General features: G+C 47.1%; 3 protein-coding genes across 5 annotated transcripts in view; 2 read left to right on the top strand and 1 right to left on the bottom strand.

Moving 5' to 3' along the window:
• Nucleotides 1-6,261: 6,261 nt before the first annotated feature.
• LOC103167174 (solute carrier organic anion transporter family member 1B3-like) lies at nucleotides 6,262-61,914 on the top strand. 3 transcript variants are annotated; one of them, XM_029058510.2, is made up of 15 exons: nucleotides 6,262-6,342; nucleotides 18,915-18,992; nucleotides 24,341-24,482; nucleotides 26,264-26,396; nucleotides 28,528-28,637; nucleotides 32,525-32,671; nucleotides 33,484-33,582; nucleotides 38,014-38,262; nucleotides 40,167-40,331; nucleotides 42,725-42,920; nucleotides 48,470-48,638; nucleotides 49,571-49,755; nucleotides 53,263-53,327; nucleotides 57,211-57,328; nucleotides 61,395-61,914. In XM_029058510.2, exons 2-15 carry the CDS (start codon nucleotides 18,939-18,941, stop codon nucleotides 61,603-61,605), a joined length of 2,043 nt encoding a protein of 680 aa, XP_028914343.1. In that variant the 5' UTR covers nucleotides 6,262-6,342; nucleotides 18,915-18,938; the 3' UTR covers nucleotides 61,606-61,914. The 3 variants fall into 3 exon arrangements, 2 of the variants coding, with proteins under 2 accessions (XP_028914343.1, XP_028914344.1); XM_029058511.2 differs by having other exon boundaries at nucleotides 40,167-40,298; XR_003756965.2 differs by lacking the exon at nucleotides 53,263-53,327.
• Nucleotides 61,915-80,615: 18,701 nt separating this feature from the next.
• LOC100084385 (solute carrier organic anion transporter family member 1A1) lies at nucleotides 80,616-128,307 on the bottom strand. Its single transcript, XM_039914746.1, is given in 14 exon segments — nucleotides 80,616-80,991; nucleotides 86,044-86,089; nucleotides 86,725-86,851; nucleotides 88,138-88,213; nucleotides 88,266-88,391; nucleotides 88,393-88,449; nucleotides 92,556-92,607; nucleotides 92,610-92,770; nucleotides 94,350-94,491; nucleotides 98,650-98,883; nucleotides 102,412-102,553; nucleotides 119,231-119,347; nucleotides 119,437-119,561; nucleotides 127,857-128,307. Coding segments are annotated over 14 exon segments (2,073 nt in total). The 3' UTR covers nucleotides 80,616-80,774.
• Nucleotides 128,308-138,731: 10,424 nt separating this feature from the next.
• The window catches only part of LOC100082545 (islet amyloid polypeptide), a 13,371-nt gene continuing 7,923 nt past the window's right edge, over nucleotides 138,732-144,179 (top strand). Inside the window, exons 1-3 of the mRNA XM_029058467.2 lie at nucleotides 138,732-138,933; nucleotides 139,542-139,638; nucleotides 139,803-139,937. Of these exons, the coding sequence (XP_028914300.1) occupies nucleotides 138,747-138,933; nucleotides 139,542-139,638; nucleotides 139,803-139,937 (419 nt within the window). The 5' untranslated portion in view covers nucleotides 138,732-138,746. The remainder of the gene's footprint in view (nucleotides 138,934-139,541; nucleotides 139,639-139,802; nucleotides 139,938-144,179) is intronic.

Consider the following 144,179-nt stretch of genomic DNA (forward strand, 5'->3'; position numbering starts at 1 on the left):
CTGCCCGGATCATTTTCCTTCAGAAACACTCTGGGTATGTCACTCCCCTCCTCAAAACCCTCCAGTGGTTGCCTATCAACCTTTGAATCAAGCAAAGACTCCTCACTCTTGGCTTTAAAGCTCTCCATCACCTTGCCCCTTCCTTCCTCACCTCCCTCCTCTCCTTCCACAGTCCACCCTGTACACTCCGCTCCTCTGCCGCTATCTTGTCCCTGTGCCTCATTCTCACCTGTCCCACCGTTGACCCCTGGCCCATTCCTACCACCGACCTGGAATGCCCTCCCTCCTCACATCCGCCAAACTAACTCTCTTCCCCTTTTCAAAGCCCTACTGAGATCTCCCCTCCTCTGGGAGGCCTTCCCAGACTGAGCCCCACCTTTCCCTCTGCCTTTCCTTCCCTCCCCATTCCCCCTACTCCCTCCGTCTGCTATACCCTCTTCCCCTCCCCACAGCACTTGTACATATTTGTATATATTATTTATTACTCTGTTTTGTTAATGATGTGTATTTATTCTGATTCTATTTATCTTGATGGTATTGATGGCTAACTACTTGTTTTGTTTTGTTGTCTGTCTCCCCCTTTTAGACTGTGAGCCTGTTGTTGGGCAGGGATTGTCTCTATCTGTTGCTAAATTGTGCATTCCAAGTGCTTAGTACAGTGCTTTGCACACAGTAAGTGCTCAATAAATACAATTGAATGGATGAATGAATGAATGAATGAATGAATGAACAAATACCACAGTTATCAAGGGAGGAAATGGGGGAAGGGGAGCCAAGGGGGGGGGTTTCACCTTATAGCCTGAAAGCCCAGGTTTTTCCAAATGACCTCAGATAAGCGGGGAGGTCCAGCTAGGACCAACTCGTGACCGAGCTAACCTTGACACGACATGAAGCGCTCAATAAACACACTTGAATGACATGATTAGAGAGGCCGCACTCGACTCTTGACTCTACAACTTCCCCATCTTTCCTAGCAGGATCTCAAGAGGAGATCTCTTCCATCTTCTCGAAATCTAAGCCCTCCAACCCCAAACTCCCTCTCACTGAAAGTGGCCGGCCTACTTGAGCGCAATTTTACCAGTAAGGCTCTTTAGGTCACTGAAGCCAAAAGCATGGATTTCCTCTGCCATCAAGGCAGTGACGAAGCTGTCTTCGAAGCCCATCAATGGACAGGGATTGTCTCTATCTGTTGCCAAACTGTACATTCCAACCGCTTAGTACAGTGCTCTGCACATAGTAAGCACTCAATAAATACTAAATACTATTGAATGAATTAATGAATAAATCAGGTAGTGGTCGATGTGGACTTCCAGCTGCTACCTAGAACCTGAAAAATTGATAGTGGGAAGCAGTCTCAGTCTATGTACCCAATTAATTGGTATTTATTGAGCACTTACAGTGTGCGGAGCACAGGACTGAATGCTTGGGAGAGTCAAATACAATACCTGTTTTCTTTCCCAGCACAGTGCTCCTCACATAGTAAGCGGTCAACAAATACCACTGAGTAGAGAAGCAGTGTAGCCTGGTGGCCTAATGGATCGAGCAAGGTCCTGGGAGTCAGTAGGACATGGGTTCTAATCCCAGCTCTGCCACTTGTCCCTTAACTTTTCTGTGGCTCAGTTACCTCATCTGTAAAATGGGAATTAAGACTGTGAGCCCCTTGTGGGATTTGGACTGTGGGAGGAAGGAGGGGAGAGGAAGGAGAGGGGACTTTTCACCTTATTGCCTGAAAGCCTCTTGTGAGACCCAATTATCCTTATATCTACCCCACTGCTTAGTACTTAATCAAAGCATTAGGCCCTTTCTCCCTTTTTCCCTCCCTCCCTTCTTCCCTCCTTTTGACCACCATCTTCAGCTGTTCCCTCTCCATTGGTTATTCCCACTGCTTTCGAACATGCTCATGCATGGCCCATCCTACATAAAACCTCCCTTTACTCCACAGCTCCCTCCAGTTATCACCCCGTCTCCCTCCTACCGTTCCTCTCCAAACTCCTTGAGTGAGTTGTCTATACCTGCTGTCTCAAATTCCTCTCCTCCAATTCTCTCGTGGACTCCCTCCAATCTAGCTTCTGACCCCTTCACTCCACAGAGTGGACAAGTCACTTCACTTCTCTGTGCCTCAGTTCCCTTAATTGAAAATGGGGGATTCAGTATCTGTTCTCCTTCCTACTTAGGCTGTGAGCCCCATGTGGGGCTTGATTATCTTTGCATCCACCCCAGTGCCTAGTACAGTGCTTGGCACATAGTAAGTTTTTAACAAATATAGTCATAATTATTATTATTACCACCATTATTATTACCATTATATGCTCTATGAATACCATTGATTTTTAGGAGGGTATTGAATGCGCAGAGCAGTGGTATCTACCCCCTGTGGGGAGAGAATTGCAGGCTGAGAAAACAGTATCACTAAGGGAAAGCAGGCAGGAGGGGGGAGATGGAAAAGCAGAGTGGACTAGAGGAAAAAGCCAAGGGCCCGGGAGCCAGGAGACCTGGGTTCTAATCCCAACTCTGCCACTTTTCTGCTGTGTGGCCTTGGGCAAGTCACTTTACTTCTCAGTGCCTCGGTTTTTTCAAGTATAAATGGGAACTAAATACCTGTTATCCCCTCATCCTGCTTAGTGAAGCCTAAGTGGAACAGGAATTGGCTTAATGGATAGAGCACAGGCCTGGGAGTCAGAGGGATCTGGGTTCTAATCCCTGCTCCACCACTAGTCTACTGTGTGACTTTGGACAGTCACTTCACTTCTCTGGGCCTCAGTTACCTCATCTGTAAAATGGGGATTACGAGTGTGAGCCACAGGTGGGACAGGGACTGTGTCCAACCTGATTAACTTGTATCTATTCTAGAGCTTGGAACAGTGCTTGGCATATAGTAAGCACTTAACAAATACCTGACTGCCATTATTACACGTAGCACAGTATTTTGCACAGAGTAAGCGTTTAACAAATATCACAATTGTTCTTATCATTAGAGGCTCAGTTAGAAGGTTGGTTCGAGAGAAAAGTGAAGAGAGCGAGCTGGTAAGTCGTGGGTGAAAGGAGCAGATGCGACAGGTGGAGCCGGTTTACTTGAAAACCTTGAAGCCACATTCAAAGGGTTTTTGTTGACAAGGAGGGAGACAGGAAGCCAGGGGAAGGTTTTGAGGAAGAGACAGATGTGGGCCAAGCGACAGTTTGCAGCAAGGAGAGGTTGGAGACAGGCTGTTTCAATGGCGGAGTGGTGATATGCAAGAAATTTGCAACAAGGTGGTTGCCGTTACTGTGGAGAAGAGGGGATAGATCTGGGAAAAGATTGGGCAGGAAGAAACGGCAGGATTGGGCTGGAGGCCGGATACGATGGTTGAAAGACAACCAGGAGTCGAGGACGACGTCTTCTGCGACGGTAAAGTGTGTGGTGGCTGTGGTGATAAGCAGAGAAGCAGCATGGTCTAGCAGATAGAGCCCGGGCCTGGGAGTCAGGAGGAACTGGGTTCTAATTCCGGCTCCACTTCTTGTCTGACATGTGACCTTGACCAAGTCACTTCACTTCTCTGTGCCTCAGTTACCTCAACTGTAAAATGGAGATTAAGATTGTGAGCCCCATGTGGGACAGGAACTCTGTCCAATCCGATTTGCTTGTAGCCACCATATTAAAAAATACCCCAATTAACGTCGTTATTATTAAAAAGAAATCAGGAGAAAGAGGGAAAATGAGGGGTTCATAGTTGGCTACAGTGAGGGTGAAGACTGATCATTTATCATTATAATCATCATTAGTATTACCATGGCACATGTTAAGCGCTTACTATATGTCAAGGACTGTTCTAAGCCTGCGATAGACACAAGTTAATCAAGGCAGACACAGTCCCTGGCTCACTTGGGGCTCACAGTTTAAGTAGAAGGGAGTACAGGTATTGAACCCCCATTTTATAGTTGAGGAAAGCAAAATGACTTCCCCAAGGTCTCACAGCAAACAATTGGCAGAGCTGGGACCAGAACCCAGGTCCTCTGAGTCCCAGGCCTGAGCTCCTTCCACTAGGCCACGCTGCTTCTCCACCAGGCACTGATAAACCAGGTACTTTCAGTAGACATCCAGGAACTTCATCCCCCACAAATCGCTCTTCCATGTTGACTGGGTACTTCAAGGAATGTGAGGCCTGACAAGTTATTTTATTTGGTTCAACAGGACCCCCCCACCCAGCCCGGCGGCCCCCTTTCATTGTCAGCCCCCTACTCTCATGAGGCTCCCCACCCACCCATCTATCGACATCCCATCGGGAGGGAAGACAGGCAGCCTGACAGAACATGCCGAATACATTTCAGCTCATCTGACTGTCAGAGAGCTAAAGTAACGTGAACAAGCATCCAGACACTATTATCTCCTTTATCTTGAATTATTTTACATTCTATCGAATTAAAAATAACTTGGACTTGGGCTTGACAGATTCATGGAGCATAGACTCAGCCAGGGATATTCTCTAGGGGAGTAAGCCAGCCCACGAGTTATTTGCAAAATGCAAGTTTAATATTGATAATGGTGGGATTTGTTAAGAGCTTTCTATGTGCCAGGCACTGTACTAAGTGCTAGGGTAGATACCAGTTAATTGGGCTAGACACAGTCCATGTCCCACATGGGGTTCACAGTCTTAATCCCCATGTTACAGATGAGGTAACTGAGCCACGGAGAAGGTCACCCAAGGTCACCCAGCAGACAAAGTGGTGGGATCAGGATGGGAGCCCAGGTCCTTCTGACTCCCAAGCCTGGGCTCTATTTACTAGACCACGAACCAGGCCGCTATACTGGCCGGGACTGAGAATTAGAGGACGCGGGTCTACCATCTCTTTAGCAATTTGACCCTCACGTCAGCCCCATAATACCTATATCAATATCCACCTACTCTACTGTAATTTCCCCTATCCCTAATCTCATTTAATGTCTATCTCCTCCTATAGATTGTGAGCTTCCGATGGGCAGGGGTTATGTCTACTAATTCTATTGTATTGAGAAGTAGTGTGGTCTTGGGGAAAGAGCATAACAATAATAATTATGATATTTGTTAAGTGCTTACTGTGTGCCAAGGAGATACAAGGTAATGAGGTTGTCCCTCTTGGGGTTCACAGTCTTCATCCCCATTTTAAAGATGAGGTAACTGAGGCACAGAGAAGTTGAGTGACTTGCCCAAGGTCACACAGCAGACTAGTGGTGGAGATGGGATTAGAGCCCATGTCCTCTGACTCCCAAACCCATGCTCTTTCCACCAAGCCATGCTAGGCCTGGGTGTCAGGGGACCTGGGTTCTCATCCCAACTCTACTACTCATCTGCTGGGTGACCTTGGCCAAGTCACTTCACCTCTCTGCGCCTCAGTTCCCTCATCTGCAAAATGGGAATTCAGTACTTGTTCTCTCTCCTTCTTGGACTGTGAGCCCTATGTGGGACCTGATTATCTTGTATCCATCCCTGACTCAGCACATACTAAGGGCATAACAAATACCACAATATGATAAATATATAATATGTAAATATATTTATATATTTTGAATGGCATTATTATATTGATTAAATTATTCAAATCTTATGATATAACGTATACATATATATACATATATAACTTTCCCAAGCTCTTAGTACAATGGTCTGCACAAAGTAGTGCTCATTAAATACCACTAGTTGATTGATTGGTTGGGTTCTTTCCATGGGACTTTGGACAAATGGCTTAACTTCTCAGTACCTCAGTTTCCTCCTCTGTAAAACAGGGGTTCATTACCTGTTCTTCCTCCCCCTTACACCGTAAATCCCAAGAGGAACAGGGACTATATCTGACAGGATTATCTTTTATCTACTGAGCACTTTATCCAGGACTTGGCACCTAGCAAGCATGTCACAAGTAACGTACTTATCATTAGTTATTGCTGACATTGCCGCTGGTTCAGAGGAAATGGAAAAAAATTCTGAAGATGGGGCATTTCGGAGTAGCGGTGTCCCTGTTTTGACTTGTTTTGTTTTGTTGACTATCTCTCCCTTTTAGACTGTGAGCCTGTTGTTGGGCGGGGATTGTCTCTATCTTTTGCCGAATTGTACATTCCAAGCGCTTAGTACAGTGCTCTGCATACATTAAGTGCACAATAAATACGATTGAATGAATTGAGTGAATGAATGAATGAACGTTGGGGCTCCTCCCCAGACTGTTCATTAACTGGGTGGGTTACTTGACTTTTGTTTACCCATGGCCAATAGCCAAATTAGATAGTTAATGATCCTTAGACTGATACAACTCAAACTATTTAAGGCCCAAATATTCAACCCCGAGCACTCAATTGACGGATTGATGGATGGCTCTTGGTGTTGGATTCCAAACTAGGTAAGAATTTGGGAGATTCTTAAATTATAGTATTTTTCCCTGCTTCTAATACTCAAAACTGATGCTTTCTGTGCCCCTCATATCTAATAATAATAATTGTGGAGTTTGTTAGGTGCTTACTATGTGTCAAGCACTGTAATAAGCACAAGAGTGGATACAAGCAAATGGGGTTAGACACAGTCCCTGTCCCAAAGGGGCTCAGGGTCTCAAACTCCATTTTACAGATGAGGTAACTGAGGTCCAGAGAAGTGACGTGACTTGCCCAGTCTTCGTGGGGCCTAGCTCAAACATTACCGGAAGTATCTTCCCTGTGGCTGCTGTTTCAGATTTTTTGGGAGATGGAAGGAAAATTAGAGAGAGGTAGGCTTGGATATTTTCAAGTGGATTTCTCTCTTTCTTGGGGTTTTAAGTAATTAACAGTCTAAATCCTAAAGCTGGCAAGGGGAGAAATCCGGTGTAATTGTTGGTTTCAGGTTCAATTGTTTTTTGCTTTTTGACATTTCCATAGCGTGCAACCTCTTAGTTTAGTATAGCAGCAGGCTGCAGTTTGAATTACTCAGAAAGTATGCCAAGAAGACCACTCCTTTGTGTAGTGGACTTCGGTTAGTGAAGTCAGCTCAATCTGGAAAGTGTGGATTCCTGCTGAGTTTTTTATTACTTTTCTCTTTGATTTGAGGAGCTGGTGGAAAGAGCACAGACCTGGGAGTCAGAGAACCTGGCTTCTAATTCCAGCTCTACCCCTTGCCTGTTTTGTGACCTCAGGAGAGTCACTTCACTTCTCTGAGCCTCAGTTTCCTCCTCTGTAAAAGCCTCCTTAAAAGCCCATCCCCTCCAAGAGGGCTTCCCCAACTAAGCTGTTATTTCCCCTACTCCTCCCTTTCTGTGTTGTCTTTGCACTTCAGTCAATTCAACAATCATCTGTACTTATTGAGCACTTACTGTGTGTACAGCACTGTCCTAAGCACTTGGGAGAATATAATAATTGACAGACACTTTCCCTGTTTACAACAAGGTTTTGATGGTGGGGACAGTGACCGCCTGTTGGATATGAATAGAGAGGGTGTTCCAGACTAGAGGCAGGATGCGGGCAAGGGGTCGGCAGCGAGATAGATGAAATCGAGGTACAGTAAATAGGCTGACATTAGAAGAGGGAAGTGTGTGGGCTGGGTTGTACTGGGAAAGCAGCGAGGCAAGGTAGGAGAGGGCATGGTGATTGACTGCTTTAAAGCCAATGGTAAGGAGTTTCTGCTTGAAGCGGATGGACAACCAACTGAGAATCTTGAGGAGCGGGGAATCGGACTGAACAGTTTTTGAAGAAAAATGATCCAGGCAGCAGAGTGAAGTGTGGAATGGAGTGGAGAGAGACAAGAGGAGGGAGGTGAGGAGGTTGATGGAGTAATTAAGGGGGGTCGGGATAAATGCTTGGTTGAATGGGATAGCAGTTTGGATGGAGTTCTTCTTGTGAAGGTCAAATCGAAAGGATTTAGTAATGGAATGAATATGTGGATTGACTAAGAGAATTGAGTCAATGATAATATGAGGGTTACAGGCTTGTGAGAATGGAAGGCTGATGGTCTTGCCTACAGTGCTGGAGAGCTCAAGGGGAGGACAGGAACTGGGTGGGAAGGTAAGGAGTTCTGTTTTGGACATGTTAAGTCTGAGGTGTCAGTGGAACATCCAAGTAGGGATGTCGCTCCTGAAGGCAGGAAGAAATGTGAGACTAAAGAGAATCAGTCTGGAATATTAGTTCTGTAAAGCTTAAGGTATCAGTGGGATACCCAAGAAGAGCTGTCCTGAAGGTAGGAGGAAGTGCCAGACTGCAGAGAAGAAGAAAGTTCAGGGCTGGAGATGTAAATTTGGGAATCATCTGTGTAGAGATGGTAGTTGAAGCCGTGGGAACGAAGGAGTTCTCCGAGGGAGTGGGGTAGTTGGAGAATAGAAGGGGACCCAGAACTGAAACTCTGAGGGACTCCCCCAGTAAGGGGACAGGAGGCAGAGGAGAAGCCCATGAAAGAGATGGAGAATGAGCCACCAGAGAGATAACCAGGAGAGGACAGTGTCAGTGAAGCCGAAGTTGGAGAATATTTCCAAGATAAGGAAGTGGTTGACAGTGTCAAAGGCAGCTGAGAGGAAGAGGAGGATTTGGATGGAATAGAGGCCGTTAGATTCGGCAAGAAGGGGATCATTGGTGACCTTTGAGAGGGTGGCTTCTGTGGAGCGAAGGAGAAGGAAGGAGATTAGAGGGGGTCAAAGATAGAATTTGAGGAGAGGAAGTGGAGACAGTGGGTATAGACAACTTGCTCCAGGAATTTGGAGAGGAATTGTAAGAGGGAGATGTGATAACTGGAGCGAGCCACGGGGTCAAGGAAGGGTTCAATTTTTAGGATAGGGGAGACACGAGCCTGTTTGAAAGCAGTGGGGAAGAAGCCATCAGAGAGCAAACAGTTGAAGATGGCGGTCAGGGAGAGGGCACGTACTTTGATAAAGTGTGAAGAGATGGGATCAGAGGTGCAGGTAAAGGGTGAGGATTTTTAGACGAGTTGGGAGATATCCCCTTGAGATACTGCTGGGAAAGATGGGAGAGTTGAAGAAGGGGCAGGGAGAAGGAGGGACACCAGAGGAGCAGGGGAGCTTATAGGGAGATAGAGATAGCTTGTCCCTACCCCAGAGCTTACTGTGGTGCCTGACATGTAGAAAGCACTTATTAAATAGCAATAAAAAAATTCCAAGATTGCTGGGTTCCTTTTCCTTTCGTTTATTAGTCTCTGACACATTTGCCATAACATAAAAATGGATATTAACTGGGAATATATTAACAATACTTTATTATAATAATTTTATGCAAAGAATTTGATTCCATATCCAATAGAACATGGAGAAGAAGTGTGACCTAGTAGAGTATGGGCCTGGGAGTCAGAATACCTGGATTTGAATCCCGACTCTGCCACCTGTCTGCTGTGACCTTGGGCAAATCATTTATCTGTGCCTCAATTTCCTCATCAATGCCTGGTCACTCTCCTACTTAGACTGTGAGACCTGTGTATGAACAGGGACTGTGTCTGACCTGATTATCTTGTATCTACCCCAGCACTTAGTACAGTGCTCGACACTTAGTAAGTGCTTAACAAATTTATTAATAACAAAACTAATTATAGTAATGATAGTAACAGAGGGGGAGCTAGAAATCGGTATCCTCTGAGGATGAAGTTGGTGGAGGATGCTGTGAATAATAATGAAATTGTTTTATACTAGTACTCTACTAGTGTACTATTCTATTCTAGACTATTAACACTGTCCTGAAACTCGAGTTCCCCCCTCTTTCCCATTCCCTTCCTTTCTCTCTTTCCATCCCTTGCCCCCTTATCCCACCTCCCTCTCCTTCTTCCTCTTCTCTCTCCCTCTCCTCCCTCTCCCTGTCCTCCTCCTTCACTCTCTCCCTCTCCTTCTCCTTCTCTCTACCTCCCTTTCTCTCTCTCTCCCTTTCCTTCTCCCTCTCCTTCTCCCTCTCTCCTCCTTCTCTCTCTCCCTCTACTTCTCCATCTCCCTCTCCCCCTCCTTATCCTTCTCTCTCTCTCTCTCTCTCCCTTTCCTTCTCCCTCTCCTTCTCCCTTTCTTTCTGCCTTCTCGCCCGACCTCTCCTTCCTTAGCTCCCTCTCCTTCTCCCCCAACTTCTCCTTCTCTCTTTCCTCCCTCTCTCCCTCCCTTCCACTCTCTCTATTCCTCCCTCTCCTTTTCTCTCCCCCATCCCTCTTCCTCTCCCTCTCTTCATAGTGGCCTAGCCAACTACCTTATCAACAAAACTGAATCACCAGACCCTAGCTCCTCCAAATTTCCTCATCTCCTCTGCTCCTTCTCACTCCCCTCATCAGTTAAACAGTGAATCAGTCTTATTTATATAATGCTTACTGTGTGCAGAGCACTGTAGTAAGTGCTCGGGAGAGTACAACATAACAGAGCCGGTAGACATGTTCCCTGCCCACAACCACAATGAAGTTCTCACGCTTTCCAGCCATCTGGTAATAGGGACTTACTGGATCTGGTTTTGAAATCTTCCCCTTCCACCTGTGCCTTTGACTCCAATCCTACTCACCTCCTAAAAACTCTACTTCCCTTCCTGACTGCCATCTTCAACTGCTCATTCTCTGCTCGCTCCTCCCCTCTGCCTTCAAAGACTCCCACATCTCTCTATCTTAAATAAACCCTGTTCGGACCCGATTGCACCATACAGTTATCAACCCCCTCTCTTCCTGCATTCTCATCCAAGCTTCTCATGTGAGTCGTTTAAACCAGCTTGCCCCCACTATATCTCCACCTCCCTCCTTGACCCTCTTGCAATCTGGCATCTGTCCCTCCCTCCCTGAAATTGCTTCCTCTAAGGTCACCGGTGACCTCTTCCTCACCTAACCTAAGAGAGCAGCGTGATTTAGTCTATAGAACCTTGACCTGAGAGTCAGAAGGACCTGGGTTCTCAGCCCAGTTCTGCTAGAGGTCTGCTGTGAGATCTTAGCCAAGTCCCTTCACTTCTCTGGGCCTCAGTTACCTTCTGTAAAATGGGGTTTAAAAGTGTACACCCCATGTGGGATAGGAATTGTGTCCAAGGTGAATGACTTGTACCTACCCCAGTGTTTGGCACATAGTAAGTGATTAACAAGTACCATAATTATTCATTACCTTACCCTATTCAAACTCTCAGTGATATAGACTCTGGCCCCCCCTTCCCCTTGGTCTCTGCCCCCTCCTCCTGGAAACACATCCTCTCTCTCTCCTTTCTTCTCTCCCTCCCTCTCCCTTCTCTCCCTTCCTGTCTTCCTATCCTTACTTCCTCTCTCCTTTTTTATCCTCCTACCCCCCAACTTCTTTATTCAGTGTTATTTGTTAAACGCTATCAGACTCTTTACTAAGCACTTGGAGAGATATAAGCTAATCAATCCATGTCCCACTTGGGGCTCACAGTCTTAATACCCATTTTACAGATGAGGTAACTCAGGCACAGAAAAGTTAACTGTTTTGCCCAAGGTCACACAGCAGACAGGTGGCAGATCTAGGAGTGGAATCCAAGTCCTTCTGACTTCCAGGCCCATGCTCTATCCACTGGACCATGTTGGTTGTCTCTCCCTCACAGTGCTCTCCCTCCATCCTCCCTCTCCCTCCTGGTTCTCCTCCTACTCAGTCCCTTTCTTTGGCCTCTCCTCCACCTTCCACCCTTGTCTCCCAAGCCCCTAACCTTGGGAGTCCTCCAGGGCTCATTTCCAGATCCCCCCCTATTTTCCATCTACCCCCACTCCCTTGGGGAACTCATCCACTTCCACAGTTTCAACTGCCATCTCTTGACAGATGATTCCCATCTACCTCACTGCCAGACTTCTCTCCTCTGCAAATCTCCCATCTCCTCCCTCTAGGACATGAAATTTCTTATGTTGCCTCTAGACTATAAACTCCCTCTAGACTATAAGCTATTTATGGGGCAGAGAATGTATCTACCAACTCCGTTAGATTGTTCTCTCAAGTGCTAAGGACAGAATAAGAGCTCAGTAAATACAGTTGATTGATTCCCTCACCAAACCGCTAATCTACTTGTACTAATTTCAGCCAATTCTCCCAAGCCTTGAGGATACTGTTCATACAAGCACTCAATAATGACAATAAAAACTGTGGAATTTGTTAAGCAATGGGGTAGATACTAATCTTGTCCCAAATGAAGCTCACAGTCTAGGTAGGAGGGGGAACAGGCAGTGAATCCTCATTTTGCAGGTGAGGGAACTGAGGCCCAGAAAATAATGTTGGTATTTGTTAAGCGCTTACTATGTGCAGAGCACTGTTCTAAGCGCTGGGGTAGACACAGGGGAATCAGGTTGTCCCACGTGGGGCTCACAGTCTTAATCCCCATTTTACAGTGTCTTGCCCAAGGTTACACAGCAGACAAGTGGAGGAGCCAGGATTAGACCCATGACCTTCTGACTCCCAGGCCTGAGCTCTTTCCCCAAGGCCAAACTGCTCCTCTATTAAGGCACTTACTAGGGGCCAGACATTAGGGCTAAAGGGTTGCGCTAATCAATCAAGCAATCAAACTGTCAACCAGTGGCATTTATTGAAGACACTGTGTACGGAGCACTGTACTAAGCACCTGGGAGAGTACAGTGTAATGGAATTGGTAGAAACGTTCCCTGGGGAAGACACAAAGATGATCAAATCAGACTCAATTCCTGCCCCACAAGGGCTAATGGCCTAAGAGGTAGGAAGAGCAGATGCCCTATTCATTGCTGAAGAAATGGAGGCACAGAGAGGCTAATCATCTTGCCTGTGGTCACACAGCAGGGCAATGAAAGGCCCTGGGCTAGAACCAGGATCTTTATCATGAATCTTTCTCCTCCCCATGGTGGCAGAACTTCTGAATGTAAATTCTTTGAGGGTAAGGATCATGTCTACAAACTGTGTTGTACTGCACTCTCCCAACAGTTTAGTACAGATTTCACATTCATATCTGTCATTTATTTCTACTAATCTATCATCTATTTATATTAATGCTTGTCTCCCCCTCAAGACTGTAAGCTCATTGAGGTACTCTCCCCAGTTCTTAGTACAATATTTATGTCCATATTCATAATTTATTTTTATATGTTAATGCTTGTCTCCCCCTCTAGACTGTAAACTTGTTGTGGGCAGGGAACGTGTCTAACAACTCTGTTCTACTGTACTCTCCTAAATGCTTAATAGAGTGTTGTGCACACAGTAAAAGCTCAATAAATATGATTGATTTTATTGTTCTGCACACAGTAAACAAACAAAAACTCCTCACTGTTGCCTTCAGAGCTGTCCATCCCCTTGCCCCTTCTTACCTCACCTCCCTTCTCTCCTTCTCCACCCTAGTCAGCACACTCTGCTCCTCTGCCACCGCTAACCTTCTCACGGGGCCTCATTCTCGCCTGCCATACTGCCAACCCCTGGCCCACATCCTACCTCTAGCCTGGAATGACCTCTCTCCACAAATTCACCAACCACACTTCCCCCTTTCAAAGCCCTACTGAAGACTCACCTCCTCCACGAGGCTTTCCCAGACTAAGCTCTCCTTTTCCTCATCTCTTCCTCCCCTCCACATTGCCCCAACTCGCTCCCTTTGCACTTCCCCCTCACCCCACAGCACTTATGTATGTGTGTACATATCTAGAATTCCATTTATTTATATTAATTCAATAATATTTATTGAGCGCTTACTATGTGCAGAGCATTCATTCTTTCAATAGTATTTATTGAGCACTTACTATGTGCAGAGCACTGTACTAAGCGCTTGGAATGTACAAATCAGCAACAGATACAGTCCCTGCCCACTGACGGGCTTACAGTCTAATCAGGGGAGACAGACGGACAAAAACAATAGCAATAAATAGAATCAAGGGGATGAACAGCTCATTAAAACAATAGCAATAAATAGAATCAAGGCGATGTACATCTCATTAACAAAATAAATAGGGTAATAAAAATATTTACAATTGAGAGGACGAGCACAGTGCTGAGGGGAGGGGAAGGGATGGGGGAGGAGCAGAGGGAAAGGAGGAGAAAGGGGACTTAGCTGAGGGGAGGTGAAGGGGGGATTAATGTCTGTTTACTTGTTTTGATGTGTATATATCTATAATTCTATATATTTATATTGATGCCTGTTTACTTGTTTTGATGTCTGTCTCCCCCACTACTAATAATCCTGCCTCCACCTTGTCAGCTGTGTGACTTGGCACAAGTCACTTAACTTCTCTGCGCCTCAGTTACCTCATCTATAAAATGGGGATTAAGACTTTGAGCACCACGTGGGACAACCTGATTACCTTGTATCCCCCCCCCAGTGCTTAGAACAGTGCTTGGCACATAGTATGCACTTAAATACAATAATAATAATAATAATGATAATAATAATAAGGGTTTCATCAGCGTAGAGGTGATAATTGAAGGCGTGTGAGTGAATGAGTTTTCCAAGGGAGGGATGTAGATGGAGAAAAGAAGTGGACCCAGAATTGAACCTTGAGGGACCCCCACAATTAGGGGATGGGAGGCAGAGGAGGAGCCCACAAAAGAGACTGAGAATGAGCAGCCAGAGACGTAGGAAGAGAATCAGGAGAGGACAGTGTCAGTGAAAGGAAAGGACAGTGTCTTTTAGGGGAAAGTTGATGGAGAGGACCTATTGGTGCTTAGAGGTCACGGACACAGGTGCATAGGGGACACAGCAGGAAGGGAAAATAGGGCAGGGAGAAGAGAGAATATTCGGGGAAGGCATCGGGAGGGGATGTGATATTACTACAACTTTTAATCAATCAACCAAACTGTTTTATATTGAGCTCTTACTCTGTGCAGAGCACTGTACTAAGTGCTTAGGACAGTACAATAATGTAAACAGACATGATCTCTGCCCTCAGTGAGCTTAGAATCCACTAAAAGCTCCTTGTGGGCAAGAAATATGTTTACAGATCTGTTCCACTGCACTCTCCCAAGCGATCAGTACGGTGCCCTGCACACAACAAGCACTCAATGAATACGATTGACCGATTTTTTGTTTGAGAAGAGCAGTGGTCTGTCCAATGTGAAGGGGAGGGAATTCCAGACAGAAGGGAGGACATGAGCCGGAGGTCAACAGTGAAAGAGAACACAGCAAGGCACAATACATAGGTTGGTATTAAAAGAACAAAGGGTATGAGCTGGGGTGTAATAGAAGAGGATAAACCATGGGAATTGAGCTGATTGGGTACCTTAAAAATCAATGGTGGAGGTCTTCTGTTTGATGTGGAGGTTAATAAGCAACCACAGGAGATATTTGAGGAGTGGAAAGATGGGGACAGGACAATTTTTAGAAAAATGTCCCGGGCAACAGAGGGAAGACTGCATCTACATACGTCCCTTGGAAAACTCATTCACTCACACACCTTCAACTATCACCTCTATGCTGAGGAAACCCTTATTATTATTATTATTGTTATGGTATTTGTTAAGTGCATACTATGCGCCAAGCACTGCTCTAAAAACCTGAGGATGAAGGCAGGAAGTTAAGCCACGAGGCCGATGCAGTCATCGAGCTGGGATGTGGCCAACGGTTGGACCAGGATAGTAGTAATTTGGATGGAGAGAAAGGGGTGGATTCTAGAAATGACAGGATTTGGTGACTGACCAAATTTGTCAGTTGAAAGAGAAAGGTTCAAGAATAATGTCAAAATTGTGGACTTGTGAGACAGAGGGGGTGATGTTTACAGTGATGGGAAAGTCACGGAGAGGAGAAATTTGGGAGGGAAGATAAGGAGTTCAGTTTGAGACGTGTTAAGTTCGAAATGTAGATAGAACATCCAAGTAGAGATATTCTGACGGCAGGAGGAAATGTGAGATTGCAGAGGGAGGTCTGGGCTGGAGAGGGAAATTTGGGAATCATTCGCACTGAGGTGGTTGTTGAATGAGTTCTCCAAGGGAGTGGGTTGAGATGGAGAATAGAAGGGAACCCAGAACTGAGCCTTGAGGGATTCCCAAAGTTAAAGAATGGGAGGCAGAAATAATAATAATAATAATAATAATGATAATGATAATACTGTTGGCATTTGTTAAGCACTTACTATATGCAGAGCACTGTTCTAAGCACTGGGGTAGATACAAGGTCATCAGGGTGTCCCACATGAACCTCACAGTCTTCATCCCCATTTTACAGATGTGGGAACTGAGGCACAGAGAAGTAAAGTGATTTGCCCACAGTCACACAGCTGACAGGTGGCAGAGCTGGGATTCAAACCCATGACCTCTGGCTCCCAAGCCCGGCCTCTTTCCACTGAGAAGGAGCCTCGCAATAGAGGCTGAGAATGAGCTGCCAGAGAAATAGGAGGAGAACCAGGAGAGGACAATGTCAGTGAAGCCAAGATTGGATAATATCTTGATTCTATTCATTTGCTATTGTTTTAGTGAGATGTTCATCCCCTTGAATCTATTTATTGCTATTGTTTTTGTCTTTCTCCCCCTATTAGACTGTAAGCCCGTCAAAGGGCAGGCAGGGACTGTCTCTTTATGTTACCGATTTGTACATTCCAAGCACTTAGTACAGTGCTCTGCACATAGTAAGTGCTCAATAAATACTACTGAATGAATGAATGAATTTTCCAGAAGGGGGTGGTCCACAGTTTGAAATAATAATAATCATGGTATTTGTAAAGCGCTTACTACATGTCAAGTACTGTTCTAAGCGCTGGTAGATACAAGGTAATCAGGTTGTGCCACGTGGGGCTTACCATTTTAATCCCCATTTTACAGATGAGGCAACTGAGGCACAGAGAAGTTAAGTGACTTGCCCAAGGTCACGCAGCAGACAAGCGTCGGAGCCGGGATTAGAACTCAAGTCCTCTGACTCCCAAGCCCATGCTCTTGCCACTAGGCCATGCTGAGAGTTCGAGGAAGATTAGGATGATGCAGAGGCCATTAGATTTGTCAAGGAGTAGGTCACTGATGGCTTTGAATAGGGGAGTTTCCGTGGAGCAAAGGGGACAGAAGCCAGTTTACGAGGATTAAGGATGGAGTTTGACGACAGGTAATGCATTACTAGACAAGGAGGTAGAAAGCCAAGAGAAGGGGGCTAATTTATTGCCACTGGAAGAGCTGACCACAACATGAGTGCCAATGAGGCCCCCAGATTCAGACCAAACTGAAGGAATCCAGGACAATGGGGAGTTTCCAATCTTCATGAAGGAAGACTAGATTTCCCACAAATACTGCATGCGACTGCTTGATCAATCGATCAATGAATGGTATTTACCCAGCGTTTACCGTCTGCACAGCACTGTCCTAAGCGCTTGGGAAAGTTCAATGCAGTGGAGTTGGTGGAAGTGATCCCTGCCTTCGAGGAGTTTACAGTCTGCAGGGGGACACCGATATTAATGTAAATACATAATTTATAATCTGTGATCTATAGACATGTACTCAATTGCTGTGGGACTGCGGGTGGGACCAATACCAAATGTGCGAAAGTCCCAGCTCTAAGTGCACAGATCTTAAGGATGCATGGCCTCCATCAGTTAATCTGTCAATCAGTGATATTTATTGAGTGCCTACACTGTCTGCAGAACACTAAACTAAGTGCTTGGGAAAGTACAATACAAAAGAATTAGCAGTCACGTTCCCTGCCCATAACGAACATCAAGTCCCGTTGACTGAAATTCAACCTCTAATCCTAGCTCTGCCACATCCCTGTTGTGTGACCTTGGGCAAGTCATTTCACTTTTCTGGGCCTCAGTTACCTCATCTATAATACGGTAACTAAGAGTGGGATAGGGACTGTGTCCAACCTGACTAACCTGGATCTACCCCAGCGCTTAGAACAGTGCTTAGCATGTAGTAAGTGCTTAACAAGTACCATCATCATCATCATTATTATTATCATTATTATTATTATGTATTCTTTAACTTGGCCTGGTCACCAATATCAGTCAATCAGTGGTGTTTATTGCAGAAGCAGTGTGGCCTAATGGAAAGAGCCCAGAACTGGGAGTCAGAGGACCTGGGTTCTAATCCCAGCTCTGACAGTTGACTGCTGCGTGACCTTGGGCAAGTCACTTAACATCTCTGTGCCTCAGTTACCTCATCTGTAAAATGGGGATTTAATTCTTGCTCTCCTTCCAACTTAGACTGTGAGCCCCATTTGGGATCTGATTATCTAGTAGCCACCCCAGTGCTTAGAACAGTGCTTGACATATAGTAAATGCTTAACAAATACCACAATTATTATTATTATCATTATCATCACTGTTATTATTATTACCATTAAATCCTTATTGTGTGCCGGTTCTCGTCCCAGCTCCACCATTTATCTGTTGATGATCTTGTGAGAAGCCTGTGGGAGGGTTTTTGAGGAGCCAGGTAACAAGTGGCATTTTTTGAGCACCTAGAGAAACAGCATGGCCTAGTGAATACAGCTGGGCCGGAGAGTCAGAGGACCTGGGTTCTAATCCCAGCACCACCACTTGCCTGGGCAAGTCTGGGCCTGTTACTTCACCCGTAAAATGGGGATTCAATACCTGTTCTTCCTCCTACTTAGAGTGTGAGCCCCATTTGGGACCTGATGATCATTTATCTACCCCCGCACTTAGTAGAGTGTGCGGCACACAGTAAGAGCTTAACAAATACCACAGTTGGGGAAGCAAAGTGGCTCAGTGGAAAGAGCCTGGGCTTCGGAGTCAGGGGTGATGGGTTCGACTCCCGGCTCTGCCACTTGTCAGCTGTGTGACTGTGGGCAAGTCACTTAACTTCTCTGTGCCTCAGTTACCTCATCTGTAAAATGGGGATTAACTGTGAGCCTCACTTGGGACGACCTGATTACCCTGTGTCTACCCCAGCGCTTAGAACAGTGCTCTGCACATAGTAAGCGCTTAACAAATACCAACATTATTATTATTATTGTTAGAGTACTTTACTGAGCACTTGGGAGTATACCTCAGAAGCTAAATATGCCCTCCCTGCCCTCCAGGACCTGACAACCTAATGAGGGAGACAACAAAACTGAGAGAAAAATGAGGATTTATAGAACACTTTCAGGGCTTCATGTCTATTTCATTTTTGTTTTCCAGTGACATCACTGACAGATTCCCAAAATGGCAGACCCCTCAGCAGTCAAGAAGAAAACAGCATGCTGCAGTGTCTTGAAGGTTTAATCAACTCTTCTTAACCTATAAATAATTCAGTTGTAAAACTGTAGTTGACGAAAGAGGCATTGAGATGAAATCAAAGAGACATAACACTTACCAGTATGGTACTTGTTAAAATAAGCATTTACATGTGGAAAGGTTCATTCCAACCTTAATTAAATTTTCCCCAAACCTGTCAAATCATACTGGAAATATTATAGGAATTTTCTTTTGAAGTTTCCAAAGAGTTCATTTCGATTGGGGTCAGAAATTCTGCCACCCAGGCTTTGGTGCCCCTCCCTTTCTAATTCGATAATTGAGAAGCAATGTGGCCTAATGAAAAGATCCAGCCCTGGGAGTCAGGAAGATCTGGGTTCTAATCCCAGCTCTGCCACTTGTCTGCTGTGTGACCTTAGACAAGTCACTTCACTTCTCTGAGCCACAGTACCTCATCTGTAAAATGGAGATTAAGACTGTCAGCCCAATCTGGGACTGTGTCCAACCTGACAATCTTGCATCTAGCCCCGTGCTTAGTAAAATGCCTGATACATAGTAAGTGCTTAACAAATACCAGAAAAAAAAGATTTTATTCTGGAGTATAAACTGTCCTTGAGAGAGGAACCTAAATTCTTTTTTTTATGGTATTAGGTGAGCGCTTACTATGTGCCAGGCCCTCTTCTAAGCACTGGGGTAAATTCAAGGTAATCAGGTTGGACACAGTCCATGTCCTGCAAGGGCTCATGGTCTTAATTCTCATTTTACAGATGAGGTAACTGAGGCACAGAAAAATGTAGTGATTTTTGCCCAAGGTCTCACAGCAGACAAGTAGCAGAGATGGGGACAAGAACCCAGGTCCTTCCGACTCCCAGGTTCAGACTCCATCCATTAGGCCATGCTGCTCCTCGAATTGGGGTGCAGCCTCCTCAGAAGGAGAGCCTGTAGGGAGAGTCTGAAGAGAATCTCGGTGATTTGCCCACCTACTTCTCTACAAAAAGAAGAGAATATTGTCCCTTCCTCCAAAAAACATTTGGCAGATCAATAGCTTCATTCAGGCAAAATCCTTGGAGCCGCAAAATAATTCTGTATAAACTAGTGATGTCTTCCCCATCTGAAAAAGGTCTTTTTTAAAAATCATCACCTTGTGTTCAAAATTTAAAATCATTTCTCTTCTGAGCCGTCTGGTGCCTCACCTAAGTCAGTGTCTCAAAGGTTAAAAACAAATTCCAGATATCGATTAGAAGATCACTTTTAACTTTTGCCCTGTGGACAGTTGTCCTGTTTGCTTTCAGATTAAAGCGAAGATTGCGTGTGTTGAAATATTTGGGTAATATTTACTTCATTAGATTGTCATTCACGGATTGATGTGCCTGTGAAAATGAAATGTGTGATGGTGTTTACCTGTGAACTGAGTTGCTTTTGATCCCTGCACTGGCTGTGAAGCATCAGAAAGTCTTTGCTTGCCTCTCTAATGCAGAAAAGAGAAAAATAGCCAGTGATTAGGAACCGAGTTATCGAAGTTCTTGACCGAGTTATCAGAGTACTCGGCCAGTCAGCGGGACCTAGACTTTGTCAAACTGACCCCCGCGGGCACTTCACCCTGTGCTGCGCCCCTATCCACCTTCTTGCTCGTTGTGCTCCGGCCCGGCGTCGGCCCCGCTCTTGACCTGGTGGAGAGAGCCCGGCTCTGGGAGCCGGGAGACCTGGGGTCCGGTCCCACATCTGCTCGGTAGGGAAGGTTTCTGAAAGAAGAACCGGGGCTCCCCGTGAAAGGGAAGGTCCTGCCGGGAATCTGGAAAAATCTCCTGCGAATGTGGGCGGGGAAGACCGCAATGGTGACCGAGGCCACCGCCCATAGGAGAAGGAGCTCCAGTTTGCAGTCTGTCTTGGGCCTCTGTCGCTGCGCCCATCAGTGGGGCCTGGGCTTGGTCAAACCCCTCCGGAGGAACGTCACCTGCCATGCGCCCCTGCCCATCTGCTCGCTCATTGCGCTCTGGCCTGGCTTTGGCCCCGGGCCAAGCTCTCTGCTTCGGTCAGCGGGACCTGGGCTTTGTCAAACCCCTCTGCGGGCGTGTCGCCCTGCTATGTGACCCTGCTCTCCTGTTTGCTCATTATACTCCAGCCCGGCACTGGCCACGGGCCATGATCACCTCACCTGTAAGTGGGGCCTGGGCATCAAACCCTTCCCAGAACCTTAACCATATGCTGAACCCTTGACCACCTGCTCACCATCGCACTCTGGTCCAGCATCAGCCCTGGGCCATGGACACTGTGGCCATCAGTGGGTCTTGTGCTTTGGTCAGACCCCTCCTTGGACACTTCATCCTGTGCTGTGCCCCTGCCTGCCTGCTTGCCCTTTTCTTTTTTCTGGTATTTCTTAAGTGTTTACTATATGCCAGGCAATACATTCAATCACATTTATTGAGCGCTTACTGCGTGCAGAACACTGTACTGAGTGCTTGGGAAACTACAATACAACAATTAAAGAGTGACATTCCCTGACCACAACAAGCTCACAGTCTATACCTAACACTGGGGTAGATAAAATATTGGACACAATCCATGTTCCACTTGGGGCTCACATTCTTAATTCCCCATGATACAGATGAGGTAACCAATGCACAGAAAAGTTAAGTGACTTGCCCAGGGTTACACAGGAGACAGGTGAGGGAGTGGGATTAGAACCCGTGACCTTCCGAGTCCGAGGCCGTGGTCTATCCGCTAAGCCGTGCTGCTTCTCAGGAGTGCTCATTCATTCAATCGTATTTATTGAGCGCTTACTGTGTGCAGAGCACTGTACTAAGTGTTTGGAATGTACAATTTGGCGACAGATAGACAACCCTTGCCCATTGACGGGTTTACAGTCTAATCTTGATTCTATTTATTGCCATTGTTCTTGTCTGTCCGCCTCCCCCGATTAGACTGTAAGCCCGTCAGAGGGCAGGGACTGTCTCTATCTGTTACCGATTTGTACGTTCCAAGCGCTTAGTACAGTGCTCTGCACATAGTAAGCGCTCAATAAATACTACTGAATGAGTGAATGAATAAATGAATGAATGAATGAATGAATGAATAATCGGGGGAGACAGACGGCAAAACAAAACAAGTAGTGAGGCATCAATGCCATCAAAATAGATAAATAGAATCATAGATATATACACATCATTAATAAAATAGAGTAATAAATAATATATACAAATATACACAAGTGCCATGGGGAGGGGAGGGGCTAGAGCAGAGGAAGGGAGTAGGGGAATGGGGTGGGGAGTAGGGGCAGAGGGAAAGGGAGGCCTCAGTCTGGAAAGGTTGACTTCCCTTGAGCTTGGACCCCAGCGGGAACATGAGGGGCAGGAACCAGAGGACACAAATGGCACTGAGCAAGCCACCGGTACTAGAATCAACTCCTCTGCACAGTTTCTCAGTCAGGAGAACTCAGGACCGAGGTTCGTCTGCCAGTACCAATGGGTCACATCTTTGTCACTGACTGTTCAGTCTATCGGACAGTGGGATTTACTGAGTGCTGTGTGCAGAGCACTGGTCTGAACTCTTGGAGAGTACAAGGCAATAGAGTAGAAAGCCCCCTCAAGGAGCTTACAGTCTACAGGGGAGACTGTGAGAAAGGGCCTCAGCCTCAGATAGGCAGACTCCTACTTGCTACGGGGATTTATTTTGATTAGAATTAGCCATAGACTTCGACTTGTAGTCGCTTGTGATATTGACAGGCTGAGGAGAAGGAAGAAGAGGAGGAGGAGGAGGTAGAAGATGAGGAGGAGGAATTGGAAGAGGAGAAGGAGGGGGAGGAAGAAGAGGTAGATGAGGAGGAACAGAAGGAGGAGGACGAGATGGAAGAGAAGGAAGAGAAGGAGGAGGAGGAAGAGAAGGAGGAAAAGGCAGAGGAAGAAGAGGAGGAAGAGAAGGAAGAAGAGGGCAAGGAGGAGGAAAAAGAGAAGGCAGAGAAGGAGGTGGACGAGAAGGAGAAGGAGAGGTGGAAGAGAAGGAAGAGAAGGAAAAAAAGGTAGAGGAGGGGGAGGAGGAAGCAATAATAAAAGATGTCCTTTCTTACCTCATGTTCACTTTTCTTTTTCCTTTTCTGCTCTGTTCCCCTTTCTTTGTCTTCCAACTACTTCCATGAACCCCCAAGCGCACACCTCCAACTGTTCATCATTCCAGAGTCGTGGCTCCAGGCCCACTCCTCCTCCTCTTACCCAGAGCCCCTCACCTTGGGCTCACATTTGCCCTGCCTCCCTCTCTGAAAAATTCTCGCTCTAATCAGGTGCAAATTCCATGCTCCACCCCCACAGACCCTCAATCACCTGCCCCAGGTAGAGCCCATCACCGCCTTTGCCCCTCTCTTCCTTGTTGTTGTTCGTGGGATCACAAACAGTCACGAACAAAGCAGCTTTCTGGGGACTCACCACAGATACACAAAAGGAGGGAGAAGGGGAAAGTCAAAAGACAGAACAGCGCAAACATACGACGAAGAAACACTAAGGAAATCAGAGCTGGACACTATTTAGTTAGCCTGACTGTAGAAGTCCTCCTGAAGGACATGAGGGAGGGTCAATCAATCAGTCAATCAATCATATTTATTGAGAACTTGCTGTGGGCAATTGCTTTGAAGGTGGGGGTGGGGGGAGGGGGAAGATGGGGTCTGCTGTGCTGGAGGGTCTTCTCCTGCTTCTGTCCATCTGGCTCCCAGTCTACTACCCCCAGAAAGCCCCACCATCCCCAGCTCTTTCAACCTCCCTATCACCTCCCCCGTACCACATCCATGAACCCACAGAAGGTCGAATGGGCTGAAAAGACGGGAGAATCCATAAATGCTAGTTGGGTTGATGTAACTGTGAGTGTAATCAGGGAGGGCTTTCTGACAGAAGTGAGATTTTTCTGGAGGACACTGAACATTTCTGACGGCTCCACAGGGTGACGGAGGCCATTCCCGTCACGGCAGAGCGTGTTGGCGGACCCCCTCTGTTGTCTGTGTCAGGGGTAAGACGGGATTGCCTTCAAGATCCTCCAGGCAGGGGATCTGAGCCAGACCGGACAGGCTTCTGGAACAAGAAGTCCCTGGCCGGGGAACGGGACGTGCTGACCGTGGCAGCGGCGGGAAGTACCGGCGGTTTCTGGGGCGACCACCCCCTCCCCTTCCACCATCTGGAGCAATGTGACTGCCCTTTCCCACGTCGGGTGTCCCGGACCATCCCCAAGACGGAGCGGAGATCGAGCTGAACGCCGGCGAGGCTGATGAGATGCTTGATTCTGCACTTCTTGATTGACTGATTGACTGATGGATGGATGGATGGGGAGGGATGGCCTCCCTGGAGATCCTTGGCCTCTTGATTAATCCAGTCATCCTTTTGGCTCTCTTGCAGGAGTTTATGGTGGCCCTGACCTTCGCATACATTTGCAAAGCCCTCTCGGGCACGGTGATGAAAAGTTCCATCACTCAGATAGAGCGGAGATTTGACACCACTTCCTCCGTGGCCGGCTTGATCGACGGAAGCTTTGAGATCGGTGAGGCTTCTCAGTGTGGGGGCGGCCGGTCGTCAAATGGTAGCCTCTGGGGGCCACGGGGGTGCTATACTCCCAGAGAAGCAGCGTGACCTGCATAAAGTAGGGACCTGGTAGTCAGAATGACCTGGGTTCTAATCCCAGCTCCACGTTTGTGATTAACTTGTTAGAACAGTGCTCGGCACATAGTAAGTGCTTAAAAAGCCCAGAGAAGCAGCGTGGCTTAGTGAAAAGAGCATGGGCTTGGGAGTCGTAGGATGTGGTTTCTAATCCCGGCCCCGCTACCTGTCTGCTGTGTGACCTTGGGTAAGGCACTTAACTTCTGTGGGCCTCAGTTACCTCATCTGTAAATGGGGATTAAAAGAGTGAGCCCCACGAGGGACAACTTGATTACCCTGAGTCTAAGCAGCGTGGCTCAGTGGAAAGAGCACGGGCTTTGGAGTCAGAGGTCATGAGTTCGAATCCCAGCTCTGCCACTTAGCTGTGTGACTGTGGGCAAGTCACTTAACTTCTCTGTGCCTCAGTTACCTCATCTGTAAAATGGGGATTAAGACTGTGAGCCCCACGTGGGACATCCTGATTCCCCCGTGTCTACCCCAGCGCTTAGAACAGTGCTCGGCACATAGTAAGCGCTTAACAAAGACCAACATTATTACTATGTGCAAAGCGATAGTACACTGCCTGGCACAGAGCAAATGCTTAACAAATACCATAAAAGAAAAGATATGGACATCAGCGCTGTGGGGCTGGGGTGAGGATCAAACTGCTTGAGTTGATGTGACCAAGGTCAGAGTGGATGCAGAGGGCAGGGCAGATAAGGGATATGATTGACTGATCTCTTCATTTACCTGTGCCTGGGTTCCCTCATCTGTAAAATGGGGATTAAGACCGGGAACCCCTTCTGGGACATGAACAGTATCTAAACTGGTAATCTTGTATCTACCCCAGCGCTTAGTATGGTGCCTGGCCCCTACTAAGTGCTTAACAAATTCCACTAGAATAAAAATGAGGAAAGTGAGTCAAGGAGCACAAGTAATGTTGCCTTTTTCAAGCAGCTTCCCGTCAAAAGGGGGAGAGAAACACAGACGTATTTACATATAGAGGAATCCAAATGAACAATTCAATAATCACTTGCTAAGAATGGGTATGAATCAGTCAAATGCTTCCTCGAGGTGATATTGAGGGTTGGGAGTTGGTCGGAGAAAGCTCGTTGGAGAATCAGGAAATATTTTTCTAATGCCAGCTAAGTGTAGTAGATCTATAGAGGTTTGAGGGCAGATAAGGGATATGAATGACTGATCTCTTCATTTCTCTGTACCTGGGTTCCCTCTCTGTAAAATGGGGATTAAGACCGGGAACCCCTTGAGGGACATGAACAGTGTCTAAACTGGTTATCTTGTATCTACCCCAGCGCTTAGTATGGTGCCTGGCCCCTAGTAAGTGCTTAACAAATTCCACTAGAATAAAAATGAGGAAAGTGAGTCAAGTGAGTCAAGTGAGTCAAGTGAGTACAAGTAATGTTGCCTTTTTCAAGAAGCTTCCCGTCAAAAGGGGGAGAGAAACACAGACGTATTTACATATAGAGGAATCCGAATGAACAATTCAATAATCACTTGCTAAGAATGGGTATGAATCAATCAAATGCTTCCTCGAGGTGATATTGAGGGTTGGTCAGAGAAAGCTTGTTGGAGAATCAGGAAAGATTTTTCTAATGCCAGCTAAGTGTAGTAGATCTACAGGACTTTACCCAGAACGGCACTGATTAGGGACTGTTTCCCTCTTAGGCAATTTGTTGGTGATTGCGTTTGTAAGCCACTTTGGAGCTAAACTGCACAGGCCGAAGATCATTTCCATTGGCTGCTTCATCATGGGCCTCGGAAGTGTTTTAACAGCACTACCTCACTTCTTCATGGGATTGTAAGTATTCATCCTGTCAATCAATCAATCTGTGGTTTTTATTCAGTGCTTATCCATTCATTCATTCAATAGTATTTATTGAGCGCTTACTATGTGCAGAGCACCGTACTAAGCACTTGGAATGTACAAATCGGTAACAGATACGGTCCCTGCCCTTTGACGGGCTTACGGTCTAATCGGGGGAGACGGACAGACAAGAACGATAGCAATAAATAGAGGGCAGGGAAGAGTACACTATAAGAGAGTTGGAAGACAGGTACCCTGCCCCACCAGGGGATTACAGTCTAGAGGGGAAGAGTAAATCTCAAATCCATAGGCTAGTATGAATTGCCGGGTTAGTAAGTATGGATCCATGGGAGAGTATTAATCCATGGAACAGCATGTCAATCTATTCATAGGAGAGTCAGTATTAATCCAGGGAAGAGTCAATAATAAGGCGTGGGAGGGAGGGGAAAGGGGGAGGTGGGAGAAGGAGGAGGAAGGGGGTGGGGGGAGGGAAAGGGGAAAGGGAGGAGGAGGAGGAAGAAGGGGAGGGGAGGAAAAAGAGGAAGGGAAGGAAGAGGAGGGCTAAGGCCCTCATGGACGAGCATAACCTGGAAGGTGGGGATTAATCAGGGAAGCTGATTGGGCAGAGATGGAAGTCCTCATCTTTAGAGACTTGACACCCCTAAATGGGGGTCTCTGAGCCCCCTCAACCCTCCCCCACCATGCTGGGGTTCTCTGGATGGGCTGCCGGCTGAGCCCAGGCCCCCTCCCCCACCCCATGAGATTCTTACTACTATTGTTATTATTAATTAATAATGATTATATTCTTTACTTAGCCCTTGCTGTGCCTCGACGCTGTGCTAAACGCTAGGGTAGATATAAAATAATCAGATCAGACACGTTCCTGTCCCACAAAGTCTAAAAGGTATAAGGAGAACAATCTCCATTCTATAGGTAACTGAAGCTCAGAAAGGGTAAGTGACTCACCCAGGGTCACACAGGAGAGCTGGGTCACCTGATTCCCCTTCCTGTGCTGGGTGAAGTCGGTGATAGCTTCTCAAGCAATCAATCAATGGCATTTATTGAGCACTTACTATGGGCAAAGCACTGTACTAAGCGCTTGGGAGTTGATAGACATGTTCCCTCCTCCACCATGCAACCCTGAGAGCTGGGGGGGCAGGGGGAAATTTCTACTAGTATTATTATTGTTATTATTACTGTGGTATTTGTTAAGTGCTTGCTATGTGCCAAGCACTGTTCTAAACACTGGGGTAGAATCAAGGCAATCAGGTTGCACACAATCCCTGTCCCTCATGGGACTCATAGTCTCAATCCCCATTTTCCAGATGTGGGAGCTGAGGCCCAGAGAAGTTAAGTGCTCTGCCCAAGTTAAGTGCCTTGCCCAAGGTCACACAGCAGACAAGTGGCAGAGCGGGGATTAGAACCCACAACCTCTGATTACCAAGCCAGTGCTCTGTCACTAGGCCATGCTGGAACATATTCTAGACTGTAAACTCATCATGAGTAGGAACATGTCTACCAACTCGGTTGTGTTGTTATAATAATAATAATAATTGTGGTATTTGTTTAGCACTTACTATGTGCCAAACACTGTACTGAGCACTGGGGTGGCTACAAGCAAATCAGGTTGGACACAGTCCATGTCCCACGTGGGGCTCACAGTCTCAATCCCCATTTTACAGATGAGGTCACTGAGGCATAGAGAGGTAAAGTGACTTGCCCAAAGTCATACAGCAGACATGGGGCGGAGCTGGGTTTAGAACCCATGATCTTCCAACTCCCAGGCCCGGGTTCTATCCACTATTACATTCTATATTCCCCCAAGCACTTAATACAGTGCTCTGCATACAGTAAGTGCTCAATAAATACAACTGATCGTTAAGCTGGCCTTCAGTGACTCCTCAGAGGCAAAATGGTTCTCCCCGGCCTTCGTGCTTCTCTATATTCCCAGCATGGCCCGTGGTTTCCCGCCTGGCCAGTAGCTCGGCATGTGGGGATGATGGAGATTTGGGGAGGAGATTGGGTGGGTGTGGGTGAAAGTATGGAGTGGGGCATGAATTGTGGGATGCTCGATATTTTTAAGCAAGTGAATTTTTAGACGTGATTTCCCAACCTGTCTTTCCAGTTACAGATACAACAAGGACGCAGTACCTTCAGACAATTCGAGCTTCTCCGCTTGTACAACTGAACTCCCCTCAACCAGCAATGACAGCTTGCCAACACGCCTTCATTCAGGTGAGAAAAGAGAAGGGTCCGTATTTGTGAAGTGACTCTGTCTGGGGAGTGGAGAAAGATCTCAAAGATCTCAAAGAAAGATCTCTAGGCTTCAAGGCTGTCCATCACCTCGCCCCCTCCTACCTGTCCTCCCTTCTCTCTTTCCACCGTCCACCCCGCACGCACCGCTCCCCTGCCGCCCACTTCCTCACCGTCCCCCGTTCTCACCTATCCCGCCGCCGACCCCCGGGTCACGTCCTCCCGCGGTCCCGGAACACCCTCCCTCTCTCCTCCGCCAAACTGATTCTCTTCCCCTCTTCAAAACCCTACTTAAAGCTCACCTCCTCCAAGAGGCCTTCCCAGACTGAGCTCCCCTTCCCCCTCTACTCCCTTTACTGCCCCCCTTCACCTCTCCGCATCTAAACCCTCTTCTCCCCCCTTTCCCTCTGCTCCTCCCTCTCTCCCTTCCCATTCCCTCGGCGCTGTACTCGTCCGCTCAACTGTATATATCTTCATTACCCTGTTTATTTTGTTAATGAGATGAACATCGCCTTGATTCTATTTATTTGCTATTGTTTTAATGAGATGTTCATCCCCTCGATTCTGTTTATTGCTATTGTTCTCGTCTGTCCATCTCCCCCGATTAGACCGTGAGCCCGTCAAACGGCAGGGACTGTCTCTAGCTGTTACCGATTTGTCCGTTCCAAGCGCTTAGTGCAGTGCTCTGCACCTAGTAAGTGCTCAATAAATACTATTGAACATGAAATGACTTGCCCAAGGCCACGCAGCGGACACGTGACGGAGCTGGGATTAGAACCCAAGTCCTCTGACCTCCAGGCCCATGCTCATTCTGCTAGGCAAGGCTGCATCTCCTCTGGCGGTCACCTCCACCTCAGACCGCTGCTGAACAAGGGGGTTTCATTTCTTCTTGATTTATTTTTAAGACAAAGAAAAGAAAGAGGAGGCCTCCTCACCGGTGCTTTCCCGCTTTCCCCGCTCCGGTCCGAGGAGTGGGAAGGCAGAACTCGGCTATCACGGGCCTCCCAAGGTGATGGTATTTGTTAAGCGCTTACTGTGTGCCAAGCACTGTTCTAAGCTCTGCGGTAAGTACAAGGTAATCAGGTTGTCCCACATGGGGCTCACACACATTATTATTATTATTATTATTAATCCCCATTTTACAGATGAGGTCACTGAGACACAGAGAAGTTAAGTGACTTGTCCCAAGTCACACAGCTGACAAGTAGCGGAGCTGGGATTAGAACCCATGACCGGGCTCTTTCCACTAGGCCACGCTGACCCCCGCCCAGACTGGGAACACCCTTCCACCTGTCAGCTGTGTGACTGTGGGCGAGTCACTTAACTTCTCTGTGCCTCGGTTCCCTCATCTGTAAAATGGGGATTAAAACTATGAGCCCCACGTGGAACAACCTGATAACCTTGGATCTTCGCCAGTGCTTAGAACAGTGCTTGGCACATAGTAAACGCTTAACAAATACCATCATTATTATTATTGTTATTGGTGGATTACACCCGAACAATGTATCTTAGAGCAAACGGTCTTGGAACACAGTTGCTTAGAGGCTTCTTGCAGGCAGGTATCATGTCTGCTATTACTACTACTACTAATAATAATGGTATTTGTTTAGTGCTTAATTTGGATCAGACACTGTACTAAGCGCTGGAATGGACACAAGCAAATCGGGTTGGACACAGTCCTTTTCCCACATGGGCTCATAGTCTCAATCCCCATTTTACAGATGAGGGAACTGAGGCCCAGAGAAGGGAAGTGACTTGCCCAAAGTCCCACAGCTGACAAGTGGCAGAGCTGGGATTAGAATCCATGACCTTCTGATTCCCAGGCCCGGGTTCTAGTCACGATGCTGCTTCCCATAAAATTAGTAGACCCGATCCTTGCTCTCAAGAAACTTCCATGCTGCTGGTGCAGAGCACTGTACTGATCGCTCGGGAGAGACCAATAGAGTTAAACATAATCACTGCCCTCAAGGAGCTTCCATTCAACTATGTGCTGAGCACCGTACTGAGTGTGCATGGTGCAGTGGAAAGAGCACAGGCTAGGGAGTCAGAAGGTCATGGGTTCTAATCCAGGCTCTACCGCTTGTCAGCTGTGTGACCTCGGGCGAGTCAATTTACTTCTCTGAGCCTCAGTTACCTCACCTGAAAAACGGGAATTGAGATTGTGAGGCCAACGTGGGACAGGGACTGTGTCCAACCCAGTTTACTTGTAGCCGCCCCAGAGCTTAGTACAGTGCTTGGCCCATAGTAAGCGCTTAACAAGCACCATAATTATTATTATTTATTGTACTCTCTCAAGTGCTTAGGAAAATGCTGTGCCTACAGCAGGGGTCCCATATAATAATGTTGGTATTTGTTAAGCGTTTACTATGTGCAGAGCACTGTTCTAAGCGCTGGGGTAGATACAAGGTAATCAGCTTGTCCCAAGTGAGGCTCACAGTCTTAATCGCCATTTTCCAGATGAGGTAACTGAGGCACAGAGAAGTTAAGTGATTTGCCCAAAGTCACCCAGCTGACAAGCGGCGGAGCCGGGATTCAAACCCATGACCTCTGACTCCCAAGCCCGGGCTCATTCCACTGAGCCACGTACTGATTGAGTACAATAGAGATGTTCAAAACCATCCCTACTTTCAAGGAGCTCCCATTTTCCCGTGTGCAGAGCTCTGTACCGAGTGTTTGGGAGAGGACCACAGAGTTAGTTAGGAAAGCAGCATGGCCTAGTGGACAGAGCCCGGGCCTGAAGGACCTGGGTTCCAATCCCGGCTCCTCCACTAGTCAGCTGGGTGACCTCGGGCAAGTCACTTCACTTCTCTAGGCCTCAGTTCCCTCGTCCGCAAAATGGGGATAAAGACCGTGAGTCCCGTGGGGGACGGAGACTTTGACCAACCTGATTAGCTTGTATCTACCCCAGCGCTTAGAACAGGACTTGACACACAGTAGGTGCTTAACAGATACCATCGTTATTCTTATTATTATTCGTTAGAACACACAGTCCCTGCCCTCAAGGAGCTTACAGTCTTCTATGTGCAGAGCACTGTGTGCAAAGCACTGCCCTGAATGCTTGGGAGAGGACAATAGAGTTAGTAGACATGGTCCCTGGCCTCAAGGAGATTACATTCTCCTGTGTGCAGAGCACTGTTTGCAGAGCACTGCACTGATTGCTTGGGAGAGGATAATAAAAGAGAAGCAGCGTGGCTCAGTGAAAAGACCCCGGGCTTGGGAGTCAGAGGTCATGGGTTCGAATCCCGGCTCTGCCACTTGTCAGCTGTGTGACCATGGGCAAGTCACTTCATTTCTCTGTGCCTCAGTTACCTCATCTGGAAATGAGATGTTCTTCCCCTCGACTCTATTTATTGCCATTGTTCTCGTCTGTCCGTCTCCCCCGATTAGACCGTATGCCCGTCAAAGGGCAGGGACTGTCTCTATCTGTTGCCGACTTGTACATTCCAAGCGCTTAGTACAGTGCTCGGCACATAGTAAATGCTCAATAAATACGAATGAATGAATGAATGAATGAATGAATGAATGAATGAATGAATGAAAATGGGGATTAAGACTGTGAGCCTCACGTGGGACAACCTGATCACCCTGTATCTACCCCAGGGCTTAGAACAGTGCTCTGCACATAGTAAGTGTTTACAAATACCAACATCATTATTATTATTAAAATGGGGATTAAGACTGTGAGCCCCACGTGGGACAACCTGATTACCTTGTATCTCCCCTAGCGCTTTGAACAGTGCGTGGCACATAGTAAGCGCTTAACAGATACCACCATTATTATTATTCTTATAATACAGTTGGTCAGAAGTGGTCCCCACCCTCAAGAAGCTTCCAGATTAGCAGATTAAATGACCTTTCTGTCTTTCCAGATTGCAGAAGAGAATCACAGTCAAACATGTGGATCTACGTCCTGATGGGAAACCTGATTCGCGGGATCGGAGAAACGCCCGTCACCCCCCTGGGGATTTCCTACATCGATGATTTTTCTAAGGAAGGGAATTCCACCTTGTCCATCGGTAGGGCGCCGCGGCTTGCCCTGGCTCCGGTCGGGCCGGCTCCCTTCGGGCCCTAGGACCTTCCTCCTCGGCAGTGGACGGAGCTCCGGCTCCCCGGTGTCGTCGTCTCCCAGATGGCCGATTGCAACATCCCGGTTTGGGCTATCGGGGCAGAGCCCGGGGGAGGGGCAGGGTTTCGGGGAGTCCAGCCGGGGTGGGGTTGACCGTGTCTGCCGACACGCACCCCCGGGACACCCCATCCCCCGTGCTCACGCAGCATGTGTTCGCTCCACCGGGAGTCGGGTGCCAAGGGATGGCGTGCCCTGCGCTTACGTGCCCTGTCATCGTGTGCCACGCAATTGGGAACCGTGGGATTTCACCCCAGGTGATCATGCCCCATGCGATAGCTTGCCACCAGCTTGCCTGCCACATAACCACACGCCATGGGATCTCATGCCGTGCAATCACATACCACGCGATCACGCACCGTGTGATTTTTGCACCCATGTGATAACACAGCATGTGAATGAGCTCCGGGCGATCACGCTCCATGGGATAGAGCACCATGTGATCGGACAGGGCTTAGCTTCCAAGCGCTTATTACAGCGCTCTCTGCCCATAGTAAGCGCTCAGTAAATACAACTGACTGATTGACTGACTGATGAACTAGTTCCGGTGCCTGCGTTGGCCCGTGGGGTCTGGAGCCATGGTTCCCATCAGCCCTCGTCAGGGTCCCGGTCCCGCATGGGAGAATTCGTCTCTCTGTTGACGCCAGACGAGACGAGACAGAGATGACGCCCCCGGACTCACTGCCTGTTTTCTACCATTTACAGCCATCTTGCACACGGTTGCCATGATCGGCCCCATAATCGGCTTCCTGCTGGGATCCATGTGTGCCCAGATATACGTGGACATTGGCTTTGTAGACCTCAGTAAGTCCGAAGGAGGAGACGTCAGTCTTCCCATAATCTCTAGGTGGATTTTATCCACCTAAGGGTTAGAGACCCCTCTCAGGGTCGCAACTGGAGAGTCTCCAGTACACTACAGGTCTCGACGGCGGGAGGGAGAGCGAAGCAGAGGCCTACCCATCCCATTCCTAACTTGTCCAGCGGCTAGCGAGTGGAAGGCCATCCGCTACAAGTCAAGACTCACCCGTACTGGGAGAGAGTCGAGGGCAGAGCCTCCACCTGGCTGCACGGAAGGAGGAAATGATAAACCACTTCCGGATTTTTACCAAGAAAATCCTATAGATCCACTACCAGAACGATTGCAGAGGGAGATGGGGCATTCTGGGAGAGGTGTGTCCTTGGCGTCGCTATGGGTCGGACACGACTCGACAGCATGAGACGAGGATTAGAGAAACAGCATGATCTAGTGGAAAGAGCCCGGGCCGGGGAGTCAGTGGTCCTGGGATCTAATCCCGGCTCCGTCAGTTGTCCGTTGAGATTCATTCATGCGTTCGATCATATTGATTGAACGTTTACTGTGTGCAGAGCACTGTATTAAGTGCTTGGGAAAGTAGAATGCCACAATAAACAATGACATTCCATGCCACAGGAAGCTTATAGTCTAGAGGTGAGGAGACAGACATCAGTGCAAATGAATAAGTTTACAGATATGAACATAAGCACTGTGGGGCCGGAAGGGAGGAAGAGCAAAGGGGATGGGAAGGGAAGGGAGTTCCAGGCCTGAGGAAGGACGAAGGCGGGAGGTCGGCGATGAGATGGATGAAAAACAACGTGGCTTAGTGGAAAGAGCCCGGGCTTGCGAGTCGGAGGTCATGGGTTCTAATCCCGACTCCGCCGCTTGTCAGCTGTGTGACCTTGAGTGAGTCACTTAACTTCTCTGTGCCTCAGTTACCTCAACTGTAAAATGGGGGCTAAGTCTGTGAGCCCTGTGAGGGACAACCTCATTACCTTGTATCTACCCCAGCGCTTACAACAGTACTTGGCACATAGTAAGCGCTTAACAAATACCAACATTGTTATTATTATGAGATAGAGTAGGTAATAATAATAATAATAGTTATGGTATTCATTCCGTTCTTACTATATGCCAGACACGGTAGTAAACACTGGGATGGATACAAGCAGATCGGGTTGCTCACTGTCCCTTGTCCCAGGTGGGGCTCACAGTCTCAATCCCCATTTCACAGATGAAGTCACCGAAGTTACAGAGAAGTGAAGTGACTTGCCCAAGGTCACACAGCAGGCAAATGGTGGAGCCAGGATTGGAACCCATAATCTTCTGACTCTCAGGCCTGTGCTCTATCCACTGTCATGCTGCTTTTCTATTATATTACTATTATTATTATTATCATTATTTAACAAGCACTATAATAATAAGTGTTATCATTTGCAGGAGCTCCCAGGTTGGCTTTGGTGGAGCCAAGTTTGCGGGCTGGGTTGTAGTAGGCGAGTAATGAGGTGAGGTAGAAGGGGGCAAGGGGATTGAGGGCTTTAAAACCGATGGTGAGGAGTTTCTGTTTGATAAGGAGGTGGATGGGAAACCACTAGAGGTTCTCGAGGAGTAGGGAATCGTGGCCTGAACATTTTTGTACAAAAATGGTGGGGAAAACAGAATGAATTATGGACTGGAGTGGAGAAATATTATTATGATTATTATTGTCATTATTATTAATAATAATGAAGGTATTTTGTTAAGCACTTACTACGTGACAGGCACTGTTCTAAGCACCGGGATAGATAATAATAATGTTGGTATTTGTTAAGCGCTTACTATGTGCAGAGCACTGTTCTAAGTGCTGGGGTAGATACAGGGTAATCGGGTTGTCCCATGTGAGGCTCAGAGTTAATCCCCATTTTACAGATGAGGTCACTGAGGCACAGAGAAGTGAAGTGACTCACCCACAGTCACACAGCTGACAAGTGGCAGAGCCGGGATACGTACCCATGACCTCTGACTCCCAAGCCCGGGCTCTTTCCACCGACCCACGCTGCTTCTCTAACAAGATAGTTGGGTTGGATCCAGTCCCTGTCCCACACAGGGCTCACAGTCTTAATCCCCATTTTACAGATGAGGGAAACACGGCACAGAGAAGTGAAGTGACTTGCCCTAGGTCACACAGCAGATAAGTAGTGGAGCTGGGATTAGAACCCAGGTCCTTCTGACTTCCAGGCCCGAGCTCTATCCATTAGGCCATTCTGCTTCTCTATGATATTATTATCATTGTAATCAACAAGTGTTATTCATTCATTCAGTCAAATTTATTAAGTGCTTACTGTGTGCAGAGCACTGGACTGCACAGTGCTCTGCACACAGTAAGGGCTCAATAAATACGACTGAACGAATGAATACTAAGCCTTGGGAAAGAACAATACAACAATAAACAGTGATAAACCCTGCCCACAAAGAGCTCACAGTCTAGAAGGCGGGAGACAGAAATCAATACAAATAAATAAAATGATGGATATATACATAAGTGCTGTGGGGTTGGGGGGAGGGAAAGAGCAAAGGGAGCAAATCAGGGTGATGCTGAGGGGAGTGGGAGAGGAGGAAAACTAGGGCGTAGTCTGGGAAGGCCTCTTGGAGGAGATGGGTCTTTAGTAAGGCTTTGAAGGGGAGGAGAGTCATTGTCCGTGGGATTTGAGGACGGAGGGCCTGGCCACAGGTAGGACGTGAGCCAGGGGTGGTGGAGAGACAGGGGAAATTGAGGCCCAGGGAGAAGGTTATGGGCACGAGAGGAGCGAAGTGTGTGGGCTGGGTTGTAGGAGGAGAGAAGGGAGGTGAGCTAGGAGGGGGTAAGGTGGTGGAGTGCTTTAAAGCCAAAGGTGAGGAGTTTTTGTTTGATTCGGTGGTGGATGGACAATCCCTGGAGATTTTTGAGGAGGTGACGTGTCCTGAATGTTTTTGTAAAAAGATAATCTGGGCAGTGAAGTATGGACTGGAGTGGGGAGAGACAGGAGGTTGGGAGGTCAGCAAGGAAGCAGATGCAGTCATCTAGCCTGGACAGGATGAGTGACTGTATTACCACTTAGCAGTTTGGGTGGAGAAGAAAGGACGGATTTTAGCGACGAGGGAACTGAGACCCAGAGAAGGGAAGTGACTTGCCAAGGTCGCACAGCAGACAAGTGGCAGAGCTGGGATTAGAATCCTCTCTAGACTGAGAGCTCATTGTGGGTGGGGATTGTCTCTCCTTATTGCTGTATTATATTTCAGCGATGTTGTGAAGGCGGGACTGACAGGATTTGGTGACGGATTGAATAAGTAGGTTGAATAAGTATTATTTGAAGGAGCTCCCAGGGCCTTGAAGTGCAGGTCTCTACCAATCGATCAATCGTACGTGTGGAACTTTTATTTTCTGTGAAGCACTCTAAGCGCTGGACTGAGTAGAGGAAGGTTAGTAGACACTATCTCTGTCCTCAAGGAATTTATATTGTATTGCGTGCAGTGCTGGACTGAACTCTTGGGAGAATGCAATCCATTCAAGTTGGTAGATAGGATTCCTGCCTCCAGAGAGCTTATAGTCTAGCGGGGGAGACAGACATTAAGCGGAATGACAGGCGGGGGAATTACAAATGAGGGAATTGAAGCCCAGAGAAGTGAAGTGAATTACCTGAAGTCACACAGTAGACAAGTGGCGGAGCCAGGATTAGAACCCAGGTCCTTCTGACCTCCAGGCCCCAGCTCTAACCACTAGGCCAAGGTGCTTCCCTCACATCTCAGAGAAGCAGCGTGGCTCAGTGGAAAGAGCCCGGGCTTAGGAGTCAGAGGTCATGGGTTCTAATCCCGGCTCCTCCACCTGTCAGCTGTGTGACTTTAAGCAAGTCACTTAACTTCTCGGTGCCTCAGTGACCTCATCTGTAAAATGGGGATTAAGACTGTGAGCCTCATGCGGGACAACCCGATTACCCTGTATCTCCCCCAGCGCTTAGAACACATAGTAAGCGCTTAACAAATACCAACAACATCTCCTCCAAAGGTTCTTCCCTGACAAACAGCAGCACGGCATAGTGGATAGAGCACAGGCATGGTTGTTAGAAGGTCATGGCTTCTAATCCCTGCTGCACCACTTGTCTGCTCTGTGACCATGGGGAAGTCTCTTCACTTCTCTGTGCCTCAGTCACCTCATCCGTAAAATGGGGATTGAGATTGTAAACCCTTTGCGGAACAGGGACTGTGTCCAACCCGATTTGCCTGAATCCACCCCGCGCTTAGTACGGTGGCCAGGATGTTGTAATCACTTCACAGATACCACAGTTATTATTCCTATGTTCACTAAACATATTTGGTGCGAGGATAAGAGGAATAAATCAGGTAAATGGAAACTGGGAAAACGTTGATCTTTTTGCAGTCATAATGCACTTGGAAATCATTTTCTTTCTTGGCCTTTTTTTTCGTAGATAAAATCACCATCACCCCTAAGGACTCCCGTTGGGTTGGCGCTTGGTGGCTCGGTTTTTTGATTGCTGGATTCTTTAGCATTTTGGCCAGCATACCCTTCTGTTTCCTTCCCAAGAGCGCAAAGAAGAAGGGCAGACAGGAAAGTAATACATCAGCCTCGCCCATTGGGACCGGATCTAACGGAGAGGAGAATCAAACACTTAATGTCAAAAGCCAGCCACCAGCAAAAGGAAAAGGACATCTTACCGGCAAGCAAACACCATGGGCATTTACACCCATAAACACAAGTCCACACAGATATTCACTGAACAAGTTGAATTAGATTTCCTTCCTTTCTTCCTCCCCTCCCTCCCTCCCTCCCCTTCCTCCCTCCCTCCCTCCTTCCCTCCCCTTCCTCCCTCCTTCCCTCCCCTCCCCTCCCCTCCCTCCCCTTCCTCCCTCCCTCCCTCCCCCCTTCTTCCCCTTCCTCCCACCCTCCCTCCCTCCCCTCCCCTCTCTTCCCTCCCTTCCTCCCTCCCTTCCTCCCTTCCTTCCTTCCTATTTATTGAGCACTTACTGTGTGCAAAGCCCTGTACTAAGTGCTTGGGAGAGGACAATATAACAACAGACACATTCCTGCCCAGGAGCTCACAGTCTAGAGGGGGAATAGCAAGGTCTAAAACTCGAAGTGCTACTCCAAAGGGGAAAAGTTTTCTGCATGACCTAGTAGAAAGAGCCCCGGCCTGGGAGTCAGAGAACTTGGGTTCATTTGTTCGTTCATTCATTCAGTCAGTCCTATTTATTGAGCACTTACTGTCTGCAGAGAATTGTATTAAGCACTTGGGAAAATACAATACAGCAATAAAGAGAGACAATCCTTACCCACAGGGAACTCCCAGTCTAGAGAAGCAGAGTGGCTTCGTGGAAAGAGCCCGGGCTTGGGAGTCAGAGGTCAAGAGTTCCAATGCCGACTCCGCCACTTGTCAGCTGTGTAACTTTGGCCAAGTCACTTAACTTCTCTGTGCCTCAGTTCCCTCATCTGTAAAATGGGGATCGAGACCGTGAGCCCCAAGTGGGACAGCCTGATAACCTTGTATCTATCCCAGCACTTAGAACAGTGCTTGGCATATAGTAAGCACTTAATAAATGCCATCATCATTATTATTACTAGAGAGGATTCTAATCCCGGCTCTGCGACTTCTCTGCCGTATGACCTTAGGAAGTCACTTCACTTCTCTGGGAAGTGGTAGAACACTAAGAATTAGAACACTACTTGGCACATAGTGAGAGCTAAACAAATGCCATCATACTTATCATTATTCTCTATGCTTCAGTTCCCTCATCTGCAAAATGGGGATGAAGACTGTGAGCCCCATGCGGATTAGGGACTTTGTCCAACCAGATTATCTCATACCTACCCCAGCGCTTAGTAGAGTGCCTGGCACTCCACAAATACCATTTAAAATTTAAAAAAGTCAGTGGCCACTCAGCCCACTCAGTGCCGGTGCTTAGAACAGTGCCCAGTGCTTAAAACAGTGTCTGGCACATAGTAAGCACTCAAAAATTACCACAACAATCATTATTATTTTACCTTTAGCATGTGCTTCAGACCAGTGGTCCAGGCAATGCACTGATGCCTGGACAAACGCTGGTATTTGTTAGGTGCTTACTATATGCAAAGCACTGTTCTAAGGGACTGTCCCATGGTTTGCCTTCTTCGATGCCCTTTCCCCAAATTAGAGAGGGGCAAGGCAGCCCCTTGGTTCCCTTAATCTGAGTTTAATGACCCATCCCTGTCTTGTTGTCTTCTCCCAAGCGCTTAGGACTGTGCTCTGCACGTAGTAAGCGCTCAGTAAACATCACTGATTGATTGAACCCGAGCCAGTGCAGAACACTTCTATGGGGCTCTGGAATACAAGTCAGACCTGGGGGCTGCATCGCACCTCCAGGAGTTTAGGTGTGATCGATCAGTGCCGGAAGCTCCCTGTGGGCTGGGAACCTGTCTACCAACTCTGTTGTCTTGTACTCTCCCTAGCACTTAGTAAAAGGCTCTGCAGGCCCTAAGCTCTCAGCAATTACCGTGGATGATGATGTGTTTATTGAATACCTTTGGTGGGCAGAGCCCTGGCTTAAGTGCTTAGCACAGTACTAAGTGATGAATCTTCTCTTGCAGGTTTTTTCTACTCCCTGAAACATCTGCTGAGTAACGAGCTGTATTTAATATATCTGATTTTATCACTGCTGCAATTTAGTTCCATAGTAGGAGCTGTGACTTATCTTTCCAAATACTTGGAACAACAATATGGTCAGTCATCCTCCAAGGCTAACTTTTTAATAGGTGGGTCTCAGATTTTGACTTCGATAAGCAGAACTGGGGTATGTATTAGGGGATCACTATGTGCCAAACACTGTACTAAGCACTGGAGCAGATACAAGGTAAGATGCAATCCCTGTCCCACCTGGGGCTTAGAGTCAATGGGGGAGGGAAAACAGGTATTGAATCTTCATTTGGCAGTTGAGGAAACCAGGCCCAGAGAATTTCAGAGTGGGAGGGTGGGTGAGGGAAGGAGGGAGGGAGGGAGGGAAGGAGGGAAGGAGGGTAGGGAGTAGGTTGATGGTGAGTGCGGGTGAGGTGGGGAGAAAGGTGATGGGGCAAGGGACGTTCTAAGGCAGAGATGAGACAGAATGCGCTTCTCTTGCTTCATGACTTTCCTCCTCCTCGTCCTTCATTCAGTCATTCTATCGTATTTATTGAACACTTACTGTATTTATTGAGCCCTTACTATGTGCAGAGCACTGTACTAAGCGCTTGGAATGTACAAATCGGTAACAGCTAGAGACAGTCCCTGCCCTTTGATGGGCTCACAGTCTAATCGGGGGAGACAGACAGACAAGAACAATGGCAATAAATAGAATCAAGGGGAAGAACATCTCATTAAAGCAATAGCAAATAAATAGAATCAGGGTGATGTACATCTCATTAACAAAATAAATAGGGTAATGAAGATATATACAGTCGAGCGGACGAGTACAGTGCCGAGGGGATGGGATGGGAGAGGGGGAGGAGCAGAGGGAAAGGGGAGAGAAGAGGGTTTAGCTGCGGAGAGGTGAAGGGGGGGTAGAGGGAGCAGAGGGAAAAGGGGAGCTCAGTCTGGGAAGGCCTCTTGGAGGAGGTGAGCTTTAAGTAGGGTTTTGAAGAGGGGAAGAGAATGAGTTTGGCAGAGGTGAGGAGGGAGGGCATTCCGGGACCGTGGGAGAACGTGGCCCGGGGGTCGACGGCGGGATGGGCGAGAACGGGGGACGGTGAGGAGGTGGGCGGCAGAGGAGCAGAGCGTGCGGGGTGGGTGGTAGAAAGAGAGGAGGGAGGAGAGGTAGGAAGGGGCAAGGTGATGGAGAGCCTCGAAGCCTAGAGTGAGAAGTTTTTGTTTCGTGCAGAGGTCGATGGGCAACCACTGGAGGTTTTTAAGAAGGAGAGTGACATGCCCAGAGTGTTTCTGCAGGAAGATGAGCCAGACAGCGGAGTGAAGAATAGACTGGAGAGAGGAGAGAGAGGAGGAAGGGAGATCAGAGAGAAGGTTGACAGTAATCTAGCCGGGATATTACGAGAGCCCGAAGCAGTAAGACAGCCGTTTGGGTGGAGAGAAAAGGGTGGATCTTGGCTATATTATAAAGGTGAGACCGGCAGGTCTCGGTAACGGATCGGATGCGTGGGGTGAACAAGAGAGACGAGTCAAAGATGACACCGAGGTTGTGGGCCCGAGAGACGGGAAGGATGGTCGTACCATCCACGGTGATAGGGAAGCCAGGGAGAGGACCGGATTTGGGAGGGAAGATGAGGAACTCAGTTTTGGTCATGTTGAGTTTTAGGTGGCGGGCAGACATCCAGGTAGAGTCGTCCTGGAGGCAGGAGGAGATACGAGCCTGAAGGGAGGGGGAGAGGACAGGGGCAGAGATGTAGATCTGTGTGTCATCTGTAATAATAAACTGACACTTTCCCTGCCCACAGTGAGCTTACGGTCTACAGGGGGAGACAAGACCTTAATATAAATAAATTGTAGATATGGACATTAGTGCTGTGGGGCTGGGAGGGGAGATGAATAAAGGGAGCAAGTCAGGGAGATGCAGAAGGGAGTGGGAGAAGAGGAAAGGGGTTTTTTTGTCAGGGAAGGCCTCTAGGAGGAGACGGGCCTTCAATAAGGCTTTGAAAAGGGGGAGAGTCATTGTCGTCTCCTTCTTCTCCTTCTCTTCATCCACCTCCTCCTATTCCTTCTACTCTTCCTCCTACTCCTCCTTCTCCTCTTCCTTCTCCTCTTCCTCCTCCTCTCCTCCCCCTCCTCCTGCTCTTTCTCCTCCTCTTCCTGCTCCTTCTTCTCCTCCCCCTTCTCCTCCATCTCCTCTTCCTCCTCCTGCTCTTTCTCCTCCTCTTTGTCCTCCTCCACCTTCTCCTCTTCCTCCTCCTCCTTACTGTTCTCCTCTTTCTCCTCTTTTTCCTCTCCTCTTCCTCCTTCTCCTCCTTCTTTTCTTCCTCCTTCTCCTCTCCCTCCTTCTCTTCCTCCTCTTATTTCTCGTTCTCCTTCTCCTCCTCCTCTTTCTCCTCTTCCTCCTTTTCCTCCTCTTCCTTCTTTTTCTTCTCTCTTTTCTCTTTTCTCCTTCTCTTTTTCCTTCCCCCTCTTCCTTCTTCTCTTCCTCTCCTCCTCCTCCCATTCCTCCTGCCCTTCTCCCCGCATCCAGGAGTGATAGCGTTGCCCACCATCTCCTGCGGGATTTTCCTCGGCGGGTTCATCGTGAAGAAATACAAACTGAACATGGAGAACATGGCCAAGATGGCCTTTCTATGGAACGTCTTGAGCATCTTGACCACTATATCACACTTCTTCCTGGGCTGCGAGAACAAGATGGTGGCGGGGCTGACGGTGCCCTATGGCGGGTATGTATGCAGCAGACAAGGCCAGAGAGGGAGGGGGGCAGGGCTGGGACCGAGAGGGGGAGGGGGACGGGGTGGGGGAAGCGGCTGCTGCCACAGATAACCTTGATGTCACCACTGCTGCCTCTGCTTCTGCTTCTGCTGAGTTGACCACTATCACTGCGATCTCCATCTCCAGCCCTGGTCTCTCTCTCTCTCTCTGCAGTCTCGCATTTCCTCCTGCCTTCAAGATGTCTTGACTTGGATGCCCTCCCATCACCTCAAGCTTAACGTGTCCAAACAGAGCTCCTTCTCCTCCCACCCAAACCCTATCCTCCCCCTGACTTTCCCATCTCTGCAGACGGTGCCACCAGGCTTCCTGTCTCACAGGCCCGTGACCTTGGCGTTATCCTCGACTCCTCTCTCACATTCAACCCACATATTCAATCGGTCGCCAAATCCTGTCGGTTCCACCTTTATGACATCACTAAAATCCTCCCTTTCCTCTCCATCCAAACTGCTACAACATTTCCTCTCCTTCCTTGATTACTGCATCAGCCTGCTTGCTGACCTCCCAGCCTCCTGTCTCTCCCGACTGCAGTCCATACTTCACTCCGCTGCCCGGATCGGTTTTCTACAAAAAAGTTTACAACATGTTTTCCCACTCCTCAAGAAAATCCAGTGGTTGCCCATCCATCTCCGCATGAAACCAGAACTCCTCACCATTGACTTTAAAGCCCTCCATCACCTTGCCTCCTCCTACCTCACCTCACTACTCTCCTACTCCTACCCGGCCCATGCACTTTCCTCCTCTAATGCCAGACTTCTCACTGGGCCTCGATCTCGCCTGTCTCGCCACCAACCCCTGGCCCACGTCCTGCCTCTGGCCCGGAACGTCCTCCATCCTCAAATCCGACAGACGGTGACTCTCCCCTCTTTCAAAGCCCTAGTGAAGACACATCACCTCCGAGAGGCCTTCCCTGACTAAGCCCTCCTTTCCTCTTCTCCCCCTCCCTTCTGCATCGCTCTGACTTGCTCTCTTTATTCCTCCCCCCTCCCAGCCCACGGCACTTATATACGTGTCTGTAATTATTCGTTTATTCATTCATTCGATAGTATTTATTAAGCGCTTACTATGTGCAGAGCACTGTACTAAGCACTTGGAATGTACAAATCGGTAACAGCTAGAGACAGTCCCTGCCCTTTGACGGGCTTACGGTCTAATCAGGGGAGACGGTCAGACAAGAACAATGGCAATAAATAGAATCGAGGGGAAGAACATCTCATTAAAACGTTAAATAAAAATGTTGGTATTTGTTAAGCGCTTACTATGTGCAGAGCACTGTTCTAAGCGCTGGGGTAGACACAGGGGAATCAGGTTGTCCCACGTGGGGCTCACGGTCTTAATCCCCATTTTACAGATGAGGTAAGTGAGGCCCAGAGAAGTGAAGTGACTTGCCCACAGTCACACAGCTGACTAGCGGCGGAGCCGGGATTCGAACCCATGACCTCAGACTCCCAAGCCCGGGCTCTTCCCACTGAGCCACGCTGCTTCTCTAAATTAAAGCCATTTATATTTACGGCTGTCTCCCCCTCTAGACCATAAGCTCGTTGTGGGCGGGGAACGTGTCGGTCGATATTGAGATCATCCTCTCCCAAGTGCTTAGTACAGTGCTCTGCGCTCAGTAAATTCTGCGTTGCTCCTTCCTCTGCCGCCCCTGCTCCTGCTGCTGCAACTACCACCGCTACCTCAGTGTACAAATCAGTAAATACAATCGAATCTCCTTTCACTGCCGCGACCACTTCTCTTCCTGATTCTCCGGATCGCCGCCCCTGCTTCTGCCTCTCTTTCTGGCAGTCAGTCAATCGGTCGTATTTATTGAGCACTTACCGTATGCAGAGCACTGTACTAAGCGCTTACGAGGGGACAGCCGTACTTAGCGCTTGGGAAAATATCATAATTAGAGAAGGTACAAAGCAACCCACTTGGTAATCGCAATCCCTGCCCGCAAGGAGCTTGGAGTCTACAGGGGGTGACATTGCTCTGCACACAGTGAGCGCTTAATAAATGCGATTGAATCAACGAATGAATGGCAGACGTTAAAACAGATTAAGGATAAAAGAAATAGTCGGGTGTAAAAATGTTACACAAGCGTCGTGGGGCTGGGGTGAGTATCCAAGCGTTTAAGGGCGTACGTAGCCGACGTTAGAGAAGAGAGCGGATAGGGGAAATAAAGGGCTTCATCTCGGGAGGCCTCGTGGAGGAGATGAGTTGTTATGGGGAACGATGGCAATAATTGCCCCTTCACTCATTCATTCATTCAGTCGTATTTATTCAGCACTGACTGTGTGCAAAGCACTATACTAAGCTCTTGGGACAGTACATTGTGACGGCAGACACATTCCTTGCCCACAGTGACCTCACAGTCTAGAGGTGAGAGGGAGACAAATATTAATATATACGTAAATAAATAATAAATAAATGATAGATATATACATATGTGCTGTGGGCACGGCAGGGAGGACGAATGAAGGGAGCAAGTCAGGGTGACGCAGAAGGGAGTGGGAGAAGAGGAGCGGAGAGCTCAGTCAGAGAAGGCTTCTTGGAGGAGATGTGACTTCAATAAGGCTTTGAAGTGGGGGAGAGCAATTATCTGTCGGATAGGAGGAAGGAGGGTGTTCCAGGCCAGAGGTAGGATGTGGGCGAGAGGTCAGCAGTGAGATAAATGAGATGGAGGTACAGTGAGAAGGTAAGCTTTAAGGGAATGAAGTGTGCAGGCTGGGTTGGAGTAGAAGAGTAATAATAATGCCGGTATTTGTTAAGCGCTTACTATGTGCAGAGCACCGTTCTAAGCACTGAGGTAGATACAGGGTAATCGAGTTGTCCCATGTGAGGCTCACAGTTAATCCCCATTTTACAGATGAGTGAATTTAGGCCCAGAGAAGTGAAGTGACTTGCCCACAGTCAGCTGACAAGTGGCGGAACTGGGATTCGAACCCATGACCTCTGACTCCCAAGCTCGGTCTCTTTCCACTGAGCGAGGTAGGAGGGGGCAAAGTGATTGAGGGCTTCAAAGCCAGCGGTGAGGAGTTTTTGTTTGCCGAGGAGGTGGATGGGCAACCACTGGGATTTCTTGAAGAGTGGGGAATGTTTCTGAAGGAAAATGACCCAGGCAGCAGAGTGGAGTATGGACTGGAGTGCGAGAGACAAGAAGCTGGGAGGTCAGCAAGGAGGCTGGTACAGTAATCAAGGCAGGAGAGGATGACTGCTCGAGTTAAGCTGCTAGAGAAGCAGTGTGGCTAGAGAAGCAGTGTGGCTCAGTGGCAAGAGCCCGGGCTTGGGAGTCAGAGGTCATGAGTTCTAATCCCGGCTCCGCCGCTTGCCAGCTGTGTGACTTTAGGCAAGTCGCTTAACTTCTCTGTGCCTCAGTTACCTCATCTGTAAAATGGGGATTAAAACTGTGAGCCCCACGTGGGACAACCTGATCACCTTGTATCCCCCCCCCAGCGCTTAGAACAGTGCTCTGCACATAGTAAGTGCTTAACAAATACCACCATTATTATTATTATTATTATTATTAATGCGGTAGCTGTTTGGATGGAGAGGAAGGGGTGGATTTTAGCGATGTTCTGAAGGTAGAATGGACTGGACAGCCCCTGTAACATGTAAACTCATTGAGGAGAGGGAATGTGTTATATTGTTGTGTCGTACTCACCCAAGCGCTCGGTACAGTGTTCTGCACACTGTAAACACTCAACGAATATGAGCCATTGGTTGATTGATTCTGCTGCTTGACAAGACACCACCTCGCCCTCAAAGGCTTTACATTCTTCTCACTCTAGCTTAGAACCGTCCTTTCCTCTTCCAGATTTGGAGATGGTTTCATTTTGGATTGGGCCCAAAGTCCAAAATCTGAGATTCAGTTTAAGGTTGGTATTTGTTAAGCACTTACTATGTGCAGAGCACTGTTCTAAATGCTGGGGGAGGTACAGGGTCATCAGGTTGTCCCACGTGAGGCTCACAGTTAATCCCCATTTTACAGATGAGTTTACCTTAGGCTGGAAACAACCTGTGGGCAGGGAGCTTGTTTACCAGCTCCATTCTACTGTTTTCTCCCAAGCGCTTAGTACAGTGTGACAGAAGCAGCGTGGCTCAGTGGAAAGAGCCCGGGCTCCGGAGTCAGAGGTCATGGGTTTGAATCCCGGCTCTTCCACTTGGCAGCTGTGTGACTGTGGGCAAGTCACTTAACTTCTCTGTGCCTCAGTTACCTCATCTGTAAAATGGGGATTAACCGTGAGCCTCACGTGGGACAACCTGATTACCCTTTAATTGCCCCGGCGCTTAGAACAGTGCTCTGCACATAGTAACCGCTTAACGAATACCAACGTTATTATTACAGTGCTCTGCCCAAAGTGAGCGCTCAATAAGCACCATTGATTGATGGATTAAGCAAGGTAGCCAGAACATCTAGTTTACAAGAGGAAGCAATTAGTTGCCAAAACACAAGAATCACTGCCCTACATAGAATTTCAAAATTCATTCATTCATTCAATCATATTTATTGAGCACTTACTGTGTGCAGAGCACTGTACTAAGTGCTTGGGAAGTACAATTCGGCAACCAATAGAGACAATCCCTACCCAACAGTGGGTTCACAGTCTAGAAGTGGGGAGATAAGAAAACATAACAAAACAAAGCAAGTAAACAGGCATCGACAGCATCAATATAAATAGAATTGGACGTAGATACACATCATTAATAAAATGAATAGAATATTAGATATCTACAAGTGCTGTGGGGCGGGGAGGGGGTAGAGCAGAGGGAGGGAGTCGGGGTGATGGGGAGGGGAGGAGCAGAGAGAAAGGGGGGCTCAGTCTGGGAAGGCCTCCCGGAAGAGGTGAGCTCTCAGTAGGGCTTTTTAGAGGAGAAGTGTGTTATTTTGGTGGATGTGAGGAGGGAGGGCATTCCAGGACAGCGGTAGGACGTGGGCCAGGGGTCGACGGCAGGACAGGCGAGAACGAGGCCCAGGGAGGAGGTGAGCGGCACCAGGGGAGCGGAGTGTACGGGCTGCGATGTTGAAAGAGAGAAGGGGGGTGAGGTAGGAGGGGATGGAGAGCTTTTAAGCCAATAGTGAGTTCAGTAAGAATTGCAGCAGGGCCAAGTGGCAAGAGCATAGGCCTGGGAGGCAGAGGATGTGGGTTCTAATCCCAACTCTGCCACTTGTCTGCTGTGAGACCTGGGGCAAATCACTTCACTTCTCTGGGCCTCAGTTACCTCATCTGGAAAATGGGGATTAAGACTGTGAGCCCCAAATGGTCGGAGGGGGACTGAGTCCAACCTGATTATCTTGAATCTACTCCGGTGCTTACAACAGTGCTTGGTACCTAGTTAGTACTTAACAAATGCCATAATTGTAAGCATGAGGGCTTCCCCGCTGATTGATATGTTCTTTGAAAACTGCCCAATTTCCAACTTGGGTTCCCGGTTCGGTCTTCCTCACGCACGTAGGTTCAGGAGAGTATTTTTCTCCCTCCTTCTTGCATGCTGATGGACGTCTCCTTCGTGCTTGCAGAAACGATCGAGCGGAACTTCCTCAAGACATCCTGCCCATCTCTCTCTGCAACAACGATTGCAACTGTGATGTGAATCACTGGGATCCTGTGTGTGCAAATAACAGCATCACTTACATGTCCCCTTGTCTGGCTGGATGCAAATCTACAGTGGGTTATGGGAAGAACGTGGTAAGGAATGGAAGTCATTTCTCTCCTCCTAGCTTCCTCCTTTACCCAGGGACCCTGGAAGTTCTGGGGCTAAAATTCCCTGATGCACGTGGGGCAACCCGCCCCTAGCCCCAGTTTCAGATTGGAATCAGAATCCAGACAGTTCTCCGTGACGTTGCGGTGAAGTGTGAAGCAGCATGGCCACTGTGGAGACAGCATGGGCCTGAGAGTCAGAGGGACCGGGTTCTAGTCCTGTATCTGCCACTTACCTGCTGTGTGACCGTGGGCAAGTCACTTCACTCCTCTGTGCCTGAGTAATCTCATCTGTAAAATGGGGATTAAGAGAGTGAGCCCCATATGGGACAGAGACTTGGTCATTCATTCAATAGTATTTATTGAGCACTTACTATGTGCAGAGCACTGCACTAAGCGCTTGGGTCCAACTTGATTGCCTTCTCTCTACCCCAACACACCTAGTTAACGTTTAGCAAGTACCTTAAAATTAAAAAAAAGCACAAAATAAAGCAAAGGAAGCTAACATTTCCCTGAAGACTGACCCCTAGGAGAGGGTAGAGAGGTCTCCAGCTTCAAGGTGTAGGATTTGGAGCTGGGAATAGTCTGATCCCCACCATTACTGAAAGACCGTGCTCTAAGCAACTTCAGTTCCTCACATTAAGTTCCTTAGATTCCTTAACCTCCAGTTCCAAAATGCAGCAAAGTCCAAAAGGATCACACAGCAATCGTCTTTCTCGGGAAGAATCTGTTCCGGAGCTTTTAGGAAAGAACTTAAAGAGTTTGTTTTCCAACTCTGGAAAATATTCCGTTGAGCCAACGCTATCGGAGGACTGGGGGATTTGGCCCTGTTTCTCTCTAGGCCAGGATATTTGCACATATGCCGTTGCATTTTATCAGATCTAACCTGCACCCTGCCATCCTTGGCAATTACCTTTCAGGTCTTTCATAACTGTAGCTGTGTTGCAGGAATTGGGTTCCATCCAGCAAATTTCTCAGCCCATCTGGGTGAATGTTCAAGGACACAGCATTGCTCAAGAAATTTTATTTATTTCATGGTTATGCAAGTCCTGAACTCCTTTTTTTTTGCAATGGGAAGCTCCCCTTCATTTATGCTGGCATTTAAGTAAGTAATATTAACATTCTTATGCTGAGGGAATAAGAAGGGTTTACTAGGTGTTAAGTAGCTCGGTCTAGTGGCTGAAGCCCGGGCCTGGGAACCAGAGGATCTGACATCTAATCCGGGCTTTCTCTGTCACGTGCCTGCTGTGTGACCTTTGGCAAGTCATTTCACTTCTCTGTGCCTCCGTTCCCTCATCTGGAAATTGGGGATTAAGATTCTGAGCCCCAGGTGAGATAGGGACTGTGTTCAACCTGATTTGTGTGCTTCCACCCCAGCGTGCAGTACAGTGTTGAGCACATAGGAAGCGCTTAACAAATACCTCTAGACTGTAAACTCGTTGTGGGCAGGAATGTGTCCCTTTGTTGTTACATTGTACTCTCCCAGGAGCTTTGCACACAGCAAATGCTCAATAAATACGATTGAATGAATGAATGAAATGCCATGATCATATTGTAATTGTATATGTGTTTGACACACAGGAAGCCCTTAACAAACACCACAGTTATACTACGATCAACAAACACCACAATTACATTATGATTATTTAATATTGTATATCATCATGTGATCATAATATAATTGTGGTATTTGTTAAGCGCTTACTATGTGTCAAACACTGTACTAAGCACTGTGGTAAATACAAGATAATCAAGAGCCAAATGGAGCTCACATTCTAGGGGAAGCAGCGTGGCTCAGTGGAAAGAGTGTGGGCTTTGGAGTAAGGGGTCATGAGTTCGAATCCCAGCTCTGCCACTTGTCAGCTGTGTGACTGCGGGCAAGTCACTTAACTTCTCTGTGCCTCAGTTCCCTCATCTGTAAAATGGGGATGAAGACTGTGAGCCTCACGTGGGACAATCTGATTACCCTGTATCTACCCCAGCACTTAGAACAGTGGTCTGCACATAGTAAGCACTTAACAGATACCAATATTATTATTAAATAGCCGGAGGCACAGGTATTTAATCTCCATTCTGCAGATAAGGGAATTGAGGTCCAGAGAAGTGAAGTGATTTGCCCGAGGTCACCCAGCAAAGAAGTAGCAGAGCTGGGATTAGAACCCACATCCTTTGACTCCCAAGCATGTGCTCTTTCCACTCAGCCACATTGCCCCCTTATTATTATTATTGCCACAGTACAGGGTCTGACATAGTGCCAGTGCCAGGAAGCAGCATGGCATAGTGGATAGATCACAGGCCTGGGAGTCAGAGGGTTATGGGTTCTAATCCCAGCTCTGCCACTTGTCTGCTGGGTGACCATGAGCAAGTCACTTCACTTCTCTGGGCCTCAGTTCCCTCATCCGTAATATGGGGATGAAGAGTGGGAGCCCCGTGTGGGACAGGGACTGTGTCCAACCTGACTAATCTGAATGTACCCCAGCATTCAGTACAGTGCTCGACACATGGTAAGCACTTAACAAGTACCATAATTATTATTAGTAGTATAAAGCAGGTGCTTAAGAAATACCATTAAAAAAAAGTTTCCAAGCAGAGGGTGAGGAGGGCAGGTCTGGCAGCCCCTCCCCAGTTCCTGCCCTGAAATCTGTCCCGTGACTGCATCCAAGGCAGTGGCTGGCTGACCGGGGAAACCCCAGGGAGAGGTACCAGCGGGAGGCTTGGGGGACGTGTGGTGGGGGTTATAAAGATTGCCACTTGCCTGCTGTGTGACCTTGGGCAAGTCACTTTATTTCTCTGGGTCTTGGTTCCCTCATCTGTAAAATGAGGATGAAGACTGTGAGTCCTCAGTGGGACAGGGGCTGTGTCCCACCTAATAATAATGTTGGTATTTGTTAAGGACTTACTATGTGCAGAGCACTGTTCTAACCGCTGGGGTAGATACAGGGTATTTAGGTTGTCCCAAGTGAGGCTTACAGTTAATCCCCATTTTCCAGATGAGGTAACTGAGACACAGAGAAGTTAAGTGACTTGCCCACAGTCACACAGCTGACAAGTGGCAGAGTCGGGATTCAAACCTATGACCTAATCACCTCGTATCAACACCAGAGCTTAGAATGGTGCCTCTAAGTGATCGGAAGAGTTCAGAAGAGGTAATAGGCATAATTCTAAATGTTTAGTACAGTGCTTTGCACACAGTAAGCACTCAATAAATACGATTGAATAATTTCTGCCACTAAGGAATTTAGAGAAGCAGCATGGCATAGTGGATAGAGCACGGGCCTGGGAGTCAGAAGGTCACGGGTTCCCCGCTCCTCCACTTGTACCCTGTGTGACCTTGGGCAAGTCAGGTAACTGGGTCTCAGTTACCTCATCTGTAAAATGGGGATTGAGACTGTGAGCTCCATGAGAAGCAGCATAGCACTGTGGCTAGAGCCTGGGCCTGGGAGTCAGAGCAGGTCGTGGGTTCTAATTCCGCCTCCGCCACTTGTCTCCTGTGTGACCTTAGGCAAGTCATTTTGCTTCTCTGACCTTCGATCACCACTTCTGTCAGGGGGATTGAGATCGTGAGCCTCATGTAGGACGGGGACTGGATCCAATCCAATTTTTTTGATTTCATCCCAACGTTGAGTACAGTGCCTGGCACATAGTAAGCCCTTAACAAATACCATCATTATTATCGTGGCTTAGTGGAAAGAGCAAGGGCTTGGGAGTCAGAAGTCATGGGTTCTAATCCTGCCTCTGCCACTTGTCAGTTGTGTGTCCTTGGACAAGTCACTTAACTTCTCTGGATCTCAGTTCCCTCATCTGTAAAATGGGGATTAAGACTGTGAGCCCCATGTAGGACAACCTAATAATAATAATAATAATAATAATGTTGGCATTTGTTAAGTGCTTACTATATGCAGAGCACTGTTCTAAGCGCTGGGGTAAACACAGGGGAATCAGGTTGTCCCACATGGGGCTCACAGTCTTAATCCCCATTTTACAGATGAGGGAACTGAGGCACCGAGAAGTTAAGTGACTTGCCCACAGTCACACAGCTGACAAGTGGCAGAGCTGGGATTCGAACTCATGAGCCCTGACTCCAAAGCCCGTGCTCTTTCCACTGCGCCACGCTGGTCACCTGGCATCTACCCCAGAGCTTAGAGCAGTGCTTGGCACATAGTAAGCTCTTGACAAATACCATCATTATTATTCATTCATTCAATAGTATTTATTGAGCGCTTACTATGTGCAGAGCACTGTACTAAGTGCTTATTAGTAGAAGTAGTCGTAATAGCAGTACTGCAGTAAGTCAGAGCTGGTAGACACGGCCCCGACGGCGACAGGTTTACAGCCTAGAGGGGGAGACAGACATTCATATAAATGAATAAATTACCGAATCAGACGTAAGGGCTGTGGGACTGAGGGTGGAGGGAGAAATGGTGCAAATCCCAGTGCGAGGGTGATGCAGAAGGAAGAGGGAAAAGAGCTTAGAACAGTGCTTGGCACAGAGTAAGCACTTAACTATCATTATTATTATTGTTAGTGGGCTTTCTCTCTGTTGACGAGAACCGCAGCAGGGAGAACAGGTTTTCTTTTGTGAGCACTGCTTGATCTTTCACCTTTATTTTAGAAACGTTGAGCCCAAACTGAAGTCCCTGGCAGTGGGTGTGCATATGTTAGTTCAGCGATCACTAGGTAAGAATTCTTGGTGGACTGCAGACCTGCAGTTGGTGTGGGTGGGAAGAGACAGCGAATCAGCCCGGCTTCATGGAAAGAGCGCGAGTTGGGGAGTGAGAGGTCGTGGGTTCTAATCCCGGTTCTGCCACTTATCAGCCGGGTGACTTTGGGCAAGTCGCTTCACTTCTCTGGGCCTCAGTTCCCTCATCTGTAAAATGGGGATTAAGACCGTGAGCCCCACGTGAGACAACCTGATTGCCTTGTATCTACCCCAGCCCTTAGAACAGTGCTTGGCACAGAGTTAGTGCTTAACAAGGTAGGCTAAGTAAGATCCTACCTCTCCTCCCTTCTCTCTTTCTACCGCCCACCCCGCCCGCTCCGCTCCTCCGCCGCCCACCTCCTCACCGTCCCCCATTCTCGCCTATCCCGCCGTCGACCCCCGGCCCACGTCCTCCCGCTGTCCTGGAACGCCCTCCCACCTCACCTCCGCCAAACTAACTCTCTTCCCCTCTTCAAAGCCCTACTGAGAGCTCACCTCCTCCAAGAGGCCTTCCCACACTGAGCTTCCCCTTTTCCCTCCGCTCCCTCTGCTCCCTCTCTGCTCTCCCTTTACCTTCCCTCAGCTAAGCCCCCTTTCCCCCCCTTCCCCTCTGCTCCTCCCCTTCTCCCTTCCCCTCCCCTCAGCCCTCTGCTCATTGGTATATATTTTTATTACCCTATTTATTTTGTTAATGAGGTGTACATCCCCTTGATTCTATCTATTGTGATTAAGTTGTTTTGTTTTCGTCCGTCTGCCTCCCCCGGTTAGACTGTAAGCCCGTCAATGGGCAGGGATTGTCTCTATCTGTTGCCGAATTGTCCATTCCAAGCGCTTAGTCCAGTGCTCTGCCCAAAGTAAGCGCTCAATAAATACTATTGAATGAATGAATAAATGAACAGATACCATTACTATTATTATTATAAATAGCAATAATGATTATAACCACTGTCAGTATTTTATTATTATTATTGTCATCGTCATGTTATTTGCTAAGCTCTTGCTATGTGTCTAGACTGTAAGCTCATTGTGGGCAGGGAATGCGTCTGTCTATTGTTATTTTGTACTCCTCCAAGCGCTTAGTACGGTACTCTACACACAATAAGCGCTCAATAAATACAGCAAGACATAATGGATAGAAAACCGGGCTGGGAGTCAGAAGGTCATGGGTTCTAATCCCGGCTCTGCCACTTGTCTGCTGTGTGGCTTTGGTAAGTCACTTCATCTCTCTGGGACTCAGTTACCACATCTGTAAAATGGGGACTGAGACGATGAGCCCGATGTAGGACAGGGACTGTGTCCTACCCTATTTGCTTGTATAGTGCCTTTTAACACTGTAAGCGCTTAACAAATACTGTAATTATCATCCTCATTATTAAATGCGATTGAATGAACGTGTCAAGCCCCGATCTAGAAGCTGGGGTAGATACAAGTTAATCGGATCGGACACAGTCCCTGTCCCACGTGGGGCTCGCAGTCTAAGTGGGAGGGGGAACAGGGTTGGGTGAGTAGGGTGGGAGAGTCAACTAATCAGTCAGTGATATCTATTGAGCACCTACTGTGTACAGAACGATTGAGCAGTTACCACAGGCAGAGCACAAAGTGCTTGGGAAAGTATAACACAGTAGACTTGGCAGACGTGATCCCAGGCCACAGGCAGCTTAGAATCTACAGTGGTGAGTAGGCACTGGGAAACTGGGTAGGGTATTTAATCAATCAAAGGTATTTTTTGAGTGGATACTGCGTTGAGAGCCCTGTACTTAGGGCTTGGGATAGTTCACTAGAGGAACTACCCCGAAGAAATTTATACTATAGATGAGGAGAAAGACTGAAAATAATTTGAAGAGAGTGAAAAGCACTGAATTAGAAAAAAATGCATCAGTATGTATTAGTGCTCTGAGTAGCTGAAAGTGCATGAAGCTTTAAGAAGGAGTGGGAAGGATATCGGCTGGGAAGAAGAAAAATGAATCTGCGAAGGCCGCTTAGAGGAGGTAAGATTTTAGAAAATCAATTAATCCGATTGTATTTATTGAGCACTTAAAATGCACACAACAATGTAGTAAGCACTTGGTAGAGTATAATATGACAAAATCAGCAGGCATGCTCCCTGCCCAAAATGAGTTTACAGGCTAGATGGAAACTTTGAAACATTTCCTGGACCCATGCTCTTTCCACCAGGCCACGCTACTTCTCAAAGGTGAGGAAACTGAGGCACAGAGAAGTTAAATGACTTCTTTGAAGTCATACTTAAGGAGTGAGAAGAAGCAGTGTGCCTTAGAGGAAAGAGCATAAATCTAGTCTAGGAACTGGGTTCTAATCCCGCCTCTGACACTTGCCTAGTGTGTGATGGGCAAATCACTTAACTTGTCTGTGCCCCAATTTCCTCAACTGTAAAATGGGGATTAAATACCGGTTCTCGCTCCTTTATAATGAGGGACAGAGTTTTTGTTTGACCTGATTACCTTACATCTTCCCTAGTCCTTAGTACAGTGCTTGGCACATAGTAAGCGCTTATGTAATAATACCACTGTTATTATTGTACAGCAAGCCACTGGCGGAACCCAACTTAAACCAAGGTCTCCCCACCCTCAGACCGGTACTCTTTTCACTGGGACCCACTCCCTCTCATGAAAACTCTGTGTTGTTGTAACTCTCCCAAATGCTTAATAGAGTGCTTTGCTCATAGTAAGTGCTCAATAAATACCATTGATTGATTGAGGTAGGGTGTTTGTGAACGTCTCACGGGCCACTGTTGGACAACTCTAACAATTCTAAAGAATTGTCTAACAATTTAGAATTGTCTCAAGCTTTCAAAAACTCCAAAATTCCTCATTATTGGAGTTCGACTTCACTTTGACTTCAAAAACTCCTCACTATTGGCTTCAAAGCTCTCCATCACCTTGCTCCTTTTTACCTCACCTCCCTTCTCCATCCCAGCCTGCACAATCTGTTCCTCTGGTACTGCTAAACTTCTCACTGGGCCTCCATCTCACCTCACTGCCGACCCCTGGCCCACATCCTAATAATAATAATAATAATGACAGTATTTATTAAGCACTTACTATGTGCCAAGTCCTACCTCTGGTCTAGAAAGCCCTCCCTCCTCAAATCCGCCAATCTTCCCCCCCTTCAAAGCCCTACTGAAGGCGCACCTCCTCCAAGAGGCCTTCCCAGACTAAGCTCCCTTCCCCCTTCTCCCTGCCCCACAGCCTTTGTATATATAGGTGTATATCTATAATTCTATTTCTTTATATTGATGCCTGTTTCCTTGTTTTGATATCTGACTCCCCTCTTCTAGAAGCAGCATGGCTCAGTGGAAAGAGCGTGGGCTTCGGAGTCAGAGGTCATGCGTTCGACTCCTAGCTCTGCCACTTGTCAGCTGTGTGACAGTGGGCAAGTCACTTAACTTCTCTGTGCCTCAGTTCCCTCATCTGTCAAATGGGGAATAACTGTGAGCCTCACGTGGGACAACCTGATTACCCTGTATCTACCCCAGTGCTTAGAACAGTGCTCTGCACATAGTAAGCACTTAACAAGTACCAACATTATTATTCTAGACTGTAAGCCCGATGTGGGAAGGGATTGTCTCTCTTTATTGCCGAATTGTACTTTCCAAGCGCATAGTACAGTGCTCTGCACACAGTAAGCACTCAATATATACGATTGAATAAATGAATGAATAGAATGACTTTCTCATACTTCTTAAATACTTGGAGAAAAAAAATAGAGGGAAAAAGGGGAGAGGCAACGTTAAGAAATTCTTCTATTTGGATGAAAAAGGGGAGATGTATCCAGTTTCTTGATTGTTTTTTGGAATGCGTCTCTTGGAACTCTCAGTGAACTTTCTGATCCCTTAACTTCCAGGAGGGATGTTGGCCCCCATTTATTTTGGAGCTCTGATTGATAAGACCTGCTTGAAGTGGTCAGTCAATACCTGTGGAGAAAGTGGTGCTTGTAGGATTTACGACTCTGCATCTTACAGGTAAGTCGGCATCTCGGGGCTTGGGAGTCAGAGGACGTGGGTTCTAATCCCGTCTCTGCCGCTTCTCTGCTGTGTGACCTTGGGCAAGCCACTTAACTTCTCAGGGCCTCAGTTACCTCATCTGTAAAATGGGGATTGAGATTGTTAGACCCACGTGAGACAATCTGAATACAACATATCTCCCCCAGCGCTTAGAAGAGTGCTCAGCACATAGTAAGCACTTAACAAATACCATAATTATTATTATTATTATTATCTCCTCAGTTAAGACGATTCCTAGATCATGATTACCTCAAGGGACAGTCCCCTTGTCTCATTCCCACCTGTAGACTCTTTAAGTGCTTAGTAGAATGCTCTACACACAGTAAGCGCTCATTAAATATCATCAAATGATTCATTTCCCAGTGCTTACTACAGTGCACTGCACACAGTAAGCACTTATTAAATACTATTGATACAACTTCATTCATTCAATCATATTTATTGAGCGCTTACTGTGTGTAGAACACTGTAATAAGCGCTTGGAAAGTACAATTCAGCAGCAGAGACAATCCCTGCCCACAACAGGCTCACAGTCTAGAAGGGGGGAGAGAACAAAAGTAAACAGGCATCAATAGCATCAGTAGAAATACACAGAATTATAGATATATACATATCATTAATGAAATAAATAGAATAATAAATATGTGCATATATACACACAAGTGCCCTGGGGCAGGGCGGCGGGTAGAGCAGAGGGAGGGAGTTGGGGCGAGATTTTGTAAATCGAGTGATCCATCACTGATATTTATTGGGTGACCCCATTGGAGTATAAGTTTCTTTAGGGCAGGTTGTGAGCCTTTTGCTTCTGTTCTTGAGCCCTTGAGAAAGTAGAGAAGCAGTATGGATAGAGCACGAGCATGGGAGTCAGAAGGTCATGGGTTCTAATCCCAGCTCTGCCACTTGTCTGATGAGTGAACTTGGGCAAGTCACTTCATTTCTCTGTGCCTCACATACCTCATCTGTAAAATGGGGATTGAGACGATGAGCCCCATATAGGACAGGGACTGTGTCTAGCCTGATTTGCTTCTAACCAACCCGACGCATAGTAAGCACCGGCACATAGTGAGCAATTAACAAATACCACAACTATTATTATTATTATTGATGCAAAACACTCATTCTCTACCTGCAAGAAATTTACATTCCAATGGGGGAGACTGATCTATCTAAGTAATTTACAGATAATGGGAACAGTGGGGAGGACAAGGATAGCATAAAAGGCAGATGAATTGGGCAGATGAACAGTTCAACACACACAACGGAATACATGAATTAAGGCTGAGGGTGAGAATTAGGTCCATAAATGCTAACGATGGCAGTCGACTGCATCCCCGTCAATCCAACTCATTTTTGTGTTGATGACTTTATCAACCTCCTTGCTGACCTCCCAGCCTCCTGTCTTTCCCAACTCCAGTCCGTATTTCACTCTGCTGCCCAGATCAGCGTTCTGCAGAAATGATCCGGACACTTTTCCCCACACCTCAGGAATCTCCAGTGGTTTCCCATCCACCTGCACATCAAACACAAACTCCTCACTATTGGTTTTAAAGTCCTGAATCCCCTTGCCCCCTTCTACCTCACCTCACTACTCTCCTACTACAACCAAGACCACACACTTCACCCCTCTAATGCCAACCTTCTCAGTCTCGTCTATCTTGCCGTTGACCTCTCGCCCACATCCTGCCTCTGGCCTGAAATGCCTTCCCTCCTCGTTTCTGACAGACGATTACTCTCCTCCCCTGCAAAGCCTTATTGAATGAACATCTCCTCCAAGAAGCCTTCCCTGACTAAGCCCTCCTTTCCGCTTCTACCACTCCCTTCTGCATCACCCTGACTTGCTCCCTTTATTTATTCCAGCTCCCAACCCCACAGCACTTATGTGCATATCCGTCATTTATTTCTATTCACGTCTGTCTCCTCTTTTAGACTGTAAACCTGTTGTGGGCAGGGAATGTGTCTGTTATTTTGTTATATCATACTCTCCCAAGCGCTTAGTACAGTGCTCTCCGCAGGTAGTAAGAGCTCAATAAATACTACTAATTGACAACTCTTGTGTGTTACAACTTAATGGGAATAGGTTTTCTGGAGGTTTAAAGGATTCGAAGATGGAGAGTTCTCTTCTCTGGTAGATCAGTCCTACAATAAATCACTCAATCAGCAGTATTTATTGAGCACCTACCTCGTGCACAGCACTGAACTAAATGCTTGGGAGAGTACAATCGCATTAGGAGACATGCCCCCCCTCCCCAACCTTCCCCTTGTGCCCTCACATCTCCTCCAAGAGGCCATCCCTGATTAAGCCCCCTTTTCCCCAGTTCTCTCTCCCTTCTACATTGTCCATGTACTTCATTCAGTCGTATTTAGTGAGTGGTTACTGGGTGCTGAGCACTGTACTTGGGAAAGTACAGTACAGCAATAAACGATCACATTCCCTGCCACGGCAGGCTTACAGTCTAGAGTAGGGGAGACAGACATCAATACAAATAAATAAAATTACAGATGTGTCCGCAAGTGCTGTGGGGTTGCCGGGGGGAAGAGCAAAGGGAGCAAGTCAGGGTGACGCAGAAAGGAGTGGGAGGACAAATGGGGCTTAGTCTGGGATGTATTTGAATCTATACGCTTGGGGCACTTGATAATCACCCCAACCTCAGGCCCACAGCATTTATGTGCATATCTATAAACCATATTTTATCAATTATTTATATGTATATTAATGCCTGTCTCCCCCTCTAGACTGTAAACTCTCTGAGGGAAGGGAATACGTCTACAAACTCTGTTGAATTGTGTTCTCCCAAATGGTTAGTACAGTGCTCTGCACACAGTAAGAGCTCAATAAAGACCACTGATGGATTGAATGGTTGATTGACTGAAGTCGTTTGGGTGGAGATAAAGGGGCCGATCTGGCCAAAGGAAAGAGAATCAAGGTGGACCAGCTGATTTTTTAAAATAGTACTTTCATTCATTCATTCATTCATTCTTTCGTTTATTCAATTACATTTATTGAGCACTTACTCTGTGCAAAGCACTGTACTAGAAGCAGCCGGGTTTAGTGAATAGAGCACAAGCCTGGGAGTCAGAAGGACCTGGGTTCTAATTCCGGATCCACCACATCTGCTGGGGACCTTGGACGAGTCACTTCACTTCTCTGGGCCTCAGTTACCTTATCTGCAAAATGGGGATTAAGAGTGTGAGCCTCCTGTGGGACAGGGACTGTGTCCAATGTGATTAACTTGTATCTACCCCAGTGCTTAGAACAGTGCTTGGCACATAATAAGGGCTTAAAGGTACCACTGTCATTATTATCATTACTAAGCAGGATTGGGTGGGAAGATACGGAGTTCTGCTTCGGACAGAACTTGGTGAAATTAAGGTGAAGTCTTTAATCCTCCTCCGATGCCGGTGATCTTCACACGGGACGGTCACAGCCACGTCCCTATTTATTTTGTTAATGAATTGTACATCGCCTCGATTCTATTTAGTTGCCATCGGTTTTTACGAGATGTTCTTTCCCTTGACGCTGTTTAGTGCCATTGATCTCGTCTGTCCGTCTCCCCCGATTAGACTGTAAGCCCGTCAAACGGCAGGGACTGTCTCTATCTGTTGCCGACTTGTTCATCCCAAGCGCTTAGTACAGTGCTCTGCACATAGTAAGCTCTCAATAAATACTATTGAATGAATGAATGAATAGTGGAAAGAGCACAGGCCAGGGAGTCGGAAGGATCTGGGTTCTAATTCTGACCCCGCCACTAGCCTGCTGTGCGACCTTGGGCAAGTCACAACTTCTCTGGGCCTCAGTTCCCTCATCTGGAAAATGGGAATTCAATACCTGTTCTCCCTCTTTCTCAGATTGAGAGTCCCGTGTGGGTTAGGGAAGGGTCCAATCTGATCATCTTGTATCTACCCCAGCACTCAGGACAGTGTTTGGCATATAGTAAGCTCTTAACAAATGCCTCAGTTATTCTTTCTTTCATCATTATTAGAAAATACAAAAGATTCAGAAACTTCTTTTTATCTTCTACCATAGAACAATCTACTTGAGCTTAATCGTGAGTTTGAAATTACCTTCCATCTTCTTATATATCCTTCTAATTCATGCTATGAGGAGAAGAATGAAAAAAGGCGTAAGACCTTCTGAAAACAAGGAAGAGGTGGTGCTTGAACCCATCCAAGACAACATCAAGAACAACCAACAGTTTTTTGCTTATAATGATGCCAACAGCGAAACGGGCATCTAGGAAAAATGTACTATTCTGCTGGCTTTGTTTGGGGATTTGGAAAAGTCAGGGATAGAAATGCCAGCTTTGTAGGTGGCACCAACTGGGTTTGATGCTCTCTCTTTTAAGCGCAAACTCAGGGGAACTTGGAACATTCTCCATCTTCCTGGGAGTCTTTTCAGATGGAAGGAGATGCTGACTGCGAAACTGGTAAAATCCCAAATGAGAACGGGTGGCCCTATATAGAATGATTGCCATGAAGAGATGCTGCAAGCTTCATCATTTAAAATGACGTGGAAATAATCATGAATAATAAAAAGAGAAAAAAAATGAGGCTAGCTCAGTTAATTACAGAGTTTGAGACAACTTACTTGTAAAGTGTTTAGTGCTGCAGCCCTAAGGCTCAACAACACAATAAGAGACAACCTTTCTGGGTACACAGTGCAGCCACACACACGATTCACGGCTCGGTGGATAGAGCACGGGCTTGGGAGTCAGACGGACCTGGGTTCTAATCCCGGCTCCACCCATGGCTGTTGTGTCATCTTGGGCAAGTCATTTTACTTCTCTGTCCTCAGTTAGCTCATCTGTAAAATGGAGATTAAGAGTGTGAGCCCTGTGTGGGATAGAGACGGTGTGTCTGATTAACTTGTATCTACCCTGACTCTTAGAACAGTGCTTGCCTCATAATGAGTGCTTAACAAATATCATTATTCCAAGTACAGTGCTCTGCGCACAGTAAGCTCTCAATAAATACGATCGAATGAATTATTATTATTATTAGTATTAATTCAGCCATGCATGCATTTGAGAAGCAGCGTGGCGCAGTGAATAGAGCACGAGGTTATGGGTTCTAATCCTGACTCCTCCACTTGTCTGCTGTGAGACCTTGGGCAAGTAACTTCACTTCTCTGGGCCTCAGTTACCTCTAGTGTAAAATGGGGAGTAAGACTGTGAGCCCCAAGTGGGACAACCTGACTACCTTGTATCTACCCCAGTGCTTGGCACATAGTAAGTGCTTCACAAATACTATAATTATTTTTATTATTATAGGTGACTTTCACCATCAACCCGGTGTTCTATTCTAGTACTCGAGACGAATGTACGTAAAGTTGCACATTTTCAATTGCATTGGATAAAAATGGTATGTTTTAAGGTTCTGGTTAAGGGCCACCAAATGAGAAAGATATTAACTTTTTCTTTCCCCTCCCTCTTCTCCCTCCTTCTTTCCCACTCACTCTTCTCCCTCTTTCTCCCCCTTTCTCTTCCACCTCCTCCCTCTCCCTTTCTCTTCTTCCTCCTTCTTTCCCCCCACCTCCTTTCCCATGGCGCAGGGGATAGAGCACGGGCCCGGGAGTCAGAAGGGCATAGGTTCTCATCCCATCTCGGCCACTTGTCTGCTGTGTGACCATGGGCAAGTCGCTTCACGTCTCTGGGCCTCAAAGACCTTATCTGGAAAATGGGGATTGAGACTGTGAGCCCCCTGTGGGACAAGGACTGTGTCCAACCCCATTTGCTTGTATCCACCCCAGCACTTAGTACAGTGTCTGGCACACAGAGAAGCAACACGGCTTAGTGGAAAGAGCGCGGACTTGGGAGTCAGAGGTCCTGGGTTCTAATTCTGGCTCTGCCACTTGTCAGCTATGTGACTTTGGGCAAGTCACTTAACTTCTCTGGGCCTCAGTTACCTCATCTGGAAAATGGGGATTAAGACTGTGAGCCCCTTGTGGGACAACCTGATTACCTTGTATCTACCCCAGCGCTTAGAACAGTGCTTGGCACATAGTAAGAGCTTAACCAATACCATCATTATTATTATTATTACAGTGCCTGGCACATAGTAAGAGCTTAACAAATAGGATTGTTATTATTATTTAAACAACTCAGGGATGTGACTAAGGAATGGAATCGAAGCAGTCAGGTGATGGGGCTTTTTGTTTTATTACGGTATTTGTTAACCACTTACTATATGTCAGATATCATTCTAAGCACTGTGAGATACAAATCAGTCAGGTCAGACAGTTCCTGTCCCTGTGTGAGTCCCTTAGGCTCACACTCTAAGAAGGAGGGAAAACAAGTATCAAATCCCCATTTTACAGGTGATGAAACTGAGACAAAGGGGAGTGAAGTGACTTGCCCACCATCACACAGCAGGCAGGTGACAGAGGCAGGATTAGAATCCAGATCCTCTGTCACCCAAGTCCATGCTCTTTTTTCTAGGCCACACCAACTCCGTGTTAAGCCCGTAGTAAATGAAGACTCTAACTTACTAAATAATACTTTACACGCTCTTTACCATCATACTTCCAGGGCAGGGGAAGGAAGAAATGGCAGGCAGTCTGGTTCAAAAAATATGGCTTAGTGGCAAGAGCCCAGACTTGGGATCAGAGGACGTGGGTTCAAATTCTATCTCTGTTGCTTGTCTGCTGTGTCAACTTTGTCGAGCCAGTTCACTTCTCTGTGCCTCAGTTACCGCATCTGTAAAATAGGGATTAAGACTGTGAGCCCCACGTGGGACAACCGGATTACCTGGTTTCTACCCCAGCGCTTAGAATAGTGCTTGGCACAGAGTTAGCGCTTCACAAATACCATAATTAATGTTAATAGTGGTGGTACTTATTTGCAAGCTAGGTTTGATTGGCTCTTTGGCTCCATCTGCTTCTTAGCCTCCCAAAACCCCCTTTCTCAGTTTTTGCGATCCAGAGGGATGAGTCTCGCTATCGCCCCGTTATCCGCGCCACTGCCGTAGTGGGATCATGCACGATTCTCATTCTTGCGGCCCAGGTTCAATTCCCGGGCTTTTTTCCCCTGTCTATTTGTTTTGTTTTGTTGTCTGTCTCCTCTTTCTAGACTGTGAGCCCATTGTTGGGTAAGGATTGTCTCTATCTTTTGCCCAAAGGTACTTTCCACTGTACTTAGTACAGTGCTCTGCACACAGTAGGTGCTGAATAAATACGACTGAATGAATGAATGAATGCTCTCCTCCAATAGGAAAACACTGAGAAAGGCTACAAAACCAAACACTTGAAAAGCAAGATGGAAGGAAACCAAATGTGAGAAGCAACATGGTTCAGTGGTTAGAGGCCGGGCCTGGGAGTCAGAAGGTCATGGGTTCTAACCCCAGCTCTGCTGTGTGGCCTTGGGCAAATCACTTCACTTCTCTGGGCCTCAGTAAGCTCATACTGTGAGTCCCACGTCGACAGGGACTGTGTTCAACCCGATTTCCTTGTATCCACCCCAGTGCTTAGTACAGTGCTGGCACCTACTAAATGCTTAACGAATACCACAGTTGTTATTATTATTAGGGGCAGTGAGGCCTCTGTCACATCCAGTGATAATAATAATAATAATGATGGCAATTGTTAAGTGCTTATTATGTCCAAAGCACTGTTCTAAGTGCTGGGGAGGATACAAGGAGATCAGGTTGTCCCACGTGGGCCTCACAGTCTCATTCCCCATTTTACAGATGAGGTAACTGAGGCCCAGAGAAGTTAAGTGACTCGCCCAAAGTCACACAGCCGACTAGCGGCAGAGCGGGGATTTGAACCCATGACCTCTGACTCCCAAGCCCAGGCTCTTTCCACCAAGCCAAGGTGCTTCTCTGATAGAAAACTGGTAGGCTGAGTGAGGATTAGCACAAACGGGTCATTTTTTTTAATGGTCTTGGTTAAGAGCTTACTGTGTGCCAAGCACTGTGTGGGATATAAGCGCTGGGGGACATAAAAGTGAATCAGTTTGAATACAGTCCGTGATCCACGTGGGGATCATAGTCTTAACCTCTATTTTACAGAAGAGGGCACTGAGGCCCAGAGAAGTGAAGTGGCCTGCCCAAGGTCACACAGCAGACAAGTGGCAGAGCCAGGATTAGAACCCACATCCTCTGACTCCCAAGCCCAGGATCTTTCCACTGAGCCACGCCGCTTCTCGGAACCCAGGTCCTCTGACTCTCGGGCCTGGGATCTTTTCACTAAGTCACACTGTTCCCCTAATTACAGGTCCGATTACAAATCCTTCGTTAGTACACTCCTCCGTGCCAAGATAAAACGAGTCAGCTGTTCGTGAAGCCACAGACCTCTAAAGCCAGATGGGGTCTTCGGGGTCAATTTCAGGTGACTAAAATCCCCTCCTGCATCCAACTCCTCAAGTGTCCCCAGTCTCTCAAACAGCCCTCAACGGACTCTCCTCCGGGAAGGAAGAGAACCAAAGTGTTTCTGATCGAAAAAAAAACTTTTAATGCAGCCATTTATCCGTCAAAAAGGCAGCTGGGGAAGGAAAGTCTTTAGAATTTCCTAGGCTTGACGGGTCATTAGGATAAATTATGCCACCGCTTGAGCTGGGAAATTGGCTTCGACGGAGTTTGGGCCCAAGTGGGGATAGAAGAGGCTCAGACTGTCTCCTCTTGAACGTTATTCTTTCGAAACATTTACGCAAAGACTTCTTTCCCCCAGTGGAGTGAAAAGTCTCATTTTTCATCTCCTCACGTGGCCGACCGGCCTTTCTCCGCTTGGAGATGCCCGGGAGAGAGATGAGGTCGACGCCGAAAAGCAGAGCCGATGTTTCTGGGAGTTAAGTTCCTCACTAGTGTCCTGTGTCTGCAGAGGGAAGAACCGACCAGGAGAGCAAAGAATGTAAATCGGTCATTCAATCAGTGGCATTTAGTAAGTTCTTGTCTTATGCTGTCGAGTCGTCTCTGACCCGTAGAGATGCTAAGGCTACAGGGAAGCAGCGTGGCTCAGTGGAAAGAACCCGGGCTTGGGAGTCAGAGGTCATGGGTTCAGAATCCCCGCTCTGCCACTCGTCAGCTCTGTGACTGTGGGCAAGTCACTTCACTTCTCTGTGCCTCAGTTACCTCATCTGTAAAATGGGGATGAAGACTGTGAGCTTCACGTGGGACAACCTGATTACCCTGTATCCACCTCAGCGCTTAGAACAGTGCTCTGCACATAGTAAGCGTTGAACGAATACCAACATTATTATTATTATTATTATCTCTTCCAGAATGCCCCACCTCCATCCGCCACTGTTCTGGTAGTGGATCCAGAGAGTTCTCTGAGGAAAAATCCAGAAATGGTTTACCACTGACTCCTCCCACACAGTAAAATTGATTCTCCGCCCTCCACTCTCTCCCGTGCCACTGCTGCCCAGCACAGGGGAATCTTGGTGACCTTCTCCTTGCTAGCCACTGGCCAAGCTCAGGATGGAATGGGTACGCTTCTTCCTGACTCTCCCTCCTGTAGTCCCTCCTGTAGTTAAGAGAAGCAGTGTGGCTCAGAGGAAAGAGCCCAGGCTTGGGAGTCAGAGGTCATAGGTTCGAATCCCGTATCTGCCACTCGTCAGCTGTGTGACTGTGGGCAGGTCACTTAACTTCTCCGTGCCTCAGTTACCTCATCTGTAAAACGGGGATTAAGACCGTGAGCCTCACGTGGGACAACCTGATTACCCTGTATCTACCCCAGCGCTTAGAACAGTGCTCTGCCCATAGTAAGCGCTTAACAAATACCAACATTATTATTACAATTATTAGTCGAGACTGGTAGGGGACTGGAAAGTCTCCAGGTGCCACCCTGAGAAAGTAAGTTCTTACCACGTGTTATATTGTACTATTCCAAGTGCTTAGTAGAGTGCTCTGCACACACTAGGCAATCAATAAATCCAATTGATTGATTCCAGAGCTCTGTACTCAATGCTTGGGAGAGTACAATGCAACGGAGTTTTTTTGTGCGTTGTTTTGTTAATGGTATATGTTAAGTCCTTACTATGTGCCAGGCACTGCACTAAGCGCTGGGGTAGATACAAGCTAATCAGGTCGATCTCAGACCGTGGGGCTCACGGTCTTAATCCCCATTTTTCAGATGAGGAAACCGAGGCCCAGAGAAGTGAAGTGGCTTGACCAATGTCCGCGGCAGACAAGTGGCAACACCAGGATTGGAGCCCAGGTCGTTCTGACTTCCAGACCTGGGCTCTTTCCACCAGGTCCTGCTGATTCTCAGATTTGGTAGACCATGTTCCCTATCCATGAGGAACTTACGGTCTAGGGAGGGAAAGAACAACAAATTAAAGTGATTGATTGTAAAAGCTGGAGAATAATAATAATAGCAGCTTTTTTTAAGCATTCCCTTTGTGCTAAGCAATGTACTCAGCCCTGGGGAGATCCAAGATGGACACAGTACCCTTCCCAAAGGGGGGTCACAAAAAGGAGAGGGACCACAGGTATCGAATGCCCATTTTACAAGCACAGAGAAGTGAAGTTACTTGCCCGAGGTCACCCAGCAGACACATGGCAGAAGTGGAATTCGAACCCCGCTCTTCCAGCTTTCAAGCCCATGTTCTTTCCGCTAGGCCACACTGAGCACGCACCGGATACCTTCCACTGTGCTAAGCTCTTGGGACTGTACAGAACAAAGAATTGACATGTTACATGCTCACAAGGGCCTTACATCATATCAGAGGAGGCAGACAGATCGCTTAATCCATCAGTGGAATTTATTGAGTGCTTCTACTACAGAAGCAGCGTGGCTCAGTGGAAAGATCCCAGGCCTGGGAGTCAGAGGTCATGGGTTCAAATCCCAGCTCTGCCACTTCTCAGTTGTGTGACTGTGGGCAAGTCACTTCACTTCTGTGGGCCTCAGGTCCCTCATCTGGAAAATGGGGATGAACACTGTGAGCCTCATGTGGGACAACCTGATCACCCTGTATCTACCCCAGTGCTTAGAACAGTGCTCTGCACATAGTAAGCGCTTAACAAATACCAACATTATTATTATTATTATTATGTGCAGTAAGAGAGTTCAATAGAGTAAGTAGACATGATCCCTGTCCTAAAGAGTTTACAATCTAGCAGGGGAGACAAACACAAAAATAAATTAGAGGCAGGGCAGGCCAAGTATAAGGCTACGTATATACGTGCTGTGGCTAGGACTGGAAGAGTGTCTTGGGGGATATTCAATAGTATTTATTGAGCGCTTACTATGTGCAGAGCACTGTACTGAGCGCTCACTAAGGGCTACAGACTCAAAGATATAGGTAAAACAGAAGGGAGGGAAACCAAGCTGGGGAGTCGAGAGATTAGTCAAGGAAGGCTTCGTGGAGGAGATGAGATTTTTAGTAGGGTCTTGAATAATGATAATAATGGTGGAATTTGTTAAGCACTTACTAGGGACCAAACCCTGTGGTAAGGGCTGGGGTAGATACAAGCTAATGACGTCCAACGCAGTCCCTGTAGTAGCAGAAGCCGTAGCATTTTTTAACACTTTCTGTGTGCAGAGCACTGTATTGAGCACTGGGAAAGAGAAACTAGGCTTTGACTCCCCATTTTACAGATGAGGAAACTGAAGCACGGAGCAGTGAAGTGACTTGTCCAAGGTCACATGCAAGATCAGTGGCAGAGCCAAGATTAAGACACAGGTCTTCTGACTCCTAGGCTACTCTTCTTTCCACTCACTAAACATGGGTTCGGTTTTGGACTGTCTCGGTCCCGCATTACTCGCCAAAAATGATCCTGGTACGATATCAGCATAATCTCAAGAAAAGGGTCAAAAACCTTCAGATGAATGAGACTAGTCATGGGTCATGGATTCTAATCCCGGCTCCGCTGCTTGTCTGCTGTGTGACCTTGGGCAAGTCACTTCACTTCACTGGGCCTCAGTTACTACATCTGTAAAATGGGGATTGAGACCGGGAGCCCCAAGTGGGGCAGGGACTGTGTCCAAACTGCTTTTCGTGTATCCAACCCCGTGCTCGGAGCCCGTTGTTGGGTAGGGATTGTCTCTGTTGCCGAATTGTATTTTCCAAGTGCTTAGTACAGTGCTCTTCACACAGTAAGCGCTCAATAAATATGATTGAATGAGTGAATGAACAGTGCCTGGCACTTAGTAAGTACTTAACAAATGCCATAATTATTTTTATTAACTGTTTTCATTAGCCCCCACCATCTGCATTGATCTGACCCCTTTTACCTGCTCTGCTCCTGTCTACTACTTGGTCAGACCTGTTCTCCACTCATTCCATCTCACACAGGCTGTCCCAAGGCAAAAATATTCAGGGTCTGTCCATAACGACCCCTTAATTATAGTAATAATTGTATAATGATAAAGATTATTAATAATAATAATTGTATCTGTGAAGCCCTTTCCACATGTCAAGCGGTGTACTAAGCGCTGGGGTAGATACAAGTTAATCAGGTCAGACGCAGTCTCTCTCCCACATGGGGTTCACAGTCTAAGTAGGAGGGAGAACAGGTATTGAATCCCCATTTTACAGAGGAGGAAACTGAGGCAGAGAGAAGTTAAGTGACTTGCCCAAAGTCACGCGGCGGGCAAATGGCGGATCTGGGATTAGAACTCAGATCCTCTGACTTTCAGGTCTGTGCTCTTTCCGTTAGATCATACTTTTCTCTAATTTGGGGAGGAAGAAGTGAGTGGGCACTGGGGAGAGGCAGGGGTGGAAGAAAACTAGAACTAGCAAACCAAGTTGCATTTTCCCAGCACACTGACAAAGCAAGAACTGCTTTCTCTCATCGCGCCAGCTACTGGACTTGGAAAAAATCTGATTCTGAAATTCCGGGGGGGCGTCAAACGTCCTCCTGCCACACACCCCAAAATGTCTTAGAAAACATCCACTGTATTTTATTTCTGGGCCCAGGACCAGGCTCAAGGCTTTTTCAGACATAGGGTGTGCAGAACCGGGAAATCCCCCCTCCTCATTAAATGCCATTAATGGTTTCCACTGGTAGCCTTAGACAATTGCTGTAGCAAAAATACTTAACCAATCAATCAAGCATTGGTATTTGATTGATTGGTACTAGGGAAGCAGCACAGTCTAATGGATAGAGCACGGGCCTGGTTGTCAGAAGGACCTGGGTTCTAATCTTGCCTCTGATATGAGTCTGCTGTGCGACCTCGGGCAAGTCACTTTATTTCTCTGTGCCTCAATTACCTCATCTATAAAATGGGGATTAAGACTGTGAACCCAAGGTGGAACTGTGCCCAACCCAATTACCCTGTATCTACTCCAGCACTTAGTACAGTGCCTGGCCCATAGTAAGCCCCTAACAAATATCATCATCATTATTATTTTTATTATTATCATTTATTGAGTTCTTACTATCTGCAGAGCACTGTAATGAGTGCCTAAGGAGCAGTGTGGCCTAGTGGAGAGAGAGCGAGCAGCTTGACTTAGAAGAAACAACACGGGATTGGGAGTCAGAGGTCGTGGGTTCTAATCCCGGCTCCACCACTTGTCAGCTGTGTGACTTTGAGCAAGTCACTTCACTTCTCCGTGCCTCAGTTCCCTCATCTGTAAAATGGGTATTAAGACTGTGAGCCCCACATGGGACAACCTGATTACCCTGCAGCTACCCAAGTTTTTAGAACAGTGCTTGGCACATAGTAAGTGCTTAACAGATGCAATTATTATTATTATTATTACAAGCTTGGGAGTCAGAAGGATGTAGGTTCTAATGACAGTTCTGCAAGTTGTCTGCTGTGTGACCTCGGGCAAGTCCCTTCACTTCTCTGTGCTTTTATTTTCTCAACTCGAAAATGGAGATTAAAGCCCTTTTCCTCCTCCTCCTTAGACTGTGGGGAAAGGACTGTGTCCCATCTAATTAACTTGTACCTACCCCAGTGCTCAGAACTTGACACTTAGTAAGTAACAAATACCATAAAAATGGAGAGCGCACAATACAGCAGAACAATAATAATAATAATTAATAATAATGTTGGTATTTGTTAAGTGCTTACTATGTGCAGAGCACTGTTCTAAGTGCTGGGGGAGATACAGGGCAATCAGGTGGTCCCACGTGAGGCTCACAGTCTTCATCCCCATTTTACAGATGAGGTCACTGAGGCACAGAAAAGTGAAGTGACTTGCCCACAATCACAGAGCTGACAAGTGGCAGAGCCGGGATTCAAACCCATGACCTCTGCCTCCCAAGCCTGGGCTCTTTCCACCGAGCCACGCTGCTTCCCTGAATTGGAAGCAGAATTGGTAGAAGCGTTCCCTGCCCACGATAACCTTCCAAGCCACCAACCAGTGAGCCTTCAGAAGGTCCTCAAGTCAAATGGACCAAACATCTGGCTCAACCAAGTTCTTTCTTCCCACTCACAATTTACCTGCCTTTCATTTATCGTGAGAACTAGGATGGGTAGAAAGAGCTTCAAAAAGAAGACGGCATTCTCCAGGGGACTAGGAAAAAATGAAGCTTTTCATCTCCCTGCTCTGGGAGAGGCATAACACATTAGTCTAATGACACATCAAGTCTGAATCGGAGAAGTTAAGAGTCGCCCCCGACGGCTTTGACTGAAAGCATAATCACTGGTAACTGAGAGAAAAAAAAGTCTGGGAATCTCTCTCTGCCCACCTCCCTCTCCTTTGAGAAATATTTTTTCAAGAGCCAAGTTGGACATCAAACTCCACGGCACCATTTTGGTTCACTGGAGCACTGAGGTGCTCCCTTGCTCAGCTTGGTGACGCTGAGGGAGAAGAAATCTGAGAGGGAGAATTGGGAATGGGAAGCATGTAGGGCTTGGGCTGACCACCGTCATCATTATCAATGGTATTTACTGAGCACTTCCTATGTGCAGAGCACTGTACTAAAAGCTTGGAAAAGTCCAACACGACAAGCTTATGGCCTAGAGGGCTGATGGAGAAGCGATGGGTTCGGGCTGCAGCTTTGGGGTGGAGCAGTGTTAGGGATAACGATAATAATAATAATAATAATAATAATAATAATAATAATAATAATAACTGTGGTATCTGTTAAACACTTGCTACGTGCCAGATGCTGTACTAAGCGCTGGGGTGGATACAAGAAAATCGGTGGGGACACAGTCCCTGTCCCACGTGGGGCTCACAATCTCAAAGCCCATTTTACAGATGAGGGCACTGAGAGGCCCAAAGAAGTGAAGTGACAGGCCCAAAGTCACACAGCAGACAGGTGGCGGAGCGGGGATTGGAACCCATGACCTTCTGACTCCCAGGCCTGTGATCTAGCCACGACACCATGCTGCTTCTTGGGGATCCTCTGGATGCCGTGGAGATGGATAAGATTTGCTGTGAGCCCGTCATTGGGCAGGGATCGTCTCTCTCTGTTGCCGAATTGTACATTCCAAGCGCTTAGTACAGTGCTCTGCACATAGTAAGCGCTAAATAAATACAATTGAATGAATGAATGAATTTGGGAAAAAGCACAAAAGAGAAGGAAAGGAAAGAGCAGCTTCCAAGTGAGGAGATACCAAAATATTCCGGGCTCTTCCCCTTCTAGAGTGTAAGCTTGTTGTGGGCAAGGAACATGTCTACCAACTCTGTTATACCTTACTCTCCCAAGCGTTTAGTACACTGCTGTGCACATAGTAAGCACTCAATAAATACGACTGAATGAAGAGCAAGTGCTTCGTGATACCATTGATGATTGACGATGGAAAGACGGAGTCTGAAAAGGGACGTGATTGAAATCTGCACGTCTACTGATCGTTGTCGATGGGAAGGATCGATTTCAAGCTTGCGAAGTTTCTGGAGCTTGGAGGTGGTAAATTGAAAACAAAAGGAAACAGTTCTTCACACAGGGAGTGGAGTTCGTTACCACAAAAATTTGAGAAGCGGCGTAGCTTAGTAGAGAGAGCACCGGCTTAGGAGTCAGAAGGATCTGGATTCTCAGGCCATCTCTGCTGCTTGTCTCCTGTGTGACCTTGGGCAAGTCACTTAAATTCTCCATGCCTGTTACCTCTCATCTGTAAGATGGGACTTAAGATTGTGAGCCCCGTGTGGGATGGGGACCGTGTCCGACGCGATTTGCCTGCGTCCACTCCAGTGTTTAGAATAGTGCTGGGCACATAGTAAGTACTTAATAAATACCATAATTATCAATTATCATTATTGTACAGGCAGAAAGTATATGAGGTTTTCCAGGCCTAATTCAAGTTTCTGCTGTTCAACTGCTGCTGCTGACAAAACTCTTAACCCAAATAAGCACAGGTCAACTGGGAAGTAGCATGGCCTAGTGGAAAGAGGATGGGTCCGGGAGACAGGGGACCTGCGTTCTAATCCCGGCTCCGCCACTCGACTGCAGTGTGATCTTGGGCTAGTCACTTAACTTCTCTGTGCCTCAGTTACCTCATCTGCAAAATGGGGATTCAATCCCTGTTCTCCTTCTACTTAGACTGTGAGCCCCATGTGGGACTAAATTAACTTGTGTCTACCCCAGTGTTTACAGCAGTGCTTGGTACATAGATAGAGCTTAACAAACACCACAATTATTACTACTGACTGTTGTGCTTGATCTAAGGGCATCAGAGACCAGTGTCATCACAAAGTGAAAACACAGTGGGAAAATAATAATAATTGGGATATTTGTTAAGCACTATTTAGGTTCCAAGCACTGGGCTAAGCACCACGAAGATAACCAGTCAGCCAATCATATTTATTGAGCACTTACCGGGTGCAAAGCACTGTACTAAACACTTTGGAGAGTACCATACAACAATAAACAGTGACATTCCCAGCCCACAAGGAGCTGACAGTCTAAAGCGAGAGATGGGCATTAATAGAAATGAATGTTACAGATATTCATTCATTCAATAGCATTTATTGAGCGCTTACTATGTGCAGGGCACTGTACTAAGCGCTTGGAATGTACAATTCGGCAACAGAGACAATCCCTGCCCGTCGACGGGCTTACATTCTAATCGGGGGAGACAGACGGACAAAAACAACAGCAGTAAATACAATCACGGGGATGTACATCTCATTAAAATAAATAGGGTAATTAAAATATATACAAATGAGCACATGAGCACAGTGCTGCGGGGAGGGAAGGGAGAGGGGGAGGAGCAGAGGGTAAGTGGGAGAAAGGGGGCTTAGCTGAGGGGAGGTGAAGGGGGGGCAGAGAGGCAGCAGAGGGAAAAGGAGAAGCTCGGTCTGGGAAGGCCTCCTGGAGGTGGTGAGCTCTCTGTAGGGCTTTGAAGAGGGGAAGAGAGTTAGTTTGGCAGAGGTGAGGAGGGAGGGTGTTCCAGGACAGCGGGAGGACGTGGGCCAGGGGTCGACGGTGGGATAGGTGAGAACGGGGGACGGTGAGGAGGTGGGCGGCAGAGGAGCGGAGCGTGCGGGGTGGACAGTGGAAAGAGAGAAGGGAGGAGAGGTAGGAGGGGGCAAGGGGATGGACAGCCTTGAAGCCCAGAGTGAGGAGTTTTTTTTTCGTGCGGAGGTTGATGGGCAACCACTGGAGATTTTTAAGAAGGGGAGTGATAGGCCCAGAGCGTTTCTGCAGGAAGATAATAATGTTGGTATTTGTTAAGCGCTTACTATATGCAGAGCACTGTTCTAAGCGCTGGGGTAGACACAAGGGAATCAGGTTGTCCCACGTGGGGCTCACAGTCCTAATCCCCATTTTACAGATGAGGGAACTGAGGCACAGAGAAATGAAGAGACTTGCCCGAAGTCACACAGCTGACAAGTGGCAGAGCAGGGATTCGAACCCATGATCTCTGACTCCAAAGCCCGTGCTCTTTCCACTGAGCCACGCTGCTTCCGGGCAGCGGAATGAAGAACAGACTGGAGCGGGGAGAGACGGGAGGAAGGGAGATCAGAGAGAAGGCTGACACAATAATCCAGCTGGGATATTATGAGAGCCTGTACCAGTAAAATTGCCGTTCGGGTGGAGAGGAAAGGGCGGATCTTGGCGATATTATAAAGGTGAGACCGGCAGGACCTGGTGACGGATTGGATGTCTGGGGAGAACGAGAGAGCCGAGTCAAAGATGACACCGAGGTTGCGGGCCTGAGAGACGGGAAGGATGGCCGTACCGTCCACGGCGATAGGGAAGTCAGGAAGGGGACAGGGCTTGGGAGGGAAGATGAGGAGCTCAGTTTTGGACATGTTGAGATAAGGACGTAAGTGGCGTGGGGCTGAGAAGGGGGATGAATAAAGGGAGCGTGTCAGGGTGACGCAGAAGGGAGTGGGAGAAGAGGAGAGGAAAGATTAGTCAGGGAAGGCCTCTTGGAGGAGATGGGCCTTCAATAAGGCTTTGACGTGGGGCAGAGTCACTGTCTGTTGGAAATGAGGAGGGAGGGCCTTCCAGGCCAGAGGCAGGACGTGGAAGGATCAGACACAGTCTTTGTCTCACGTGGGGCTTACAGATTAAGGGGTTTGGACAACAGGTATTTAATCCCCATCCTAACCGAGGAAACTGATGAAAATCACCTCTTCTCGAAGAGGCCTTCCTCACTTAAGTTCTAGCACGGAGCTAAACCATGAAAGCACTCGATATTCACCCTACCTTCAGCCCCACAGCACTGATGTCCATATCCGTAATTTATTTTAACGTCTACCTCCCCCTCTCGACTGTAAACTCCGGTGGGCAGGGAACATGTCTACCAACTCTGTTGTAGTGTACTCTCCCCAGAGCTTAATACAGCGGTGCGGCACACGGTAAGCACTCAATAAATATGATCGATCGATTGATTGAGTAAGCTATGGGTCCCATGGTCAGACAGAAGGCTAGGGTGGGGTTGGGATCGGAACCAAGAAACAGCATAGCCGAATGATAATGCACGGGCCTGGGAGTCGGAGGTCCTGAGTTCTAATCCTAGAATTCATTCATTCATTCATTCAATAGTATTTATTGAGTGCGTACTATGTGCAGAGCACTGTACTAAGCACTTGGAATGTACAAATCGGCAACAGATAGAGACAGTCCCTGCCCACTGACGGGCTTACAGTCTAATCGGGGGAGACGGACAGACAAAAACGATAGCAGTAAATAGAATCAAGGCTAATTGTCTGCTGTGTGACCTTGGACAAGTCACTTCACTTCTTTGTGCTTCAGTTCCTCATCAGTAAAATGGAGATTAAGACTGTGAGCCCCATGTGGGACATGGAATCTGTCTCACCTGATTAGCTTATACCTACTGTGTGCAGAGCACGTACTAAGCGCTTGGGAAAGGACAATACAACAATAAGCCACAGAACCAAAGATGGGTATTGGACAATCTCTTTGAATAGAACCGGCTAATTAAAAGTGATTTTGGGGAGAAAGGGCAGGTAGGGTTGAGGCTGTGGTAGATCTGTAGAGAAGCAGCGTGGCTTAGTGGAAAGAGCACGCGCTTGGGAGTCAGAGGGCATGGGTTCAAATCACGCCTCCGCCACTTGTCAGTTGTGTGACTGTGGGCAAGTCACTTCACTTCTCTGTGCCTCAGTTACCTCATCTGTCAAATGGGGATTAATTGTGAGCCTCACGTAGGACAACCTGATTACCCTCTACCTACCCCAGCACTTAGAACAGTGCTCTGCACATAGTAAGCGCTTAACAAATACCAAAATTATTATTATTATTATTATTATTACCCCAGTGCTTAGTAAATAATAATAATAATGTTGGTATTTGTTAAGCGCTTACTATGTGCCGAGCACTGTTCTAAGCGCTGGGGTAGACACGGGGGAATCAGGTCGTCCCACGTGGGGCTCACAGTCTTAATCCCCATTTTACAGATGAGGGAACTGAGGCACCGAGAAGTTAAGTGACTTGCCCAAAGTCACACAGCTGACAAGTGGCCGAGCCGGGATTCGAACCCATGACCTCTGACTCCAAAGCCCGTGCTCTTTCCACTGAGCCACGCTGCTTCTCAATCTGATGGCATTTAAGTGCTTATTATGTTCCAAGCATTGTTTTAAGCACTGGGGGAGATACAAGGTAATGAGGTTGTCCCACGTGGGGCTCACAGACAATCCCCATTTTACAGATGAGGTAACTGAGGCACAGAGAAGTTAAGTGACTTGCCCAAAGAGACATAGCTGACAAGTGGCGGTGTGGGGATTAGAACCCACAACCTCGGACTCCCAAGCCCTTGTCCTTTCCACTAAGCCATGCTGCTTACTGACCAGTGTCTGGTATATTGTAAGCACTTAGCAAATACCATGAAAAACCCCAGGTATTCTGAAACACAGTCCTGTGTACTTTCTACTAGGCCTTGCTGGTTTTAGCATTCATAGCTAGGCATATTCCTGGAAAAGAATGCTCAATGGAGGGTGCTAGCATATCATCGACACAACATATGTACATATCTGTAAATATCTGTAATTTATTTATTTAACTATTATTCATTTATTTATATCAATGACTGTTCGCCCTCTAGAGCGTGAGCTCGTTGTGGGCAGGAATGTTGTTCTATTTTACTCTCCCAAGTGCTTGGTACAGAGCTTTGCACAAAGTAAGCGCTCAATAAATACAATTGAATAAATATGACTGAATACTGAAAGCTGTATTTCTTAAGTGCTTACCGTATGCACAGCAGTGTACTAAGTACTGGGAAAAGATCAACAGGTGGGAATTAGCTGTGTTCCCTGTCCCTCGGGGAGCTCACAAACTAAGAGTATCCATGGGGAGAAGGATGGGAAGTAGTCATATCAGTAACCACGAAACAATCCCGACTCTGCCCCTTGTCAGCTGTGTGACTGTGGGCAAGTCACTTCACTTCTCTGGGCCTCGATTCCCTCATCTGTAAAATGGGGATGAAGACTGTGAGCCTCACGTGGGACAACCTCATTCCCCTGTATCTAACCCAGCGCTTAGAACATTGCGCTGCACGTAGTAAGCGCTTAACAAATATCAACATTATTAATCCAACAGTAAATCAGGCTAGACCACAAGGACAAATAAATGCAATAAAAACATAATCAGCAGGGACCTGAGGAGCAGAAATTCAGGCTCCTTGGGGCTCAGAGCCCAAGGCACTTCCAACGCCACAGTTGAGCTCTTAACATGTGCAGAGCACTGTACTAAGCATTTGGGAGAGTACTACAGAACAACAGACACATTCCCTGCCCTCAGTGAGCTTACAGTCTAGGGGTCGCAGTGTTTCTGATTGACTGTGGGTAATAATAATAATTATTATGGCATTTGTTAAGCACTTACTATGTGCCAAGCACTTAACTGTGTTTGAGGGGGATCCGACGTGTTGCTGTCTGGAGGTTGCTACTTGATCACAAAGCTTGGGTCATGGGGATGGTCTTTGAAAAGGAAGCCCCTTGAGGGCAGGGATCACATCCACTACACTGAACTCCCCTAAGCACTCGGCACAGTGCCCCGAACACAGTAAACTCTAAACTCTTTGGTGGCAGAGATTGTTTCTTCTACATTGTACTCCCCCAAGTACTCAGCACAGCGCATTTGTACTGCGTGTAAGAGAAGCAGTGTGGCTCAGTGGAAAGAGCCTGGGCTTGGGAGTCAGAGGTCATGGGTTCGAATCCCGGCTCTGCCACTCGTCAGCTGTGTGACTGTGGGCAAGTCACTTCACTTCTCTGGGCCTCAGTGACCCCAACTGTAAAATGGGGATGAAGACTGTGAGCCCCACGTGGGACAACCTCATTACCCTATATCTACCCCAGCGCTTAGAACAGTGCTCTGCACATAGCAAGCGCTTAACAAATACCAACGTTATTGTTATTATTACTCTCCCAAGTGCTTAGTACAGTGCTTTGCGCACGGTAGATGCTCGATAAGTACCACTCGCTGATCGATCCCATGGTCGATCCAAAGACAGCCGCTGACCGACTCATGAGCAGACTGACCGACTGGGTGTAGACCAGCGGAATGAGCAACACACAGGCTGATAGGCCAGTGGAATGACGAGCCAGTGGCCTGATGGACCAGTAGACTGAGCGACCAGTGGATTGTGTGGCCTATTGACTAATTGACCAGTGGGCTGACAGGCCAGAGGACTACCGTCTCTAAACAGGATTTGTCCCTCGGACATTCAGAGGGAAAGCAGATGGCACACGATAGCGGCATTTCAGGGGTCGCTGATAGGAAATGAGCTCTCCGCTAGCTTACGGAAGAGGACTGCTATTAGATGCAAACTCCTGACATCCGTGGCGAGCCAGTGAGGAGCGGACATTCCTACCTCTGTCCCTTGTTTTCACCACTCTATGTCTTCTAGGCTCCCCAGAGGAAGAGGGACACCCCATTCTTTCACTGTCCCCACCCCGGCCCCCAACCCCCAGCAAATTCTGTTGCCACTCTGCGAGCCAGGCTGCGATCCCCTTTGCTCCCTAAACTGGCTGCTTCCTCTCGGTCCTCAACTCCACCGACCTCCTGCTCCACCCCAGCTCAACCACACGCCAACTTGGACACGGGCTCGATCTCTTCGTCTCGAGTCACTGGAAAATCACTAACCCTCACCAACTCTGAAATCCCTCTGAACACAATCTCCTCCCCTGCCTTCCTTCCCCCACCTTTCCTCCCTGTAAATCTGCCCCGTTCCCTCCTATCTTTTGACCCCATCCGGTTTTCTCAAGCCATTGGGCCCCATTTAGCCTCTCTAATAATGTTGGTATTTGTTAAGCGCTTACTATGTGCAGAGCACTGTTCTAAGCGCTGGGGTAAACAGAGGGGAATCAGGTTGTCCCACGTGGGGCTCACAATCTTAATCCCCATTTTACAGATGAGGGAACTGAGGCCCAGAGAAGTTAAGTGACTTGCCCACAGTCACACAGCTGACAAGTGGCAGAGCTGGGATTCGAACTCATGAGCCCTGACTCCAAAGCCCATGCTCTTTCCACTGCACCACGCTGCTTCTCTAACCAAACTATCTTTTCTTGATGACCCTCAACACCACCCACTCTAATGAACTCGACTCTCTCATTCTCCCATCCCTTGGTCGATCTCGTACCACTAACCCACGACCCTGGATCGCCTCCACGGTCCGCCTCTTTCGCTCCTGTGACCGAGCCATGGAGCGTTGCTGGCGGAAATCTAGATATCAGGCCGACCTCGTCCGCCTTGAGTTCATCCTCGCTTGCTTAGACTCTGCCCTCTCCTCCATCAGGCAAAATTATTTCTCCATCCTTATTGGCATCAATGTCAGCTGTCCTTGCCTGTTGTTCCAGATGATTAGCTCCCTCCTCAAGCCTCCTGTCCTCCCCATCTGCCCCATCTCTTGCCCCTAATGACCTGACTACCTACTGTGCTGTCATCTCGTTATATCATACTCTTCCAAGTGCTCAGTCCAGCGCTCCACACACAGTAAGTGCTCAATAAATACGACGGATTGCTGGATCGATTAATTGTTCAACCACGCTTTAGCGGTTGGGCCGGTCTCTGTTAGATGCTCTTAAGGATAGAGGTGACACAACATTACACCTCTACACTGAAATCAAGACATGCGCTGTCTGGCTGAGAGACCCCTTTCCTAAGGGGATTAGAATTTGGTTTGCTTGTCCAGTTCCTTCAACAGTCTGAATCTTTGAAGGACGAGGAATCCCTGCCTCTCCTGCTGCTCCACTTCGGTCACTGCCTTAGTGGCGGGTTGGGTTTCCCCAGGTCCCGGTTGCCTCCGCCACAGAATGAGCAGGATGAAGATGGCGGGGATGTAGCTGATTCCTCTCAAGAAGGCTGGTAGCCTGAAGTAGATTTTCCTGTGAAGAAATGTTCAAGGTTGGTGAACTGCTCTCAAAATTTTCAGTTTACAGTGCGCCATCAACCCACCCATCAAGCAATCAATGGTATTTGTTGAGCGCTTGCTATGTGCTGAGCATTGAACTAAGCGCTTGGGAAGGTACAACAGAGCTAGCAGACACTTTTCCTGCCCATAATGAGCCGACAGTCTACAGGAAGAGACCACGTAAACCATCTCCGCCTCCGGCTGGATGGGAGGCTTCTTGAGGGCAGAGATGGTGTCCGCTAACTCTACCGTACCCTCCCAAGCACTCAGTACAGTGCTCTGCATTGTTCTTGTCCGTCCGCCTCCCCCGATTAGACTGTAAGCCCGTCAAACGGCAGGGACCGTCTCTATCTGTTGCCGACTTGTTCATCCCAAGCGCTTAGTACAGTGCTCTGCACATAGTAAGCGCTCAATAAATACTATTGAATGAATGAATAGCCTGAAAACTCCTTGGGGCAGGGATTATGTCTGCCAACTCTCTTGTGCTCTCCCAAGTGCTCAGTACAGTGCTCTGCACACAGAAGACTGTAAGCGCTTCAAGAGAAGGGACGATGTCTACTAACTTTATTGTACTCTCCTAAGGGCTAAGAACAGTGCTCTGCACACAGTGGACTGTAAACTCCCATTTTATCGATGAAGAAACTGAGGCACAGAGTAATTAAGTGATGTGTGCAAGCAAGTGGCCCGGGGGATAGAACCCAGGACCTCTGCTTCTCGGACTGTGTCCTATTAACCCTCTCATCTTGCTCTTCGCAAAGTCTCTTGGGGAACCCATCGGTGGAAAGAGCACCGGGCTGGGAGTCAGGGGCCTCAGTTCTAATTACAACTCTGCCCTTGCCTGTCGTGTGACCTTAGGCAAGTCATTTCCCTTCTCTAGGCCCCAGTTCCCTTATCTGTAAAATGGAATTAACATATCTGTTCCTGTTCCCCTTAGTGTGTGCCTGATTTACTTATATCATACCTATCTCAGCCTGATGTTTGGTGAATGCTACAGTGCTTAAGAATACCATAATTTTTATGTTCCAGTTGGGAATGTTGGGAGTCTTTTTCTGGAGAATGATACAAAGTAAAAGTCAAGGTCGTGGCCCCTCATGGCCTGAGAGTCAATGACTAATTGTGGTATTTGTTAATAATAAAGAATAATAATGATTGTGGTATTCACTAAGCACTGACTGAGTGCTAAATACTGTTCTAAGTGCTGGGGTAGATACAAGATAATCAGTTTGGACATTGTCCTTATCCCACATGGGGCACGTAGTTTAGGTAGAGGGAGTAGGATTTATTCTCCATTTTACAGATGAGAAAACTGAAGCACAGAAAAGTGAAGTGATTTAACTAAGGTCACAACATCAGGCAAATGGCAGAATCAGATTAGAACCCAGATGCTCCAACTCTCAGGCCCGGGCTCTTTGACCTAGGCCACACTGCTTCTCTAAGTACTCATTATGTCCCCAGATAATCAGCAGAAGCAGCAGATTCTTGCTGCTTGGAGAAGCAGCGTGGCTCAGTGGAAAGAGCACGGGCTTTGGAGTCAGGACTCATGAGTTCGAATCCCAGCTCTGCCACTTGTCGGCTGTGTGACTGTGGGCGAGTCACTTAACTTCTCTGTGCCTCAGTTCCCTCATCTGTAAAATGGGGATGAAGACTGTGAGCCCCACGTGGGACGACCTGATTCCCCTATGTCTACCCCAGCGCTTAGAACATTGCTCGGCACATAGTAAGCGTTTAACAAATACCAACATTATTATTATTATTATTATTATAATCAGATCAGACAGAGTCCTTGTCCCACAGTTGCTCACAGTCTAAGTAGGAGGGAAAACAGGTATTGGGTCCCCATTTTACAGATGAAGAAACTGAGGTTCAGAGAAGGGAAGTGACTGGCCCAAGCCCACACGGCAGACCAGTGGCGAAGCCGGGATTAGAGCCCAAGTCCTCTGACTCCCGGGCCCGTGCTCTTTCCGCTGGGCCACGCTGCTTCTGCTTAGGGAAGACAGTGTCAGCAAGCAGAAAAATGTTCTCGTGGTACCTGTAGCCGATGGTATCCTACATCCTGCAGATGCCTTGCTCACCACACTCCCCTTGATTCTATTTATTGCTATTGTTCTTGTCTGTCTCCCCCGATTAGACTGTAAGCCCGTCACTGGGCAGGGACTGTATCTGTTGCCGATTTGTACATTCCAAGCGCTTAGTACAGTGCTCTGCACATAGTAAGCGCTCAATAAATACTACTGAATGAATGAACTCCCAAGTCCCCCCCTGCAAACACATGGAGTCCACCAGCCCCCCGAAATATACCGGACGTTCTTCCCCTCGACTCTATTTATCGCCATCGTTCTCGTCTGTCCGTCTCCCCCGAATAGACCGTAAGCCCGTCAAACGGCAGGGACCGTCTCTATCCGCTGCCGACTTGTTCATTCCAAGCGCTTAGTACAGTGCTCTGCACATAGTAAGCGCTCAATAAATACTATTGAATGAATGAATACCGGCACGGGAATGCTGGCCAAATGGGCAAAGGAAAGGGAAATTAAGGTGAGCGGGCACACGGATCAACTCTGCCCATTTGGATTGGAAGTCAGTCGGCCACTCGGTGGTGTTCACCGAACACAACTTTGTGCACATTACTGAACTAAGCATTTAGGGGAGTACAAGGGTTTGAAGATAAGATCCAAGCCTACATCCTTGGAGCCGTACCCCTTAACCACTCTGATTTCCACTCCCTTCCCCCCCGAGCACTCATGCAAATATCCATCTGTAATTTATTTTAATGTCTGTTGCCCTGATGAGAGGGAAAGCTCCACGTGGGTAGGGCTCATGTCTATCAATCAGTGCTTATTATTATTTATTATTATATCATTCATTGTTGGTATTTAGTATTTATTATTAATAATATTATTTAATTATTTACTGTTTATTGAGGGCTTATTATGTACAGAGCACTGTACTAAGCGCTTGGGAGAATAAGTGCAGCAGAGTTGGCAGACGCGTTCCCGGCCCGCAGGGAACCTAAAGTCTAGAGGAGGAGATGGACTGTAATATAAAAAATAATTTATAATATAAAACGTATAGATATGTACATAAGTACCAATTAGTGTTGGGGGGTCGAGGGCGGAGCGAATATAGAAAGCCAGGTCATGGATCCAAGTACATAGATGACACAGAAGGGAAAGGGAACTGGAAAAAAGAGGGCTTAAATCAGGGAAGAGTTTAGAGCTACAGTCTACCACCTGTTTTGTACTGTACTATATTATTCTCTTCCAAGCGCTTAGTACAGAGTGCCACATTTAGTGAGCATTCAATTAATAACACTGATTGAATGATCGATCCCTAACCTCAAGAAGTTTACAGTCTACAGTCGTACACTCAAAGTACCCTCCAACTCTACTATATTGTACTCTCCCAAGGGCTTAGCCCAGGGCTCTGCACACAGTAAGGGCTCAGTAAATAGGGTTGGTTGGTTAATTGATAGATGGGGGAGAAAGACACAAAATAATTTCAGAAAGGAAGAAGAGATGGACAAGATGAAGGAACGTGACTGCATCACTCAGTAAGCACTCGATAAATATGACCGAACGAACAAATGATAGAAAATTCATTCATTCGATCGTATTTATTGAGCGCTTACTTTATGCAGCGCACTATACTAAGCGCTTGGAAAGTACAATTAGGCAACAAATAGAAACAATCCCTACCCAACAATGGGCTCACAGTCTAGAAGGGGGGAAACAGATAACAAAACAAATAGACATCAATAGCATTAATATAAATAAATAGAATTATAGATGCATACACTTCATCAATAAAATAAACAGAATAATAAATATGTACATATAAGTGCTGAGGAGTGGAGAGGGGGGAGAGCGGAGGGAGGGAGTCGGGGCAGTGGGGAGGAGAGGAAGAGTTGATGCAAAGGGGGGATCAGTCTGGGAAGGCCTCCCGGATGAGGTGAGCTTTCAGTAGGGCTTTGAAGAGGGGGGAAGTGGTCTAGAAAATGGCAATCCAAATGGGCCAAAGTGCTGCTGGTGGTTGTTAGGGCAAAAGGGATGTCAGCGGGAAGGGTACGATCCAGAGAGAAGAAGAACTACTCAGGGAAGACATCCTGGAGGAAGTGGAATTTCAGATGGGCTTTGAAAATGGGAGGGGTGGGGAATATGGTCCGGAAGTTTTGAAGGGAAGAGTGTTTCCGGAAAAAGGAAAAGTGGGAACTGAGTTGGAGATGGGAGAAATGAGAACGGGACCCAGTGATAACGTGAGATTGAGAGGAACAAAGGGTGTGAGCTGGTTAATAGTGGGAAGACAGAGTTGATAAAAAGGAGAAAGAGCTGGCAAATGGCCTTAAATCAGTAGTCTGAAGCATCTGTTTGAGGCTGAGAGGAACAGAGAATGCTTGGGTTTTTTTGAGGAATAGGGTGATTTTTGGTGGCGGGGGAAGGGAATCCCCTCCCTAGTAATGATAATAATAATAATAATGATAATTGTGGTATCTGTTAAGGGCTTACTATGTGCCAGGGACTGTTCTAAGCGCTTGGAGTGGATACAAGCAAATCGGGTTGGATAGAGTCCCTGTCTCAGCCCCATTGTACAGATGAGGGAACTGAGTCAGAGAAGTGAAGTGACTTCCCCCAGGTCACACAGTATTCATTCATTCATTCGATCATTCGTATTTATTGAGCGCTTGCTGTGTACAAAGCACTGTACTAAGTGCTTGAGAGAGTACACTATATCGACAAATGGACGTATTCCTGCCCACAACAAGCTCACAGTCTAGGGGGAGAGACAGACGAGTGACAGGGTTAGAATTTGAACCCAGAGCCTTCTCACTCCCAGGCCCGTGCTCTATCCACTATGCCATGGGGCTTCTCATCCTAGTTCCAACAGTCTGTCCTCGCTCTCCGAACCCATGTGTGTGCACAGAAGGTGCCCTCCCCAGTGCCACCGGTGGGCAAAAATCACCAAGACCGTGGTGTTCACACCCTTGGAATGATTCAAAATGAGGGAAAGAAGTATAGGGAAAGAGTTGCATTACTGTGTTTGGTTTGAGAAATTGCTGAGAAAATCCATGAAAATTACTGCTGGAAGACAGAGGGGAAGAAGCTTTTTCCAGAGAATTTTTCGGCTCAGATAATGTCCAGAGCTCATTATCACGGGTTCATAACAACAAGACCTCTGATTGAGATCCCTTTTCTGTTACTTAATAATAATAATTCTGGTATCTGTTAAACACTTACTAGGAGGCAAGCACTCTGCAAAGTGGTGGTGTAGATAAATCTATCAATCAATGGTATTTATTGAGTTCTTACTATGTGCAGCACACTATACTAAGCACTTGCAAGAGTATATGCAACAAAATTAGCAGACACGTTCCCTGCCCATAACAAGCTTAATTCAAGACAATTAGGTCAGGCACAATCTCCAACACAAGTTACTTTACTCAAGTTTTTGCTCACAATCTAGCACTTACAAAGTCCTTGGCACCTAGTAAGCACTTAACAGTTAATATAATTATTATTACACTCCCCATTACTTGAGGCCAAGCAGAGATTATAAATCCACATTTTCTAGATGGGAAAATGGAGGCTCAGAAGGGTTAAGTGAGTTGCCCAAAGTCACACAGCAGGCCAAGCCTTAAACTGGGATTAAAACTCAGGGTCTCTTGACTCCCAACTCCGTGCCCTTTCCATGGACCATACTGCCTCTCATTATGGACAAAAAATACCAAAACAAACCTTACCAAGTACTCTGATGCAGAATGTGTGGACTCCAACCCCAAGAGATTTCTCTTCAAGTCTCAGGCTTCTATTCAGAGAAGCAGCATGGCTCACTGGAAAGAGCGTGGGCTTGGGAGTCAGAGGTCATGGGTTCTAATCCCAGCTCCGCCACTAGTCAGCTGTGTGACCTTGGGCAAGTCACTTAACTTCTCTGTGCCTCAGTTGCCTCATATGTCAAATGGGGATTAAAACTGTGAGCCCCTCGTGGGACAACCTGATCCCCTTGTATCAACCCAGCGCTTAGAACAGTGCTTTGCACATAGTAAGCGCTTAACAAATACCACAATTTATTTATTTTTTATTTTACAAAAAGGAGATATTGTATATATGTATTGGTTCTATTCATTCTATTTATTTGCTATTGTTTTAATGAGATGTTCATCCCCTTGATTCTATTTACTGCTACTGTTTTCGTCTGTCTGTCTCCCCCGATTAGACTGTAAGCCCGTCAAAGGGCAGGGACTGTCTGTATCTGTTACCGATTTGTACATTCCAAGTGCTTAGTACAGTGCTCTGCACATAGTAAGCGCTCAATAAATACTATTGAATGAATGAATGAATGAATATTGGTTAAGCGTTTATTATGTACCAGGTACTATACTAAGAGCTGTGGTAGATAGAAGCTAATCAGGTTGGATTCACTCCATTTCCCACATGAGGCTCACAGTCTTAATCCCCATTTTAATAATAATAATAATTCTGGTATTTGTTAAGCGCTTACTATGTGCCGAGCACTGTTCTAAGCGCTGGGGTAGACAGAGGGGAATCAGGATGTCCCACGTGGGGCTCACAGTCAATCCCCATTTTCCAGATGAGGTAACTGAGGCACAGAGAAGTGAAGTGACTTGCCCACAGTCACACAGCTGGCAAGTGGCAGACCTGGGATTCGAACTCATGACCTCTGACTCCAAAGCCCGTGCTCTTTCCACTGAGCCACGCTGCTTCTCACGATGCTTCATTTTGCAGATGAAGGAACTGAGGCACCAGAAAGTTAAGTGCCTTGCCCGAGGTCACACAGCAGACATGTGGTGAAGCCGGGGTTAGAACCCAGGTCCTCTAATTCCCAGACCCGGGGTCTTTCAACTAGTCCACTCTGTTTCCCTGATCCCAGCTGTGTCGCTGACCTGCTGCGGGACCTTGGACGAGTCACTTCACCTCTGTGGGCCTCAATTCATTCAGCTGTTAAATGGAGATCAGATACTTACTTAGATCGTGATCCTTGGGTGGGGCGAGGACAGTGTCCACTCCGATTACCTGAAATCTTCCCTCACATTAAGATACCTACTAGATGCTTTATAAAATACTAAAATTATTACCATTATCTATGTCATTGTTATTATTATCATCATTACCGTTATTCTCATTTCTATTATCAGATGGGTCGGGCCGTCTTCCTCCTCCTCTCCTCCACCCCCGCATACCGTGCTCCTTCTTTTTAGGGTTATTCAAGGCTATGAGTTTGTGGAAAGAAAGATATTACAAAGTGGAAATAATCGGTAGGGTTACCATATTCATTCCTGTCCCACTGAATCCCTCACAGCCAGCAAGACAAGCTGATATGTGACACAAACCATCGTCTCCGCAAACAGGGTCCCAGATATTAGTTACAGTCAGCGTTACAGTCAGCAATGGTGCTTGCTTCCAAGGGCACAGTGTGTTCCACCCTGAAATACACCGAGAGCAATGTGGAGGAGGCTGGAAGGAGGTGAAAGCATTCAGTCCATCCCACTCTGATCACCCGGCTCCTCACGCCAACTCTGCACCGTGTCAAAGAATATCGACTTGTGTGTCATTCGCAAGCAGGCTCCCTGAGAGCGGGAACCGTTTCTTTGACTTTAACTTTACTCTGCTAGGTGTCTAGAACAGTGCTGTGCACACAGTTGGTATGCAGTACAATTCAAGGAATATTGAATTAATTAGTGAATGGAAGGATGGATGGATTAATGAATACACGAATGAATGAACAAATGAATGATTACTAAAGAAATGGCTCCTGGAGAATATGTTTGTATGGTGGGGGATGGTGGAGATGGATGGATGGATGGATGGATGGATGGATGGATGGATGGATGGATGGATGGATGGATGGATGGATGGAAGGATGGATGGATCAATCGACCGATCTATCGATCAGTAGATGGATGGATTGAATGATCGACGGACGGATGGTTCAGTGGATGGATGGATTGATCGACTGATAGATAGAATGTTAGCTCATCCTTTAGGCTGTAAGCTCACTGTGGGCAGTGAATATGTCTGTTTATTGTTGTACTCTCCCAAGCACTTAGTACAGTGCTCCTCACACAGTAAGCGCTCAATAAATGCGATTGATAGATGGGTGAGTCGATGAATGGATGGATGGATGGACGGATGAATGGGTGAGAGGATGCACGGATGGGTGGATGGATGAATGAATATTGAAGAACTGGAACCATAATAAGATAGCTGCTCCAGCCCACTGACCTCTCTCTCTTGCCTGTGTTATTTGAAACTTGCAGGGGCTGAACTCAGAGCTGAGGAGAACCAGGTGAAGGTTGACTCCTTGCCTTCTTCCCCACAATCCAACACAATTCATCAAAAGCATATATTGAGCACCTACGGTGTACAGAGCACTGCACTAAGCACTTGGGAAAGTACAATAGACTGTAAGCTCCTTGGGTAAGGATCTCTTACCCAACCAGAAGCAGCGTGGCTCAGTGGAAAGAGCACGGGCTTTGGAGTCAGGGCTCATGAGTTCGAATCCCAGCTCTGCCACTTGTCGGCTGTGTGACTGTGGGCAAGTCACTTAACTTCTCTGTGCCTCAGTTCCCTCATCTGTAAAATGGGGATTAAGACTGTGAGCCCCACGTGGGACAACCTGATTCCCCTATGTCTACCCCAGCGCTTAGAACAGTGCTCGGCACATAGTAAGCGCTTAACAAATACCAACATTATTATTATTATTATTATCTCTTATATCAGCTCTGTTGTATTGTACTTTCCCAACCTCTTAGTACAGTCCTCTGAACAGAGAAAGCACTCAATAAATATCATTCATTGATGCAATATAATTCATACACATGATCCCCGCCCTCTTGGAACTTGATAATTATTCATGTGATTATGTCATTTTCAGGAGTCGGCTACCTGTAGCTCGGGCCCCAGTTTGAGATTGTCCCCAAGAGCTGAGGTTCCTCAATTCATTAATTCAGTTAATCTTATTTACTGAGTGCTTACCATATGCAAAACATTGTACTAAGCAATTGGGAGAGTACAATACAACAATAAGCAGACACATTCCCGGCCCACAGAGAGCTCACAGTCTAGAGGAGGGGAGATGGATATTCACTGAGGTAAATAAGCTTACAGATATGTATATAAGTGCTGTGGGGCAGGGAGGGGGAAGACTAAAGGGAACAAGTCAGGGCGATGGAGAAGAGGGAAGGAGGGCTTGATCAGGGAAGGCCTCTTGGAGGAGATGTGCCTTCAAAAAGCTTTGAAGTTGAGGAGGGTAACTGTCCTCAAGGGAATGTGTCTGTTATACTGTTCTATTGTATTCTCCTAAGTGCTTAGTACAATGCATTGCACACGGTAAGTGCTTCATGAATACGGTTGGGTGACTGAATGACTGACTGCCTGGGACGCAATCTGGGTTTCCGTCACGTTCTCCCTAGTGCTGAGTTCGGTGGACTGAACTCAGGAGGTGGATGGGCTTGGAGCTCCCGCCACAAGCCGGGAGGGGAGACTTTGAAGAGTTGGCAACCCTGCAACGAGGAAAGAACATGGGGCTGGGAGCCGGGAGGCACAGGTTCTAATCCCAGCACTGTGCCTTCTGCTAAACCTCAGACAAGTCGCTTCATCTCTCTGGGCCTCGGTTTCCTCATCTGTCTTTTGGAGAAGAGATTCCCCACTTTCCTTCCCTCTTAGACTGTGAACCCCCTCATGGGACAGGAACTATGGCAGGCCCTACTCATCTTGTCTCTAACAATAATAATAATAATAATAATGACGGCATCTGTTAAGAGCTTATTATGTTTCAAGCACTGTTCTAAGCACTGGGGTAGGTACAAGGTAATCAGGTTGGACATAGTCCCTGTCCCACATGGGGCTCACTGTCTTAAACCCCATTTTACAGATGATATAACTGAGGGCCAGAGAAGTGAAGTGATTTGCCCAAGGTGACAGAGCAGACAAGTGACAGAGCTGCGATTTGAACTCAGGTTCTCCTGACTCCCAGGCCTGAGCTCTATCCTCCAGGTCATGCTACCCCATACCCCCCGACAGTGTCTCACCCTGCAGAAAGCACTTAATAAATATCATAATTATTATCATTATTATTTTGGATGTTTCAGTTACCCACACTCTCTTAATCTCCTCTCTCCCTCCACTATCTTCCAATTTTCATATATGACCCAAGATTAGCTGTTACTTAGGAAAATGATTTAATTAGGAGACAATTTTAAAATTCTATTAGAAAAAAAGCTCAGCGTGAATGATTCACTTACATAAAACTTATCCTCCTTAAAGATGTTCACCAATCCTTGTCCACTGAGTACCAGCATTAAAGAATTATACCTTGGGAATTGAATTAGTCAGCATTTTCATGAGCAAAATTAGGCAAGAAAGCACTGCAGGTGCTATAAAGTATACCTATAAAGTATGAATTCTCAGAATAAGACATGAACCCGATTGTCCATTTAACCTAGAATATATAATGCTGTATGTACATAGATATATGTATGTGGATTTTTAGCTATAGATCTATATATAATAATAATAATGTTGGTATTTGTTAAGCACTTACTATGTGCAGAGCACTGTTATAAGCGCTGGGGTAGATACAGGGTAATCAGGTTGTCCCACGTGAGGCTCACAGTTAATCCCCATTTTTAAGATGAGGTAACTGAGGCACAGAAAAGTTAAGTGACTTGTCCACAGTCACACAGCTGACAAGTGGCAGAGCCAGGAGTCGAACCCATGATACCTGACTCCGAAGCCCAGGCCCTTTCCACTGAGCCACGCTGCTTCCCCTGTATAGTATATCCATACTTAGGTTTATGTATATCTAAGTGGTATTTATTGAACGCTTATGCATGCAGAATACTATACTTAGCTCTTGGGAGAGTACAATAATAATAATAATAATGGTATTTGTTAAGCGCTTACTATGTGCCAAGCACTGTTCTAAACATTGGGGTAGATACAAGGTGACGTGGGGCTCAGTCTTAATCCCCATTGTACAGACGAGGTAACTGAGGCAAAGAGAAGTGAAGTGACTTGCCCCAAGTCACACAGCTAACAAGTGGGGGAGCAGGGATTAGAACCCACGACCTCTGACTCCCAAACCCTTGCTCTTTGTACTAAGCCACACTGCTTCTCAACAGAGTTGGTAGAATCAAAGAGAGTTAAGGAAAAAGAGAGAGAAAAAAAGAGAACAGAGTTTTTTTTTGGTATTTGTTAATAATAATAAGGTTGGTATTTGTTAAGCGCTTACTATGTGCAGAGACTGTTCTAAGCGCTGGGGTAGTTACAGAGTAATCAGGTTGTCCCAAGTGAGGCTCACAGTTAATCCCCATTTTACAGATGAGGTAACTGAGGCACAGAGAAGTTAAGTGACTTGCCCACAGTCACACAGCTGCCAAGTGGCAGAGCCAGGATTAGAAACCAGTTCCATCTGCCTCCCAGATCCATGCTCTATCCAGGAGGCCACACTCTTCTCAAGATTTTCACAGCAATATTGGACATTCCAGAGATGTTTATCAAAATATGAATTGTTTATTAGAGTACCTACTCTTCGTAGGCCCAGGATAAGCCAGCAATGGTGGATTTCTCACAGGTGAAGAAGTCAAAAGGTAAATTATGTATTCACTGAATGATACAAAAAATGCGATGGAGGCGGCTTGCTTCGCAGTGATCTTGAATTTCTTCATCACCAAACCACCGATTAAATATCCCACACGTATAATAGGCAGTGAGTAAACATCCATTAAAAAAAGGAGCATCGATCAATCATTCAATCGATAGCATTTTACTGAGTGCTTACTTTGCACAGAGTGCTATACTAAGCACTAGGGAGAGTTCAGTGGAGTTAGCAGTCACGATCCCTGCCCTCAAAGAGCTTATGGATTCCTGTGTGCAGAGCACTGCACTAAGCACTTGGGAGAGTACCATCGAATTAGTCACAATCCCTGCCCCGTAAGAGCCTACTATCTGCTAAGTGTAGAGCACTGTACTAAGCACTAGGGAGAGTTCAGTACAGATAACAGACACCATCTCTGCTCTCAAGCTCTTACAGTCTGCTGTGCACAGAGCATTGGTCTAATCATTTGGGAGAGTACAATGGAGTTAGACACAATCCCTGCCTTCTAAGAGCTTCTCAGAGCTGCCCTGTGTGAACTGTGTGTAGAGCACTGTACTGAGCACTAGGGAGAGCACAGAGGCATTAGTTGTCATGATCCTTGCCCTAAAACATTCAAGGGGTTTTAATAATGATAAAAATAACTGTGGCATTGTTAAGCGCTTATTATGTGCCAGCACTGTACTAAGCGCTGGGGAGGATCCAAGCAAATCAGGTTGGACACAGTCCCCTTCCCACGTGGGGCTCACAGTTTTAATCCCCATTTTGCAGATGAGGTAACCGAGCCACAGAGACATGGAGTGACTTGCCCAAGGTCTCACAGCAGACCAGGGGCGGGGCCCGGATTAGAACCCATGACCTTCTGACTCCCAGGCCCGGGTTCTATCCACTACACCATGCTGCTTTGTTATTGGATGAAAAGTGGGTACTTTGTCACTGAAGGTTAGTATCCTGGGAGCTACTGAACTAGAAGATGGTCATTGAAAGTGTATAGCCCAAGGAGATTGAATCAGAAAAGGAAGTCATTTGTACACATGCAATTGTAACCTCTGTTTTTTATTCAGCAATTTCTCCTGACATATTTATCATCCCACTTGGATCTATGCCCTCTGAGTGCTTCATATTCTCCCCACTCTCAGCCCCACAGCACTTATATCCATATCTGTAATTTAATTTATATTAATGCCTGTCTCCTCTCTAGTCTGTAAGCTCCTAGTGGGCAAGGAATGTGTCTATTTATTGTTATATTGTACTCACCCCCACCTTAAAAGCCTTATTCAAGGCACATCTCTTCCAAGAGGCCTTTTCCAACTCATTTCCTCTTCTCCATCTCCCTTCTCTGTCACTCTTGCACTTATGCCACTTATTCACCCTTCCCTCAGCCTCCCACCACTTATGTCCATATCTGTAATTTATTTATTGGTTAATATCTGTCTCCCCTTCTAGACTACAGTGCTGTAGTGTATTCTCCCAAGCATTTTGTACAGTGCTCTTCACACTTGAAGTGCTAAATAAATCTGATTGATCAACTGACTGATGCTAGAGCAGAGAGGTAAACAATTTTCTCCATGACTCATAACCCCTGCATCATGGCTGAACTGGTACCTCAGCAGTGGTGAGGTACCACTTATTGGATATTTACTGAGGGCAGTTTACTGAACTTCTAAGTTTGGGGCCCATTAATATATGAAAGAGAAGCACACCTACTCATTAGAAAGACTGCCTCAGGCCGATTTTCCAAACTCTAGTTCCACGTACTTGGGCTTGAAGATGAGCATATTGATGAAAGCATTGAATTGTACCACACTGGTGACTAAAAACAGCATATAAATTGGGTTGGAAAAAAGACTTCTCAAAAAAGGCAAGAAATCTGAAACAAAAGAAAGGATTAGTCAATCACAATACATAAGTATACAACAGTGTGGCCTAGTGGAAAAAACACGGACCTGGAAATCAGAGGATCTGGATTCTGATCCTAATTTCCCCACTTGTCCGCTACATAATCTTGGGCTAGTCACTTCAATTCTCGGGGCCTCAGTTCTCTCGTCCATAATTTGGTGATTAAATCCTAGTCCCTCCTAAATGAGAAGGAGAAGAAGAAGAAGGAAAAGGAGGAGGAGGAGGAGAAGGAGGATTGAATTTGTTAAGTGCTTACTATGTGCCAAGCACTGTTCTAATCACTGGAATAGACACAAGCTAATTAGGTCAGACACGGTCTATGTCCCACATGGGGCTCACATCTTAATCCACATTTTACAGATGAGGTAACTGAGGTCCAGAGAAATTAAGTGACTTGCCCAAAGTCACATAGCAGATAAGCGGTGGAGCTGGGATTAGAACCCAGGTCTTTCTGACTCTCAGGCCCATGCTTTATCCACTAAGTCAAGCTGCTTTTTCACTGCTTCACGCTGATGATGATCTTGAATCTACTCCAGCTCTTAGTACGGTACTTGTCACATAATAAGCATTTAACAAGTGACACAATTGATAAATTCTCAAAGAAGATGGGAAGAACTGTCTATCTTTTATATACCCTATTGCTCCCCCATTCTGGAATGTCAGTGTGTTTCTCCCATACCAGACTGTAAGCTCCACGAGAGCAGGGTTCTTGTCTACTAACTCTTTGGTTTTGCACTCTCGCCAGCACCAAGTACATTCACACAGAAGACACACGACAAATACTACTGTAATGATGCAGTTTCTGATGATGATGAGAATTACAGCAGCAGCATGGCCTAGTAGAGAGAGAATTAGAATGGGAGCCAGGAGACCTGATCCCTACCACGGACCTTCTGTGAGACCTTGGGCAAGTCGCTTAACCTCTCTCACTCTCGGTTTTCTCAATTACAAAATAGGGATAAGATATCTGCCCTCCCTGTGCCTCTAACGATAATAATAATAATGGCACTTGTTAAGCACTTACTGTTTGCCGAGCACTCTTCTAAGCATTGGGGTAGATACAGGTAATGAGGTTGTCCCACGTGGAGCTCACGGTCTTAATCCCTATTTTACAGATGAGGTAACTGAGGCCCAGAGAAGTGAAGTGACTTGCCCAAGCTCACAGCAGACATATGGTGAAGCTGGGATTAGAACCCAGGTCCTTCTGACTCCCAGGCCTGTGCTGTAAAGCTTAGGCCATGCTTCTTCTCTGACTGTGAGCCCCAACTCCAATGGCTGCCTATCCGTCTCCACATCAAAAGCAACTCCTCTCCATGGGCTTTAAGGCATTCAGTTCTCCCCCAACCACCTCTCCTTGCTCCTTTCCCAAGACACCTCAGCCCGCACCTGTCACTCCTCTACTGCCAACCTACTCACTCTGCCTCCATCTTCTCACACTGCCAACCCCTTGCCCACGTCCTGCCTCTGACCAGAACTCTCCTCATCTTCCAAGTCCTGATAAAATCACATCTCTTGCAGAGACCTTCAGTGATTTTCCCTCTCATTTCCTCACCCTATTCGCCCACTCCTCTGAGAGGCCTATACACTTAAAACTGTGCCTCTTACGCACTTTGATACTCACCATTCATTCATTCCATTCAATCAATGGTATTTACTGAATGGTTACTGTGTGCAGAGCACTGTATTAAGTACTTGAGAAAGTACAATATAACAATAAACAGACTCATTCCCCGCCCACATCGAGTTTACAGTCTAGAGGGGGAGGCAAACATTAATAGACATGAAGAAATTGCGCCACACTCCCGGGGCCATAGCACTTATGTCCATATCTTTATACGTTTCCATTTCCCCTATCTCTAGTGTATTTTACTGTCTGTTTCCTCCTCTAGACTGTAAGCTCCTTGTGGCAGGAAACGTCTACCAAATCTGCTACATCGTACTTTCACAGTCAGTACAGTCTTCTGCACACAGTCTGCATTCAATAAATACTATTAATTGATTGATCAATTGATTATAATATTAATTATTATTATATTTATGGTCTTTGTTAAGCGCTTACTATGTATCAAGCACTGTTCTAAGCACTGGGATAGATACAAGGTCATCAGGTTGGACACCGTCCCTATTCTCCCCCTTCTAGACTGTGAGCTCATTGTTGGGTAGGGATTGTCTCTATCTATTGCTGAATTGTACTTTCTAAGCGCTTTGTACAGTGCTCTGCATACAGTAAGCACGTAGTGAATACTATTGAATGAATGAATGAATGAATGAATGAATGAATGAATGAATGAATATTCCACATGGGGCTCACACTCTTAATCCCTAATAAACAGATGAGGTAACAGACTCAGAGAAATTACACAGCCAAAAGGTGGCAGAGTTGGGATTAGAACCCACGTCCCCTGACTCCCAAGCCCGTGCTCTTGTCACTAGGCCACAAGTCATCTATATTTACCGTCTCAAATTCCTCAACTCCATCTCTCTCCTGGACCCCCTCCAATCTGACTTCCATCCCCTCCACTCCACCGACACTGCCCTCTCAAAGGTCACCCGTGACCTCCTTCTTGCCAAATCCAATAGTTCCTACTCTATCCTAATCCTTCTCGACCTCTCAGCTGCCTTTGGCATTGTCGACCATCCCCTTCTCCTCAACATGTTATCCAGCCTTGGCTTCATGGACTTTGTCCTCTCCTGGTTCTCTTCTAATCTCTCTGGCCATTCATTCTCAGTCTCCTTTGCGGGCTCCTCCTCCCCCTTCCATCGCCTAACTGTCGGGGTTCCTCAAGGGTCAGTTCTTGGCCCTCTACTGTTCTCCATCTATACCTACTCCCTGGGTGAACTCATCTGCTCCCACAGCTTCAACTATCAACTCTACGCAGATGACACCCAAATCTACAACTCCTCCCCTGTTCTCTCTCCCTCCCTCCAGGCTCATATCTCCTCCTGCCTTCAAGACACCTCCACCTGGATATCTGTCCACCACCTAAAACTCAACATGTCCAAGACCGAGCACCTTAGATTCCCTCCCAAACCCTGTCCTTTCCCTGACTTTCCCATCACTGTAGACGGCACTACCATCCTTCCCGTCTCACAAGGCTGCAACTTCGGTGTCATCATTGACACCGTGCTCTCATTCACCCCACACATTCAATCTGTCACCAAGACCTGCCGGTCTCACCTTCATAATATCCCCAAGATCTGCCCTTTATCTCTATTCAAACTGCTACCTGACTGGTACAATCTCTCATAATATCCCAGCTGGATTACTGTATCAGCCTCCTTTCTGATCTCCCATCCTCCTGTCTCTCCCCACTTTAGTCTACTCTTCACTCCGTTGCCCGGATTATCTTTCTACAAAAATGCTCTGGGCATGTCATCCCCTTCCCTGAAAAACTCCAGTGGTTGCCTATCAACCTTCATATCAAGCAAAAACTCCTCACTATCGCCTTCAAAGCTGCCCATCCCCTTGGCCCCTCCCACCTCACCTCCCTTCTCTTCTTCTCCAGCCCAGCCCGCACACTCTGCTCCTCTGCGGCTAACCTCCTCCCTGCGCCTCGTTCTCGCCTGTCCTGCCATCAACTCCTGGCCCACGTCCTATCTCTGTCCTGGAATGCCCTCCCTCCTCACATCCGCCAAACTAGCTCTCTTCCCCACTTCAAAGTCCTACTGAAAGCTCACCTCCTCCAGGAGGTCTTCCCAGACTGAGCCCCCCTTTCCCTCTGCTCCTCCTCCCTTCCCCATCACCACCATTCCCTTGCTCTGCTCTACCCCCTTCTCCACCCCACAGCACTTATGTATATTTGTACATATTTATTATTCTATTTATTTAATGATGTGCATATATCTATATTCTATTTATCTATTTTGATGCTGTGAGGCCTGTATACTTGTTTTGTTTTGTCGTCTGTCTCCCCTTTCTAGACTGTGAACCCATTGCTGGGTAGGAATTGTCTCTATCTCTATCTCTATCTCTTGCCGAATTGTACTTTCCAAGTGCTTAGTACACTTGGAATGCACATAGTAAGCATTCACTTAATATGAATGAATGAATGAATGAATGAATGAATGAATGAAGAGACTGAAGGAAATTATACCATTCATTCTGCCCTTCCACAGACCCTGAACTTGCCTTTAATGATTGCTTTTGCTTCCCCATCGGCGTGTTATCTTTGTCTTCTCTGCGCATCATTCTCCACGGCTTTGGTAGAAACAGCCTGATTTCCTTCGAGGTCTTCCTCAGTGAGAGATTTGGGCAAAAAGAAAAACGGTAACCCGGAGAGAATGTTGATGACGGCACAGATGAGGAGGCCGAACCACCAGGCTCCCACCCAACGGGAATCAGTAGGAGAGATCGTCAAATCACCTGAAGAGAGACCGGTGAGAAGTGTGCATTAGGAGACTGTAAGGTGCAGAAGTCCAGTGCTCCTCGCTTCTTTCGGGTGTTCTACCACAGGGGGTTAGGCACAGCATTGATAATAAATGATAATTGTGGTATTTGTTAAGCGCTTACTATGACCCAAGCACTGTACTAAACACTGGAGTGGACAATCAAATTGGGTTGGACCCAGTTCCTGTCCCACGTGGGGCACACAGTCTCAACCCCCATTTTACAGTTCAGGTAACTGAGGCCCAGAGGAATGAAGTGACTTACACAAGCTCAAATGGCAGGCAAGTGGCAGAGCTGGGATTAGAACCCATGACCTTCGGACTCCCAGCCCTGTGCTCTAGCCACTACACCGTGCTGCCTCACGGTGTTGACACTCAACAGCCATCTAGCTAAATACCACCGATGAGGGTGATGTTGAAGCCGATGGTGGTGGCCAGTGACCATTCTCTGTGCTAGGCCGGGGGTCGAGAGGTCTGTTGGAAACACCGTAAAGCTGAGAGTCAGGGGACCCAGGAACCTGTCTCAGGGTTGCCCCCGACCCGCAGGATAGCCTTATGTACATGGAAGTAGCATGGTTTAGTGGAGAGAGCACAGGCCATGGAGTCAGAAGGTCATGGGTTCTAACCCCAGCTCTGCCACGTGTCTGCTGTGTGGCCTTGGGCCTCAGTTACCTCATCTGTAAAGAGGGGATAAGGACTGTGAGTCCCATGTGGGACAGGGAATGGGTCCAACCACTTTTCTTGTATCCACCCCAGCGGTAAGGAAAGTGCCTGGCACACCGTAAGTACTTAACAAACACCACAATTATTACTATAGCTCTAATGTATTTACATATTTATTTATTCATTTACATTAACGTCTGTCTCCCCCTTTTGCCCTCTCAGAATGGCAACTGGAGAGTTTCCTGTACTCTTCCAGTCTTGTCTACGGGAGGTAGAGTGAAGCAGAAGCATACCCATTCCATTCCTAGCTTGAGCAGTGGTTAGCGAGTGGAAGGCCATCAGCTTCAAGTCAAGACTCCCCTGTGCTGGACAGCAGAGGTATGGGAGAGAGTCATTCATTCATTCATTCAGCGTATTTATTAAGCGCTTACTGTGTGCAGAGCACTGTACTAAGTGCTTGGAAAGTACAGCATAGCAAATAAAGAGATAAAATCCCTGCCCACAGCGGGCTTACAGTCTAGAAGTGGGGAGACCTTCATTCATTCAATAGTATTTATTGAGCGCTTACTATGTGCAGAGCACTGTACTAAGCGCTTGGAATGTACAAATCGGTAACAGATAGAGACAGTCCCTGCCCACTGACGGGTTTACAGTCTAATCGGGGGAGACGGACGGACAAGAACAATAGCAATAAATAGAATCAAGGGGATGAATCAAGAATCATGAATCATGAATAAATAGAATCAAGGGGATGAGACAGACATCAATACAAGAGGCATCAATATAAATAAATAGAATTGTAGATATAGACATATATAGATAAGTGTTGTGGGGCAGGGAGAGGGGGGAAGAGCAAAGGGGGCGAGTCAGGGTGACGGTGATGCGGAAGGGAGTGGGAGATGAGGAAAAGTGGGGCTTAGTCTGGGAGGAGGGTGGCCTAGTCAAGGGCGGAAACTCAGGTTTACTGCCCAGAAGAAGGCAGTGATAGATCACTTCCATATTTACACCAAGAAAACTCTATGGTTATACTGTCAGAAAGATTGCAAATGGAGGTGAGGTGCTCTGGGAGAGATGTTTCCATGGAGTCGCTCTGGGTTGGAGATGATTTGATAGCAATAAAACAAGACCCCAGTGTTAGGACAGTGCTTGACACCTACTAAGCACTGAATAAATACCACAGTGATGATCATCCCATACTCAAATGGTTTTGGGATCATAATCATAATAATATTAATCAATCAATAATAATAATCAATCGAGTGTATCCTCAAGGAGAAAAAAGGAATTCATGACATTGAGGGTTCTCCCTTTCCAACGTCTGAGCGTGATGTCTCAACGATAAATGCATTGAAAAATTTAGAAATGAGTGGAGAAATATGGAGAGAAAAGGTTTCTCTGCTCCTAAGTGAAAGGAAAAGTGGACTCATCTCTTCTTTGCCAGTCAGGAGGACCTGGGTTCTATTCCTGGCTCTGCCACAGCCCTGCTGAGGAAGCTTGGGCAAGTCACTTCACTGCTCTGTGCCTCAGTTCCCTCATCCACAAAATGAGGATTCAATACCTGTTCTCCCTTTTATTTACACTGTGAGTCCCATGTGCCATCTGATTATCTTGTACAATACAGTACTTGGTACAAGAAGAGAAGCAGTGTGTTTTAGTGGAAAGAGCCCGGGCTTGGGAGTCAGAGGTCATGAGTTCTAATCCTAAATCCACCTCTTGTCAGCTGTGTGACTTTCATTCATTCATTCATTCATTCAATAGTATTTATTGAGCGCTTACTATGTGCAGAGCACTGTACTAAGCGCTTGGAATGAACAAATCGGCAACAGATAGAGACAGTCCCTGCCCTTTGATGGGCTTACAGTCTAATCGAGGGAGACGGACAGACAAGAACAATAGCAATAAATAGAATCTAGGGAATGAACAACTCATTAAAACAATAGCAAATAAATAGAATTAAGGCGCTGTACATTTCATTAACAAAATAAAAAGTCACTTCACTGTGCCTCGGTTACCTCATCTGGAAAATGGGGATTAGGACTATGAGCCCCACATGGGACAACCTGATAGCTTGTATCTTCCCCTGTGCTTAGAACAGTGCCTGACACATAGTAAGCGGTGCTTAGTACAGTGTCTGGCACATAGTAAGCGCTCAACAGATATCATAAAAATGTAAAGATAATTAAAAAGCCCTGAACCCCCCCATCCCCAATCTATGGTTCCGCTCATCACCAGCCCCCCCTCCCCTTGCCCCTGTCCTGTCATTCATCCATTCAATCATTCAATCATATTTATTGCACGCTTACTGTGTGCAGAGCACTGTACTACGATCTGGAGAGAGTAGTGTATAGCAGTAAACAAACACATTCCCTGTCCATAATGAGCTTAGAAACTAGAAGGGGAGATATAATAGAAATAAATAAATGACAGATCTGTACATAAGTGGTGTGGGGCTGGGAGGGGAGATGAATAAAGAGACTAAGTCAGGGTGATGCAGAAGGGAGTGGGAGAAGAGGAAAGGAGGGCTTAGTCAGGGAAGGCCTCTTGGAGGAACAGTTTTCATGAGCTGTGAAACTTCAGCCGTTATTTTGCTGGAACAACACTATGTTGTTCTGATAGGTCACTTCTTTGAAAACCCACCTTTAGGTAAGGGGGAAGTCCCTGACAGGAAGCCACCACCCAAGCGCTTAATACTCTGCTGGGCACGCAGAAAGCACTCAATAAATATCATCGATAGATTCCCTTAACCCACCCTAACTACCGGCGCTCAGGCAAGAACCGATACTCTGTGCAAAAGGAAACCCAGGACGCAGACCCCAAAATATATATAAAAATGGGCCATTACCAATTTCAAAGCTTCCATTGATAAATCCAACCAGAGACGTTGGAATGCGAAATTGTCTCTCTATCTGGGTGAGCATAGACTTCATATAAGCCCCAGAGAGCGTTTTGGATATAAATGCAACAAATAATGCCAGCAAAAACACCTAGAGGGAGGAGAATATGAGAGAAAAAAATGAGCATGAACAATTATTTTTAAAGTTGTCCACTACTTTATTGTTTGCTCTCAAAATGTCGCATTCGACAAGCAGAGTGTGCTTTTTGGGAAGACATAATTACTCCGTCTGTTCATCTCCCCTGCCACTCACAGTCCCATCCCTGAACACACGTATACGGATATATACACACGGATACATACACCCGGAAACACAGGCACATATGTGGACCCGCACACGAGGGTAACAGCATTTCAACTTGGGTGTCCCCAACAGTCCATTCCAAGCTGATGGCTATAGATTAAGCTTCCCTGAAATTTGAAAATGATTCCTCTGTCTCCACGGGAAACTAGCACACCCGCACAGATACATTAAAATGCACTTCTTTTTTTAATGGTACTTGTTAAGTGTTTACCGCATTCCAGGCACTGTATGAAACGCCGATCAGACCAGGAACTTGCTTAACTCTTCACTTTTGCCAGGAGGAAAATCAGTTTGCCGGTATCATTTCTGATATGATTTATGATTAATTGCTGGTCATGTATTTACAGAGTATATCTAGATGTCCCTCCTGCTTGAAGAGAAGGAGTGAAGCTTAGAGCAAAGAGCACGGGTCTGGTAGTCAGAGGACCTGGGTTCTAATCCTAGCTCTGACACTTTTTAAAAAATAATAATAATAATAATGGCATTTGTTAAGCGCTTACTGTGTGCAAAGCACTGTTCTAAGAGCTGGGGGGATACAAGGTGATCAGGTCGTCCCACGTGGGGCTCACAGTCTTCATCCCCATTTTCCAGATGAGGTCACCAAGGCCCAGAGAAGTGAAGTGACTTGCCCAGAGTCACACAGCTGACAAGTGGCGAATATTCATTTAATATCATATTTAAATGATATTCGTTAAGCGCTTACTATGTACCAGCCACTGCATTGAGCGCTTGGGTAGATACAAGCTAATCAGCTTGGTCACTATCCAAATGGCGCTCAAGTTTTAATCCCCATTTTATAGATGAAGTAACTGAGGCACAGGGAAGTGAAGTGATTTGCCCAAGATCACATCACAGACAAGTGGTGGAGCTGGGATTAGAACTCATGACCTTCTGACTTCCAGACTCCTGCTATATCCACTAGGCCAAGCTGCTTAGTGGGCTAAGACACCTAAAACAAGATTAAGGCCCAGGCAGAGCCCCCCTTTTCCTCTGCTCCTCGTCCCGTCCCCATCGTCCCGACTCCCTCCCTCTGCTCTATCCTTCTCCCCGCCCCACACCACTTGAGTATATATGTACATATTTATTAAGCTATTTATTTTATTAATGATCTGTATAGATCTATAATTCTATTTATTTATATTGATGGTATTGATGCCTGTTTACTTGTTTAAATGTCTGTCTCCCTCCTTCTAGACCGAGAGCTCGTTGTTGGGTAGGGATTGTCTCTCTCTGTTGCTGAATTGGACTTTCCAAGCACTTAGTACAGTGCTCTGAACAACTAAATGAATGAAGTCACTTCACTCCTCCGTGCCTCAGTTACCTCATCTATAAAATGAGGATTAAGTCCCCTTCCCTCCAGTTAGATTGTGAGCCCCATGTAGGACAGGGACCGTGTCCAAAATGATTATCCTTTTTCTACCTTGGTGCTTGGAACAGGATTTGATGTGTAGTAAGCATTTAACAAGTACAAAATAAAAAGAAAGACACTACCGATGGCCAAATACTCCTGTGCAGGGGGAAAAGGGTGGGAGAGGGGACACTTAAAAGGCCAATGAGAGGGTACACAGTCCCTGCCTTATCGGATACATAAAATGACTATCCCTTATTGTGTTGTCAGGTAACTATTTGAAGTGCCTGTTTTTCTCTTTCACTTCCTAGAGGTAAGAACAATCAGTTGCTCGTAAATTGTGTTATTTTCACTCTATAGTCATTCCTATAAGAAAGCGGCCTTTATATGTACCGTGTGGACAGAATGGGGTAGAAGAATTGAGGAATGTAGTGGACAGACAGGGATTGTGTTTGACAGAGAAACAGCATGGCCTAGTGGCTAGAGCATGGGCCAGGGAATCAGAGGTCATGAGTTCTATTCCCGGATCCTCCACTTGTCTGCTTTGTGACGTTGGGCAAGTCACTTCGCTTCTCTGGGCCTCGGTTACCTCATCTGTAAAATGAGCATTAAGAGTGGGAGCCCCATGTGGGACAGGGACTGTGTCCAATCTGATTTGCTCGTATCCACCCCAGAGCTTAATAAAGGGCCTCCGATATAGTTAGAGCTAAACAAATACCGTAATTATCACTATTATTATTCTCTGCACCTCAGTTTACCTCATCTGTAAAATGGGGATTGATACTGTTAGCCACGAGTGGGACAGGGACTGTGTCCAACCCAATTTGTTTGTATCCACCCCGGTGCTAGTACAGTGCCCGGTATATAGTTAGGGCTTAACAGATTCCATAATTATTATTACTGTTATTGTTGTTATTATTAAATACTATGAGTATAGTATCATCATTTTCCTCCAAGTCCTTGTTTCCCCCTGATACAATAGTGGACATCACACAATTACCTGTTAATACAGGGTTTTCAGAACCCAACTATCACCTTTTTTTAAGATATGTGTCAAGTGCTTTCTATACACTAGACATTGAAGCAGTGTGGCCTAGTGGAAATAGCCCTGGCCTGGGAGTCAGTCGACCTAGGTTCTCATCCTGGCTCTGCCATTTGTCTGCTCTGTGACCTTGGACAAGTCACTTCACTTCTTTTTTTTTTGATGGTATTGCTTAAGCGCTTACTATATTCCAGAAGCAGTGTGGCTCAGAGGCAAGAGCACGGATTTGGGAATCAGAGGACATGGGTTCTAATCCCTCCTCTTCCGCCGGTCTGCTGTGGGGCTTTGGGCTAGCCACTTCACTTTTCTGTGCCTCAGTTCCCTCATCTGGAAAATGGGGATTAAGACTGTGTTCCGGTTGTCCACATGAGACAACCCGATTACCTTGTAACTACCCCAGTGCTTTGAACAGTGTTCAGCACATAGTAAGTGCTTAACAAATACCAGCATGGCTCAGTTGAAAGAGCCCCGGCTTGGGAGTCAGAGGTCGTGGGTTTGAATCCCGGGTCTGCCACTTGTCAGCTGTGTGACTGTGGGCGAGTCACTTAACTTCTCCGGTCCTCAGTTAGTTCATCTGTAAAAGGGGGATGAAGATTGTGAGCCTCACTTGGGACAACCTGATTGCCCTGTATCTCTCCCAGCACTTAGAACCGTGCTCTGCACATAATATGGGCTTAACAAATACCAACATTATTATTATGGGGCTCAGAGTCTCAATCCCTATTTTACAGATGAGGTAACTGAGGCCCAAAAAAGTGAAGTGACTTACCCAAGGTCACACAGCCGACAAGTGGTGTAGCCAGGATTAGAACCCCGGTCTTCTGACTCCCAGGCCCGAGCTCTTCCCACTAGGCCGCTGGTTCTCAAGGGCAAGGTCACACGACAAACAAGTCACCTCAGTGGGTCAAATTAATAGTTAGCCAAAAGGGCAGACTGACCTAAACATCTTCAGAGAAGTGGCAAGTCCACGATGCTAATGGACCCAAAGAGCTAGCCACCCACCGCCCCGGGGCAGTGAAGGGAAGACACTGGGAAGAAGCAGAAGAATAAGGAAGTGCATTCCGCTTCCCGGACATTCTCCAAACCAAGTGTCGTGTCCACTACACTGGCTGTGACCCTTTGGAAAAACCATACAGGATCCCCCGGGGAGGGGCCGGGGGAAGTGACTTCATAATCCACCCCCACATGTGACCCTTGGCCAAGAGCACCCCGGAATGTAATAATAATAATAACACTAATGGCATTTGTTAAGTGCTTGCTATGTGCCAAGCACCGTTCTAAGCGCTGGGGGGATACTAGGTAATCAGATTGACCCACTTGAGGCTCACAGTCTTAATGCCCATTTTACAGATGAGGTAACTGAGGCAAGAGAAGTTAAGTGACTTCCCCAAAGTCACACAGCTGACAAGTGGCAGAGCCGGGATTAGAACCCATGACCAAGCCTGTGCTCTTTCTCTATTAAGCCATGATGAATATCCAGGCGCAAACTCCCCAGGTGAGCCACGAGGGAGGTGGGGAGTTTAGGAGCAGAACCAGGAAGCTACAGTAAATTGTAGCATTGGATAAACGCTTACTATGAGCCGGGGAATGTACTAAGCAGTGGGGTGGATATGAGTAAATCAGGTTGAACACAGTCCGTGTCCCACAGGGGGCTCACAACCTTAATCCGCATTTTTCAGGTAAGATAACTGAAGCACAGAGAAGTCGACTTACTTGCCCAAGGTCATACAGCAGATAAGGGGTGTCATTCATTCATTCAATCGTATTTATTAAGCGCTTACTGTGTGCAGAGCACTGTATTAAGTGCTTGGGCAAGTATAGTACAATAAAGAGAGACTATCCCTGCCCACAACGAGCTCGCAGTCTAGGTGGGAAGAGACAGATTCATTCGTTCATTCATTCAATAGTATTTGTTGAGCTCTTACTATGTGCAGAGCACTGTACTAAGCGCTTGGAATGTACAAATCGGTAACAGAGCCCCTGCCCTCTGACAGGCTTATAGTCTAATCGGGGGAGACGGACAGACAAAAACAATGGCAATAAATAGAATCAAGGAGATGAACATCTCATTAGAACAATAGCAATAAATAGAATCAAGGTGGTGTACATCTCATTAACAAAATAAACAGAGTAATGCAAATATATAGAGTTGAGCGGATGAGTACAGTGCTGAGGGGATGGGAAGGGAGAGGGGGAGGAGCAGAGGGAAAGGGGGGAAAAGAGGGTTAAGCTGCGGAGAGGTGAAGGGGGTGGGCAGAGAGGCAGCAGAGGGAAAGGGGGAAGCTCAGTCTGGGAAGGTCTCTTGGAGGAGGTGAGCTCTAAGTAGGGTTTTGAAGAGGGGAAGAGAATTAGTTTGGCGGAGGTGAGGAGGGAGGGCATTCTGGGACCGCGGGAGGACGTGGCCCGGGGGTCGACGGCAGGGTAGGAGAGAACGGGGGACGGTGAGGAGGTGGGCGGCGGAGGAGCGGAGCGTGCGGGGTGGGCGGTAGAAAGAGAGAAGGGAGGAGAGGTAGGAAGGGGCAAGGTGATGGAGAGCCTCGAAGCCTAGAATGAGAAGTTTTTGTTTTGTCTGGAGGTCAATAGGCGACCACTGGAGGTTTTTAAGAAGGGGAGTGACAGGCCCAGAGCATTTCTGCAGGAAGATGAGCCGGGCAGAGGAATGAAGAATAGACTGGAACGGGGAGAGATGGGAGGAAAGGAGATCAGAGAGAAGGTTGACACAATAATCCAGCCGGGATATTATGAGAACCCATACCAGTAAGATAGCCGTTCGGGTGGAGATGAAAGGGCGGATCTTGGCGATATTATAGAGGTGAGACCGGCAGGTTTTGGTGACAGATTGGATGTGTGGGGTGAACGAGAGAGCCGAGTCAAGGATGACACCGAGGTTGCGGGCTTGAGAGACGGGAAGGATGGCCATACCATCCACGGCGATAGGGAAGTCAGGAAGAGGACAGGGCTTGGGAGGGAAGATGAGGAGCTCAGTTTTGGACATGTTGAGATATGGACGTAAGTGGCGTGGGGCTGAGAAGGGGGATGAATAAAGGGAGCGAGTCAGGGTGACGCAGAAGGGAGTGGGAGAAGAGGAGAGGAAAGATTAGTCAGGGAAGGCCTCTTGGAGGAGATGGGCCTTCAATAAGGCTTTGACGTGGGGCAGAGTCACTGTCTGTTGGAAATGAGGAGGGAGGGCCTTCCAGGCCAGAGGCAGGACGTGGAAGGATCAGACACAGTCTTTGTCTCACGTGGGGCTTACAGATTAAGGGGTTTGGAGAACAGGTATTTAATTTGAGATGACACCGAGGTTGTGGGCTTGAGAGTTGGGAAGGATGGTCGTACCATCCACAGTGACAGGGAAGTCAGGAAGAGGACAGGGCTTGGGGGAAGATGAGGAGCTCAGTTTTGGCCATGTTGAGTTTTAGGTGGCGGGCAGACATCCTGGTAGAGAGGTCTTGTAGGCGGGAGGAGATACGAGCCTGAAGGGACGGGGAGAGGACGGGGCGGAGACGTAGATCTGTGTGTCATCTGCGTAGAAATGGTAGTCGAAGCCGTGAGAGCGAATGAGTTCACCGAGGGAGTGAGTGTATATGAAGAACAGAAGAGGGCCAAGAACTGACCCTTGAGGAACCCCATCAGTTAGAGGATGGGAGGGGGAGGAGGAGCCCGCGAAGGAGACCGAGAATGACCGGCCAGAGAGATGAGAGGAGAACCGGGAGAGGACAGAGTCCGTGAAGCCAAGGTGAGATAAGGTGTGGAGGAGAAGGGGATGGTCGACAGTGTCAAAGGCAGCTGAGAGGTCGAGGAGGATTAGGATAGAGTAGGAGCCAATGGATTGGGCAAGAAGGAGGTCATGGGTGACAGATATTGACAGATATCAATACAGATAAACAGAGATCAATATAAATAACATAAAATTACAGATACATACGTAAGTGCTGTAGGGCTGGCAGGTGGAGGGAAGGGCAAAGGGAGCAAGTCAAGGCCACGAAGAAGGGAGCGGGAGATGAGGAAAAGTGAGGCTCGGTCTGGGAAGCTTCTTGTAAGCCTCTTGTAAGCTTCTCAAGAGCAGGGTTCATGTTTACCGCAATCTCGGTGTCATCCTTGACTCGTCCCTCTCGTTCACCCCACACATCCTATCCGTTACCAAGACCTGCCGGTTTCACCTCTACAATATCGCCAAGATCTGCCCTTTCCTCTCCATCCAAACGGCTACCTTACTATTACGGGCTCTCGTTATATCCCGGCTAGACTACTGTGTCGGCCTTCTCTCTGACCTCCCTTCCTCCTCTCTCGCCCCGCTCCGGTCTATTCTTCACTCCGCCGCCCGGCTCATCTTCCTGCAGAAACGATCTGGGCCTGTCACTCCCCTTCTTAAACAACTCCAGTGGTTGCCTATCGACCTCCGCTCCAAACAAAAACTCCTCACTCTAGGCTTCGAGGCTCTCCATCACCTTGCCCCTTCCTACCTCTCCTCCCTTCTCTCTTTCTACCGCCCACCCCGCACGCTCCGCTCCTCTGCCGCCCACCTCCTCGCCGTCCCTCGGTCTCGCCCATCCCGCCGTCGACCCCCGGGTCACGTCCTCCCGCGGTCCCGGAACGCCCTCCCTCCTCACCTCCGCCAAACTGATTCTCTTTCCCTCTTCGAAACCTTACTTAAAAATCACCTCCTCCAAGAGGCCTTCCCAGACTGAGCTCTTCTTCCCCCTCTACTCCCTCTGCCATCCCCCCTTTACCTCTCCGCAGCTAAAGCCTCATTTTCCCCTTTTCCCTCTGCTCCTCCACCTCTCCCTTCCCATCCCCACAGCACTGTACTCGTCCGCTCAACTGTATATATTTTCGTTACCCTATTTATTTTGTTAATGAATTGTACATCGCCTCGATTCTATTTAGTTGCCATCGGTTTTTATGAGATGTTCTTCCCCTTGACGCTGTTTAGTGCCATTGTTCTTGTCTGTCCGTCTCCCCCGATTAGACTGTAAGCCCGTCAAACGGCAGGGACTGTCTCTATCTGTTGCCGACTTGTTCATCCCAAGCGCTTAGTACAGTGCTCTGCACATAGTAAGCGCTCAATAAATACTATTGAATGAATGAATGAATGTTTACTAACCCTATTGTACTCTCCTGATAGCGCATTACAGAGCTCTGCACAGAGCCAATGGTGAGGAGTTTCTGTTTGATGCGGAGTTGGATGGGCAACCACTGGAGAGTCTTGTGGAGTGGGGAAACACGGCCCGCTGTTTTCGTAGAAAGACGATCTGGACAGCAGAGCAATTTAGTCTGCTGGGAGCACTCCTTAAAGCACTTAGGAGAGTCCAATAAACTTAGTAGACAAGATCCCTGTCCTCGAGGAACTTAAAATACTAAAAAGGTAAGGATTGGAAGAGGTTAAGTGCTCCGACCAAAGCGGTTTGGAGGAAAGTGGTTGAAGGGAAGGGATTTAGTAACGGTTTGAATATGCGGGTCTAACGGGAGAGATGAGGAGGGTGACGCCAAGGATCTGAGCTTGGGAGCCGGGGAGGATGGTGGGGCCGCCTACAGAGGTGGAAAAATCAGGGAGAGGACAGGGTTTGGGTGGGAAGACGAGGAGCTCTGTTTTGGACATGTGAGGTTGGAGGTGTCGAAGGGTCCTCAAGGGCCAAGCTGCGCAGCATCGGGCCTCTTCTGGGGCGCACGTTCAAATTGCGATGGCCTTTGCTGCCATCTAGGGGCTCGCGTGGACACTGACCCCGATTTTTATTATTATTAATAATAAATAATAATAACGTTGGTATTTGTTAGGGGCTTACTAAGTGCAGAGCACTGTTCTAAGCGCTGGGCTAGATATAGGGGAAGCAGCGTGGCGCAGTGGAAAGAGCACGGGCTTTGGAGTCAGGGCTCATGAGTTCGAATCCCGGCTCGGCCACTTGTCGGCTGTGTGACTGTGGGCAAGTCACTTAACTTCTCTGGGCCTCAGTTCCCTCATCTGTAAAATGGGGATTAAGACTGTGAGCCCCACGTGGGACAACCTGATTCCCCTGTGTCTACCCCAGCGCTTAGAACAGTGCTCTGCACATAGTAAGCGCTTAACAAATACCAACATTATTATAGGGTAATCAGGTTGTCCCTCGTGAGGCTCACAGTCTTCATCCCCATTTTACAGATGAGATAACTGAGGCCCAGAGAAGTGAAGGGACTTGTCCCCAGTCACACAGCAGACAATTGGCAGAGCCGGGATTCGAACCCATGACCTTGACTCCCAAGCCCGGGCTCTTTCCACTGAGCTATGCTGCTTCTCTATTAATAATAATAATTATTATTATGGTATTTGTTAAGCGCTTACTATGTGCCAAGTACTGTGCTAGGCGCTGGGGTGGGGTGGGGTAGAGAAGCGGCGTGGCTCAGTGGAAAGAGCACAGGCTTCGGAGTCAGAGGTCGTTGGTTCGATTCCCGGCTCTGCCCCTTGGCAGCTGTGTGACTGTGGGCAAATCACTTCACTTCTCTGTGCCTCAGTTACCTCATCTGGAAAATGGGGATTAACTGTGAGCCTCACGTGGGACGACCTGATTACCCTGTATCTACCCCGGCGCTTAGAACAGTGCTCGGTACATAGTAAGCGCTTAACAAATGCCAACATTATTATTATTACGTTATTAACAAGCAAACTGAGTGGGACAAAGTCCCCGTCCCATATGGGACTCACAGTCTCAATTCCCATTTTACAGATGAGGTAACTGAGGTCCAGAGAAATTAAGCGACTTGCCCAAGATCACACAGCAGACACGTGACAGAGCCAGGACCAGAACCCATGACCTTCTGACTCCCAGGTAAGTTCCTAGTGGGTGCAAATCACTGTATTCATTCATTCATTCAATAGTATTTATTGAGCACTTACCATGTGCACAGCACTGTACTAGTCGCTTGGAATGGACAATTGGGTAACAGATAGAGACAATCCCTGCCCAGCACTGGGAGAAAATACACAGTGTGAGTTAGACATCATCTCCGTCCCTCGGAAGGCTCACAAATAAGATCCTGTCTCTGGCCTGGAACACCCTCCCTCCTCAAATCTGAAAATTATTCTCCCTTGCTACCAAGCTTTATTGAAGGCCCATCTCCTGCAAGAGGCCTTCCCTGACTCTAACCCCCAGCTTTTCCTCTTCTCCCACTCTCTTCTGTGTCACCCTGACTCGCTCCCTTTATTCATCACCGCCCCTCCCAGCCCCACAGCACTTATGTCCATATTTGTCATTTATTTATCTCTATTAATGTCTTTCTCCCCCTCTAGACTGTAAGCGAAGCAGCGTGGCTCAGTGGGAAGAACCCGGGTTTGGGAGTCAGAGGTAATGGGTTCGAATCCCTGCTCTGCCTCTTGTCAACTGACTGTGGGCGAGTCACTTCACTTCTCTGTGACTCAGTGACCTCATCTGTAAAATGGGGATTAACTGTGAGCCCCACGGGGGACAACCTGATTACCCTGTATCTACCCCCAGCGCTTAGAACAGTGCTCTGCACATAGTAAGCGCTTAACAAATACCAATATTATTATCATTATTATTATTAAATGTATATATATACATATATAATTATATTGATGCTATTGATGCCTGTTTCCTTGATTTGATGTCCGTCTCCCCCCTTCTAGACTGTGAGCCCATTGTGGGGAGGGATTGTCTCTCTTTGTTGCTGAATTGTAATTTCCAAGCGCTCAGAACAGTGCTCTGCATACAGTAAGCGCTCAATAAATACGTTCAAATGAGTGACGTGATGGAGCCAGTATTAGAACGCATGACCTTTGGACTCCCAAGCCTGTGCTCTGTGCACCGTGCCAAGCTGCTTCTACTTACAACAGTACAACAATTAGCAAACACATTCCCTGTCCACAACGAGCTCACAGTCTAGAGGGGGGAGACTGACATGAATACAGATACGTAAATGACAGATATGTACCTAAGTGGTGTGGGGCTGAGAGGCGGGAAGAACTAAGGGAATAAGTCAGGGAGATGTAAAAGGGAATTGGAGAAGAGGAAAGGAGGGCAGTCAGGGAAGACCTCTTGGAGGAGATGTGCCTTCAATAAGGTTCCGAAGGACAGGATAGAGTAATTGTCTGTAGGATTTGAGGTGGGAGGGTGTTCCAGGACAGAGGCAGGATGAGGGCAAGGGATCGGGAGTGAAATAGGTGAGACAAGGCCCAGTGAGAAGGTTAGCGGCACCAGAGGAGTGAAGTGTGCAGGCTGGGCTGGAGAAGGAGAGAAGCGAGGTGAGGTAGGAGGGGGCAAGGTAGAGAACGGCTATAAAGCCAATGGAGAGGAGTTTTTGTTTGATGTGGAGGTGGATGGTTAACCCCTAGAGTTTCTGGGGGGAAAGAGGTGACATTTCCTGAACGTTTCTATAGAAAAATGATCGAGGCATCAGAGTGAAGTAGGGACTGGAGTGGGGAGAGACAGGAGGCAGGGAGGTCAGCAAGGAGGATGATGCAGTCATCCAGGAGAGATAGGATGAGTGAGTGTATTAACGTTGATAGTAGTTTGGATGGAGAGGAAAGGCCGGATCTTCGCGATGTTGTAAAGGTCGAACTGACAGGATCTAGTGATGGATTGAATATGTGGGTTAATGAGAGAGAGGAGTCAAGGATAACACCAGGTTATGGGTTTGTGAAACAAGAAGGATGGTAGTGTCGTCTAGGGTATTGGGAATGTCAGGGGGAGGACGGGGTTCAGGTGGGAAGAAAAGGAGCTCTGCTTTGGACATGTTAAGTTTGAGGTGACGGGAGGACATCCAAGTAGAGATGTCTTGAAGGCAAGAAGAAATATGAGACTGCAGAGAGGGAGAGAGATCATGTTTATTGCTATATTGTACCCTCCCAAGCGCTTAATACAGTGCTCTGCATACAGTAAGTTCTCAATAAATACAATTAAATGAACGAATGAATGAATAAGACAGCGTGCCTACCAACTGTTTTACTGTACTTTCCTAAGTGCTTAGTACAAAGCTCTGCATACAGTAAACAGTTAATAAATATGATTGATTGATTGATCTTAGGGAGGGCTCTTGCTGTGGGTGTTTTTCTCTTTCTTGCCAGGGTGGTGACGGGAGGGACGGAAGGAGTTCGACCTACGCCAGTTCCCAGAGACAGACCTGGCAGAGCTCTTCCACTAGGTCGTACTGCCTCTTCTCCAGGGCCTGAAGCTTCTCGGGGACAACATGAGAGGCTTTTCCCATTATGGACAGAGAACACGTCTGCTTACTCTGTTGTACTGTACTCTCCCAAGCACTTAGTACAGAGCACTGCATACAGTAAGTATTCAAAAAGATTTGATTGATGTATCAATTGACATCGATTTTGTGGAGGCCTTAAGCTCTGGGTGTTTTTCTCTTTCTTGCCAGAGTGGTGAAAGGAGGAACGGGAAGCGCTCAGTACAGGGCTCTGCACACTATAAGTGCTCAATAAACTTGAATGATTTATTGATTGAATGAGGGCGTCTCCATAGTTCCCAGGGGACAAGCCTGGTAGTTCTCTTTCCACGAGGCCGTACTGCCGCTTCTGTTAGCCTACTGGATAGAGCACAGGCCTGGGAGTCAGAAGGACTTGGGTTCTCATCTTGGCACCCCCACTTGTCTGCTGGGTGATCTAGGGCAAGTCACTTCACATCTCTGGGTCTAAAATCCCTCATCTCTAAAATGGGGATTAAGATTGTGAGTCCTTGGGACAGGGACTGGGTCCAATCCGATTACTTTGTATCTATTCCAGAGTTTAGCACAGTTCCTGGCACATAGTAAATGCTTAACAAATGCCACTATCATTATTATTGTTATTTTTATTATTATCTATTCAGGGCCTGGAGTTTCAGGGTGACAACCTGAGTGGCTTTTCTTATTAATAATAATAATAATAATAATAATGATGGCATTTGTTAAGTGCCTACTGTATGCAAAGCACTGTTCTAAGTGCTGGGGGGCATAAAAGGTGATCAGGTTGTCCCACGTTTGGCTCACAGTCTTAATCCCCATTTTACAGATGAGGTAACTGAGGCCCAGAGAAGTGAAGTGATTTGCCCAAAGTCACACAGCTGACAAGCGGCAGAGCCAGGATTAGAATCCATGATGACCCCTGACTCCCTAGCCCGGGCTCTTTCCACTGAGCCACGACTGCTTTTCTTGTTATGGGCAGGGAACTTGTCTGCTAATTCTGTTGTTTTCTACACTCTCAAGCACTTAGTACATTGCTCTGTACATAATAAGTGCTCAAAAAATACCAATCAAAGAATCAGTCATATTAATTGAGCACTTCCTGTGTGTAGAGCACCATACTAGTTGCTTGGGAGAGTCCAGTACAGCAATAAACAGACATATTCCCTGCCTACAAGAAGCAGGGAGCCTCATGGTGTTCTCTGCCAGTGAGGTCTCAGAGACATCTTGTCCCACAACCACAGGTCTCAGCTGTTCTCTTGCCAATCATCTCCCTGCCAGCTGCTGTGTCCTCCGGGCACAGGTGGACCAGGCAAGGGAGTGAGGATGGTTCAGTGCAAACCGTCCCCGCTACTGCAAAAACAACTCCAGGGTGAGTCCTGCTCAGGGTGGCTCCTCCCTCTCCCCTTCACACCATCAGGTTCTGAGCTGCACCCTCCTGGCTGTCAAGGCACTGGAAGAGGTGTAAGACTGAGTTTCCACAGGCCCAGCAAGCGGCTTAGTACAGTGCCAGGCACATAGTAAACGCTTAACAAATACCATTAAAAAAAAAAGTCTCTCTCCAAGACAGTCAGACCCATGGATGCAGTCTCACAGAGAGCCACGTCATCTGCACGCTAAAGATTCTGCTCTGCCCATCACTCAACTGTTTTTACCCAAAGCCCAGTAATTCAGGCCACCACACACGGAGCCAAAATCATCGCCTCAAAACTTGGTGTCCCCCTGGGGCTCCAGGCTTTTTCTCAGCAGCACGGAAATAGTGCAAATAAGAATTGTTCCATAAAGATGAAGGTTGTCAATGGCAGATGGGGGTCTGTTTATCACAGCGTATCCTGGCCAAGCTGAAAAAATGCGGGCATCGGGCCTGTTGTTATAGCTTATGGGTGCTTGAGAGATCTTTATGGGGAAAGAGGATGTGCGTCTTCAGGAGAGATCGATCAGGGTGGAGGCTCGGGACCCTGCCTACCAGCCCAAGAGCTTTTTAGTGCAGACTATTCTGGGAAGATAGAAGCTAGCTGGCTGGAGATGGTGTTTGTCACATCCAGCCTTAAAGGAAGAAGAAACACATTTGTCCTGCTGGCATCTTTCAGAACAAAATGGCTCCACTCCCCACTCAATGCCCAAGTTCTCTAAGAGAGATTGTTGCTCCCCGAAAGGGTCTCCCTCCTCGCTGTCCAGGTTCAAGGGGCCGAAAAAGATGACACTTGTCAATCAGACATTCAAACAATGGACCTTATTCAGTCAGTCAATCTTATTTGTTGAGCACTTACTAATAATTGAGGTATTTGTTAGGCACTTAGTATGTGTCAGGCACTGTATTAAGCACAGGGGCAGATACAAGCAAATCGGGTTAGATATAGTCCTTGTCCCAAGTGGGGCTCAGAGTCTCGATCCCCATTTTACAGATGAGGTAACTGAGGCACAGAGAAGTAGAGCGAATTGCCCAAGGTCACACAACAGATAAGCTATGGAGTCAGGATTAGAACCCATGACCTTCTGACTCCCAGGCCAGTGCTCTACCCACTACTCCATGCTGCTTCTCAGTCCCTGCTTATTGTGTGCAGAGTACTGTACTAAACGCTTGGGAGAGTACAATATCCACTATGTTCAGAACACTGTACTGAGCACTTGGAAAAGTCCAAATTGGCAGAGTTGATAGATGAGATTCCTGCCCACAAGGAGATTACAGTCTACAGGGGGAGCGAGACATTAAAATAAATTTCAGATAGGGAAAATAGGAGCATTTGAGAAATATGGACCGAAGCACTTAAGGGGCACACGATTAAATGGAAAGTGGACACAGAGGGGAGGGCGGATGAAGGACAGGTAGACTTAATCAGGGAAGGTTTCTTGAAGGACGTGCGATTTTAGGAGGGTTTTGAAGGTGGGGAGAGCGGTGGACTCAGATGTGAATTGTACTCTCCAAGCATTTAGTACAGTGCTCTGCACACAGTAAGCGCTCAATAAATATAGTTGAATGAATGAATGAATAAATGTGAAGGGGGAGGGAGTTGCAGATTCAAGGGAGAAAGTAAGCAAGGAGTTGGTAGCAGAATAGATAGAGGTACAGAGGGCAAGTTAGCATTTGAGGGGAGAAGTGTGTGGGCTGGGCTGTAGTAGATTAGCTAGGCGAGGTAAGAGGGAGAGAGCTGACCGAGGTATTAAAGCCGATGATAAGGAGTTTCTGTTTGATGCAGAGGTGGATGGGAAACCACAGGAGGTTTTTGAGAGTGAGGAGATGTGGCTATCTAATGCTAACCTTCTCACTATCTCTCCATGTCATCTATCTCGCCACCGACCTCTCGCCGACATCCTACCTCTGGCCTGGAATGCTCTCCGTCTTTGAAAAGATAATTGCTTTCCCCTACTTTAAAGCCTTATTGAAGGCACATTTCCTCCAAGAAGCCTTCCCTGACTAAGCCCTCCTCTCCTCTTCTCCCACTGCCCTCTGCGACACTCTTATTTGTTCTTTCATTCTTCTTCCCTCCCATCCCCACATCCCCTCCCATGGATATATAAGCAGCATGGCTCAGTGGAAAGAGCACGGGCTTGGGAGTCAGAGGTCATGGGTTCTAATCCCAGCTCCGTCGCTTGTCAGCTGTGTGACTTCGGGCAAGTCACTTAACCTCTCTGTACCTCAGTTACCTCATCTGCAAAATGGGAACTAAAATTGTGAGCCTCATGTGGGACAACCTGATCACCGTGAATACTCCCCAGCACTTAGAACAGTGCTTTGCACATAGTAAGCGCTTAACACATACCATTATCATCATATCATCATATCTGCTATTTATTTATGTATTTATATTACCGTCTGTCTCCCCCTCTAGACTGTGAGCTCAATGTGGGCAGGAATGTGTCTTTTTGTTGTTATACGGTACTCTCCCAAGCACTTAGTACGGTGATTTGCACACAGTAAGCGCTCAATAAATATGACTGAATGAATGAAAGAATAGACTAAAAGGTTTTTCATAAAAATGGTCCAGGCAGAAGAATGGAGAGACAGGAGGAAGGGAGGTCAACAAGGAGGCTGATGCAGTAATCAAGGTGAGGTAGGATAAGTGCTTGGACTGGCAAAAGAGCAGTTTGGTTGGTGAGGGAATGGTAGATTTTCATGAAGTTGTGAAGGTAGAACTGACAGGATTTTATGAGAGATTGAAAGTGTGGGTTGTATAAGAGAGATGAGTGGAAGATAATGCCAAGATAAAGATTTGGTTCTGTCTACAGTGATAGGAAAGTCAGGGGAAGGACAAGTTTTGGGTGGAAAATGAGGAGTTCTGTTTTGGACATGTTGACAGCCAATAAAAAGATGTCCTGAAAGCAGGAGGAAATGCCAGATTGCAGAGAAAGACAGGGCAGGAGAGGTAAATGTGGAAATCATCCACGTAGAGATGGTAGTTGAAGACATGGGAGTGAATGAGTTCTCCAAAGTATTGGGTGTACTTGGAGAATAGAAGTAGGACCTTGAAAGACTACCACGGTTAGAGTGTGGGAGGCAGAGGAGAAACCTGTGAAAAAGACTGCGAATAAGCAGCCAGAGAGAAGGGAAGACACTATCCAGGAGAGGATAGTGTCAGTAAAGCCAAGATAAGATCAATTTTCCAGGAGAAGGGACTAGTGCACAGTGTCAAAGGCAGCAGAAAGGTCGAAGAGGATTAGGATGGAGTAGAGGCCGTTGGTTTTGACAAGAGGAACATTATTGGTGATTTAGAGAGGGCAATTTCAATGGAGTGAAGGGGGAGGAAGCCGGGTGAGGCATAATAGCATAAGAAAATTAAATGGGGTCAACACATCAAAGGTCTTTCTAGGGGAACAGTCGAGATTTATGGAGAGGTGTGGCAGCAGGCAAGTGGCAGAGCCAGGATTAGAATCCAGGTCCTCCGACTCCCAACAAATGAGTAAAATCCCCTACCTTCAGTTTGGAGTTCCAGCCCGATTGGTCTAGCTTCCTCTGTCTCTGCCATGGCTCTCCAATGGACTGCAGGCTCCTGATGTGTGATTCTTTCTCTGGAAGAATTGCATCACCACCCTTGAAAATAATATGAAGACACAAGTCCAAGATTACAGAGGAATGATCTTAACTGTGAGATCACCCCAAATCTGACTCCTCTGACTCACCCGTTCTCCGGGTGTTCCGATTTTGAGGGAGATGGTAATTTTCAAGGCCCAGAAACAGCCGAGAATGTGAGTTTGTGAAGAAGTCTGCCCTGAAGAACCAGGCACGTCCCCGAGGACTAGAGTCACTTTTTAGTAAGATTAGAGCTAGGTGGACAATTTAAAAAACCCAGTTTACTAAGGATAAAGAAAATGATTTCACAATATTAGAAACAGTTCCAAAAGCAGGTTGACTCCAAAGCAAACAGATGCCAACCTGAAAACTGGATGTTCACTAAACAAAAACAGTAGCCCACGGCTTTAACTTTGATTTTTGCTGAAATGTACACCGTGCAGAGTGTACTGAAATTAATGACCTCAGGGATACTGCCAACTGTGACTCTGACATTTCTTTCCAGTGGCCCCTGGACCCTAGACTACCAAAGCTTAGACTCTGAGCCCTGTCAGGGACAGGGCCTGGATCCTATCAGATTATTTTGTTTTCACCCCGGCACAGCACTTATATAAAACCTTTCTGAAATGCCACCTCCTCCAGGACGTTACCTTTGATTGATGTCTCATCTGCCCACCCTACTTTCCTAGCTACTCTGCCTTATCAATCAATCAGTCAGGCAATCAATAGAATTCATAGTGCATTCTCCCCACCATCCTTCTCTCACTACTCTTCCTTATCAGTCAGTCAATCAATCGATCAGGCAATCAGTGGAATTCATGAAGCATTTACTGTGGGCAGAGTGCTGAACTAAGTGTTTGGGAGAGTAAAATATAAAGAACTGAAAGACACCATACCTGCCTAAAGGAAGCTTACAGTCTACAGGGGGAGGCAGACATTAAATAAATGACAGATAGGGAAAGGAACAGAATATAATGAAACGGCCATAAATAATAATAGTTTTTTATTAATAATTATGATATTTGTTAAGCACTTACTATGTGCCAAGCACTGTTCTAAGTGCGGGGGTAGATACAAGGTTGTCCCATATGGGGGCTCAGAGCACTAATCCCCATTTTACAGATGAGGTAACTGAGGCACAGAGAAGTTAAGTGGCTTGCCCAAGGTCACAGCAGACAAGTGGCAGAGCCGGGATTAGAACTCATGTCCTCTGATTCCCAAACCCGTGCTGTTTCCACTAAGCCAAGCTGCTGTCAGGCATTGTTCTAAGCAGTCGGGGGGACACAAGCATATGGGGTTGGAAACAGTTCCTTTCCCATCAAGGGCTCACAGTCTCAATCTCCATTTTATAACGAGGTAAAGGAGGCCCAGAGGAGTGAAGTGACTTTCCCTAGGTCATAACAGACAAGTGACAGAACCAGGATTAGAACCCTTGATCTTCTGACTCCCAGGCCCATGGTCTATCCACTACTCCATGCTGTGGGGCTGGGGCCCGGGTGAGTCCCGAAGTATTTATGGGGGGATAGACCCATGTGCCTAGGTGATGCAGGAGGGAGGGCAAATAGGGAGAGGAGATGAGAGATTAATCGGGAAAGGCTGCTTGGAGAAAATAATAATAATAATTATGGTATTTGTTTAGAGTTTACTATGTGCTGAACACTGTTCTACACGCAAGGGTAGATACAGGGTAATCAGATTGTCCCACGTGGGGCTCACATTTTTTATTCCCCATTTTTACAGATGAGTAACTGAGGCACAGAGAAGTTAAGTGACTTGCCCAACGTCACACAGCAGTCAAGTGGTGGGGCCGGGATCAGAACACCCGACCTTTGACTCCCAAGCCCGTGCTCTTTCCACTAAGCCACGCTGCTTCTCTGAAAATACTATTTTAGTGGAGCTTTGAAACTTGGAATCAGATCATGGGTTCTAATCCCAGCCCTGCCACTTGTCTCCTGTGTGACCTTGGGCAAGTCATTTCACTTCTCTGTGCCTCAGTTACCTCATCTATAAAAGGGGTATTGAGACTGTTCGCCCCACATGGACCAGGGACTGTGTCCAACCCAATTAGCTTGTATCCATCCCAGTGCTTAGAACATCGCCTGGCGCATAGTAAGCACTTAACAAATACCACAATTATTATTATTGACCCTGATGGACAAGCAGGAATGGTGTAGGAGGGATGAGGAGTTGTATCTTTGATGCCATTTTGAAGGCAGTCGCAGGAAAATCACATGGAGACATCCTGGAGGCCAGTAGAGATGTGAGGTGGCAGAGCAGGGGAAAGGTGAGAGCTGGAGAGATGACAGTGGGGGAGGAGGTAGGTGAAACCGTGGGAGCCCATCCGTCAATCAGTGTTATTTCTCGAGTGCTTTATATAAAAAGTCAGTCAATCATATTTATTGAGCACTCACTGTGTGCAGGGCACTGTACTAAACACTTGGAAGAATACATCACAACAGTATACCAGACACATTCCCCGCCCACAGTAAGCTTACAGTCTAGATGGGGAGATAGACATTCATATAAATAAAATTCCAGAGCACCATTCTAAGAGCTTGGGTGAGGACAATAGAGTGAGTAGACATGATCTCTGCCATCAGGAAGCTTATACTCCACTGTATGTGGAGCACTGTGCTGAGCACTTGGAAGAATACAAAAAAGACATGGTGCCTGCCATCAGAGATCTTACAGTCTAATAATAATAATGTTGGTATTTGTTAAGCGCTTACTATGTGCAGAGCACTGTTCTAAGCACTGGGATAGACAGAGGGGAACCAGGTTGTCCCACGTGGAGCTCACAGTCTTCATTTTACAGATGAGGGAACTGAGGCACCGAGAGGTTAAGTGACTTGCCCACAGTCCCACAGCTGACAAGTGGCAGAGCCGGGATTTGAACCCATGACCTCTGACTCCAAAGCCCGTGCTCTTTTCCACTGAGCCACGCTGCAGTCTACTGCTTGTGGAGCTCCATACTGACTACTTTAATTCACTCATTCATTCAGCTGTATTTACTGAGCACCTATGGTGTACAAAGCACTATACTAAGCACTTGGGAGAGTACAATATGTACTGGACGATTTACCATCCTATCTCTGTTCTATCTCCTTCCCATTTTGTACTAGGCAATTGACCATCCTGTCTCCGTTCTAACTGCTTCCAATATTTTACTAGACATCCTGTCTCCGTTTAATCTCCTTCCTGTGGTAGATCAATCAGTTAAGTTTGGGCAACAATGTGTCAATTACATTACTTTATATGGACCACTCCTAAGAACTGGTTCTGATTGAGGGGTGGATTCCGAGCAACAGAAGGGGATTGGCTGGGATTTGGGGTGCGCGCTGGAAGAGTTGCAGTCGAGTGGAACACAGAAGTGCTTGCAAATAAAGGTACCGGGTTCGGGATGGCTCAGGGCTGTTTGTCCCTCGCACCCCGTGGGGTGAACGGGCGGCAGCCACTTTCCGCCCTTTCCTGCTGTCTCGGCTCGCTCTCTTGAGTCTGTTCATTTCTACACCAAGGTCACGAAACCCTCTCATGCGATTGCAAGATCAGAGTCGTTTCTCTGATAAAAATCCGTAACACAATATAACAATAAACATTTCCTGCCCACAATAAGCTTATAGTCTAGAGGGAGAGGCAGACATTAATATAAATATATATATGACAGATATGGACATAAATGCTTGTGGGTTTGGGAGAGAGGATGAATAAAGGGAGCAAGTCAGGGTGAGTCAGAAGGGAGTGGGAAGTACTCGGAAGAATATAATAGTAAGCAAGATCCCTGCCTTCAAGGAGCTTAAAGGCTACCATGTGCAGAGAACTACAGTTCACTGACTTGGGAGAGCACAGTAAAGTGAGTAGACATCATCCCTATCCTCCAGGACCATACAGTCTACTGTGTGCAGAGCACTGTACTAAGCACTAGGAAGAGCATGAGAAGCAGTGTGGCCTAGTGGATAGAGCACAGTCGTGGAATCCAGAAGGACCTGGTTTCCGATCCCACCTCTGCCAGTTGTCTGCTGTTCAACCTTGGGCAATCACTTGACTTCTCTGGGCCTCAAGTGGGACATTATTCACTTGTATCTGCCCTAATGCTTAGTACAGTGCCTGGCACTATTTCAAAAACAAAAAGTATAATATAGTTGGTGGGATATGATCCCTGCCCTCAAGGAGTTTCCTGTCTATTGACAGTCTTTACCTGGAAACTGATGATTTTCCTGAGGAGGGGAATGTAAAGCCAGAAGCTAGAGGGTAGGACAGTGAGTATATTTCCTCAGAATGAGTAAACAGTGAGTCTATTTGCTCAAAGAATCAGCGTTAGAAATGTTGACTTTGCTTATTAAATTCATGGATGAATTCACTGGTGTTTTTTCAATAGGAGGTCTCCATCAGTAATAAATAATAATAATAATTGTGGTATTTATTAAGCCCTTACTATATGTAAAGCACTGTTCTAAGAGCTGGGGTTAATACAAGGTAAACAGTTTGTCCCACGTGGGGCTCACAGTCTTAATCTCCATTTTACAGATGAGGTAACTGAAGCACAGAGAAATTAAGTGACTTGCCCAAAGTCACATAGCTGATAAGTGGCGGAGCTGGGATTAGAATCCATGACCTCTGACTCCCAAGCCCGGGCTGTTTCCACTAAGCCAGGCTGCTTCTCAGAACTTGGGTTCTGTCCCTGGTTATTTGCTGAAGGCATTGTCTGAATGAATAAGGGACACTAATCGATCAATCGATGGTATTTAATGAGGTCTGCGTGTAGAGCCTTTTGCTAAGCCTTTGGGAGATTGGTAGACGTGATCCTTGCCAACAAGTAGATTACAGTTTAGAGGGGAAGACAGACTTTGAAGTAGAAAATAGCTAGGGGAAATATTAAGACTATACCATCAGTAGTATTTATTGAGTACTTACTATGTGCAGAGCACTATACTAAGTGAGAGGGAGAGTAATAATAATGATGATGGTATTTGTTAAGCACTTACAATGTGCCAAGCACTGTTCTAAGCATTGGGGTAGATACATGGCAATCAGGTTATCCCTTGTGGGTCTCACAGTCTCAATCCCCATTTTACATATGAGGGAACTGAGGCACAGAGAAGCGAAATGACTTTCCAAAGGTCACATAGACAAGTGGCAGAGCCAGAATTAGAACCCATGACCTCTGACTCCCAAGCCCATACTCTAGAGTACAATACGACAGAGTTGGCAGGCACGTTCTCTGCCCACAATGAACTTATAGTCTAGAGGGGGAGATGAATGTTCACATAAATGAATAATTGATAATACAAAACTGGTAGATATCTCCAACTACATTTTCCAGTGTGGCCCCAGAAATTAATGGTTATGATTTAGTGTCCTGAAAGATCAGGGCTTTGAACTCAAGTCTTGTTCAAATGACGATCAATAAAACCTTTAGCTAAGGAGATAACAATCCAAAAATACAGTCGGGGAAAAGACCAGAGACCAAAGTCATCAGATATTGTTACCCAGGCCTCTGTATCCTACAATTGGCCCAGGCAAGGAGGCCTCTGGGAAAAAGTGAATCTCCTGCCCTTATGCCCCTTGCTTAACAATGAAGAGTATTTATTGTCAGCTAATCAATAGTATTTACTTAGCACTGATTGGGTGTGGAGTGATGTACTAATCTCCGGTGCTCTCTGTCCTCCAACTCTTAAATCTCCCCTGAAACACAAGATGACCTTCCAGCCTCCTGACTCTCCCCTCTCTGGGCCATGCTTCACCCCTCTGCTCAGATCATTTCTCCCCAAAACTACTCACCCCTCATCTCCTCACTCCTCAAAAACCTCCAGTAGCTGCCCATCCATCTTGGCACCAAAAAGCAACATCAGCTATTGTTATATTACACTTCCCCAAGCCCTTAGTCCAGTGCTCTTCACACAGTAAGTGCTCGATAAGTAAATTGAATGAACGAATGAACTCGGTCAATTCTCTCCCCTTTTCTCCTTCCTTTCCCACTGCTTTGCTCCTCTAACCCCAAGCTACTTACTGCATCAGGGCTCGGGAGTCAGAGATTCTGACTCCCAGTCAATTAGTTGATTAATCCATGGCATTTATTGTCTTCTGTGTGCAAAGCACTGTACTAAGTTCTCAGGAGAGTAGAATACAATAGGTTGGTAGAAATGATCCCTGCCCACAAGAAGCTCAGAGTCCACAGCGGGAGACGGATGATTCAATAGATTCCACTTAAGGAAACCAGTTAAGGCTCTCCACGGTCACCAGCTGGTCCCACCCTACAAAGCCGCTGTCCTTCTCCATTTCTCCACAGCCGGACCTGTACCCGTCTCTCTTTTCTCCCCTGTGTCCATCCCCTTGCTCATGCTATTCCCCTTTCTCAGAACCCCAGTAAGTCCTGCCCTTCCCATATTCCAAACCTCCCAGAATTCCCACCTCCCCCCAAATCCCATCTTCAGTATTTCAGTATTCAGTATATTCAGTATTCCCACATTCCAACTCATATCATCTCAACAGCAGCCATCCCAAGAGCGTCTGTACCTATTATAACCACCATCATTTATGTATTATTATAATAATCATAATCATAATTACAATGATACTACGTAAAATGAGAGCAGCGCTTGGCACACAGTAAGCGCTTGACAAATACCACTATTATATTGTTCTAAGTGCTGGGGTTGATACAAGTTAATCAGGTTGGACACAGTCCCCCTCTCACATGGAGTTCACACTCTAAGTAGGAAGAAGTAGGATCGAATTCCCATTTTCCAGATAAGGAAACTGAGGCCCAGATAAATTAAGTGATTCACCCTAGGCCCCACAACAGAGATGTGGCAGAGCTAGGATTAGAACCCAGGTAATAATAATATTAATTGTGATATATGTTTAGCGCTTACCATATGCCAAGCACTGTTCTAAGAACTGTTCTAAGTTCTAGGTACAAGGTAAAAGGTAATCGGGTTGAACTTAATCCCTGTCCCACATGGAACTCACAGTCATAATCTCCATTTTACAGATAAAATAACTGAGACATGGAGAAGTGAAGTGACTTGCCCAAGGTCACACAGAAGATGAGCAGTGGAGCAAGGATTAGAACCCATGTCCTCTGACTCCCCGGCCCAGGCTCTTTCCAGTAGGCCATGCTGCCTCTCACGTTGACCTGCATGTTGGCAAGGCATGAATCCCATGCCTTTTTGGCATACTCGTTCATTCATTCATTCAAGCTTATTTATTGAGTGCTTACTTTGTGCACAGCACTGTACTAAGTGCTTGGGAAAGTACAATATAGCAATAAAAAGAGACAATTCCTGCCCACAGTGGGGGCTTAGCAGAGAGTCCTGCACCCAAGAGTGTCCACTGGTCATGTCTACATTCATTCAATAGTATTTATTGAGCGCTTACTATGTGCAGAGCACTGTACTAAGCGCTTGGGATGAACAAGTCGGCAACAGATAGAGACAGTCCCTGCCGTTTGACGGGCTTACAGTCTAATCGGGGGAGACGGACAGACAAGAACGATGGCGATAAACAGCGTCAAGGGGAAGAACATCTCGTAAAAACAATGGGAGCTAAATAGAATCGAGGCGATGTATAATTCATTAACAAAATAAATAGGGTAACGAAAATATATACAGTTGAGCGGACGAGTACGGTGCTGTGGGGATGGGAAGGGAGAGGTGGAGGAGCAGAGGGAAAAGGGGAAAATGAGGCTTAAGCTGCGGAGAGGTAAAGGGGGGATGGCAGAGGGAGTAGAGGGGGAAGAGGAGCTCAGTCTGGGAACGCCTCTTGGAGGAGGTGATTTTTAAGTAAGGTTTTGAAGAGGGAAAGAGAATCAGTTTGGCGGAGGTGAGGAGGGAGGGCGTTCCAGGACCGCGGGAGGACGTGACCCAGGGGTCGACGGCGGGATAGGCGAGACCGAGGGACGGCGAGGAGGTGGGCGGCAGAGGAGCGGAGCGTGCGGGGTGGGCAGTAGAAAGAGAGAAGGGAGGAGAGGTAGGAAGGGGCAAGGTGATGGAGAGCCTTGAAGCCTAGAGTGAGGAGTTTTTGTTTGGAGCGGAGGTCGATAGGCAACCACTGGAGTTGTTTAAGAAGGGGAGTGACAGGCCCAGATCGTTTCTGCAGGAAGATGAGCCGGGCAGCGGAGTGAAGAATAGACCGGAGCGGGGAGAGAGAGGAGGAAGGGAGGTCAGAGAGAAGGCTGACACAGTAGTCTAGCCGGGATATAACGAGAGCCCGTAATAGTAAGGTAGCTGTTTGGGTGGAGAGGAAAGGGCGGATCTTGGCGATATTGTAGAGGTGAAACCGGCAGGTCTCGGTAACGGATAGGATGTGTGGGGTGAACGAGAGGGACGAGTCAAGGATGACACCGAGATTGCGGGCCTGCGGCACGGGAAGGACGGTCGTGCCATCCACGGTGATAGAGAAGTCTGGGAGAGGACCGGGTTTGGGAGGGAAGATGAGGAGCTCAGTCTTGCTCATGTTGAGTTTTAGGTGGCGGGCCGACATCCAGGTGGAGACGTCCCGGAGGCGGGAGGAGATGCGAGCCTGTGAGCACGGTGGGCGGTGCCGAAGGCGTCGTTGATGTACACGTCTCCCAGCTTGGAGAGGGAGGCTCGGAAGGCCTCCACCTTGGCCGCGTCAGCCTTGACCTTGTTCCCGGCCGTGTCCTTGCCCTTCCCTTCCTCCTCCACGTGGAAACGCAGATTCTCCAGCAGGATGACGGAGCCGGCCGGGGGGTCGGCACAGGCCTTCTCCACCTCGGGCCCCACGCAGTCCTTGAGGAACAGCACATCCCTGCCCAACAAGGTCTTGAGCTCCACGGCCACGGGCCCCAGGGAGTATTTGTCCGGCATGGGAACGCCGTCCGGACGGCCCAGGTGGCTCATGAGGACGACAGACTTGGCCCCGTGATCCAGGCAGTGCTTGATGCTGGGGATGGCGGCCTTCACCCTCTGGTTGTTGGTGATCTGTTTGTTCTTCATGGGGACGTTGAAGTCGACCCTCATCACGACCCGCTTCCCCTTCACCTCCACCTTGTCCAAGGTCAGCTTGGTGGAGAGAGACATTGTGGCAGGGAGGGGGCGTCCAGTACAGCGGCGGCGGCGGCGGCGGCGACGACGACTCCTGCGGGGGAGTATATGTCTACATATACATCCCACCGACAGCTCAAGCTCACTGTGGGCCAAACGTAAACCCTGGTCTTTCACGCCAAGTCCTCTCAAATCCTCTCATCCCACATCCTCACCAAACTCACCCACTTCTTCAAGGCTCTCATTCCCGAGGCTGTGGGTGGGCAGGTAGAGCGGGGACCGAAGATAATGCCTAAACACCCCCCGGGGAAGAGACAGACCCCTGGACCGTCTCCTGAGGCCGTCGAGAGCATTTGAAAAGGCCTCGGGCCTGCTCTTCATTATAATAATAAATGTGTTATCAGTTAAGTGCTTACTACGTACCAGGCACCGTACTAAGCGCTGCGGTAGATACAAGAAAATCGAGTAGGACTGAGTCCCTGTCCCGCATAAGGCTCCCAGTCTCCATCCCCATTTTACAGATGAGGGACCTGAAACACAGGGAAGTGAAGTGACTTGTCCAAGGTCACAGAGAAGACAAGAGGTGGGGGTAGGATTAGAACCCACGTGCTCTGACTCCCAAACCCTTGCTCTTGGCACTAGACCATGCTGCTTCTCCACTTCTTGAGGAGTAGGGAGATGAGCACCGAATGGTTTGATACTTCACCCCCAGCCCCACAGCATCCCAGGCCAAGCCCCCAGCCTAAACCCTCTCTGCCACCTCTCTGACCCTCCTTCTTTCTCCTCTTCCCCCTCAGCGAGAGAATATGAACGGAAGCCTCTTTGTGTCAGCGAGGGGGCTGAGAGCCTCTTGGGGAAGTAGCCCCCAGATTTATCCGTGTTGGAATGAAGCCACGTGTGTCCTATCCAACACTCAGATGGCCAGTGCGACCCAACAAGCAACACCGCCAGTGGCTCGGCCCTGTGTAAAATCTAAGGGAGCTCGTCGCGGCCGTCAACAAATGCTGCTCCTTGTCGACTTGCGTATTGAAAGGGGCGATTCCCAAGCCCCAGGACCGCAAGGCAGTGAGGAGGAGGATGATGGAGTCTCCTGTGGGTAGCAGCAGATGAGCCTCGGTCCTGAGACCTGCAGCCCAGGAAAGTACTTACTTCAAGGACTCGATTCCAGAGCCGGTGGTTTCCGCAGCGGCACTCGTGCCCGCTGGTCCCTGCTCATTGTGTTCCAGCTGAGGCCAGAGCGCAACGAGCGAGCACGCGGACGGGGGCTCAGCACACGGTGAGATGGCCGCCGTGGGGCTTGACGGGCAGCACCCGGCGGCCGCAGTGACCGCGGCACAGGGCCCACGCCGGACTGAAGCGCCGTAACCCGGCGGCCTCTTTCCACTGGTCCATGAGGTAATAAAATATTCATTCAATAGTATTTATTGAGCGCTTACTATGTGCAGAACACTGTACTAAGCGCTTGGAATGTACAAATCGCCAACCGATAGAGACAGTCCCTGCCCATTGACGGGCTTACAGTCTAATCTGGGGAGACAGACAGACAAAAACAATAGCAATCAATAGAATCAAGGGGATGTACATCTCATTAAAACAATAGCAATAAATAGAATCAAGGTGATGTACATCTCATTAATAAAATAACAGTTGTAGAGGCCAAAGAGCGATTTCTCAAGACCCTACCTGCCTCAGGTAGCCTCTACCTCCACGTCCCCACCTCTGCACTCTGGTTTCACGGCTCTTTGGTCTGCACTTCTGTTCCAGAAACACCACCGTCGTGAAAATGGGGCCAGCGACCACGCCATTTACAAGCCACCATGCTCGAAATAGATTCATTTGTATCTAATGGTAATTGCCAACGTAAATCCACCTACATAAGACAGTCCAGTTCATTTGCTCCTCATGGAAAACTATTAGTAGCATGACTGATTCTAAGCTCAGCCCTTCAAGTTGCGAGAAAAACGCCACTATTAATAGCTCACCTGTCAAGACTGCATCACTCCGAGACGGAGAGCGTTTTAAGATGAGGTTAAATTGTCATTCTTTGGGTGACTTGAGCAGAAGAAGAACTGATTATTGAAACTGAAGCAACTTGAAAGAAAACTTACTTGAAAGTTAGTTATCAATGGTTTGGGCCCGGCTTTTTATTTAACAGAATCTGAATATGGAATAGCTTCATGCCCAGCCCAAACTGAAATGCTGGGTAACTTACCCGATTTGAAAAATAGTTCTGAGGAGCCATTGCATAAAGATGGGGGTTTCCACACTCACCTCCATGAAAGGAGGAGCTGGACTACAGGTAGCATTATTGGTATTTATTGAGCGCCTAGTGGGAGCGCTATTCTAAGCACTGTTTGGAGACACGGTGTGGCCTAGTGGAATGAACCAGAGTCTGAAAGTCAGACCTGGGTTCTGATCCCAGCTCTCCGACATGTCTGTGATCTGGGACAAGTCTCTTAACTTCTCTGCGCCTCAGTTCCCTCATCTGTAAAATGGGGATTAAGACTTTGAGCCCTACGGGGAACATGGACCAGGTCGAACCTGATTAGCTTGTAACTATTCCAGTGTTTAGTACAGTGCCTGACACGTAATAAGCACTTAACAGGTACCACAAAAAGAGTATCACTGTTCTTGAATAATAATATTTATGGTACTTGCCAAGCACTCACTATGTACCAAACCCTGCTCTTAGCCTGGGGTTGGTACAATTTAACCAGGTGAGACACAGTCCCTGTCCCACAGAGGACTCCCAGTCTAATAAGGATTAGGGACTGGATGTAACCCCTATTTTACAGCTGAGGCACAGAAAAATCAAGCAACTTGTCCTAGATCAAGCAGTAGACAAGTAGCGGAGCAGGGATTAGAACCCAGGTCCTCTAACTCCCAGGTACATGCTCTATCCGCTAGGCCATGCTGCTTCTCGGCACTGTTCTAAGTGTTTGGGAAAATATAGGAGAATCGCTGGATATTTTCCCCACCCACGAGGACACAGACATAAAAATATTTATAGATGAAGTAATCAGAGTAAATAAACATGCCTATAGTGTGAGCTAGGCAAGTTTCTGAGGGAGGGCATCTATAAATCAAATCAATACAGCAGGGCCAGAGGTGACTGATGGACTGATGTGCTTTGGGTGTCAGAAGCTAATCCATCACAGAGTCTAAAGATTGCCTTCTTTATAGTATTTAACATAATACCTCTCACTCTCTCTCCTCAGCTGAAAATGCTATTTGGACTCTGGCTTCTTACTGAAATGTGTCAGTGAAACCCAGCAAACAATTCTTGCTCTCCTTAAGCTCCTCTCCTAGACAGTAAACTCACTGTGAGCAGGAAAGTATGTACCATCTCCCAAGCGTAGTACAGCACTCTGCCCACAGAAAGTACTCAGTAAATGCAATTGATTGATTGACTAAGCAATTTGGGTGGTCAAATGGATAGAGCACAGGCCTGGGAGTGAGAAGGATCGGGTAGGGTCGGCTCGTCCCCCGACCCTGGTCATCGCCTGCTTATTAACACTATTGTAGTGTGCCTTACTGTAGCATGTTGCTATATTAGCGATCTCGCTTGTCATTGTTTATTGTCGTCAGACTTTGAATTTGATCAGGTCGCCCCTTAATCGAGTCTACCCCCGACCCTGATCATCGCCCCTTTTATTAACACGACTATATTGTATCATACTGTATCATGTTGCTATATTAGCACTACTGTATTGTATCATACTGTATCATGTTGCTATATTACCGATTTCGTTTATTACTGTTTATTGTTGTCAGTGCTGCCACCCACCTCTCTGGCCTCGCCATGTCCCTCCTCCCCCCCTCCCCCCTCCCGCCCCTTCCTATCCTCCCCTTCCCGTTCCCCTCTCTCGCTCAGCTCTTTCCCGCTCTCTCCTCTGTCTCCTCCCCCCCTCCCCTCTCCCGCCCTAGAACCCCACTTTACCAGCGCTACCCCTCTTCCCCCTCTCCCTACTCTTCCCCCCACCAAACCCCCCTTCACCCCCTCCCCCCTTCTCTCTTCCCCACCCATGCCCCATCCCAGTCCTCTTGTCCCACCGCCACCCCTCATCCCCCTCTCCCCGTCCAGGGCCCCGCCACCTCCTTCCCATCCAAACCCTCCCCTCCCCCCGCCCTTCCCCCCCTCCTCCCCTTGCACCCACAGCTACTTTCAAGTGTGGCCTCTGGAACCCCCGCTCTATTACAGGTAAGCTACCTTTCATCCATGACCTTTTCCTCTCTCGCTCTCTCCTCCTCCTCGCCCTTTCGGAAACGTGGCTCTCTCCTGAAGACACGGTCTCCGCGGCCGCTCTCTCCGGCGGAGGCCTCTCCTTCTCCCACTCCCCCAGACTCACCGGTAAGGGAGGAGGCGTCGGCTTCCTCCTCTCGCCCCGTTGCCGCTTCCGCACTATCCCTCCTCCCCCCTCCCTCTTCTTCCCCTCCTTCGAAGCCCATATCGTTCGCCTCTACCACCCGCTCCAGTTACTTGTCGCCATCATCTACCGCCCTCCCGGTCCCACCTCCGACTTCTTCAACCACCTTGACCCCTTTCTCACCTTCCTTCTCTCCTTCTCTCTGCCCACTCTGATCCTCGGAGACTTCGACATCCATACGGATGTACCCGACGACTCCTCTGCCGCCCGCCTGCTATCCCTCCTCGACTCTGCCGACCTCCTCCTCCACCGTACCGCGCCCACTCACCGACTCGGTCACACCCTCGATCTCGTCATCTCCTACCGCTGCACTATCTCCTCCCTCGCCGACTCTGAAATCCCTCTCTCTGACCATAACCTTCTCACCTGCCTCATCTCTCACACTCCCTCCCCCTGCAGATCTTCGCTACTGCCCCACAGAGACCTCCGCTCTCTCGATCCCATCCGTCTTTCCAATAGCATCTCTCCTCACCTCGCCGCCCTGTCCTCTCTTCCCACTCTCGACGATCAGGTCTCCGCTCTCAACTCCACCCTCTCTACTCATCTCGACTCCCTCGCCCCCCTTTCCCTCCGCCGCTCTCGCTCCACTAACCCACAGCCCCGGATCACCTCCTCCGTCCGCCTCCTACGCTCCTATGCTCGAGCTGCTGAGCGCTGCTGGCGAAAGTCCAAGCACCAAGCCGACCTCACACACTTCAAATTTATCCTTTCCTGCCTTAACTCTGCCCTCTCCTCCGCCAGGCAAAGCTTCTTCTCCTCCCTCATCGACACCCATGCCCGTCACCCCCGCCGATTGTTCCGGACCTTTAACTCTCTCCTTAGGCCCCCTGTTCCTCCCCCTCCCCCATCTCTCACCCCTAATGATCTGGCCACCTATTTCCTCACGAAAATCAACACGATCAGGTCTGAGCTCCCCAAAGTCACCCCTCCGCCTCTCCCCTCCCCCCCACCGACCCCCTCCCCTACTTTCCCATCCTTCCCTGCAGTATCCTCAGAGGAGATCTCCTCCCTCCTCGCAAGTGCCACCCCCTCCACCTGCACCTCGGACCCCATTCCCTCTCACCTTCTTAAAACCGTCGCCCCTGCCCTCCTCCCTTCCTTAACTTCTATTTTTAACCACTCAATCTCCAAGGGCTCCTTCCCCTCTGCCTTCAAACATGCCCACGTCTCCCCCATCCTAAAAAAACCCGCTCTTGACCCCACTTCCCCCTCCAGTTATCGTCCTATCTCCCTACTACCCTTCCTTTCCAAAATCCTAGAACAGGTCATCTACAATCGATGCCTAGAATTCCTTAACTCCCATTCTCTCCTAGACCCCCTCCGATCTGGCTTCCGTCCCCTCCACTCTACCGAGACTGCTCTCTCTAAGGTCACCCGTGACCTCCTTCTTGCCAGATCCAATGGCTCCTACTCCATTCTGATCCTCCTCTACCTCTCTGCTGCCTTTGACACTGTCGACTGTCTTCTTCTAACTAAATTGAATTGTACTCTCCCAAGCATGTAGTACAGTGCTCTGCTCGCAGCAAGTGCTCAATAAATACCATTGAATGATTGACTGATTGATAGGGCAAGGGTGAAGATAGATGTGTAGGATACAGGTGTCAAGGACACAGGATTGAATAGACTGGTTGGAATAAAATGCTACATGGGGATCAAACCTGTGTGGTGGGGAATTAAGAATCATTTATTGTGTGCATAGAGAAGTGTTCTTCTGTTAACTGTGATTGTTGTTGACAATGAAACTCAGCCAATCAGTCTATCAGTGGTATGTATTGAGTGCTTACTCTTGGTAGAATACAGTAGAGTTGCTAGACAGGATCTCTTTGTTCTAGGAGCTTACAGTTTAGTCTGTGCAGAACACTGTATTGAGCACTTGAGAGAGTACAACTGAGTTAGTAGCCCCGATCTTTGCTCTCTAGGAACTTAGAGTCTACTGGATGTTCAGAGCACTGTAATCAACAGTAGGGAAAAAATAATAATACTGATAAGAGCAGTATCTGTTAAGCACTTACTATGTGCCAGCCACCGTACTGAGCACTGAGGGGGATGGAAGCAAATTGGGTTGGACGAGTTCCTGTCCCACACTGGGATCAATGTCTTAATCCTCGGTGTACAGATGATGTACCGAAGGCACAGAGAAGAGAAGTGACTTGTCCAAGGTCATAGAGCAGACAGGTGGCGGAGCTGGGATTAGAACTATGACCTTTTGACTCCCAATCCCAGTGCTCTATCCACTACACCACCCTGCAGTACAATAGAGTTGATAGATATGATCCATGCTCTCTAGGAATTTACAGTTTCTTGCACACTTGCAAACTCTGTCCATGAGAATAAAGAATAAAAGATTAAAGAATAAATGCTGGCATCTTTCCTGGTCAGCCAGCATTTAGGGAGGGAGGAAAGGCATGTTCCCCTCCCAGCAGGTTGTGTGGTACGTATTGTGAGACAGCAGGTCCGGAGCATGATGTGGATAGACTGTCTGGTCCTGTTCATTCGTTTAGTCATATTTATAGAATGCTTCCTGTGTGCAAAGCACTGTACTAAGCGCTAGGGAGAGTACAGTATAACAACAAACAGACACATTCCTGCCCACAGCGAGTTCACAGTATAGAGGGAGATAGACATTAATGATAAATAAATAAATACATTACATATATATACAGATGTATACATCTGTGCTGTGGGGATGGGAGGGAGGATGAATGAAGGAGCAAGTAAGAGCAGCACAGAAGGGAGGGGAGAAGAAGAGAGGAGGGCTTAGTCAGGGAAGGCTTCTTGGAGGAAACATGCTTTTAATAAGATTTTGAAGTTGGGGAGAGCAATTATCTGCCTATCTGTCCGGTCTCTAAGCAGCATGACAGGGGATAGAGCACGGGCCTGGGAGCCAGCTCCACCACATGCCTGTGACCTTCGGTAAGTCACTTCACTTCTCTGAGCCTCAGTTACCTCATCTGTAAAATGGGGATAAAGAGTGTGAGCCCTTTGTGGGACAAGGACTGTGTCCAACCTAACTTGTATCTACTCCAGTGCTTAAAACAGTGCTTGGCACAAAGTAAGCACTTAAGCACAATAATAATAATTCTTATTATTATTATTATTACAGAGCACTGTGTCATGACAGACTGGAACATTTTGCGCCACAAAATGCAATCTGGCAAAATCCTTCAAGATGATAAGATAAAGGAGCATTATAATAATAATAATTGGTATATGTTAAGCACTTACTATGTGCCAAGCACTGTTGTAAGCATTGATTAAGGTAGATACAAGGTAATTCGTTCATTTCTATTTATTGAGCGCTTACTGTGTGCAGACCACTGTACTAAGTGCTTGGAAAGTACAATTCAGCAATAAAGAGAGACAATCCCTGCAAACACCAGAATTATAGTCAAATCAGGTTGGATATAGTCCCTGTCCCAAATGGTGCTCACGATCTCGATCTCCACTTTACAGATGAGGTAACTGAGGCAGAGAGAATTTAAGTGACTTGTGCAAGATCACATACATATCTGCCAGGATTAGAACCCAGATCCTCTGATTTCCAGGCCCGTGTTCTTTCCACTAGGCCATGAGGGCCTCTTGGTCGGCTATCTGCAGAGTTGAAGCTACGAAGGTGGCTGACCTGCGGAAGGGGTGGTAGACATTAACAGAAATGAATTTTTACCGATATGTGCTGAAGAGTTCAGGGTGGGGTGAGTACAGTTGCCCACGGGGCATGGATACCAGTGCCTAGATGATGCAGGAGGGAGAGAGTTGTTGTCTTATGCTGTCGAGTCACATCCAACCCATAGCAACGCCATAGACCCATCTCTCCCAGAACGCCCCACTTCCATCTGCAATCATTCTGGAAGCGGATCCAGAGAGTTTTCTTGGGAAAAATCGGAAGTGGTTTACCATTGCCACCTTCCTCGCAGTAAACGAATCTCTGCCCTTGACTCTCTCTCATGCCGCTGCTGCCCAGCACAGGTGAGTTTTGATTTGTAGCAGATTGCCTTCCACTCGCTAGCCACAGGCCAAGCTAGGAATAATAATAATAATGTTGGTATTTGTTAAGCGCTTACAGTGTGCCGAGCACCGTTCTAAGTGCTGGGGTAGACACAGGGGAATCAGGTTGTCCCACGTGAGGCTCACAGTCTTAATCCCCATTTTACAGATGAGGTAACTGAGGCACCGAGAAGTTAAGTGACTTGCCCACAGTCACACAGCTGACAAGTGGCCTAGCCAGGAGTCGAACCCATGACCTCTGACTCCAAAGCCCGTGCTCTTTCCACTGAGCCACGGGTCTGCCTCGGCTGCACTCTCTCTCCTGTAGTCGTGACTGGTAGAGGACTGGAAACTCTTCAAGTGCCACCCTGAAAGGGTACAAAGAGGCAGTCAGGGAAAAAAGAGCTTGTCATGGAAGGTCTCCTGGAGGAGATGGAACCTTAATAAATGGTGAGCCTCTAGAGGGATGGGATCTGTGTCTAATTCCTACCTGTGTACTCTTTCCCAGTGCTTAGTGCAATATTCTGCGTACAGTAAATGCTTAATAAATACTATCACTAATAAGACTCCCAAGGCGGGGAGAGCAGTGGCCTTAGAGAAAGGGGAAAGTGTAAATATTGCCTGATCCAGCCCATTCACAAAATACTATTGCCACAGAGGAAGAGATACTGATGGTTACATTGTCACACTGTACTCTCCCAAGTGCTTAGTACAGCACCCTGCACAGTAAGTGCTCAATAAATACGACTGATTGACTGAAATGACCCGCTTCAGCATAATAGTTTAGGTGATCCGTGATAGGAGAGAAGGAAGGTATAGGAAAGCTGGAAGGATTTCAATCATCTCAGTAGAAGCAGAATGAATCTGAGTACAAGTCCCAGCCGATGGAGCACTTGTGAGTTGGAATTGAGACTTTGTTTTATATTCACTATTTGTCTTGGCCCCCATAAATGACTTGTGCTTCTGCATCGATTTAATTCCTGCTTTGGCCGGTATGGGGATTTCTGCCTTGATTTCTGTCACTCCTGCTTCTCCTCCTAGCCACAGACAGTTGCCCCCTCCAACCCCCTCTGTTTCACATCTGCCTTCCTGCTCTCCTCTGACACGCTTTTGACTTGACTTTTACCACCTATTAGGTATCTCGATGGCCTGCATTAATCCAACACTAACCTGGGGCCGATGGCCTGTCCGCCAATCTGTGCTTTGAAAACTATCACCAGACAGGTAAAGAGATGTCCTAAGATCAAGGTGTTAATAATAATAATTATTATTATTATGGTATTTGTTAAGTGCTTAACTATGTGCCAGGCACTGTACCAAGCTCTGAGGTAGATTCAGCAGATGGGGTTGGACGCAGTCCCTGTCCCACGTGGGGCTCGCTGTCTCAATCCCCATTTTACAGATGAGGTAACTGAGGCCCAGAGAAGTGAAATGAGTTGCCCAAGGTCACACACAGCAGACAATCCTCAGCTCCCGCTCCCCTCCCCATCACCCTGATTCGCTCCATTTGCTCTACCCCCCTGCTCCACAGCACTTATGCATATATGTTCATAGCTATAATTCTATTTATTTGTAATTAATGCCTGTTCACTTGTTTTGATGTGCATATATCTATAATTCTATTTACTTATATCGATGCTATTATCAATGCCTGTTTACTTGTTTTGATGTCTGTCTCCCCCTTCTGGACTGTGAGCCCATTGTGGGCAGGGATTGTCTCTTTTTGTTGCTGAATTGTACTTTCCAAGAGCTTAATAGCTCTCTGTACACAGTAAGCACTCAGTCAATACGAATGAAAGAATTGAATGAATGGAGTGGTGATCCAGGATTAGAACCCATGACCTTCTGCCTCCCAGGCCCATGCTCTATCCACTACACCATGCCGCTTCTCTGAACCGAGTCGCCCTGCGCCGGCTACGTTGATACGGTCTGGGGGGATTCGTGTAGAAAAGACTCATCTGCTTCTCTCTCTGAGCAGATTTCAATCTAGAGGGATGGGGATTAATGATGGGAGACGCCCAGAGCTGCCTGATGTCAGAGCTGCGATGGCTCTGCAGGCAGGTATATAAGAGGTGGAGTTTCAGGCTCCCAAATGAAGGTGGAAAGATTGCAAAGAGGACGCAGGCTCGAAATTGTTTTCTGCCCTTTCTCGCTAACGTAGCCCGGACCCGATTTCTTGGATCTCTCAAAGGTAAAGTGTTTCTTGCTTTTTTTCTGAAAGGATGCATTGTACTCGCCTCGTAGAAAAAAGCGACAAGGCTATTTACCAGCGGGGAAGGGTGGGGGGACGGGGGTCATTTGATCCCAATTCCCAGACAAGCTGAAAGAAATGTAGAGAGTGATTTGAAATGTCCAGAGATGCTCTGGGAGAGGGATGGGATGAGATGAAAGAGGATTCCTTTTCTCAGAAGCATCAGGAGCGTCGAGAGACTCGATGGAAGGGAATTCCCATCATTTTTCTCCCAAAAAGTTTGAGCTGATTTAGAAAGAGGTAAATGAAAGTTTGGAATAACACCAGGATCCTTGGCAAGGCTCCCGTCTGATTCAATTGGCTCACCGATCACTTGCTGTGTGACCGTGGGCTTCTTGTTGCCTCAGTTTCCTCATCTGTCAAATGAGGAATGTTTAATACTTATTCTCCCTCCTACTTAGACAGGAGCCCCATCAGTGGGAAGGGGACTGTGTCCGACCTGATTAACTCATATAGACCCCAGTGCTGAGAACAGTGCTTGACGCAGAGAGAGTGCTGAACCGATGCCATTAAAAAAAAACAACACTTCGATGTGTCCTTTTTTCCAGGCAGCCGGAGAAGAGAAATGTGCGACTTGAAGCTGAGGCTGGTCTTCGTTGTATTCTCTGTCGCTCTCAGTTCACTGGATGCCACCCAAGTTGAGAGGTGAGTAACTCATCGTCATGTTTCTCTTTCTCACGACTGAAATGTCGTGTTTTTAATGTTTCCGTATGACTGTTCTTGTGCCCTCAGCTTTGAGTGGTAAAATCTTGTCTCCAAAAAGAAGCTAAAACGGTCTACTCACACTTTGCTTTTTGTGCTCTCCAAAGACTCTTGTCTCTGACCGCTGATCACTCTGATGGAACTTCCGATAGACAGGGATGGATGTTACCAATCCTCTCCAGAAACGCACTTTTGGGAGTAAGGGAGGCCCCTCCAGAACAAGACGCAACCAGAGCCAAAAGGTATTAGTCTCTCCTGCCTTCTTTGATTCAAAATCCAGTCGGGCAAACAACTCGGTACAGCTTGAATTTGCAGTCAGCTGTGTTCTTCTTTGTGAGTTCCTTCGGTTTTGCTCAAATTAGGCCGGCGATGTCCAGGAGCTTTAAATAGGCTTCGTAGACTAGAGATACAATACATGGAAAAACGACAGTACAAAGATTCAACACAAAGAAACCCAGTGCAGAGATTCAACCCAGCCAAACAAACCCAGGTCCGAGATTCAAACCAGCCAAAGAAACACAGTGTAAAGATTGTCTGATTGATTGATTGATTGACAAAGTATGAAAGATGTTTCAAAGAAGTTAACTTTGAAGGAGGAGCAGGGGTCAGTGGAGATCCTGAAAGAAATCCTAAATCATTTCTGAAAAATGAAATGATCTGAGAGGAGCCTTACCAAACTATTACTTGTTTGTTTAAGAGAGACTCTTTATGCCCTCAGTATTCAAAAATGCTAGGCTTGACTAGCTTGCTTTGCCTGGTTTTATTTAAAAGAAATATTTTGATAATTGACTCCCTGAAATGCTTTTTCAAGATCAAGTCTGAAAATGCCAGTACAAGTCAGAAAGTTTCAGGTGATGAATACATTGGATTTCTTTTTAAAATATACTTCTAAAATGAGTTAGGCAAATGAGTTATGCTATGGGGAATACAGTTCGCTTTTCTGGAACTAAGAACAGCTCAGGCCTCAGGAAAATGTGTGGAATTTGTGAGTACACTAATTCGGCAATTGTTCACTCTTACAAGAACCAACAGAAATCTTCCTTATGCTTAACTAGCTTACAGGGGATTCTGAGAAGAAGTTTGAATGGTAATTTCCAGCTAGCTTTTTCATGAAGAAAAATAACTCTCTAAAACTGACATGAGGTTTCTGTGAAGAGAGCTACACAGGGCATGATGACAGGAAAATTAGCGGTATTACCAAGTATTCTGTCTGCGTCTTCCATCTCTTTCTTTCATTAGACAATAGACGTTTGCAAAATACTTTTACTAAATATGTCTCTACGTATCCCTGCCTTTAATCATAGACTAGCTTTCCCTTGTTGAGGGGCTATTCATGGAGTTCTCTCAACATTGATTGTGGTCTAATCATTTGCATCCTTCCCCAGAATCTTCTAACTCTCAACTGAAAGCTTGCCAATCAATCAGTCAGTCAACTAGTAGTATTTACTGAACAACTCTGTGTGGCTAGCACTGTTCTAACTGCTTGGGGGAGTTGCTGGTTTGAGTCTGAGGTTCCAAAAATTCTATCATATTGATCGTCTTTCTGGCGTAATAGTAGTAATAGCCACAATAATGATAATAATAATAATGGTATTTTATTAATCTTTTCTCTATGCCACGCATGGTACTAAGCACTGGGTGGATACAAGCAAATTGGGTTGGACACAGTCCCTGTTCTACATGGGGCTCACAGTCTCAATCCCCATTTTACAGATGAGGTAATTGAGGCCCAGAGAAGTGAAGTGATTTGCCCCAGGTCACCCAGCCCAGCAGACGAGTGGCAAAGCCGGGATTAGAACCCATGACCTTCCGACTCCCAGGCCCGTGCTCTATCCACTGTGCCATGCTAGTACTAATAATAGTAATAATGTAGTGGTATTTGTTAAGTGCCTACACTGAGTCAAGCACTGTAGTGAGTGCTGGGGAAAAAAAGGTAATCAGGTCAGACACAGTCCCTGTCCCACACCGGACTCACAGTCTAAATAGGAGGAAGAATTAGAGGTATTGAACTCCCATCTGACAGATGAGGAAACTGAGGCACAGAGAAGATAAGTTACAGCTCAAGGTCACACAGCAGATAAGTGGTGGATCCAGGATTGGGACTCAGGTCCTCTGATTCCCAGACCTGTGTTCTTTCCACTAACCCATGCTACTTCTCTTTTATCTTTCCCTCCCTTATTCTTAGGTCGTAGGTCCCATGGGTTCAGGGACCGTGACTAAATCTTATCTATCTATGTTCCTCTTTCCCAGGGCTTAGCACAGTGCTCTGGACACAGTTTAATATTTAATTAATGTAATATTAATTCAATTAATTAATTAATATTCTTACCACCATTACTACTAAAAGAGACAAAAGCAGTACAGGTCTCATCCCCATGGAGCATACAGTCTAGCAGAGGAGTCAGACACACAATAATTAGTCAGGAGGGAAAGGAGAATGGAAAATGGATACACTTTTTTTTTTAAGCAAAAACAAATTTCAAAGTTAGGCTTGAAGAACCGTTTTTGGAACTGCTTGTCTGGGTAAAATGCATGAGCTTAACGCATTTCAAATTACAATAATGATATTAATGAATCAATAAATAAATCAATGGTATTTATTAAGCACTTACTGTGGGCAGAGTACTGTACTGTACCCATTTTATCTGTAAAAGGGATTGAGACTGTGAGCCTCATCATCATCATTATTACCATTATTACTAGATGCTTGGGAATGTACAACACAACAGAGCTGGTAGATATGTTCTCTGCCCATAAAGATCTTATAATCTTGATGGGGAGACAGACGTTAAGATAAATAAATAAATTTTAGGTATGTGCTGACATATTTTAGACATAAGTGCTGTGGGGCTGAAGGTGGAGTGAATATCAAGTGCTTAAAAAGGCAACAGATAATAATAGTGGTATTTGTTAAGGACTTACTATGTGCCAGGCACTGTACTAAGCGTTAATCGTATTCAACAAATGCGATTGAATTAATGAATACAAGCAAATAGGGTTGAACACAGTCTCACCCTGTCCCACGTGGGGCTCTCAGTTTCAGTCTCCATTTTACAGGTGAGGTAATGAGGCCCAGAGAAGTGAAGCGACTTGCCCGAAGTCACACAGCAGACAAGTGGCAGAGCTGGGATTAGAACCCATGACTTTCTGACTCCCAGCCCCGTGCTCTACCCAGAAGAAAGAGGGGCAAAGAGGGTTTAATGAGGGAAGGCCTCTTGGAGATGATGTGACTTTACTAAGGCTTTTTGGAGGTGGAAAACATGGTGGTCTGTCAAATAGGGAGGGGGAAGGAGTTCCAGGTCATAGGGAGAACGTGGGCAAGGGGTTGGCAACAAGCTAGACAAGATTGGGGCACAGCGAGCAAGCTGACACTAGAGGAGCAGAGAGAGCAGGCTGGGTTGGAGTAGGAGATCAGGGAGGTGCGGGAGGAAGAGGTGAGCTGATTGAGCGCTTTAAAGCCTAGTAAGAAATTTCTTTTTGATACGGAAGTGGATGGGATACCGCTGGAGGTTCTTGAGGAGTGGGTAGACATGGACTGAATTTTTTTTTTTTAGAAAACTGATCTGGGCAGCAGAGTGAAGTATGTACTAGAGATGGGAGAGACGGGGCGCAGGGAGGTCAGTGAGGAGGCTGATGCAACAGTAGAGGCAGGATAGGATAAGTGTTTAGATCAGCATGCTAGCAGTTTGGATACAGTGGAAACGGATTTTAGCAGTACTGCGACGGTAGAACGGATAGGATCGGGTGATAGATCAAATATGTGGATTGAATGAGAGAGATGAGTTGAGGATAATGCTAAGGTTACAGGCTCGTGAGACAGGGAGGGTGGTGTATTGTCTACAGTGATGGGAAAGACACGGGAAGGACAAGTTTGGGTGGAATTCTGTTCTGGACATGTTTAGTTTGAGGTCATGGTGAGACATCCAATAGAGATATCTTGAAGGCAGGCAGAAATGAGGACTGCAGAGAAGGAGAGAGTTCGGGCCAGAACGATAGATTTGGGAATTCTCAAAATTCTCAAATTTGAAGTCATGGGAGCAAATGAGTTCTCCAAGGGAGTGGGTGTAGATGGAGAATAGGAGAGGAACCAGAACTGAACCTTGAGGGACCCCCGCAGTTAGGGGGAGGGAGGCAGAGGAGTAGCCTACGAAAGAGACTGAGGAGTGGTCAAAGAGACAGGAGAGCCAAGAGAGGACAGTGTTAGTGAAGCCAAGGTTGGATAATGTTTCCCGGAGAAAGAGGTGGTCCACAGTGTCAAAAGCAGCTGAGAGGTTGAGGAGTATTAGGATGGAGTGGAGTCCATTGGATTTGTCAAGAAGGAAATCATTAGTGATAGTTTCTGTGGCACAAAAAGGCAGTTTCTGGGGAGTGAAAGGGGCAAAAGTCAGATTGGAGGGGGTCAAGGGAGAATTTGAGGAGGGGAACTTGAGATAGTAGATGTAAACAACTCCCTCAAGGAGTTTGGAGAGGAATGGTAGGAGGGA

This window comes from Ornithorhynchus anatinus, chromosome 2 (genome assembly GCF_004115215.2).
Source record: "Ornithorhynchus anatinus isolate Pmale09 chromosome 2, mOrnAna1.pri.v4, whole genome shotgun sequence".
NCBI classification, from domain to species: domain Eukaryota; kingdom Metazoa; phylum Chordata; class Mammalia; order Monotremata; family Ornithorhynchidae; genus Ornithorhynchus; species Ornithorhynchus anatinus.

What these genes read in the sequence shown, in the direction of transcription:
- LOC103167174 (XM_029058510.2), top strand. Translation starts at nt 18,939, where the DNA reads ATGGCAGACCCCTCAGCAGTCAAGAAGAAAACAGCATGCTGCAGTGTC. An exon ending in CCTCACTTCTTCATGGGATT is followed by an intron (nt 26,397 to 28,527) that starts GTAAGTATTCAT and finishes CTGTCTTTCCAG; the next exon opens with TTACAGATACAACAAGGACG. An exon ending in GTTAGTTCAGCGATCACTAG is followed by an intron (nt 53,328 to 57,210) that starts GTAAGAATTCTT and finishes CTTAACTTCCAG; the next exon opens with GAGGGATGTTGGCCCCCATT.